The 143,379-nt window shown below is 38.3% G+C and overlaps 12 protein-coding genes and 3 non-coding genes across 24 annotated transcripts in view; 8 read left to right on the top strand and 7 right to left on the bottom strand.

The window, feature by feature from the left end:
- The first annotated feature begins 22,072 nt into the window (after positions 1–22,072).
- paip2b (poly(A) binding protein interacting protein 2B) lies at positions 22,073–27,401 on the top strand. Its single transcript, XM_027000416.2, has 4 exons — positions 22,073–22,217; positions 24,140–24,297; positions 24,649–24,822; positions 26,241–27,401. Exons 1-4 carry the CDS (start codon positions 22,211–22,213, stop codon positions 26,295–26,297), a joined length of 396 nt encoding a protein of 131 aa, XP_026856217.2. The 5' UTR covers positions 22,073–22,210; the 3' UTR covers positions 26,298–27,401.
- A 2,190-nt stretch (positions 27,402–29,591) lies between these two features.
- On the top strand, positions 29,592–33,674 carry dok1a (docking protein 1a). Its single transcript, XM_027000434.2, has 6 exons — positions 29,592–29,648; positions 30,771–31,070; positions 31,245–31,317; positions 31,414–31,586; positions 32,721–32,964; positions 33,013–33,674. The coding sequence occupies exons 1-6, from the start codon at positions 29,592–29,594 to the stop codon at positions 33,672–33,674; spliced, it is 1,509 nt and encodes a 502-aa protein (XP_026856235.2).
- Positions 33,675–38,898: 5,224 nt separating this feature from the next.
- On the top strand, positions 38,899–44,912 carry si:ch211-89o9.6 (zinc finger protein 3 homolog). Of its 3 annotated transcripts, XM_035531557.1 has the most exons (8): positions 38,899–39,407; positions 39,533–39,657; positions 39,819–39,918; positions 40,065–40,165; positions 42,507–42,609; positions 43,079–43,161; positions 43,286–43,385; positions 43,581–44,912. In XM_035531557.1, exons 1-8 carry the CDS (start codon positions 39,116–39,118, stop codon positions 44,492–44,494), a joined length of 1,818 nt encoding a protein of 605 aa, XP_035387450.1. In that variant the 5' UTR covers positions 38,899–39,115; the 3' UTR covers positions 44,495–44,912. The 3 variants fall into 3 exon arrangements, with proteins under 3 accessions (XP_035387450.1, XP_035387452.1, XP_035387451.1); XM_035531559.1 differs by lacking the exon at positions 43,581–44,912 and having other exon boundaries at positions 43,261–43,318; XM_035531558.1 differs by lacking the exons at positions 42,507–42,609; positions 43,079–43,161; positions 43,286–43,385; positions 43,581–44,912 and adding an exon at positions 40,400–41,339.
- A 203-nt stretch (positions 44,913–45,115) lies between these two features.
- trnak-cuu lies at positions 45,116–45,188 on the top strand. Its single transcript has one exon. It is a non-coding gene; the product is annotated as a tRNA-Lys (tRNA).
- Positions 45,189–45,694: 506 nt separating this feature from the next.
- On the bottom strand, positions 45,695–45,766 carry trnam-cau. Its single transcript has one exon. It is a non-coding gene; the product is annotated as a tRNA-Met (tRNA).
- Positions 45,767–45,947: 181 nt separating this feature from the next.
- Positions 45,948–46,019, bottom strand: trnae-cuc. The gene has a single exon. It is a non-coding gene; the product is annotated as a tRNA-Glu (tRNA).
- Positions 46,020–56,179: 10,160 nt separating this feature from the next.
- On the bottom strand, positions 56,180–62,460 carry LOC113571512 (T-cell surface glycoprotein CD5). Its single transcript, XM_027000495.2, has 7 exons — positions 62,284–62,460; positions 61,420–61,474; positions 57,772–58,149; positions 57,557–57,670; positions 57,210–57,260; positions 56,973–57,038; positions 56,180–56,764 (listed from the first exon to the last, which is right to left on the bottom strand). The coding sequence occupies exons 1-7, from the start codon at positions 62,380–62,382 to the stop codon at positions 56,682–56,684; spliced, it is 846 nt and encodes a 281-aa protein (XP_026856296.1). The 5' UTR covers positions 62,383–62,460; the 3' UTR covers positions 56,180–56,681.
- A 2,976-nt stretch (positions 62,461–65,436) lies between these two features.
- vps37c (VPS37C subunit of ESCRT-I) lies at positions 65,437–72,998 on the bottom strand. 2 transcript variants are annotated; one of them, XM_027000492.2, is made up of 5 exons: positions 72,409–72,998; positions 71,574–71,679; positions 70,393–70,564; positions 68,178–68,260; positions 65,437–67,955 (listed from the first exon to the last, which is right to left on the bottom strand). In XM_027000492.2, exons 2-5 carry the CDS (start codon positions 71,664–71,666, stop codon positions 67,308–67,310), a joined length of 996 nt encoding a protein of 331 aa, XP_026856293.1. In that variant the 5' UTR covers positions 71,667–71,679; positions 72,409–72,998; the 3' UTR covers positions 65,437–67,307. The 2 variants fall into 2 exon arrangements, with proteins under 2 accessions (XP_026856293.1, XP_026856292.1); XM_027000491.2 differs by having other exon boundaries at positions 71,574–71,682.
- A 749-nt stretch (positions 72,999–73,747) lies between these two features.
- Positions 73,748–77,222, bottom strand: si:dkey-9i23.16 (uncharacterized protein LOC571915 homolog). The gene is made up of 6 exons (XM_035531570.1): positions 77,117–77,222; positions 75,294–75,383; positions 74,991–75,101; positions 74,834–74,890; positions 74,243–74,401; positions 73,748–74,040 (listed from the first exon to the last, which is right to left on the bottom strand). The coding sequence occupies exons 2-6, from the start codon at positions 75,381–75,383 to the stop codon at positions 73,933–73,935; spliced, it is 525 nt and encodes a 174-aa protein (XP_035387463.1). The 5' UTR covers positions 77,117–77,222; the 3' UTR covers positions 73,748–73,932.
- Positions 77,223–77,313: 91 nt separating this feature from the next.
- Positions 77,314–87,200, top strand: tmem176 (transmembrane protein 176). Its single transcript, XM_027000504.2, has 8 exons — positions 77,314–77,403; positions 77,548–77,586; positions 81,344–81,480; positions 81,723–81,833; positions 84,208–84,264; positions 85,222–85,368; positions 85,553–85,669; positions 86,414–87,200. Exons 3-8 carry the CDS (start codon positions 81,355–81,357, stop codon positions 86,423–86,425), a joined length of 570 nt encoding a protein of 189 aa, XP_026856305.1. The 5' UTR covers positions 77,314–77,403; positions 77,548–77,586; positions 81,344–81,354; the 3' UTR covers positions 86,426–87,200.
- Positions 87,201–93,130: 5,930 nt separating this feature from the next.
- si:dkey-9i23.14 (L-asparaginase) lies at positions 93,131–100,739 on the top strand. Its single transcript, XM_027000503.2, has 6 exons — positions 93,131–93,178; positions 95,227–95,322; positions 95,556–95,716; positions 96,614–96,697; positions 96,838–97,000; positions 100,386–100,739. Exons 3-6 carry the CDS (start codon positions 95,556–95,558, stop codon positions 100,512–100,514), a joined length of 537 nt encoding a protein of 178 aa, XP_026856304.1. The 5' UTR covers positions 93,131–93,178; positions 95,227–95,322; the 3' UTR covers positions 100,515–100,739.
- A 3,709-nt stretch (positions 100,740–104,448) lies between these two features.
- tmem109 (transmembrane protein 109) lies at positions 104,449–108,357 on the top strand (the record flags this gene model as incomplete). Its single annotated transcript, XM_027000500.2, has 4 exons — positions 104,449–106,265; positions 106,381–106,483; positions 106,630–106,748; positions 108,322–108,357. Coding segments are annotated over exons 1-4 (456 nt in total), but the record flags the coding sequence as incomplete, so codon positions are not given.
- wu:fc21g02 lies at positions 107,348–119,311 on the bottom strand. Its single transcript, XM_035531563.1, has 10 exons — positions 119,204–119,311; positions 117,798–117,843; positions 117,383–117,664; positions 116,967–117,251; positions 115,976–116,184; positions 115,360–115,473; positions 114,851–114,967; positions 113,601–113,714; positions 112,985–113,098; positions 107,348–108,467 (listed from the first exon to the last, which is right to left on the bottom strand). Exons 2-10 carry the CDS (start codon positions 117,838–117,840, stop codon positions 108,360–108,362), a joined length of 1,386 nt encoding a protein of 461 aa, XP_035387456.1. The 5' UTR covers positions 117,841–117,843; positions 119,204–119,311; the 3' UTR covers positions 107,348–108,359.
- A 10,463-nt stretch (positions 119,312–129,774) lies between these two features.
- Positions 129,775–139,225, top strand: tcirg1a (T cell immune regulator 1, ATPase H+ transporting V0 subunit a3a). 3 transcript variants are annotated; one of them, XM_027000462.2, is made up of 20 exons: positions 129,775–130,038; positions 131,327–131,449; positions 131,619–131,697; positions 131,867–132,015; positions 132,166–132,261; positions 132,356–132,417; positions 132,521–132,647; positions 132,737–132,819; positions 132,959–133,052; positions 133,294–133,506; positions 133,985–134,135; positions 134,330–134,469; positions 134,606–134,751; positions 135,009–135,099; positions 135,208–135,326; positions 135,511–135,724; positions 136,309–136,416; positions 136,595–136,715; positions 136,943–137,114; positions 137,513–139,225. In XM_027000462.2, the coding sequence occupies exons 2-20, from the start codon at positions 131,333–131,335 to the stop codon at positions 137,595–137,597; spliced, it is 2,367 nt and encodes a 788-aa protein (XP_026856263.2). In that variant the 5' UTR covers positions 129,775–130,038; positions 131,327–131,332; the 3' UTR covers positions 137,598–139,225. The 3 variants fall into 3 exon arrangements, with proteins under 3 accessions (XP_026856263.2, XP_026856265.2, XP_026856264.2); XM_027000464.2 differs by having other exon boundaries at positions 129,775–130,033; XM_027000463.2 differs by lacking the exon at positions 129,775–130,038 and adding an exon at positions 130,057–130,343.
- A 236-nt stretch (positions 139,226–139,461) lies between these two features.
- Positions 139,462–143,379, bottom strand: part of kdm2aa (lysine (K)-specific demethylase 2Aa) — a 15,012-nt gene continuing 11,094 nt past the window's right edge. For all 5 annotated transcript variants that reach the window (XM_035531544.1, XM_035531543.1, XM_027000459.2 and 2 more), the window contains 6 exons: positions 143,343–143,369; positions 141,805–142,964; positions 141,525–141,688; positions 141,201–141,347; positions 140,838–141,053; positions 139,462–140,673 (listed from right to left, as the gene is read on the bottom strand). In XM_035531544.1, coding sequence (XP_035387437.1) covers positions 140,492–140,673; positions 140,838–141,053; positions 141,201–141,347; positions 141,525–141,688; positions 141,805–142,964; positions 143,343–143,369 — 1,896 coding nt within the window. In that variant the 3' untranslated portion in view covers positions 139,462–140,491. The remainder of the gene's footprint in view (positions 140,674–140,837; positions 141,054–141,200; positions 141,348–141,524; positions 141,689–141,804; positions 142,965–143,342; positions 143,370–143,379) is intronic.

Here is a 143,379-nt window from a genome sequence, read left to right on the forward strand (position 1 = left end):
ATCCGTGCTTGAAAGCACTTGAGTCAGGTCGCACTTCTTTGACTGAGAGCCTAATGAAAAACAGCAGCACTGAGCATAATATTCATACGCACTAATATACTTTAATAGCCTGCGTGCTGTATTAGGGTTACATAAGGCAAACAAAATATAAAACACATATAGTCGATATCTGAATCTTTTGTACAGATCCAGCACTTAGAATCTTTCAAGACAAAGATGTCTTGAAAGATTCTAAGTGCTGGATCTGTACAAAAGATTCAGATATCGACTATATGTGTTTTATATTTTGTTTGCCTTATGCCACATTTCATGTGACAATAAATTAAAAAATAATGTGCAGATTTTATAGGCTGTGACACAGTGATATTGATCGTGTGGCATTTACTTCTTAATTAATAATAAAATTTGCCATTGGAGGACTATCAAAACATTGATACAATTCACAACCTTTCTGTTGTAATTGTAATATGCATAATAAAACCCCCTCTAGATGTCTGGCATGTAAAATAATCCAAACATCTTGCTCAGTTTAACTTCTTATGGAACAAAGGCTTTTCATGAGGTATATCTTAAATATATATCTTAAAGATTTTAAATGTTATTTAAAAGTTTTAAAATAACATGTTCTTGTATTAGCCGGATCCAAAGTATTAATAAATTAAAAGCTATAGTGCCTATCAACTGTATATAAATGTTAATGAAACATTGGTTTTGAATACGGAATTATCTTTATTCCTAAACTCTTTGTACCCTAAACCAAACAAAGGTATGTGCGTTTCACTGCTTGATTTGTGTGATCGTTATGTGTCAGTTGTCCATCCTGTCACCTTCCTGAAGTGCAAACCACTGAGATATAGAATAATGTGTTCTGCTCTTGTTTGGGTTACAGTTCTTGCCTCTGGGGTGTTCTGAATATTTACTCTATTAACTAACATGTACGTGCTTTTCTGTGTTATCCTGCCAAATTACTCATTTTATCTCTCCATTAAATTGTTCTGCTGTTTAGCCACAATTATGGCTCTGAAGTATCCAGGACCAAGTCAGAAAGGAAATGAGACACAGAAGGCCAATCATATGAAGAGAAAGGCAGTTTTTGTCATTCTAAGCATCACAGTGACCATGGTCATTCATTCTAGTCTTGTGTTTGTAGTGGGAGTTCTTTATGGTGTTCTGTCAGCATCACATTTTAACCAAGTGTGGTCTGTCAGTGTTGCCATCTGTACGCTAGTTGGTCATGTGAAGCCTTTTATGTATATACATTAACACACACAAACACATATAAATAAACTACAGTGAACTGGGTATAGTAAATGTATTCATGATGTTTAAACTACAGAGAACTGGGTATAGTAAATGTATACATGATGTTTAAACTACAGTGTACTGGGTATAGTAAATGTATACATGATGTTTAAACTACAGTGTACTGGATATAGTAAATGTATACATGATGTTTAAACTACAGTGTACTGGGTATAGTAAATGTATGCATGATGTTTAAACTACAGTGAACTGGGTATAGTAAATGTATACATGATGTTTAAACTACAGTGTACTGGGTATAGTAAATATATTCATGATGTTTAAACTACAGTGTACTGGGTATAGTAAATGTATTCATGATGTTTAAACTACAGTGTACTGGGTATAGTAAATGTATGCATGATGTTTAAACTACAGTGTACTGGGTATAGTAAATCTATGCATGATGTTTAAACTACAGTGTACTGGGTATAGTAAATGTATACATGATGTTTAAACTACAGTGTACTGGGTATAGTAAATGTATTCGTAATGACACGTTTAAATGAAAGTGTACTGGGTATAGTAAATGTATGCATGATGTTTAAACTACAGTGTACTGGGTATAGTAAATGTATTCATGATGTTTAAACTACAGTGTACTGGGTATAGTAAATGTATTCGTAATGACACGTTTAAATGAAAGTGTACTGGGTATAGTAAATGTATGCATGATGTTTAAACTACAGTGAACTGGGTATAGTAAATGTATACATGATGTTTAAACTACAGTGTACTGGGTATAGTAAATATATTCATGATGTTTAAACTACAGTGTACTGGGTATAGTAAATGTATGCATGATGTTTAAACTACAGTGTACTGGGTATAGTAAATGTATTCATGATGTTTAAACTACAGTGTACTGGGTATAGTAAATCTATGCATGATGTTTAAACTACAGTGTACTGGGTATAGTAAATGTATACATGATGTTTAAACTACAGTGTACTGGGTATAGTAAATGTATTCGTAATGACACGTTTAAATGAAAGTGTACTGGGTATAGTAAATGTATGCATGATGTTTAAACTACAGTGTACTGGGTATAGTAAATGTATTCATGATGTTTAAACTACAGTGTACTGGGTATAGTAAATGTATTCATGATGTTTAAACTACAGTGTACTGGGTATAGTAAATGTATACATGATGTTTAAACTACAGTGAACTGGGTATAGTAAATGTATTCATGATGTTTAAACTACAGTGTACTGGGTATAGTAAATATATTCATGATGTTTAAACTACAGTGTACTGGGTATAGTAAATGTATTCATGATGTTTAAACTACAGTGTACTGGGTATAGTAAATGTATGCATGATGTTTAAACTACAGTGTACTGGGTATAGTAAATCTATGCATGATGTTTAAACTACAGTGTACTGGGTATAGTAAATGTATACATGATGTTTAAACTACAGTGTACTGGGTATAGTAAATGTATTCGTAATGACACGTTTAAATGAAAGTGTACTGGGTATAGTAAATGTATGCATGATGTTTAAACTACAGTGTACTGGGTATAGTAAATGTATTCATGATGTTTAAACTACAGTGTACTGGGTATAGTAAATGTATTCATGATGTTTAAACTACAGTGTACTGGGTATAGTAAATGTATGCATGATGTTTAAACTACAGTGAACTGGGTATAGTAAATGTATTCATGATGTTTAAACTACAGTGAACTGGGTATAGTAAATGTATACATGATGTTTAAACTACAGTGGACTGGGTATAGTAAATGTATACACAATGTTTAAACTACAGTGAACTGGGTATAGTAAATGTATAAATGATGTTTAAACTACAGTGAACTGGGTATAGTAAATGTATACATGATGTTTAAACTACAGTGAACTGGGTATAGTAAATGTATACATGATGTTTAAACTACAGTGTACTGGGTATAGTAAATGTATTCATGATGTTTAAACTACAGTGTACTGGGTATAGTAAATGTATTCATGATGTTTAAACTACAGTGTACTGGGTATAGTAAATGTATGCATGATGTTTAAACTACAGTGTACTGGGTATAGTAAATGTATGCATGATGTTTAAACTACAGTGAAATGGATATAGTAAATGTATACATGATGTTTAAACTACAGTGTACTGGGTATAGTAAATGTATTCGTAATGACACGTTTAAATGAAAGTGTACTGGGTATAGTAAATGTATGCATGATGTTTAAACTACAGTGTACTGGGTATAGTAAATGTATGCATGATGTTTAAACTACAGTGAACTGGGTATAGTAAATGTATTCGTAATGACACGTTTAAATGAAAGTGTACTGGGTATAGTAAATGTATGCATGATGTTTAAACTACAGTGAACTGGGTATAGTAAATGTATACATGATGTTTAAACTACAGTGTACTGGGTATAGTAAATATATTCATGATGTTTAAACTACAGTGTACTGGGTATAGTAAATGTATTCATGATGTTTAAACTACAGTGTACTGGGTATAGTAAATGTATGCATGATGTTTAAACTACAGTGTACTGGGTATAGTAAATCTATGCATGATGTTTAAACTACAGTGTACTGGGTATAGTAAATGTATACATGATGTTTAAACTACAGTGTACTGGGTATAGTAAATGTATTCGTAATGACACGTTTAAATGAAAGTGTACTGGGTATAGTAAATGTATGCATGATGTTTAAACTACAGTGTACTGGGTATAGTAAATGTATTCATGATGTTTAAACTACAGTGTACTGGGTATAGTAAATGTATTCATGATGTTTAAACTACAGTGTACTGGGTATAGTAAATGTATACATGATGTTTAAACTACAGTGTACTGGGTATAGTAAATGTATGCATGATGTTTAAACTATAGTGTACTGGGTATAGTAAATGTATTCATGATGTTTAAACTACAGTGTACTGGGTATAGTAAATGTATGCATGATGTTTAAACTACAGTGTACTGGGTATAGTAAATGTATACATGATGTTTAAACTACAGTGTACTGGGTATAGTAAATGTATTCATGATGTTTAAACTACAGTGTACTGGGTATAGTAAATGTATTCGTAATGACACGTTTAAATAAAAGTGTACTGGGTATAGTAAATGTATGCATGATGTTTAAACTACAGTGTACTGGGTATAGTAAATGTATTCATGATGTTTAAACTACAGTGTACTGGGTATAGTAAATGTATTCGTAATGACACGTTTAAATGAAAGTGTACTGGGTATAGTAAATGTATGCATGATGTTTAAACTACAGTGAACTGGGTATAGTAAATGTATACATGATGTTTAAACTACAGTGTACTGGGTATAGTAAATGTATTCATGATGTTTAAACTACAGTGTACTGGGTATAGTAAATGTATGCATGATGTTTAAACTACAGTGTACTGGGTATAGTAAATCTATGCATGATGTTTAAACTACAGTGTACTGGGTATAGTAAATGTATACATGATGTTTAAACTACAGTGTACTGGGTATAGTAAATGTATTCGTAATGACACGTTTAAATGAAAGTGTACTGGGTATAGTAAATGTATGCATGATGTTTAAACTACAGTGTACTGGGTATAGTAAATGTATTCATGATGTTTAAACTACAGTGTACTGGGTATAGTAAATGTATTCATGATGTTTAAACTACAGTGTACTGGGTATAGTAAATGTATACATGATGTTTAAACTACAGTGAACTGGGTATAGTAAATGTATACATGATGTTTAAACTACAGTGTACTGGGTATAGTAAATGTATTCATGATGTTTAAACTACAGTGTACTGGGTATAGTAAATGTATTCATGATGTTTAAACTACAGTGTACTGGGTATAGTAAATGTATGCATGATGTTTAAACTACAGTGTACTGGGTATAGTAAATGTATGCATGATGTTTAAACTACAGTGAAATGGGTATAGTAAATGTATTCGTAATGACACGTTTAAATGAAAGTGTACTGGGTATAGTAAATGTATGCATGATGTTTAAACTACAGTGTACTGGGTATAGTAAATGTATTCATGATGTTTAAACTACAGTGTACTGGGTATAGTAAATGTATTCGTAATGACACGTTTAAATGAAAGTGTACTGGGTATAGTAAATGTATGCATGATGTTTAAACTACAGTGAACTGGGTATAGTAAATGTATACATGATGTTTAAACTACAGTGTACTGGGTATAGTAAATATATTCATGATGTATAAACTACAGTGTACTGGGTATAGTAAATGTATTCATGATGTTTAAACTACAGTGTACTGGGTATAGTAAATGTATGCATGATGTTTAAACTACAGTGTACTGGGTATAGTAAATCTATGCATGATGTTTAAACTACAGTGTACTGGGTATAGTAAATGTATACATGATGTTTAAACTACAGTGTACTGGGTATAGTAAATGTATTCGTAATGACACGTTTAAATGAAAGTGTACTGGGTATAGTAAATGTAGGCATGATGTTTAAACTACAGTGTACTGGGTATAGTAAATGTATTCATGATGTTTAAACTACAGTGTACTGGGTATAGTAAATGTATTCATGATGTTTAAACTACAGTGTACTGGGTATAGTAAATGTATACATGATGTTTAAACTACAGTGAACTGGGTATAGTAAATGTATTCATGATGTTTAAACTACAGTGTACTGGGTATAGTAAATATATTCATGATGTTTAAACTACAGTGTACTGGGTATAGTAAATGTATTCATGATGTTTAAACTACAGTGTACTGGGTATAGTAAATGTATGCATGATGTTTAAACTACAGTGTACTGGGTATAGTAAATCTATGCATGATGTTTAAACTACAGTGTACTGGGTATAGTAAATGTATACATGATGTTTAAACTACAGTGTACTGGGTATAGTAAATGTATTCGTAATGACACGTTTAAATGAAAGTGTACTGGGTATAGTAAATGTATGCATGATGTTTAAACTACAGTGTACTGGGTATAGTAAATGTATTCATGATGTTTAAACTACAGTGTACTGGGTATAGTAAATGTATTCATGATGTTTAAACTACAGTGTACTGGGTATAGTAAATGTATGCATGATGTTTAAACTACAGTGAACTGGGTATAGTAAATGTATTCATGATGTTTAAACTACAGTGAACTGGGTATAGTAAATGTATACATGATGTTTAAACTACAGTGTACTGGGTATAGTAAATGTATACACAATGTTTAAACTACAGTGAACTGGGTATAGTAAATGTATAAATGATGTTTAAACTACAGTGAACTGGGTATAGTAAATGTATACATGATGTTTAAACTACAGTGAACTGGGTATAGTAAATGTATACATGATGTTTAAACTACAGTGTACTGGGTATAGTAAATGTATTCATGATGTTTAAACTACAGTGTACTGGGTATAGTAAATGTATTCATGATGTTTAAACTACAGTGTACTGGGTATAGTAAATGTATGCATGATGTTTAAACTACAGTGTACTGGGTATAGTAAATGTATGCATGATGTTTAAACTACAGTGAAATGGATATATTAAATGTATACATGATGTTTAAACTACAGTGTACTGGGTATAGTAAATGTATTCGTAATGACACGTTTAAATGAAAGTGTACTGGGTATAGTAAATGTATGCATGATGTTTAAACTACAGTGTACTGGGTATAGTAAATGTATGCATGATGTTTAAACTACAGTGAACTGGGTATAGTAAATGTATTCGTAATGACACGTTTAAATGAAAGTGTACTGGGTATAGTAAATGTATGCATGATGTTTAAACTACAGTGTACTGGGTATAGTAAATGTATACATGATGTTTAAACTACAGTGAACTGGGTATAGTAAATGTATTCATGATGTTTAAACTACAGTGTACTGGGTATAGTAAATATATTCATGATGTTTAAACTACAGTGTACTGGGTATAGTAAATGTATTCATGATGTTTAAACTACAGTGTACTGGGTATAGTAAATGTATGCATGATGTTTAAACTACAGTGTACTGGGTATAGTAAATCTATGCATGATGTTTAAACTACAGTGTACTGGGTATAGTAAATGTATACATGATGTTTAAACTACAGTGTACTGGGTATAGTAAATGTATTCGTAATGACACGTTTAAATGAAAGTGTACTGGGTATAGTAAATGTATGCATGATGTTTAAACTACAGTGTACTGGGTATAGTAAATGTATTCATGATGTTTAAACTACAGTGTACTGGGTATAGTAAATGTATTCATGATGTTTAAACTACAGTGTACTGGGTATAGTAAATGTATGCATGATGTTTAAACTACAGTGAACTGGGTATAGTAAATGTATTCATGATGTTTAAACTACAGTGAACTGGGTATAGTAAATGTATACATGATGTTTAAACTACAGTGTACTGGGTATAGTAAATGTATACACAATGTTTAAACTACAGTGAACTGGGTATAGTAAATGTATAAATGATGTTTAAACTACAGTGAACTGGGTATAGTAAATGTATACATGATGTTTAAACTACAGTGAACTGGGTATAGTAAATGTATACATGATGTTTAAACTACAGTGTACTGGGTATAGTAAATGTATTCATGATGTTTAAACTACAGTGTACTGGGTATAGTAAATGTATTCATGATGTTTAAACTACAGTGTACTGGGTATAGTAAATGTATGCATGATGTTTAAACTACAGTGTACTGGGTATAGTAAATGTATGCATGATGTTTAAACTACAGTGAAATGGATATATTAAATGTATACATGATGTTTAAACTACAGTGTACTGGGTATAGTAAATGTATTCGTAATGACACGTTTAAATGAAAGTGTACTGGGTATAGTAAATGTATGCATGATGTTTAAACTACAGTGTACTGGGTATAGTAAATGTATGCATGATGTTTAAACTACAGTGAACTGGGTATAGTAAATGTATTCGTAATGACACGTTTAAATGAAAGTGTACTGGGTATAGTAAATGTATGCATGATGTTTAAACTACAGTGTACTGGGTATAGTAAATGTATACATGATGTTTAAACTACAGTGTACTGGGTATAGTAAATATATTCATGATGTTTAAACTACAGTGTACTGGGTATAGTAAATGTATTCATGATGTTTAAACTACAGTGTACTGGGTATAGTAAATGTATGCATGATGTTTAAACTACAGTGTACTGGGTATAGTAAATCTATGCATGATGTTTAAACTACAGTGTACTGGGTATAGTAAATGTATGCATGATGTTTAAACTACAGTGTACTGGGTATAGTAAATGTATTCGTAATGACACGTTTAAATGAAAGTGTACTGGGTATAGTAAATGTATGCATGATGTTTAAACTACAGTGTACTGGGTATAGTAAATGTATTCATGATGTTTAAACTACAGTGTACTGGGTATAGTAAATGTATTCATGATGTTTAAACTACAGTGTACTGGGTATAGTAAATGTATACATGATGTTTAAACTACAGTGTACTGGGTATAGTAAATGTATGCATGATGTTTAAACTATAGTGTACTGGGTATAGTAAATGTATTCATGATGTTTAAACTACAGTGTACTGGGTATAGTAAATGTATGCATGATGTTTAAACTACAGTGTACTGGGTATAGTAAATGTATGCATGATGTTTAAACTACAGTGAAATGGGTATAGTAAATGTATACATGATGTTTAAACTACAGTGTACTGGGTATAGTAAATGTATTCGTAATGACACGTTTAAATGAAAGTGTACTGGGTATAGTAAATGTATGCATGATGTTTAAACTACAGTGTACTGGGTATAGTAAATGTATGCATGATGTTTAAACTACAGTGAACTGGGTATAGTAAATGTATTCATGATGTTTAAACTACAGTGTACTGGGTATAGTAAATGTAGTCATGATGTTTAAACTACAGTGTACTGGGTATAGTAAATGTATTCATGATGTTTAAACTACAGTGTACTGGGTATAGTAAATGTATTCGTAATGACACGTTTAAATGAAAGTGTACTGGGTATAGTAAATGTATGCATGATGTTTAAACTACAGTGAACTGGGTATAGTAAATGTATACATGATGTTTAAACTACAGTGTACTGGGTATAGTAAATATATTCATGATGTTTAAACTACAGTGTACTGGGTATAGTAAATGTATTCATGATGTTTAAACTACAGTGTACTGGGTATAGTAAATGTATGCATGATGTTTAAACTACAGTGTACTGGGTATAGTAAATCTATGCATGATGTTTAAACTACAGTGTACTGGGTATAGTAAATGTATACATGATGTTTAAACTACAGTGTACTGGGTATAGTAAATGTATTCGTAATGACACGTTTAAATGAAAGTGTACTGGGTATAGTAAATGTATGCATGATGTTTAAACTACAGTGTACTGGGTATAGTAAATGTATTCATGATGTTTAAACTACAGTGAACTGGGTATAGTAAATGTATTCATGATGTTTAAACTACAGTGTACTGGGTATAGTAAATGTATACATGATGTTTAAACTACAGTGTACTGGGTATAGTAAATGTATGCATGATGTTTAAACTATAGTGTACTGGGTATAGTAAATGTATTCATGATGTTTAAACTACAGTGTACTGGGTATAGTAAATGTATGCATGATGTTTAAACTACAGTGTACTGGGTATAGTAAATGTATGCATGATGTTTAAACTACAGTGAAATGGGTATAGTAAATGTATACATGATGTTTAAACTACAGTGTACTGGGTATAGTAAATGTATTCGTAATGACACGTTTAAATGAAAGTGTACTGGGTATAGTAAATGTATGCATGATGTTTAAACTACAGTGTACTGGGTATAGTAAATGTATGCATGATGTTTAAACAACAGTGAACTGGGTATAGTAAATGTATTCATGATGTTTAAACTACAGTGTACTGGGTATAGTAAATGTATTCATGATGTTTAAACTACAGTGTACTGGGTATAGTAAATGTATTCATGATGTTTAAACTACAGTGTACTGGGTATAGTAAATGTATTCGTAATGACACGTTTAAATGAAAGTGTACTGGGTATAGTAAATGTATGCATGATGTTTAAACTACATTGTACTAGGTATAGTAAATGTATTCATGATGTTTAAACTACAGTGTACTCGGTATAGTAAATGTATTCGTAATGACACGTTTAAATGAAAGTGTACTGGGTATAGTAAATGTATGCATGATGTTTAAACTACAGTGAACTGGGTATAGTAAATGTATACATGATGTTTAAACTACAGTGTACTGGGTATAGTAAATATATTCATGATGTTTAAACTACAGTGTACTGGGTATAGTAAATGTATTCATGATGTTTAAACTACAGTGTACTGGGTATAGTAAATGTATGCATGATGTTTAAACTACAGTGTACTGGGTATAGTAAATCTATGCATGATGTTTAAACTACAGTGTACTGGGTATAGTAAATGTATACATGATGTTTAAACTACAGTGTACTGGGTATAGTAAATGTATTCGTAATGACACGTTTAAATGAAAGTGTACTGGGTATAGTAAATGTATGCATGATGTTTAAACTACAGTGTACTGGGTATAGTAAATGTATTCATGATGTTTAAACTACAGTGTACTGGGTATAGTAAATGTATTCATGATGTTTAAACTACAGTGTACTGGGTATAGTAAATGTATTCATGATGTTTAAACTACAGTGTACTGGGTATAGTAAATGTATTCATAATGACACGTTTAAACTACAGTGTACTGGGTATAGTAAATGTATACATGATGTTTAAACTACAGTGGACTGGGTATAGTAAATGTATACACAATGTTTAAACTACAGTGAACTGGGTATAGTAAATGTATACATGATGTTTAAACTACAGTGAACTGGGTATAGTAAATGTATACATGATGTTTAAACTACAGTGAACTGGGTATAGTAAATATATTCATGATGTTTAAACTACAGTGTACTGGGTATAGTAAATGTATTCATGATGTTTAAACTACAGTGTACTGGGTATAGTAAATATATTCATGATGTTTAAACTACAGTGTACTGGGTATAGTAAATGTATTCATGATGTTTAAACTACAGTGTACTGGGTATAGTAAATGTATGCATGATGTTTAAACTACAGTGTACTGGGTATAGTAAATCTATGCATGATGTTTAAACTACAGTGTACTGGGTATAGTAAATGTATACATGATGTTTAAACTACAGTGTACTGGGTATAGTAAATGTATTCGTAATGACACGTTTAAATGAAAGTGTACTGGGTATAGTAAATGTATGCATGATGTTTAAACTACAGTGAACTGGGTATAGTAAATGTATACATGATGTTTAAACTACAGTGTACTGGGTATAGTAAATATATTCATGATTTTTAAACTACAGTGTACTGGGTATAGTAAATGTATTCATGATGTTTAAACTACAGTGTACTGGGTATAGTAAATGTATGCATGATGTTTAAACTACAGTGTACTGGGTATAGTAAATCTATGCATGATGTTTAAACTACAGTGTACTGGGTATAGTAAATGTATACATGATGTTTAAACTACAGTGTACTGGGTATAGTAAATGTATTCATGATGTTTAAACTACAGTGTACTGGGTATAGTAAATGTATTCGTAATGACACGTTTAAATGAAAGTGTACTGGGTATAGTAAATGTATGCATGATGTTTAAACTACAGTGTACTGGGTATAGTAAATGTATTCGTAATGACACGTTTAAATGAAAGTGTACTGGGTATAGTAAATGTATGCATGATGTTTAAACTACAGTGAACTGGGTATAGTAAATGTATACATGATGTTTAAACTACAGTGTACTGGGTATAGTAAATATATTCATGATGTTTAAACTACAGTGTACTGGGTATAGTAAATGTATTCATGATGTTTAAACTACAGTGTACTGGGTATAGTAAATGTATGCATGATGTTTAAACTACAGTGTACTGGGTATAGTAAATGTATGCATGATGTTTAAACTACAGTGTACTGGGTATAGTAAATGTATACATGATGTTTAAACTACAGTGAACTGGGTATAGTAAATGTATACATGATGTTTAAACTACAGTGAACTGGGTATAGTAAATGTATACATGATGTTTAAACTACAGTGTACTGGGTATAGTAAATGTATTCATGATGTTTAAACTACAGTGTACTGGGTATAGTAAATGTATGCATGATGTTTAAACTACAGTGTACTGGGTATAGTAAATGTATGCATGATGTTTAAACTACAGTGAAATGGGTATAGTAAATGTATTCGTAATGACACGTTTAAATGAAAGTGTACTGGGTATAGTAAATGTATGCATGATGTTTAAACTACAGTGTACTGGGTATAGTAAATGTATTCATGATGTTTAAACTACAGTGTACTGGGTGTAGTAAATGTATTCGTAATGACACGTTTAAATGAAAGTGTACTGAGTATAGTAAATGTATGCATGATGTTTAAACTACAGTGAACTGGGTATAGTAAATGTATACATGATGTTTAAACTACAGTGTACTGGGTATAGTAAATATATTCATGATGTTTAAACTACAGTGTACTGGGTATAGTAAATGTATTCATGATGTTTAAACTACAGTGTACTGGGTATAGTAAATGTATGCATGATGTTTAAACTACAGTGTACTGGGTATAGTAAATCTATGCATGATGTTTAAACTACAGTGTACTGGGTATAGTAAATGTATACATGATGTTTAAACTACAGTGTACTGGGTATAGTAAATGTATTCGTAATGACACGTTTAAATGAAAGTGTACTGGGTATAGTAAATGTATGCATGATGTTTAAACTACAGTGTACTGGGTATAGTAAATGTATTCATGATGTTTAAACTACAGTGTACTGGGTATAGTAAATGTATTCATGATGTTTAAACTACAGTGTACTGGGTATAGTAAATGTATACATGATGTTTAAACTACAGTGAACTGGGTATAGTAAATGTATTCATGATGTTTAAACTACAGTGTACTGGGTATAGTAAATATATTCATGATGTTTAAACTACAGTGTACTGGGTATAGTAAATGTATTCATGATGTTTAAACTACAGTGTACTGGGTATAGTAAATGTATGCATGATGTTTAAACTACAGTGTACTGGGTATAGTAAATCTATGCATGATGTTTAAACTACAGTGTACTGGGTATAGTAAATGTATACATGATGTTTAAACTACAGTGTACTGGGTATAGTAAATGTATTCGTAATGACACGTTTAAATGAAAGTGTACTGGGTATAGTAAATGTATGCATGATGTTTAAACTACAGTGTACTGGGTATAGTAAATGTATTCATGATGTTTAAACTACAGTGTACTGGGTATAGTAAATGTATTCATGATGTTTAAATTACAGTGTACTGGGTATAGTAAATGTATACATGATGTTTAAACTACAGTGAACTGGGTATAGTAAATGTATTCATGATGTTTAAACTACAGTGTACTGGGTATAGTAAATATATTCATGATGTTTAAACTACAGTGTACTGGGTATAGTAAATGTATTCATGATGTTTAAACTACAGTGTACTGGGTATAGTAAATGTATGCATGATGTTTAAACTACAGTGTACTGGGTATAGTAAATCTATGCATGATGTTTAAACTACAGTGTACTGGGTATAGTAAATGTATACATGATGTTTAAACTACAGTGTACTGGGTATAGTAAATGTATTCGTAATGACACGTTTAAATGAAAGTGTACTGGGTATAGTAAATGTATGCATGATGTTTAAACTACAGTGTACTGGGTATAGTAAATGTATTCATGATGTTTAAACTACAGTGTACTGGGTATAGTAAATGTATTCATGATGTTTAAACTACAGTGTACTGGGTATAGTAAATGTATGCATGATGTTTAAACTACAGTGTACTGGGTATAGTAAATGTATTCATGATGTTTAAACTACAGTGTACTGGGTATAGTAAATGTATTCATGATGTTTAAACTACAGTGTACTGGGTATAGTAAATGTATTCGTAATGACACGTTTAAATGAAAGTGTACTGGGTATAGTAAATGTATGCATGATGTTTAAACTACAGTGTACTGGGTATAGTAAATGTATTCGTAATGACACGTTTAAATGAAAGTGTACTGGGTATAGTAAATGTATGCATGATGTTTAAACTACAGTGAACTGGGTATAGTAAATGTATACATGATGTTTAAACTACAGTGTACTGGGTATAGTAAATATATTCATGATGTTTAAACTACAGTGTACTGGGTATAGTAAATGTATTCATGATGTTTAAACTACAGTGTACTGGGTATAGTAAATGTATGCATGATGTTTAAACTACAGTGTACTGGGTATAGTAAATCTATGCATGATGTTTAAACTACAGTGTACTGGGTATAGTAAATGTATACATGATGTTTAAACTACAGTGTACTGGGTATAGTAAATGTATTCGTAATGACACGTTTAAATGAAAGTGTACTGGGTATAGTAAATGTATGCATGATGTTTAAACTACAGTGTACTGGGTATAGTAAATGTATTCATGATGTTTAAACTACAGTGTACTGGGTATAGTAAATGTATTCATGATGTTTAAACTACAGTGTACTGGGTATAGTAAATGTATACATGATGTTTAAACTACAGTGTACTGGGTATAGTAAATGTATGCATGATGTTTAAACTATAGTGTACTGGGTATAGTAAATGTATTCATGATGTTTAAACTACAGTGTACTGGGTATAGTAAATGTATGCATGATGTTTAAACTACAGTGTACTGGGTATAGTAAATGTATGCATGATGTTTAAACTACAGTGAAATGGGTATAGTAAATGTATACATGATGTTTAAACTACAGTGTACTGGGTATAGTAAATGTATTCGTAATGACACGTTTAAATGAAAGTGTACTGGGTATAGTAAATGTATGCATGATGTTTAAACTACAGTGTACTGGGTATAGTAAATGTATGCATGATGTTTAAACTACAGTGAACTGGGTATAGTAAATGTATTCATGATGTTTAAACTACAGTGTACTGGGTATAGTAAATGTATTCATGATGTTTAAACTACAGTGTACTGGGTATAGTAAATGTATTCGTAATGACACGTTTAAATGAAAGTGTACTGGGTATAGTAAATGTATGCATGATGTTTAAACTACAGTGTACTAGGTATAGTAAATGTATTCATGATGTTTAAACTACAGTGTACTCGGTATAGTAAATGTATTCGTAATGACACGTTTAAATGAAAGTGTACTGGGTATAGTAAATGTATGCATGATGTTTAAACTACAGTGAACTGGGTATAGTAAATGTATACATGATGTTTAAACTACAGTGTACTGGGTATAGTAAATATATTCATGATGTTTAAACTACAGTGTACTGGGTATAGTAAATGTATTCATGATGTTTAAACTACAGTGTACTGGGTATAGTAAATGTATGCATGATGTTTAAACTACAGTGTACTGGGTATAGTAAATCTATGCATGATGTTTAAACTACAGTGTACTGGGTATAGTAAATGTATACATGATGTTTAAACTACAGTGTACTGGGTATAGTAAATGTATTCGTAATGACACGTTTAAATGAAAGTGTACTGGGTATAGTAAATGTATGCATGATGTTTAAACTACAGTGTACTGGGTATAGTAAATGTATTCATGATGTTTAAACTACAGTGTACTGGGTATAGTAAATGTATTCATGATGTTTAAACTACAGTGTACTGGGTATAGTAAATGTATTCGTAATGACACGTTTAAATGAAAGTGTACTGGGTATAGTAAATGTATGCATGATGTTTAAACTACAGTGTACTGGGTATAGTAAATGTATTCATGATGTTTAAACTACAGTGTACTGGGTATAGTAAATGTATTCGTAATGACACGTTTAAATGAAAGTGTACTGGGTATAGTAAATGTATGCATGATGTTTAAACTACAGTGAACTGGGTATAGTAAATGTATACATGATGTTTAAACTACAGTGTACTGGGTATAGTAAATATATTCATGATGTTTAAACTACAGTGTACTGGGTATAGTAAATGTATTCATGATGTTTAAACTACAGTGTACTGGGTATAGTAAATGTATGCATGATGTTTAAACTACAGTGTACTGGGTATAGTAAATCTATGCATGATGTTTAAACTACAGTGTACTGGGCATAGTAAATGTATACATGATGTTTAAACTACAGTGTACTGGGTATAGTAAATGTATACACAATGGCACATTTAAATTAAAGTGTACTAGGTATAGTAAATGTGTAACATTGAGCGGTAAGGAGGCGGATGCATGTGCGGAGAAGAGCAAGATTTATTTGGGGCAAATCCAAAATCGTAGTCGTTGGAGTAGTCCAAGGTATAGAGCCAGCATAGAGATGCCAAGAATACATGACAAACAGGCTAGGATAACCATACAAACTAGGAGGCATGGAGTACAAACTTACGCACACTGGCTTTCAAACGCATCAGTTCAGACTTTTAAACAGCCAATGAACAGCAAACACCAAGGCCACAAGACAGGGTGTAAATATGTGAACTAATCAAGCCTAGAAACAAGGTACAGGTGTGGGAAACCAAACGAGGGGCGGAGAAAACGGAACTATGGAATGGAACTAAAATACACAAGACAGGGAAAACATGGAAGCGAAGGGACCAACCGTGACAAAATGTATCATAATAACACATTTAAACTAAAGTGCACTGAGTATATTAAATGTATACATAATGACACATATAAACTGAAGTGCACTGAGTATATTGAATGTATAGATAATTACACATTTAAACTAAAGTGTACTGGGCCTAGTAAATGATTCCATGATGTTTAAACTAAAGTGCACTGGGTATAGTAAATATACAAATAATGACATGTTTAAATGAAAGTGTACTGGGTATAGTAAACTGTTGCTAGTAGCTGCTACAGCAAGAATTGAAATGATAAGAACTGTGAGGCACAAAGAGTAGAGTTTATTAAATTAAAACACCAAAAGAACTGACAAGAACAAAATGTAAAACCAAAACAGAGAGCACCAGCAAAACTGAGTGAAGCAAATCAAACTAAAATAGAGAAAACCACTAGAGTAATACTTCACCTAAAGACAGAAACTACAACTAGTCTGAAAACCAAAGAATCACAAGCAGCTCCTGGTGCTGCCTCAGAGGGGCGGAGCTTGGGTGGAGAGCCATCAGTTCATAAGCTGACAGAGCCCATCTGGGTTCTCCCCAAGGAAGATTCTCTGACACTACTAAGATTCATAAGTTTTAATGTATGTAAGTATAATAAAATATAAATCGATGTCTCTGATGTTAAACAGAATACGTCCACTTGTCTAATCCTGGGAGTAAAAACGTCATCTACATACAAACCGTATGTATGCATTAAGTCATTTTACAGCAACATGTAAATTACCTTTAATTTTAATCATTTTAAGTATTCCTTTATACTAGTCTACTTAGATTACTTTGTGATGTATTTATGTATATAGTTATGTCAACATTTGATATATTCATGTTCAATAATCCAATGTACTTTTTGGGGTTGTTTAATCAATCAAAAAAAGATCTTAAGAAAATGTTCTAGAATAGCATTTATATCTTATCAAAATTATATTTGATCTTCTTTTATAAATGAACTTGCAAAAACTATTTGTGTTCCTTCATGTTTTGTGAATGACAATAGCAGATTTATTTACTATATTATATTGGTAAGTTTGATGTATTTGTTTAATTGCTAAATGTGAATTATAGCTAAACTCTATTTACTAACTCATTAAAAATGCATTTCTTGTTTATAAAATGTATATATATATATATATATATTAAAATGTTTTAGAACATACAAATCTGCTTTAAGAAAATTATGCTGAGAAACTACATGTATTTTCACTATAAACCATAACTGACTATGACAATGGCATCAGGGTGATCATAATATCACCCAATAGCTGGCTGAAGTTCAAGTCATCAAGGAGTAATAATATGGATGGTGCAGTGGTGATCTCTGCAGGGTTGTGAATGGCTGGTTCTTATTTTGTCATATGCCATGTTCTTCCATAGATCACAATCCTACTTCAAATTTTAATCTGGATGTCATAAGTCTGAAGATGAACATCTCTGATGAGCTGTCCACCACTCCTAACCTATTCCCATTCAGCAATGTTACAAGCAACATCATTTGGACTGAACATTTACAAATTAGCTATAGTGTGTTTTGTGCCATCAATGCAATTTTGAGTATACCAACCAAATGCTATGTCATATGGCTCATTTTCAGGGGCAAAGGTAATGGAGTATTGTTAGAGTTTTTCACTCTAAATCTCATTGTTGCTGATCTCCTGTTTAACCTGGTTGGTTTGACGTTCACTATTAGTACAAAATATCCACGAGTTTCAACATTAATCGGAGCTTATATAGGAGCACTACCCTATACTGGCCGCCCTCTCTTTCTCTGCTTAATCTGCATGGAGCGTTATTTGGCAGTTGTACATCCCATCACCTTCCTGAAGTACAAACCACTGAGATATAAACTAATGTGTTCTGCTGCTGTGTGGGTGATGACTCTCGTGTCTGGTGTGTTCTATGTGTATGTCACATCCACAGGGAATATGGATTTGTTCCTTTGTGTTGTTCTACCACTATACTCACTCCTCCTCTCCATTAAATTCTTCTTCTGCTTAGCTATATTTAGGGCCCTCAAGCATCCAGGACCAGGTCAGAAAGGGAAGGATCGAGAGAAGGCTAATCATGTGAAGAGAAAAGCAATTAATGTCATTTACATAACCATAGTGAGCGTGGTTATTCAATACAGCCCTTTATTTCTAGCAGGATTTCTTCATGCTGTTTTATCATTACCACAGTTTTACATAACCTGGTTTGTTGCTTTTGCTATCTCCTTGGTGGCTGGATATGTTCACCCTTTGCTCTACATCCACAGAGTTAGAAAGCATTAGGTTTATGTGTTCAGTCCCTTCAAAATAAAGTCATGACAAACAAATCTACCTGATTGATGGGGGTTTCCCACTCTCTTTCATTCATAGATAGATAGATAGATAGATAGATAGACAGACAGACAGATAGATAGATAGATAGATAGATAGATAGATAGATAGATAGATAGATAGATAGATAGATAGATAGATAGATAGATAGATAGATCATGCTACATACATAAAATTGTATCACACAATTGTAGATAGTTACAGAGATACATCTTGTAGTTCTTGCATTTATATGAAAAATAAAAGCTAGTACAGGTGCAGGGTTCTATGATATTAGCATTCTACAACTTCAAATAAAGCATGATAAGTTTTTTAAATGTTACTTTTTTATAATTAAGGAAAACATATGGATACTTGTAATCCATATAGTGCAACTTTTTAAAGTTATTTTAATGTCTTATTTAATATGTATATGTTAAATATGTAAAATAACATTTTATTTGAATGTCTTATTTAATATTTCTACAAAAATGCATATAAACACAAACAACTAAAATAATCAGTAAATTTGTATTTTGACATAATTGCACTCTGATGGACAAATGAAATCTGACATTTACAGATGTTTAGAATGTACTCTATCCACTACAAGTCACTCCAAAAAGAGAATGTGATATTAAGGAACTCTGTTTAAAAAATGTTTTCTGAATAAACATAAAATGCATATAGACATACTGTGAGTTTTTCATTTTCAAAAAGGATATTTATTGGGGTTTTTGAACATGCCATCTATCATACAGTAAGAAGCTGCAGAAAAAGTTACGTTTCTCAATGATAAATCTTTCAGTCAGGTTGCCAGTGGCAGTGCTCCCCATGCACAGTGCCACCGCTGTAGCCCCTAATACCACATATCCACTCCCACCCCACTGGCCAGGGGGCCCAAGCAGTTACCTGCCTTGCCTGGTGGCAAGCGGCACCTGTGGGTTGTGTTATATGAAATTCTGAGTAGGGAGATAACCTTTCGTTTCAATAAGCAAACCTATTTTTAGCAATTGTGTTCTGAATATTTAGAAGACACATAAAATGTAATTTAATTCAATCCAGGCATGCTGTAATTCTCAAACATTAAACTTGGATTATTACACTTTCAGTAAAAAATATAGAATTTTGTACTATCACAACATGCTTGCTCTGCTCAACTCTTCACCAGAAGCAACTATGGGACTGCACTACAGAACTCTTGATTGGCTGGATACTGTATGTTAGGAGCTCAAACAGAATAAAGATGGAAAATCTGGGGGTCTCCAAACTGGACTGAGAACATTTGCTGCACGTAATGAGTAATGAAGTCATGCATCATCTTTGACACTTCAGGACCTTTCATATTTGCATTTGGTTTGCATCTGATTTGCATGCTTTCTTTTTTGCATTAGCGGTGAATGCATGCTATGATTACAAGCCCTGGCTCTTATACTGGCTAATCGTCCCTGTTCTACACGCCTCCCTGGTAAAATCAAGTTTGATAAGGTGTCATGCGATATAAAATTCTCTTTTTGCACCTTATTTCACTAATTGTTGTAAATTATAATCACTGTAAGTCTGAAATATTTTGTTTGTGGGTTAATTGTGTTGACTTTTAACTCTCTTGTGGAGACACTTATAACCAAATGTATTAATAAATGATAAGTAGTTAATGTGAATGAATACATTCTCTATATTTAATTGTTTTGTGTATTAAGTATATTTGTATTTCTAACAAAAAAGTTATATAAATGCTTAACTGCCTTATTTAAAACCATTGTAACTTACTCTGAATGTTAAATAAAATTAGTTTTTGATGTTTATCACTGTAGTAAAGTTCTTTGAAGATTCAAGTGAAACTTGCAAAGACTGAAGTAACAGTTCAGCACTATCACAACATCTAGTTTAATTTCTGGCTGATTGCTTAAGCCTACTGAAAAGTAATCTCTAAATAATGATTTATCTCTTGTGTCTTTTCTCATTATTTGGCAACACAGAGTAGAGTCTATTGTGTGTGATGTATACACATCTTTGTCACCCAAAATCTCTCTATGTTCACTGTGCACTCTTACAATCCTCCCGGTTTTCTTTTGGCTTGTAATTTATTTTCATGTTTTGATATTTTCCGGTTTAGAATCATGCACCTCATAAATTAAACCTATATTGATAATTCTGCCATGGATCTGTAGCCTCTTGGCTCAATATTCCCTTAGCTGACACTGTTGTACCACATATTGGTGCTTTTCAGTTTTTATCATGCTAAGAACTAATTTATTCAATTTATTACAGAAAGGAGCATTCTCAGAAAATTTGCTTGATTTGTTTTTATTTCCTGGAATAGTGATGAGCATAAGACACAGATCTGGAAGGTTATTGACATAATGAATAAAATGTAATTTTTTTTTAGATAAGCTGCTTACTTCTAAAGCTATTTTGTTAGACTTGTTTAAGTCTTATCTGTCACCCAGGCAAAGTTCTGAGATCGTTTTCCCTTATCTGTCTTTTTCCTTTTTATCCCGTTATCCCATTTTATTTATTTGTTTTCCAAATTTTCACCTAATTTTATATTTATATAGTTGTTTTTATACTTATACATTAATAAATATAATTAGTATATCTTATACATGCGTTTCCATTTTTATTAAGGCTGGTATAAATGGGTTTGTCACTTTCGTGCGTCCGTAGGTCATCGCCGGAAACGCAGTAGCTAATCCTGCCGTTAAATGCCACTTTAAATGCGACCAGGAGAGGGCGCTCTGCATGAATGGTTTGGCGTACTATTGAAAGCTAGCCAGGTAACAGTGTTGCTGCAAATAGGTAAAAGTCTCTCTCACGGGAGTTATTTTGGAATTATTAAGAAATACGGTGTCATTAAAATGCCTGGTAAGTTTGCTGATATCATGCCTCTCACTTTTTGCCCTCTCATGGTATTATATCTTTGCTTTATAGCAAGCAAAATAACCCGCGATGTGTTTAGCAAGCTAGCTAGCTTAGCTAGCTAATGTTATCCCAGTGGCGAGTGGTAACTATCATATGGGAGTGTGCTTATTCCCCCCCCCCCTCCCTTCTTAGTTATTCTGCATTATAGCTGCTCAGCTGATACTACTTTAAAGTCGTACACGAACAGCACCGAATGTACTGAATAAACAGGTGTCGCTAGCTGAGAGTTAGCCAACATGTTAGCCGTTAGCCGAGGCCTTGTCTCCTTACACGCCAGCCAGCCAGCCCGCTAACCTCGGCCTTCACGCCTTCGTACCAGAGAGCGCTTTCGCAGATCTTCAAGCCATAAACCGTTGGACTTGCGTGTCGCCGGTGACGTGTACATCATCTAATTGGCTTTCGCGAGGTGTAGGTTACTCGAACTTAATGCAAATGTGCGTTCGCGTTTGAAAAACAATACCGCTTCTGTATGCACCCGATTAGTGAGTAAACCTTTCGCTAAACGTCCGGCGACCACGTGTTGGAGAAACGTGTGTGTGTGTGTGTGTGTGTGTGTGTGTGTGTAACCTGTGATGTTGGCGAGCGGAAACGTCTCGCTAATAACGTGAATAAACCACAAACTGTCGAGCACAGACGCAGGCTGTAGTCCCACTGGAGTGAATGCATTTCTCTTTACAGCACTCCAGTTTCCAGACATCTGCCATGTCTTTAGACCGTTGTTCAGTCTTCTTTTCTTTTCTTTTTCGTCATCCACCTCTCCCTGCCATTAAACTTCAGGTTTCAGTCATTCTCTTTCTGAGCATTTCCTTTGTTGTTTTCATCTCTCCTATTATGTAGACTGAATAGTGTTGTTTATTCTGCAGGAAGTTTGTCAAGAATTGTTTTCCTTTGTTATATAGTTGTTTAGCAGTTATGAATTGAATACGCCTGTACTTTGGCCAATAAAATATATGATTAAATATTGCAATATGTGACCGTGTTAAGGACGTTGTTGTTGCTTTGTACCCTATTACCAGGTGATGCTTTTTATGGCTCTTCTCCGTTTAACCATTACCTTTGTACTGTCTAATCTCTAGTTTAAAAAAGTAATACAGTACAAAAGACTTTTTAATTCTTGTCCACACAACTTAACCATCTAATAACTACATATATATAATATGCATTTTTCAAAATGCCAGTTGAAAAAAATAACTGATGCATGCAAAGGCACTCTGGTACATGTGACCTACTTGGAGATTGAAAAAAATGCTCGTCTGGATTTCAAATACAGAGAACTTGTTAGCTACATAAAATATCAACACAAGTGCTGTACCTGAGGCCCAATGGATTTAAATGACTGTCGCAATTACAAATAATGCTCAATGGCAAGAACAGCTCAAAAGTTAAACCTATGATAATTATAATGTTATGTTCGTGTCTGACCCTTTGTGCTGATCATGACTTATAATCAGTAACTACTGGGGAACTTTACACACCATTTTTAAACCTTTTTTTTTCCATAATTAAGATCTTTTAATTCTCCAGCACTCCTCCACTGAGATGTAGCAGTTCATCTACGTAGCTACTACAAGAAAAGTGCCACATGATCGAAATTATATAAGGCTGTTTAACATTCAATTGATGTACTACTTGACTGACTTTGCATAATGATAATATTGTTTATTGCTATAATGCTGGAGACAGTAAATTTCTAAATTTACATGATGGACAATAGGTTAGACTTGTGCAATCTAGGCAAGTTACTTTTGACCCTTCATGCTGCATTCAGGGGGCTAAAGCTGGTTTTGGCTATTTACTAACTAAATATGTACTGTCCTTTCTATATTCAAAATATTAAAACATTTCTTTTCTTTCATCACCCTCAGAGCCTACAGATATCAACAGTCCTGAGGCAGCACAGACACCTGGAGGCAGCAGTGGTCATGGGAAAGAAGACAGTGTGGTGAATGGGCACAAGGAAGGCGAGCCGAACCCCTTTGCGGAGTACATGTGGATGGAGAACGAGGAGGAGTACAACAGACAGGTTGGAGTGCGCTGCTTTTTTTTTTGCTTTTTTTTTTTTTTACGCCAGTACTGGAATTGCACAGCAATTGAGTGTTTTTCTTTAGTGATGTATTTAACTGATCTTGCAAAGGGCTTGTTAACTAACAGAGCTTCCCAATCCAAACCCTGAATGTCTCCTGCTGCTCCATGAGTTTTATGTTCCAGCTTGGAGCTCACCAATGCAAAGTTATTGGTGCTCTGTAACCCTTTAGTACCTGGTTTAGGTTAACGGTAGAATAAAAGGGCAGACTGTATCTAAAAATGTAATGGCAATATGAATGCCGTATTGCTTTGAAATGACATTTCTGGTTTGTCTTGAATCTACATCCAGGTGGAGGAGGAGCTTTTGGAGCAGGAGTTCCTGGAACGCTGCTTTCAGGAAATGTTGGAGGAGGAGGATCAGGATTGGTTTATTCCTGCAAGGGACCTTCCCCTCGGGGTAGGGCAGATTCAGCAGCAGTTCAGTGGGCTGTCAGTCAGCGATGGAAGCACTGAAGACATTGTAGTAAGTTCTTTGATCTGAAACTCTGATAATTGCAATATAGAATAACTAGAATGACATTTCCACTCTAATCCAGTTGATGTTGGTCATAGTTTTAGTTCCTGTTGATGGTGATGGAGAATAACCAAAATGTGTAATTGGATACCTCTTAAATTGTTAGTAAGCTCATCCAAAGGATTACTTTATTATTGTAATGTAAACTGAATAATATTACCTTTGGATTACCTAACATTTAAAGGTCTTGGATTTATGACATCTTAACATTTGCATTATAATATAATTAAAAAAAAAACACAAACTGTTGATACACAACTTCAATTAAGATTTGCCTAACAAAGTATGTGGAATGACGATAAATAACTGTCTATAGGGGAAAACAAGTCATCTGAACAAAATTAATAAAATTGACGGCACTCAAATCTGAGGACATCTCAGATGGCAAAAGATCACCTAAATCTTCTTTTAATAGTCCAGAGAAAAGTCCAGACTCTCCCTTCATTCCGACACCTACCATCCAAAGACGTGCTTGCATAGCGCTCATCTTGCCCATCTGTGTGCGCCTACACAGAACACCTCTTTATAGAGTTTCAGGAGTATAGCTAGATTGTCAACGTTTAGTTACTGATTACTGACCCCCGGGACAGACGGAGACTTTTTTTCCTTTTATCTTTTAAGAGCAACAGTTTCAGCTTTAGGGCAGTGCTAGCTCAGTGGTTAAGGTACTTTACTTGGATTTGGAAGATTGTGGGTTCAAGCCCCACCACTGCCAAGTTGCCACTGTTGGGCCCCTGAGTAAAGCCTCAATTGCTCAAGTTGTACTCAGTCATAATTGTAGGGTTTTTTTTGGATAAAAAGCGTCAGCTAAATGCCGTAAATGTCAATCTTAGCCGGTGTTCTTTAAAAGCATGCTTACTGCATCTTAAGTATAAATGTTGGCATTAAACAAATGAGTTAGCCTTATCTAGGTGCAGTTCATTTATACTCCTTTTAGGTTAGCTGCCCATCTAGTTTGTTATATAACTAGCTAACATGATTTAAGTAGTATTGTGGCAGATTTACAGGTAGTATTTTAATGACAGGGAAGTGTGCATGCGTGTGTGTGCGCGTGTGAAGCAGTCATTTAATGTTATTTTACAAGTAATCACTATATTTTAAAAATTTAGCTCTAATCCGATTACATTTCTATAAGTATAACAGTACAGCTAGACAATGTTCTCTTTGAACCAATGGTTGGCAATGTCAGTACAGTTCTACTGTGCCTTTTGTGATTTTCTTACTGTCTAGGCTGCCTGTTAAATTGAAGAGGAGGCCAAATTTCCTGTATCAAGTGTAACTTGTGTTAACATTAAAACTATTGGCTTTGTTTAAAAGCATGTTTAAGGAACTCGCCAGTAATTGTTGTCTTCTGTTTCGTCCCTCAGCGCAAGAGCAGTTTGAACCCAGAGGCGAAGGAGTTTGTGCCAGGAGTGAAATACTAGGGACCTACCAAATACAGGCTACTTCAGAGAGACTCTATGCGACCACTGATGGTCAGAGGTCATCCCCCACCCATGCCACCATTAAAAGTGGTGCATGAGTGTAGGGTTGAGGGGGTGTGACTCATGGGTGGGGGGTGTTTTGATGCTCTTCTATAAGCTTTTTATTTTCGTCTGTCTTCATGTGTAACCTGGGAAGAGTGTTGGGTGGGCAGGGTAATCAGTCTATGCTACACGCGGACCGCTTCGGATTGTGACTAGCTATCCAGGAACTTCTGTTATCTGAGAGAGACAATTGTGTGATTTCCACTATTGTGATAGTGAAGAGTCTCAGTGTCTCCCTGGACTGTGACAATTGTTTTCTTGTTTTTTTTTTCTTGTTGTCCGTTTGTTTTTCTCTATTTGATTCGAGTTTAATGGGGAGGAGAGTGTCATAAGTGGGGGGGGGGGGGTGAGGAACGACTGACGTACCAAAATGGAGCATTGGCAGGTGGACCAGTTCAAAAATGTTTTAAGCTGGTGGCAGCTGACTACCTTTGATAGATTTCCACAGTTTTCTTTCCCCCTTCAGTTGACGTCCTGTCACTGTGCGACTTGCATTATCAAAATGAAGAAAAAAGTATAATTGAATAAAAAGAGCAGGTTCCCTCTTGGATGTTTTGTCTTAATGTTTGAGTCACACAGCCCTGCAAGTACTCTGTGCTGTCTTTACATTGCTTTTCCTCATAATATCCCTGAGTATTATTCTAACGAATTGTTTATGGCCTGAATTATCAGACCGGAACAAGTACCAAGGAAACTGTTGTGTTTAGTCAGGGTGATATTAGTATATTATGAATTCAGGACTACCAGCTGTATGTTTTTGCTTTTGTCTTATGGTTTCGTAAGATTAAATGATTCTTATGCTGTTTCAAAAGTACAGTGAGTAGCACTGTTTGGTCCAAAAACTATTACTGTAGTGAGTGCAATGAGATGTGAAATGTTTGTCATTCATGAAATTTCTCATTTGGTCAGATGAAACGTGCAGGTTGCTTCCAGTTCTGGAAAAAAATGTGATTTATATGCAAAATATAACAGATATAAACTTTTGAACTGACGTTTTAAATATACTAGTTTCAGATCTTTAATTGCTATTTTTTTCACAATAGAAGATAACACTTTATGATGGGGTTCCAAGACATCCTGATTAGCTGGTGGTCATTTTCTGTGCTGGTGGACGAAGGGCTGGAGCATGGTCTAGAAAGCTCTGAGTAGACTTGGGGGTGGGGGGGGGGAGAAATCCACTGTTCTCCACTGTTTTACATACATTTTGTTTTTTCAAAATTTTGTTTAAAAAAAAACAAAACAGTTCAATTCAGGTGGCTAGTGCATATCACTTTGTAAAACTGAGTATTTGTTGGAAGTTTGAATGTGAATTTTTAAATCCTCCAATGGCCAGTTAATTTCAAATGGTATACATTCCCGCATCATGCATAAGCGGTCACGTACACAATCAAACAGGTGTATTTCTTCAAACCTGTTGACAACTCTTATTTCAGGTTTATGCACAATAGTGTGATAGCAGGTCATCCGGATGATTGACTGCTTACCTCTGACTTGTAATTCCTCTAGTATTCAGAGAAATGTTTCTGATTAGTTTGAATAAATGGGTGGATGGGGGGGGGGGGTCTGGGAAGGTGATACTGACAGCAGCTCTGCTCTGAGACCACTAGGGGGTCTCCACTTCCTATGAATTTGGGTCTCTGGGTCCATGTATTGGACCGAGTACTCTTAATACCCAAGTTCTCTAGTGAAAGAGAAATTTGTTCTAAAGCTTTTGTTAGATATTATCTAAAATGATGTCATGACTTTGGGCGTTCTCAAACCAGTACAAAACAGCTTGCAGCTCATGTTTGGGTTTTTATTTGTTGTTTTTTAATGATATTTAAATGTGTTGTGTCTGTGTTAACCATGCGACAGTCTTGAACCCAGTACATTGAACCCTTGAACATTGCCTGTAGCAATGTGTGGATTCGTTGCTCTGTGGAATAAGAGAGAATTTCTTAAGACACATGTACACAACATTTTCCTGATAGTGATGCATTCCATTTATTTAGTAGAATACATGAGGAAAACATACAAGAGGCTGCCTAGTTGTGACAGGAATTCACCTATTAAAAGAAAGCTAAAACTGTACTCAAATAAATTTTAAAAAAATAAATTAAAAACACACACCACGTTCGTAGCAGTGAATAAGTTCATTGAATAAAAATATATATATACACACTTATTCAATAAATAAGGCTGTTATTACAATCCTACTAAAATGTACAGGTGTATGATTTTTGGGACAAATTCTTTGTTCACCAATGTTATTTTAAGATGGGTCTGGGAAGTTGCATGGCACTGTCAATTGTTACCAGTTGTTGATAAGCTGATGCTGTACACTGTGTGATCTGTGCATTCCTGTGGGGCTGTCCCTGTAAGTCTTTCCATCAAATGGTAGTTCTAAACCCAAGGATGGTATTCTTGGTGCTCCCCAAATACTTGCCTTTTTAAACTACCAGCTTATGCTATGTGTATACCAATATATGTTTACTCTACTGACACAAATGTAAAAGGTTCTACATGTTCGGCATGTGTCCTCGATGGTGGGTGCTGATAAAGCATCCTAAAACCCGATGTAAACGTGCAGGCGTTCAAATTTCTTTAATTCCGACAAGCAATTAATGACTCGAAACGTGGAATAAGCAGGTCTGTAGACTAAATCCAACCCACGTGGTCTCCCTCCGACTCGGTTTCTTATGTTGGCTCATTCTGATTCTGGTTCTGGTTCTAAATGCTAGAAATAGACAGCATGCGTAATAATTATAATCTTGACGTTCTAAAAAATATTGAACTGTTCGACGAGGTTTCATCGCTCATATTTGTAAAATATTGCATTTGGGGCACACTTAGTACAGATGTATAGACTTGTATAGACTTAATGTAGGCCTACAAGTTTTGTTTTGTTTTTTTTGTTTTTTTAATGACATAGTTCAAGTGTGACTGGCCTATACCGTTTGACGTAATTCTGACAAGTAGTGGTTCCATATATAGGCTATATATAATGTAATATGTGGAAAAATCAAATATGAGCCGTTGATACTCCCTGGGTTGGGCATAGTTACGGGCAAGAATTTAGGTGTTGGGGCGGAGTCAATATTTACATTCATAGGTTAGGCAGTTCGGCTTTACGGATTTCCTCAGCAGCTAAATTATAAAAGCTTTTTGACAGATCAGAACATTCTAAAGCCGAACGTTTTGGCACAAGCAGGAATGGATACCCATGTGAAAGGAGGAGAGGTTTATTTACAACACCAGAAACATTCTGAGGTAAGACTTGACATACGTTTTATCAATGCATTTTTAACTGATTACTGCAGTATTTTCCAAAATAACACAAAACATAAATGACAAGGTTTTGAATCAGAAATGTATAGTATAACTTTTTATAGGATAAAAAGATAAAAACTTTGCAATTACAAAATCTACTTGGATATCTGCTTCTTCCCATATTTACATTAAAGATATTCCATCCAAAAAAAAACAAAACAAGGGCAGAGTATAAATATATGTTTGCGTTATAAATTAGCTTAAGTATGATTAGGTATATAGGCATTGATGTTCTCGTATCGGTTTTGTTTAGACAAGTCTTCTAAGCTCCCGGTGTAAAGTTATGTGCTGGTATGATAGAGATGAAGCAGGTTTTGTCTCTACATGTTAGGACAGCGTACGTCTCTGTGTTTCGCAATCGCACATACGCATTCAGTGGCTCACCTCTGAGGTAAAAGATAAAGTGTGATTATTTTAATACTGACAAAGATACCACTGTTATAATTCATATTCTCTTATAGAGTATTATAAAGAAAACTGAACTTTTTTCAGCGCCATCTTTTGAGATAAAATATTATACAATTTATCAATGGAACCTGGTGCGATACATATACGAAATGTGCCTAAAAGGATAACAATAGTTCAACATTGTCACTTGCTAGGCTTGGGAAAAAAAAAAAAAAAAAAAAAGTATTTTAAACAAGGATATCAGCAATTGTGTTCCCACTGAAGTGCTGTAACAGGAAAAGAAAGTGCAGGGTCTGAATGAAGATTTGTAGCTTACCACATGTAATGTCCAAGAGAGACAGGTTACCTGGGGGTCACCTGTGTTCCATGTTGCTCATCGCTCAGAGAAACTCGTGGAATGCTGCCACCACCCACAATGCCCTGGACTCTCTGAGTGGAGTCCAGAGGCCGTGCCAGAGTGAGGTGTGGTGTTGCGTGGTCACAGAGGACCTAATATTTATGCTAGGAATCTGATTACTCAGTACAATGAGCGGTGTAAGAGTATTAGGAATATGACACATCATGGTTAGAAGTATTCACTGCTTCTTTTTCCATTCAAATCTGTTCCTTCTCGTTTTTCTCTCTGTATTCCCCACTCTGTGGCACTGTTGGCAGAAGTGGAAGCGGTACTGGCTGAACCTTTACCCAGGCAGCCGGAATGGTGTGGCCCGGATTGAGCTAACGGAAGCAGTTTCGGAACGTTCGCCAGTGATGGTTCGGAGGCAGCCTGACCGCAAGGTGGTCCGGCTTGCTGACTGCATCAGTGTGGTGAAACTCCCCCCCAATGCTGAAGCCCACCCTGGTGGCAACATGGCTGCCTTCTGCGTATTAACAGATGAGAAGAAGCTGGTGTTTGCAGTGGAAAAAGAAGGCTGTGGAGAATGGGTGAACAAGATCTGTGAGAATGCCTTTCAGGTGATGATTTTCCTCAACTGTTCATTTCAGTTCATTTCAGTTGAGTTAGTCCTCAACTGAAAATAAATGTAAATTGTTTTTTATTCATTTGTGTCTTATTAACAACTAATTTTCTACATGAACAGAATTTTCTACTGCACCTCACATTCACTTCCTTCTTTCTGTGTGTACCAGAAAGGCATTAGTAATGCGCCTCGCCAGGTCCCACACATGGAGGAGAATCAGATCTATGCTTCCAGAGAGGAAGGTTGGTCTGGTTAGAGTACAGTAAACTTGCGCCTACTTACTTCATCAGCTTGGCTTTTTGGAAGCATGCTGAATCTCAGCATCTCTTTCCCATCAGTGTTTGAGTTTCGTGTGACAGTGCAGCAGTCAGAAGCCTCGGCGCGGTGCGGCCTGTGGGGAGAGTTTTGGCTGCAACCGAGTGAAGACTCACTGGTGCTCAAAGACGTCGACAGCAGGCAGGTCATAATGGGATGGCCATATAAGCTTCTCCGCCGCTATGGACGGGACAAGGTCAGTCAGATATTGTCACTATGCAAGTAGCAAAGACAATGTTTTACATGTGATAAAATATGTTCTTAATTTTTTTCATTACATTCTACATTTGATCATTTAGTTAAATCTAGATTGTTTATTTTATTATTTATTTTTGTATGTGGCATGAGATTGATTTCAATTGAGCTCCTTGAAAAGTGTCAGGATATCAGAATTAAAAATAGTTAAACTGTTATATCTGCTATTAGTAGATATATTTGTATAATGTGGAACAACTTGCGTTGCTACTGTCCTAGTAAGTTTCAATTTTTAGAGACCATAAGCTTAATTTAGAAATATTTTCAGGACAAGTCAGGCAGGTGGCAGGGGTCTTTTTTTAACCCATCACTAGAATTTTAAAGGAAGTATTTGGTAACTGTCCTGCATCCTGAGCAGTCAAAGCTATATTTTTCATACAAAACAAACACATTGTCATCTCCATGAATAATAATAAGAAGAAGAATCACCATTACAATTAACATCAATCATTGAGCGATAAAGGCCATTTCAAGGTTTATGCAAGGCCAGCCTTCTAGGCTGCTAGGTGGTCAGGCAATAAGATGGCAGAGAAAATAACGTCACCTGAGCTGCTGGTGAGCTGTCTAACCCTAAACCTCACCTCACAAATTTAATCTGGACTGTGGAGTATTAAGGCCTTTATTTAGATACAGTGAAGTGAAAGCTTTGCATACCCAGAGTACAAGACACGGTATAACTCAGTGTTTGGATTAAGTTAATGGGTTGGGGATTATAACAGTGTAAACCACTACATAGTCACTTTGTGAGTTGTCAGAGTAGTTTAGAAGCAATAAGCAGGTGCTTGTATAAAAGAGACAAAGCCATCAATGGCAGACTATGACTCATCATCCTGAACTAAAGGCTTAATATGTTCCTTACTGATGATGCAAGAGCTACTACGTGATATGTTGGTTACGTGCACTGTAGTATGAACTCTGTGTATCAAACCGTGCATGCCATAGTATTGAGAGACTTGTCTTACACTACAGTACACCCTTTTTCATAATTCCTCATGACAGCATTTGTTCTACCCCAATACGGTTATTTTTCTCAATGTTGATTTGGTTCTCTCTCTTTTAATATGTCACTTCTCAGGTGATGTTGTCAATTGAGGCAGGCAGACGCTGTTCTTCTGGTCCTGGCACTTTTAACTTTGAAACAGTGCAAGGGGACGAGATCGTCCGGCACATGGAGCTGGCCATCCAGCAGCAGAAGAACGGGAGTACCTTTGGAGGCAGCTGCTCTCCCCACTCTCCTGGATCCCCTCTATCCAGGCGCCCCTATAGCGCCACCCTGCTGGACACTCAGATGAACACCAGTTCTGACTCAAGCACATATTGTGAGTGTGTGCAGTCTACCACAACTAGTGCTCCCAGGTCAACCATAGTTGGTTTCTCAAATGCTACGTATTCTAATTCTGCAGTTCCTATTGGCTCAGCTGAGGCATCAGGTATCAAACCTGCCATTGGTTCATCCAAGTCTACACACAGACATTCCAATGATTACATTTGCTTGCCTGAACCTGTGTATTCCACTCCTGCTGATGTCCTTTGTTTAGGTGAGTGTTTATATGCACAGCCAATCATGAGATCACAAGAGCTTAGTCACCTTCGTAGAGAGTATGAAGAGCCAGTGTACTCCGAGCCTCATGATGTCATGCAACCCAGCCTTATTCCTCAAACATCTGTCTGTGCTCATCCTACAAACAAAGTCAAACTTCCCATCACCATAGAAACACATCACCATGGCAGTCAGCCAGAACCAGTGTACTCTGAGGTGCGTCACAGCATACCAAAGTCAATCCAGGTTCAGAATGAAGAAGAACATATCTACAGTTTACCGGATGTAAGCACTATTCCCCAAAGACATGAAGATTTTAAATATGGTGCTGTGAAAGAAACCAAGCAGGACACACAAAACAAGAAGGTGGATGAAATCAGCGTCATTTACAGTCAAGTGAACAAACCACGAAAAATCGCAAAGCCCCAAGACAAAAGCACAACTAACAGACCACAAAATGTTATGTCTGAAGACCTTGGACTGATTTAAAGCAGCAATATGTTATTTCTAAATATTTTTAAATATTGTGGAATGATAATGTCTATAGTTACATAAACCAGCATTAATACCCTTGTACAGGAAAGGGTGTTTTTCTTTTTTGTTCTCATTTCAAGCACATAGTCTCAACACATATTGGACGGACACGTCCCCCCAATATTGAGATATGCTCAGCACTTATTATTGTACAGCGGTATCAGTGCCGCTGACTAGCTAATGCCTCTCACATGCAGGAAAAGGTAACGTTAATGTCAATATATCATTTTGCGATGAAACTGTAATTGTAGAAATAAATAATATTTTACTAAAAAAAGTGTCAGTAATTGTATGAAATGGAGATGACCTTGTTTGGTGAAAATGGGTCAGTTTGTGAACGCTAAATCAATCAACAATCTCTACTGACATTGGCTATCATAGCTAAGTTACCTGGAAAGTTAATTAGCCACACATTCATGCAGCATCCAACAATGGTCACGGGCAACTAACGTTAATGTTTTATAATATAAATGGAATTATTAGAGTCATTTTGAAAAAGTGAAAGCAGATTTTATTAGTCAGATTTGATCAGATTTCCACAGTTTTTTGTGCAACCTCAGAAAAAAGAAAACTAAGTGTGAAAAAATGTGAAAACTGTGAAAAAATGAGTACTAGTCAGATGATATAAGTATAGAACAGAGTTGTATAACATAATAATTACCATTGAGATATTCAATAATCCATTCTTGAGCATCATGGCAATAAGTACCAGTTCTTTACTGATAATATTTTCATGTTCACCCTGGTTCGTTTAAAGTAGAGAGAGGAAGAGTGTGAGGATGCTGACAGGTGAGGGAGACCAGGTGATTTGGAGGTGAGTGAGAAAAGGAGCAAATATTGATAGTGAAGATCCCATAATGCCATTGCATTAGTCTCATCCTGATGTACACACTCCTGTTAGCCTTCATATATGGAACAAGATTCTGTTTTGTCACTAGTTTAGTGAGGATATTTCTTTCCTCAGAGAGGAGAGGTCTTGGGGAGAGCTTTGTCTGGCATGGGGATTTTGATGATTAAAGAGCCAGCCTGTCTGAAGCCTGGTAATGTAAGGGTGGGGTTACCCGGATTACTAGGTATGAAAGTGATCGGTGAGTGTTACAGTGAGCTGTTTCAGCAACAGGGCTCGATGTTGTTTCAGTCCCCTGAGTTGGCTTTGAAGAATGTCGCTTGGAAACAAGGTGCCCCCTTCAGGTTGACGGGGCCAGCTAGAGTTAAGGGTAGGGTAGCTATATGGATTCTACCCGGCTCCATTAAGATGGTTGTCATTATGTCTAGGATTAGTTCCTGTCCAGAGGTGAATCCTGTGTTGTTTGATCCTACCGCTGATATTTTACCTGCAGGGTTGTTGGTGTGATGTGCATTTCTCCCCATGCAGGTAGGGCTAGCGTCTGTGCCAGTGGTTAATGTAGAGGACCAAGATGTTTGGCTGCCTTGCTGTACTATTTTGGGTGAGCTGTTATTGGTTGAGCTGCAGTCTACTAACACTAGGTTTTTGTTTGATGAGCGGGTGTCACTGGTAGAGTGCGTAGCAATGGTTCGATCTGTACAAGCAGAGCATGGATGGGCAGTTTTAGGAATGTTCTTAGACTTCTTTAATGCCAGAGCAGCAACAGGCAGCTCAAAAAAGCTGGATCCTTTCAGTTGTGGACTATAGGCAGTTGAACTCTAAGACTCAAAAGGATGCTTAGCCAAATTGTTTTCTACTTTGGATTTGTCAAGTGGAAACAATCAAATTCCAATGGCTGAGGGTGATAAACAGAAGACTTTTTGTACTCTGTTTGTACTATTTGAGTTCAATTGAATCCCTTTTGGTTTATGTAATTCCCTAAATACGTTCCCATGCCTTATGGATTGTATTTTTGGGCTGAATGGTTTGATCTCTCCTGTTGTACTTGGATGACATAATTGTTTTTTCATCATCTTTTGAAGACCATATGTGGCATCTGGAGTTGGTGTTTGGCTGCAACTACACCGAGTGAAGTTGAGGTTTGCTAAGTTTCTTTCAGACTGAGGTCTGCTATCTTGAACATGTGATTTCTACAGAGGGTGTGCCAACTGATCATCAAACCAAGATGGTTGTGGACTGGAGATGTCCACAGACTGTGAAGGAGCTGCGGATGTTCCTAGGCTTTGCCTCATATTATCGGCGGTTGGTCAACGGTTTTGCACAATATGCTGCTCCCTTGCACAAATTGGTCGCTGTTTTGCAGGGTGGCCAGAAGAAGGCCCGAGCATGTGCGTTCGGAGAGCACAGGAGTGAGGCTTTAACATCTTAACAAAAGCCTTTAACATCTTGAAGCAGAAATGGTTTTATGTGTATGGGGTACCTAAGCGGATCCATTCTCATCAGGTCCAAAACTTTGAAGGGGAGATGATGAAAAATCTGTGTAGAGTTTACAGGTTGGAAAAGAGCTGGATGACCACTTACCATCCGGAAGGGAATGGTCAGTGTGAAAGGTTCAGTCAGGCTACGCACAACTTGTTGCGCTCCCTTCCTCCACAGTAAAAGAACAGATGGTCACAATATTTTCCACACCTCCTGTTTGCTTATAAAACCACTATTCATCAGTCTACAAGTATGAGTTACTGCTTGGCCAAAAGCCACACCTGCCAGTGGTCTCTTTATTGGAGCAGTTAGAGAATGAGATTGTGGAAGGATCGGCTGGTGACTGGGTTAGAGAACAGCAGGAAGTGTTGGAAGCCGCCTTCAGTAGTGTCAGACAACATTTAGAGGCTGCAGCAGACTGAGAGTTCAGTGTTCCCAGCCTCAAATAACCGGGCTGGAGCTAAATTCAAAACTGCAAAATTCAAGTGTTGGAAGCTGCCTTCAGTAGTGTCAGACAACATTTAGGGGCTATAGCAGACTGAGAGTTCAATGTTCCCAGCCTCAAATTATCAAGGTTCTCCCAGAAGTTATGCTTGTGTATCGGCATAACCATGTACAGGGCTGGAGCAAAATTCAAGATTGCTGGATAATACCAAGTACAGGGTGATTCAATGTATGGATGACTGGGGAAGAGTTTATACTATTCACCCTGCTGATGGGCAAGGTCCTGAAAGGAATTTGCATCGGACCGAATTGCGGCTGGCTCCAGGTAAATAATTTCCCCTGCTTGTGGAGGATTTGGATGGGCAATTAGTAGCCCCGGATGAGGAAGTTGGAATTGCAGTATCACAGGGGTTGGGGGCTCACTTGGCACCGGGACCTGGACAAGTATTGTATAGGCCCTGGCAATGATGTGTGAGGAAATCACTGGGATAGTGATTTAATGTAAGGGGGGTGGATGTGACAGGTTTGACCCGTATACATTGAATCCCTTTTGCTATGCTGTGTCCCTTTAAGGTCATTGCCTCTGCATGATTGGGAATCTCAGGAGAGATATTTAACTCATGTGTGTTCTCATTTCAATAAGAGCCGCTTATATTCTATGGTTGCTTTGCGATGCAGCACATTTTAAATTCCTGGATTTTAAACTTTTAAATGGATTGATGAGGTTGAGGCTGTAAAAAGATTTTGGTGCTAGGGATTTGGCCAGTGCTGTTTTGACATAAGTGTATGTCTGACTTTGTGTATAATCCTTGGCATTCACTGCATTTTAATGTTTCTATGTGAGTAAGAGTGAAGAGTGAAAATAACTATGTAAAGGACATTACTGTGGGGATCCAGGATATTTCGGTGCTGAAATATGACAGTGGTAAGCACATCCATATGGCAGTTATAAACCTGATATTGGTTTTGAACCATTCATGTATGTGCGTGCTTGTTTATCTTCAGGTGATTGAAGAGCAGCAGACTGTAGCAGAGTAGGGAATGTACGTGAATGGGTAGGCCAGTGTTATGTGTTATGGGAAACTGTATCCTGTTTTAACTGCAGTGTTTTACAGGATTGAGCCTGCTGTGTATCAGAGCAAGACACTATTCTCTCCATCTTTCTTTTTTCTTTTTTTTGCTTTTTCTTCCTGTTCTCACATCAGGAGCGTGTTGTGATTATATATATTTGTGTGTGTGTGTGTGTGCGTGTGCATGTGTGTGGTGTGTGTGTGTGTTTGCGTGTGTGTGGTGTGTGTGTGTGTGTGTGTGCGTGCGTGCGTGTGTGGTGTGTGGTGTGTGTGTGTGGTGTGTGTGTGCATGTGTGTGTGGTGTGTGTGTGTGTGTGTGTGCGTGTGGTGTGTGTGTGTGTGGTGTGCATATGTGTGTGCGTGTGTGTGTGTGTGTGGTGTGTGTGTATGTGTGTGTGTGTTAGCATGGCCAGTGTGGTCGCTGTGCTTTACAGTACTCTGGGTATTGGTAAACCCAGCCCGTGTAGCCCTTAACCATACTACACCCGCTGCCAGTGATTACTGAAACATTATTTAATGATATTAAATCTTGTTTTAACTATATTTAACTATAACTATATTTCTTATGTGAACAAATAAACTATCTGTGCATCAGTTTCTGCAGTCCACCAACCTATTGCTAGCAGTAAACCTTTGTGGGTAGAGACCATGTATAAATATATAAATGTATAGGGTATATAAATGTAAAAGGTTTCCCCACTTCTCGTAAATGAAGTTGGTGTAGTCGACTTGAGTTTGGCGCATACTGAATAAAGGTCCTAAATGTTTGATTATTGTGAGTGAGAAACTTGACATTTCGCTACAAGTGCAAGATGTATATTAGCAAACTAGATTACACAAATAATAATATATATACAACAAACTGCGTTAGCTGCAGATTCACCTCGGCTTATTTTATAAAACTCTTGTAGAACTTATTAACTTGTTGTTAAACGAAAATAGTAAGCAGAATGTCAACAGGATCTATATATACAGGGACTCATATCTGTAATGTTCATTTTTATCGATTTTTCCCGCTAGCATGGGAAAAGTGGATTAAGTAAAAGATTTGTCACGTAGTTAGCTCATGCTGAATGACGATCCGATCTGTTTAACGTGGAGCTTCTAATTCTCGTCCCCAATCCAATACTTTTTCTTTCATCTCAGGTTTTCCAAACCTTGTAACATTTATGATTTTAATACTTTTGACTCATAACGCTCTCCCTTCGGCTGCACCACGAAAGCGGAATACACAGGCACGTACCGAGTCTCCGGTTCAGATGTGCCCGCGCTGTATTTACGGTAGACCGTGCCGGAGAAATATAGGGCTGCCTACGTCACTACCACAGGACAACCGGAAGTGCTTGTGACATCAACAGCGGACGGCGACAAGACAGAGCTTTTTGTTACAGCAATAATAATAATAATAATAATAATAATAATAATAATAATTCAGTCGGTTTACTCATCTGGTTTGCGTGCTCTTGTCCAATAACCAACTAAAACCTAAACCACAGCGCAAGGCTTCGTTTGGCGTGTAGGGCAACCGAGCGTGCTTTAGCAGGGTCCGTGGCGCTATGTCGAGTCGCATTGCCTTCCAGACGCAGCTGGCCTCCATCATGGAGGTGCTGGCCAACGCAGCCGTGGCGGAAATATGCAAACTCGTGGACGACGACTACGCAGTCATCAGTCTGCAGATGTCTCAGTGCCAGCGTGAAAACAAGGCGCTGAAAAGGAAGTTGCATCTGCTGGAGCTGCGTATGGCCCGCGGGTGCGCGGAGAGGAGGATTCGCGAAAGCTCCCTGAATCGCGCGAGTCGGATACAAGTGAGCGCGACCCCCTCCGACAAGTACCGGGGTCCGTCTAGCGGTGCGTGGCGCACTGTGCATGTGCCATCCGTCCACACTGCGGTATTCCTGCACTTAACTGCGGACGCGCTGCCTCGGCGTGTCTAGTGATCGCCTCCTTGTGTGTGTTTGTGCTTTCTTTTAAAGATCTTTTCCCGAATCAAGACGAACTGTACTCGAGACAGTTGAGCGAGGATATTTGGAGGGACCGGGAACCTTCCGGTACAGACATGGCGGTTGTTCGCCCGGTCGTGAAGGATGACGAGAACGTGGTAAATATATGTGGCATAATTAAGTTATAAGCAATAGTAAAGCATGTGATTCACGATAAATGTGATTGCGTAGCCATAGCATTGACTTTTTTCGAAGTCTTATCCTAGTAATCTGCTATTACATCGCATAGATAAGAACCCCTGGTGTTCTCTTTCGAAAGGCTGGCGATTCTGGCATGACTGAACCAAACACTGTACTGGTGAAAGCAGAGACATCTGATGAGGGCCCCCCTCCACAGGAGTTATTCATCCGAGAAGACGGTGAGCGGATGATTAAAAAGATATTCATTCAGAAATGATGGATGTATCCTTATTTCCTTGTTCAGAAATGATAATGATAGCATCTTAAAAGACCTCATGGTCTTTGTAGTTTCTTATGACTCCCATATGTCCTACTCTTCTTCCAGGAGTGGCAGAAGCTGCGTCTGAGAGTGGGGAAGCAGGTTATGCTGCTGTTCAGGTGGATAAAGATGATCACCACTCCAGGACGCGGCGCCAGGCTTTGGAGGTCAGTGGATCCAACAAACTGCTTAAATCTGAGCCGCAGTATGAGAACACTGAGGGGTTATCCCAAGAGCCCTTGGGAGGAGAGAGAGGGGCAGAGTTTGGTGTAAGTGGGGAGTGTGGTCCTTTGGGGGAGCTTTTTGTGCAAGGGGGCGACGATGCAGACCCACAGCAGCCGTCTTGTTCTTACATAATGAGTGACAGTAAAACGGCAAGCCAATCTGAGCATCTCCCACAGAGACCCGAGGTCATTGAGGTTGAATCTGCAGAGGAAGGGGACGACCTCTCTGTTTGGGACAGCAGTAAGATGACTGGCAGACGCCAGGCTTTGCAGCGGTATACTACTGCGAGCACAGCAGAAATCATCGGTAGTGTTAACCTGCCTACGGCCAGCCAGCGCCAGGTGACCAGCAACCTTCCAGCACTGGCATCAACATCCTCAGTTGGGCAGGATATGGACAGCTGGCAGCATGCCAAAAGCATCAGTATGTACCAGCCTAGAGTTGGAAGGCCAAGAAATGAAAGGGTACCCCACGAGAAACTCTTTACCTGCAACTACTGTGGGAAAGCGTTCAACCGTCCCAAGAAGGTGGAAATCCACCAGCGAATCCACACGGGTGAGAAGCCATTCAGGTGCAACACCTGTGGGAAGTTCTTTGCGGAGGCCGGAAATCTGAAGAAACATCAGAAGGTTCACACCGGGGAGCGTCCGTACAGCTGCACCCAGTGCGGGAAGACGTTCGCCTGGATACGGAACCTTAAAACCCACCAGCAGAAGTACCACCCAGATATGTTCATAGCAGAGGAACTGCTCTCGCTGGGGGAAATAAAAAACTGACCCTGGACTTCTCAATATGACTGATGGACATGGCGGTGGATAAAGCTGCATGTAGCTAAGGGCTTTTTATTGTGTTGTTACAAGTAACAAGCTGGAGGGAAAAATCAATTTTGAATATTTTGGTCTAACGTCTGACAATATTTACTGCGTTCCTTTTAGAGTTTGCACCATTTGGATACTGTGAGATTTAGGTTTTTTGTTTTTTTTTTACAATTTACAATGATTTACTCACCTGAAACACATATGGAACCATAATCACTGTCATGCCTAAGCAGAACTTGTTTTCATTGGCAGCTATTTGGAATTGTATGATGCAAGAAAATAAACTCTGATTAATGACTGCCTTTGTTTGCTCCTTTAAGGGGAAAGTGTTTGTTTAAAACGGATCTCGATTCTTTGACCATTTTGTATGTAGGTTTTGTTTAGTTTTTTTTTCTCCCCATAAATGTTTGCAATTTGACAAGGCTGGAGGTATTTTGTGAAGTGAGAGATTCCTTTTATCCACATATGTTCAAGCCAAGACTGTCCTCTAGGATGAGAGGTAAGGGACAATAATGCAAGCTGGCATTGTCTTAAATTATCCAGCTGAGAAATCCTGTTTTGCGAAATACCTCCTATTCAAAATAAGACTACATTCTGTCTTACGTTAAAATAATTTAATTGCTTGCAAGGTTAAAAATGCTTGCCATAATGCCTAGTTGTGTAAATACCTGAGAACAAAGATTACTCTTGAATTTCTACATTTTTGTTTTCAACACAGGCTGGATCATGTACTATGACTCTAGACTCTAGGGCACCCCTTAGAGGTACATGTCGGCTGGATATCTATAGAAACATTAACACACTTTGTTTGCAACATGAAAAAGCATGCTTTCATACTGCAGTACATAGAATGAAACATATAATACTATATACACAGAACAGAAACATTAATTATAGAAACAAAAATGACCTTGGCCTCCTGGTGGTTAAATGAAAGCAAAAATCAGTTCATCCAGAAATGATCAGATGCCCATTTAACTGTTTACGTGCATACACAAGTCACAGTCAACTTTCCATTATGGCCATAAACATTTACGTTAGTTAACTAAGCCAACAGGATTATTATACAGTTAAAATAATGAAGAATTACAGTGATATTTTCTGAAAATGTAACGTGTGTGTGTGTGTGTTTATGTACGCACAGCTGTCATGAATTGATTTTTCACCACAGACTACATATGATTAATTGATCAAATATGGTACATGAGCAGATTTGAGCAAATCTCTTTTATATGATTGCCAAATAATTTTGATGTATTTATTATTTCATTGCCTTTTAAATTATGAAATCTAAGATTTGAACTAACCAGGATATTGAGCTTTTTCTCACATTGCATTTTTATAGTAATTGTTCAGAAGTTGTTTTTCCACAGTGCTCTGCAGTAATGTTTTATGCGCGTGTGTGTAAAACACCAATCCCTTGTAGTAAAGCTCAGGCTCGTTTCTGTCTCTTCTGCCACTTCAGAAGACTGAGGAAGATGAGCCAGATGTGCTGTTCATCAAGGAGGAGCTTGCAGATCAGGGGAGGAGAGAGGGCCAGCCACCTGGAGGGCTGAGTGTGCAGGATGGTGAGTGAAGAGGGCAAGCAATACTGATACAGAAATCTAATGATGTGTTTATGAATCAGGAGTGCTGGAACCGGCAAAGCACAAAAGTGCAAACAGTTCTCCTGTGTTGAGAAACCCCTACTGTACAGCATCTTACCCAGTACTGCCACTCTGCAGTGTGCACATTCGTTATGGTAGTTTGTACGAAGCTTTCAAATGAAGATAATTTCATGTTTTCTTGTTAGATGTGTTTGTTGTATATTACTGGTCATGTTGCCAGATGCATATCTAATCTTATTTGCTTCAGTTAATATTCTATACCTAAAGTGATTCTCATATATATATATATATATATATATATATATATATATATATATATATATATATATATATATATATATATATATAATTAAGTTATAGAAGAAATACTTGTAAGTAATTGATAGGGTTTGAAAGGGACATCATTAACACAGCACTGTCTGTTCCTCAGGTTTTGTGGAGTCCAGCACAGACATTAGTGGTGGTAGAGTCTCTTCGTCACCTGCACAGATCACAGTAGCCCTCAGCGCTGAGGTTGGTGGTATTCTTTTTTTAAATGTTAAAACAATGCTGTACAATCATCACTAAGCTCGTTTTACGTTAGGTTAGTTTTACTCTGGTTTTCAATGGCAGGGTCAAAGTGCTTTATTGTTCCTAGTGTGACGAGTTGGCCTCATCCCTGATGAAGGAGGATGGACCAAAAGAAGAACAAAAGGCAATCCCTGGTCAATCTGCTGCAGTGCAGATTACTATACAGAGTGAGTGAGACAGCAATAGTTGTGAGGGCAGAACAAAACGTTTGACCTGCAGAAAAAGAAATTGGACTAGGTACCATCTTTTATACTTTACAACTGTAGGTAACAATTTATTAATGTGTTGTATTTGGAGTGTTATATTTAAAAAAGGATCACCCTCACTGACCAAATTTATCTGTTTGTGATATGTGTTGATAGATGTGCTAGGTTCCCAGTCTCCTGCCTCTCTGCATCCACGTGAGCCTAATCTTCCACACAGGGGAGCAGCGTCAGCAGCAGGAGTCAAGGTATGGGATCTGCCCAGCGCAGAGCCTTCCCTCCAGGGGGCAGCGCAAAGCAACAGCAGTCTACTTTCAAACACAAGTGACCCACGACGAAAAAGGCCAGTGGCAATTGAAGTACTCGAAACTGATAATACCTTGTATGAGAGACCTGCGGAGCTGGAAACGTTTTTTACACGGTGGGCTACCAATAACTCTTCTGCCAGTCAGCCCTCTTGTTCTTACACTGTTGATGAAGATCCAGACTGTGTTCTGGTCCAGGCAGGAGCTCTGTCTGTCAGAGGGACACAAGAAGGCCTTGATGGAATTTCCCCTCTGCAGGATGCCAGAGGACCTGTTAGGGTGGAAGCAGAGTGGACCTCAGCACCAATTTCCCGCCGTGCCCAGACTCAGCAAACTAGTCACTACAACAGGACAGACGGAGTTCCGTTAGAGGCAGCAAACAGAACAAACCTCACTCAGTCCATTCCAAAGATCACCATGAGTCCCCAAACACTAACAAACTTAGCCCAGCCTGGAGTTTCTCTCGCAGGGTTACAGCTTCCAAAACGCATGGAAAAAGGTAAAAGGAAGAATTATATTTGTAAGTACTGTGGAAAGGCTTTCACTGGGTTATCTAATGTGGAGGCTCACCAGCGGGTCCATACAGGAGAGAAGCCTTTTAAGTGTGAGACCTGCGGGAAACTCTTCACAGAGGCTGGAAACCTGAAAAAGCACCAGAGGGTTCACACAGGAGAGAAGCCATACACATGCAACCGTTGTGGGAAACGCTTTGCTTGGATCTGCAACCTGAGAACCCATCAACAGTCGGCTTCCTGTGGAGGAATATAAGAGAATCTTCTCAAGTCATCTGGACTGTGAAAATTAAAATGTGTTTAATCTCTTTGCCCAAACTTTTTATGGTTTGTAAGAATTGTTAGTCACATGGAGAACTAATAATGAAATTATTACAATTAGTAATTGAAAGTGCTTCAGAGCTTGTAACGAATTTCTGTGTTACAGTGTGAGCAATCAGGGTGACTAGTTTTTATGTTTTAAAAGTTGTGGTGCTTTTCTATGTGGTAGTTTGGTGCCTTAATGATATTTTTAATTCCCATACCTCTAATCAAGTTATATAAAAGTTTGAATAACTGTGCCATATACCTCACAGACCATTCCACTGACTGTTCTTCAGATGTGAACTTATTCAGTTTTCAAATTTTAATAATAATTGACTTTTACTTTACCTTTTTGCACACAACAAAGCAATATAAATTGGTAGAAAGTTTTGTTCTGTGATTTATCTCATAACTGTAGAACAGGACCATTTTGGTCACTAAATATCACTCACAGTGCAGTAGGTTAGCTGCATAATGAATAGAATGGGTGCAGTGCAATAGTTATTTCGCTAAGTTTAAGATCTTTGACATGGTGTAACTGTAACATAAAGGACTTGCGAAAGTGTTTGTTTCAGCCCGGCTAGCTCAGTCGGTAGAGCATGAGACTCTTAATCTCAGGGTCGTGGGTTCGACCCCCACGTTGGGCGTAAAAATCTTTTTTCCGTCTCTAAACTAAAAAACTAATTCTATGGAGTATATAATCCGTCACTCCGAATGACAATATTTTTTTCGCCAAATATCAGATATATAAATAATTACTCATACTCAAAAAACAATTCCGTAAACATAAATATACTAGTCAATATAGTTTTGAGGAATATACAATGTAAATCAAGTCCCGTTAAAAAACAAGTGCTGCGATACAAATTAACGCTACAGTTTTTGATTAAAGATATGCGCAGTTTGTTAACATTAAAGCATTAAACTGCCGTCATAGCCAACTTCTACCGCAAAAGAGTACAGATTTTTTTTTTTTAAATGAATAAACCCAGATGTTCAACCCAGATATAAAACTCCCAACAGGCCAAAGATATGCGCAGTTTGTTAACATTAAAGCATTAAACTGCAGTTATAGGCAACTTTTACCGCAAAAAGAGTACAGATGGTACACTAGTACAGGCAGTCATATAAAATTGGGATTTTAGAAATAAATTAGCAGAGGATGGTTTCGATCCATCGACCTCTGGGTTATGGGCCCAGCACGCTTCCGCTGCGCCACTCTGCTGAGCTGTGTGTTTACCTTGGGTGGAAAAGTAGAAGTCTGTCAGTGTATCTCCATAGGCTTAGTATAGCTATGGTGATTATTTATTTTATGAAAAATACAGTTGAATAGAAGGGTTCTGTCATTATTTTTCGACATAGTTAGTGTAGCCATGGTGATTATTCATCAAGAATGAAAAGGATTATTCCCTGACCGGGAATCGAACCCGGGCCGCGGCGGTGAGAGCGCCGAATCCTAACCACTAGACCACCAGGGACTCGTTAACGCTTGCTGTTTTGTATAATGTATAAAATGTGTAATGTGTTATATAAGTTTACATAAATGACAAAAACTAGTGTTGAAGGATGTCAGTTTCTTTCAAAGTATTCATAAAAGGGCAAATTTATGACGCAAATTTTTAATGCACTTCCTCTTTTCTCAGTTCATAGCACCCTCCATTACCACTGCCTGTCTTTTCATCCTTTTTCTTTCTCAATCCCTTGTTCTCTGACGTGTTCTCTTCCTCAGTGTAAATGGCAAGCAGTTGATCAGCAGCAGGAGGTGGCGAGAGACAGAGGAAAATGATCACAGCTCCAGCAACTACTTTTCGTTCTCCACTCTCATTGTCAACCCAAGTAGAAAAATATACTGCGCTTTCATTGTGCATCACATTGCAACATTTTTTATTAGTGGGTCTATTTGTAGATAGACATGCTGTAAATCTCCAAAGGGTGCAGGACTCCAGAACAGGCCTATACACATTTAAGTGTGATTGGCTGGCTACACCCTCACGTATAACGAGCTACTTTTGTTTCTCTGTCTCTCTTTTTGTTGATGTTTTCCTGGATACACACGTAGTTGCAGACAGGATGGTTTCAAAGCACCATTACTCTGAAAAAACAAAAACAGGGGGGTGGTGTTGTGCTGAGGGTGAGATGAGACAAGAAGATACAAGTAGCTAAATGTTTTGTGACTCATAAGTCATCATTATGGTCTGTCACTAACATGCTAAAATGTTTCAATTCAGTGTTCACAGCAGGCTTATGCTAGCTATCGTGCACATGCTATCAGATGTGCACAGTACGAAAGACAAAGCTTGTTATGCTTCGGTCATAGAATAAATTGTTCCCTATAGACATATGCTGCGTTTGTTTTTTGTTTTGTTTTTTTGTATGTAGCAGAAGGATGCAAACATTATTGTTCGTTTGCATTAATCATGATGTTAGCCATGAACCTTCTTCAATAAAGTGAGAAAACAGAAAGAAAGAATTTGTTTAGCATCATTAGTATTAGCAGATCATTCTAAAGGAATGATCATATAGACAATTTTTATATATAAAAATTCCCCAATCACTTTGGAATTTCCAGCCTGTAATCAGCACACTTGTTTTTGTATACTATGCCAGCCACATGGTTATGGCGTTCCATGTACTCTATCTGCAAGCATCTTGTGCCCCACTGTTATGTACTGGATTGCCTCAGGGGTATCTTTGCACATCTTGTATCTGGGCTCCTGGCTGAGGTGGTAGATCACAGCATCTATTGATCTTGTATTCAGAGCTTGTTTCAGTGCTGCTATGATTAGTGCTTCTGTGCCATCTTTCAATCTGGCCTTTTTGAGCCATTGGTAGAATTTCCCCCATGTCAGCCACTTTCACTATTTGCCAGTGGTACATACCCGGCAGAGGTTTAACCTTCCATGATGGTGACTCTTCCTCACTTCCATCCACTTAATCACTTGGGGCCATCATCCTGGATAGTAGCACTGACACTGTAGTGTACAGTTAATTTCAGAGTGCTGGATTTGGGATGAAACCCTCCATGCATTGTGAGGAGGTTCCTTGTCTTGATGCCACTGGCTTCTATAACCTCCTCAGGCCATCTTATTATGCCAGCAGGGTATCGGCTAAATGATAGGTCATAGGTCTTGATACCTGGGATCTTGTTCTTCCCGTTCTACTGATTTCACAGGACTTGCCTCACTCTTTGTAGGTATTTGGCCATTTCTGCTTTCCTTGTGGCCGCTACATGAGTCCTGACATCACAGTGGTTGAATTTGGAGAGGGCAAAGAATGAACTACAGTAGCAGTGGCAGTAACCGTCAACTCAGTGTTGTGATCAACATGTGGTTTTAACATATTTATGTGACATACACAAGATTTACATCTTCGATCAGGGGTACTCAACAGTTTTTGTTGAACTACCTATGGACCAGAAAAACATGCCTGAAGGATTGAACCAGGCATGGGTAAAAGCACTAATACTATCACCCATCTCGAATGATCTACTGACTGCAGAACAGTCATATTTACCCTTCATAGATTCCTGGGCCGTGATATGCACTCGATACCTAGTGTTGTATTTTTTAACTCTGACATGACCTGAGCAAAGAGTTATGATCAAGTTGGAACCCTGATCAGTGTGAACGTACTTAGGTAAAACAAATGTAGTACAAAACGTCACAAGTGCCTTTATGATGGTTTTTAACTAATGAGCAGAACAGGATTGCTTCTGGGAAGCCAGTAGCCGTACACAAGTGTTAGCAAATAATTTCCCAAACTAGTCTTTGGTAACAGTCCTACACAAATCAAGAGTCTCAAAAGGTTCACCTGTTACTGGAATGGAACACAAGGGAGCAGGAGGGATGACGATTTGGTTTTCCAACAAGCTGACATAGGACAAGATATAAGTAATGGGCACAGGTCCTGAGGCATGCAGGGAATACATGCTCTAAAATCTGATCAGAAATGGCTACATTTTCCAGTGGCTTATCCACAACCTCAGGAAGTCAGAATATAGCATACCACCAGCAATATCATTACCAAGGATAAATGAAACCCCCTTTACAGGTAACTCAGAACTAACGGCAACTTTCAATATACCAGAGATTGCATTTGTACACAAATATACATGATGAAGAGGAACTCTACATACTCCTAGTTGGATTCCTTGTACTAGTACATCACTTCCTCAATAAGATGACTATGAAAGTGGTAGTATACTGTCCAAAACAAACGATTGAGCTGCCCCAGTATCCTGCAGGATAGTGATGGACTTGCTCTGCTCACCTTCTGTCAACACAGCAGTACCTGAGAACACAAAAGGCTTAAAGACAGGCTTAACCTCAGCTGTAGGTACTTCACAATTCCCAGGGTCTATAGTCACTTTGCAATACGCATTCACTTTTTTCCACAGTTTTTGCGTTTCAAAACAGGACAAATGGCAATAAGGTGCCCCTGGTCATGACAAACACACTCACGGGCATCAAAACCATTGGTCTCATCTGGTGGTGGTGGCTCTGAACCAATAGTGGCTTTGCCAATTGGTTTACTAGTCATCAAAAGACCTGCAGTCTCACTACGTGGAGTTGAATAAGACTGTTTTGTGTGTTAACACAAATTCATCCACCAGTGTGGCAGCAAACAAATTATCTACCTTTCTCTCATTTAAATAAAAAAAAAACAAAAAAAAAACAAACAAACCCACACACACCATTTTTATCTGGAAGACAGTGTTAAAGAGCTGATCATGTTGGAAGAATTAATGCTGTTCAAAAGTAGTCACTCCACTTGCTGCACACCATTTCTCAAACATCTCTCTGGCAAATTCCACATAAGTTTGGCTGGGCATTTTTTGTGTGTTTTTCTGAACTTCTGGCAATAGGCTTCTGGCACCAATTCATAAGCTTTCAAAATAGTAGATTTACCAAGTCATAATCTAAACTCTGCTCCACAGTCATAGAAGAGCATACTTCCTGTGCTTTACCTGCAAGTTTGCAATATAAAAGCAAAGACCAAATGTTAGGTGGCCAGTTGAGTGTGGTAGCAATGCATTCAAAAATAGGAAAATACATATCAACTTCATGTTCCCTAAATACTCGCACCAACCAGATATGCCAGCTTGCATCAAACATTGCAATTTCTGGAACAGGAATAGCTGAACGAGCCATTACACTGGAGGAGTGAGGCTTAGGAACCGGAGCTCTGGCACACGTGGCAGAAACTGGTGCTGGTGAGACCACTTCCTGAGGAAGAGACAGGCTTTTCCAAGCCCATACTCATCCTCATTAAGGCAACCACTTTTTCAGCCTCCACCTGAACCCCCCGCACTCGGAGCAGTTCCGTCTCATTCTCCTGTCGCTTGATTTCCAGCTCAAGTTCTTTCAATCTTATTTCCAACATTGTCTCCGGGGAGGGAACCAGATACCTCCCAGAGTCCTGAATAACTTCAGGAGTGGCTAATTGACAACATAAACAAAACCCATACTACCAAAAGAAACACCACAACTAATTACACTTCTCAGGCCAAAAATTAAATACAATCCTACACTAACTCCCTGGCAATAAACAGACAATAACCCCAAACCCAAACAAACAGGGACCACTCCCTACAATCAGTAACTATACATATAAACACACACAAAAACCTTTCATCTATCACAGGGATCACAATCATAAACAAAACAGAGGGAATGCGCACATACAGATCTACACCTACACAAACAGAAGCTGACTAGGGATATCACAAGACAAAGTAAGCACAGCAAAGATTACAAACTCACAAATCATACACCAATTCAACAATGAGCTTGGGCAAGCTGCCCTCATCTCCCAGCAGGGTCCTTATATAGGCCACAGCAATCACCCAAGGAAGGGCGATGCCAGCAACGAGGTGCACAGACAGTTCCAAATCCCGAACTGGACCCGGAGCACACTGCTGCAGTCCAGGAGTGTAACATTATAAATATTATTAGGACTTGTTTATATGTCATTATATCCTTATAAAATTACATTAGAATTCAGTGATTCTTATGTTGTAATACCTTGAGCCTGTACCAGCAATCAATTTACCTTGGCAATATCTTGACTGATTGATTGACACTTCACTGCTGAAGTAATTTCCAATACTGTCCCATCCTGCATTGTGACAGGTATAAAAACTGAATGGCTTATCAAGATGACTATTATTGTGTTGCACTGTTAATATATGAAACATAAAGTGCAAGTACTTTCCAGCCATTTCAAAGTCTTAAAGTAACGACTAATGACTTCATGTCACCAATTCTTTTAAAATCTAACCAAGCATCACTACATATGACAGCATAGGTTTGCTGAAACCATGACTATTAATCAAAATTCAGTGATGCAAGAGATACAATGTAAAGAATTAATATTTGCTTCACTTTTTTTATATATTAAACAGACCTTTGTGTTAGGAGTACTCCACCAGTTGTGCTGCGAGTGCTCCACCCACTAGCTAGCTGCAACCATCCTAGTGACTTCAAATATCCTGCATAAGATCTGTTTTGCCTAATTGAGATAAATTTTCATTCATTTAGCACTGTGGTCTTAGACCAAGCAACATTTGAAACTGCACATAATTGCAGTAAGCACAATACCATGTAGATCTGTGAGGAATTACTAAAGTAAAATAAACATTTTAAGCTTTGTAATGGCAGGCACACTGAGACATGGTTAATGCACCTCAGGCACAGTTTAGGGACAAGCCTGTGTGCAATGGATGTGGTCACAAGTTGAAAGACAGCTGAAGGCCTAAGATGGCACCAGCACTACATGTCTCTTTTATGTCCCCAGACCACAAGGTAAAAATTGAGGTTAGAGTGTTAGAGTGTTAGAGTATTCAAATCCCCATTGGCCTCCAGCCAAACCCTGGTGATGACAAAATGTTAAGGCATTTAACATTCAGGCTTCCGAAGTTGTCATTTTAAGTAGAAAAGTTCAGGTACCCTCTAGTGAATCTCCACATTATGGATGTACATTTCACCCATGAAGCCATGGATGTTGTGCCATTGAAAAAAGGTGAAATGGTAACCATTATATTTCAGTCATATGTGATTACATCACCAGATATCTAGAAGCATTTTAAAAAATATAAGATATTGCCTATCTTGTCAAAGCTCTTGTTCAGTTTTGGGGGAGTTCTACCAAAACATGTTGAAGGATCAATTAACTAATTTAAATGAACTAGGAAGGTTTGTTCAGTATTGAAGTTACTTATATTAGTGCCATTTTGTACCACCCTCATTTTGTACCACCCTCACCCTTGTGGGATGATCAATTGCTTTAACTAGGCCCTGGAGTCAATGCTGTGTGAAATGTCAGAAACAGTTTCAGACCGGGGCCAGTAGCTACCATATCCACATTTGTCTATTGCAAATAGACAAATAACCATTCTAATAACCATTCAAATTTCTCCATGGCTACAAAGTGTGTAAATGATTCAAAATCTTTAAAGAGACTTGGAAAAGAGACAAGCCAGCAAAGAAGAAAAGATTCTAAGTTAAGTATTTAAGATGAGTAAGAGAAAGGACAAAATGACAGGGTTGTTGTATGAACACATGAAAAAGGTCCAACATCAGCAAAAGATGAGGTCTACAGCCTGTGAATTGGACTTACCGGAATGGATACTCACCCTTATCCAATCCCATTACTAGCATGTTGGCAGTATTTTAACTGTTTATGCCAGTGTATTAATACTAACCTTACTTCATAGGAAGTAAAAAGTCAGCTCTGAAACTTACTTTCACCTCACTGATAACTGAGTAGTTATATTACAACAGGATCTCTTTAACAACAGCATTTGTATATTCCATTTTTCACAAAAACACACACTGCATGTATTAGTAACATTTCACGTTTATATAATTTTTAGACCATTTTTTGGTCTTACCCATGCCTGTCTATTACAATGTTAGTTCTTTGAGAAATTTGGGAAATTGTATCCATGCTTAATGCCTGATTTCCTCTCCACTTTAACAGACCACAAGTAAGCTTCATGGCAGGTTGGGCTTGCAGTAACAGAAACCCCTTCTTCACTTTAAGCCTGATAAGGAAAATGAAAACAGCATCACAGTACCAAGTGTGATGGATATATGAACTGCGTTTATAAAGAAATAATCAGTGATACCTCACCATGATTGGCATTTATTGATTTACACCAAATATGTTCTTCTGCCTGTTATTGATTAAAGTTCATATGGTTCTTCAAATAAATGAAACAGAATACCTTACACAAACAGTAAAATAATAAACAAACAGATAATCATGAATTACAGTATTACGAGTGTTTTTGTCTGATCAAAAATGTTTCGAACTTAATGTACTTACAGACTCTCATAATCCAGTAGAGTCTTATCAGTTTCAGATACATTGTTCTTCCAAGAGACAAACTACACACACCACCCATCCCTAAAACACAACACCAAAAACAGATCATGCCTACTACCTACTGCTACCATCTTTGTTATACTACTGATAAAATACAGCTTTTTGTGCCCTTGATGATCTATATGATGAGGCAATAATTCCAATATGGATAAATATGCAAAAGGATCACAAATAATAGTTAGCATTCCCAATGTTATGGAAGTTAAAGGAGTTTAGTAAAAAATTGACTTGCATATGCTTACCTCTTTTTTCTAGCGTGTCATGGAAGGGAGGTTGCAAGTAGAAACTTAGCCTTTCTCCCCAGTTACCCCAAATCATTAAAAAACCATTTGCTTCTCACTGTAACATTTTTCATCGTTTAGTCACTGTTCACTGGTCAAATTATTCTGTATTTAACAGCTAAGAGATTTCACCTCTACTTCCACCACTTCTGGTTTAGGTGCAGAAGTCAAAGGTTTTGGAGCAAGTCCTCACCCCTGTTAATCTGTACCAGGTTTTAATGTTTCATCTTTTTCCTTCTCTTTGATCTCTGGCTCTTGTGGCTTGGATGGTTGCCCTCTGCCTCTGATCTCTTTTCAACCTTCTGCTTTCTGTCTTTCCCTCGTCAGCTGTTGTGCCAGACTGGCACAACACGTACTGATCTGTTGAAAGCGGTGAATAATCCGCTCTCTCTTTCCCTTTGCTCCCATTCATTCTCATCCCTGACCTCCTATTTTTTTTTATTTCTCTGCCTGCCCAAGAAAATGCTGATGCGCCAGACTAATGACTCTTTGGTAAATGTATGACCCCCTGTCACTAAAATTCTACTCACCATAATGTGATTTAAGTTATATTAGTGTGTAACATTAGATGAGGTTTTTCAAATGGAATACAACCCATAACAATTAATATTTATGTTTTTAATAGTACATATGGAGTTTAGTATCTCAACTGTTTAGTATAACAAGTGCTAATTAGTAAGGAAAATAGTGTACTAACCAAAAATACAAATTGCTTTGTAACATATGGCTAAATGCATTTTGTCTGAAATAAACTTGCTGACCTAATTGAAAGATGGAGATATGTTGCGATTAATTTTGGATAATTGTTGGATTACATGGAATGTTTGGTGATCATGTGAATGTTAGATTAATGTTGCAATTCATTATTTTTTCTGGTGCCCTTCAGCAGACAAAATTCAGCTTGGAATAAGAAAAATAAAGAATAACAGTGCAGTGTGACTGAGTAACCAAAAGAAGGACAGGAGAAATGTACGTGTGGGAGGGCAGACTGTTCTATAAAGAAGTCTGTTTTATCAAATAGTCACTTCAGTACACGACAGTCATAATAGCAGGAGGAGTTTAGAGTCGATACCTCCAGCACTAAGAGCTTCTAGAGCATAAACCTTCAACATTAAACAGCACAAAGAAGCACCACACTATTATAACTCCCCACCTCTGCCCATTGTCATCACCGCTAACACTCCTGCCTGACTTATACAACAGATGTTTGTTTTTTGGGGGGTTTTTTTTAATATACATGTATTTTTGTGTCGTTACGACGCACAAACGATGCACAAACGTCTACAACAAACGATACATAAACGTCTGGTCTTGGTGTAGAATATGCACAGGCGTGTCCCAACCGTTCAGAAATGGCAGATTTTGTCCCCACCACATTTTAAAAGTGTAACCTGTCTCTGCTTCAAATTCAGTAATTTCAGCAATAACAAGCTTGTTTTAGTCAATAAAACGAAACGGATTATGTTCCAAATGACAAGCAAAATGTTCGTGCTTATATTGTCACACGATGTCGAAATAATAAACGCGACACAACTGTCATTTTTTGAACCAAAACAAACAATTAAAAAAAAGAAGAAAATAACTGTACTATAAAATATTTTTTAACCACAATGCTGGTATTGTTCAATACCGATAAGCTTGACAAACGCAACAATAAAACCGCTCATGAATCTCTTCCTGTCAGTCCCAGCGCCAATATCTTTACAGTGAATTCAAGGGGAGGTGGATTTGAGGAGCATCCGAACTGAATGCAACACTTCTCAAAGCAAAGTTACACCGATGAGTAGGATATTAAAAATGCGACCAACTTAGCAGTAGTTTTATCTTTCCTCTCTCACCTATTACACGTGACAAATCTGATTGTTTTCATCAAATGAAAATGCATTAGTCTGCATTCATTCAAAAAAAATTACCTCATGCGAAACGCCACTATAAATATATTTACAGCAAAATAAAGGGGTGTGTATAAGTACACATGAAAATGCATAAGCATATGAAATGTATGCAGTGGACATGATTTGTGTGTATTTAACCATAATGTTGCTTAAAATTACTTGCAAGCATGACAGTGGCAGTTAAGGAATGTGAAGTCATTTTCTCCATCTCACTGTGGTAATCTGTATATATAATCTATTGTCATTTTTCTCTACTGAAACCTCAGACAAACTACAGACTTAATCATTTGCTCTGACCTGAGGATGAGGAAGAGACTGCACTTTTCCAGCCCCCAGTTATCATCACAAATACCCACACGTACATACATTTGTGATGTGCAGTACACATGCATACATATGGCACATGTTCATAATATACTACGCACACGGCATATGAACAGATACACCCAGTAGCATTCACACAACACTTAAACCAAGACATACACAGACAGACACACACAAAATCATACAAACTGTTACATGTCTCTGTGACTTGTAATTTTGTGTGGATTCAATTAGCCATTGCTTTATATTTTTGGCCCATTTTTAAATCAATTTCTGAACTTACTGGCAACTCAACTCTGAGACATAAGAAGCACAAATAAACAATGACACCAGTAAAAAAAAATTATATCAATTAATAAATTGTTACTCTATTAATAACAATAAATAACGAATTTATTAATTAATGCTAAGACGAGGAAAGGAAAAAAATCAAACAATAATAATTTTTTTCCTAGAGGAGATTCCAAAAGAATTAAAGAAAAAAAGTTTCAGCCTTCTAAAGAAAGTGAAGGAGCTCACTGAACCTACAATATTTTTAGAGCAAAAGCATGTGTGAGTGACAGAAATAACACAAACAGGAAGGTAGTCCAAACACGACAGGAAACCACAATGCTGCAGTGCATTTACATCCTATTCCCCAGTGCCAGTGTCCCAGTATCATCTGCTCTCTCTCTCACACACTCATTGCCACCTCCGAGGGTAATGTGTTCCAAACGCAGCACGACAAATTATTCCAGTGTTTCACTTTGGGTTTTTCTTTCTTTATTTTTATATGACAAACTTCATTTAAAAACATCACACATGAACTTCAAGATCTGAACAGAATACAATATAAAAGTAGGCATTTTCAGGTAGTAAACAATATAAGGGTAAAATACGAATATGATTTGTAGAAATCCAGTGTTGCTACAATATTTAAAAATTTAGGACTAATCCTTTATTAAACAAACAAACAAATAGACAAACAAATATTGTTGACTTTCCTGTCTAGCGCTTGTCAGAAGTCTGAACACCATAGCAAGTGAATCAAAACAGATAATTTTAGTTTAACATGTAAAGGTGAAATTCCAGGTAAAACTTAGGCGTTATTCTGCATCTTGAACAGGTTAAACATTTTCTGTTGAGGCCCTTGTTGATTTTTCTTGCCTTTGTGCTCCATAAAGCATATGAACATAGAGCTGAAGCCATCCAATGGGCATGCTCACAAAGCACAGCCTACTCCTACATTGCAATCGGATATGAAGAGATGTGCTTAATGGTAGCTGTATGAGTCGTAGTCACTGTTCCGGTTTGATGAAGGCTCTCTGCTGGGATTCACTGTAAGTCTCTCCAAACCTGGCAACACACAAAAACCTTAACTATAATATAGCAGTAGTGTATGCGTGTGTGTGGGGGGGGTATGTGTGGGTGTAAATATGTGAGAGTGAGAAAGATGTGTGTAAAAGTCAACATGTAAAACAGTGTGAAATGAAGTCCCAATGCCGATGGTGTGTGTGTGTGTGTGTGTTTGCGTGTGCGTATGCATGCACATGCATACACTTACCAGGATAAGACTGTCTCTTGACCATATTGTTATCTGAATGAGCAGCCTGGCCTCTATGATAGGACACTAAAAGAAAAAGTAAAATCATGAAAAAGATCAGGCATATTTCCTTTGCAATAATGTGTGTGTGTGTGTGAGAGAGAGAGAGAGAGAGAGAGAGAGAGAGAGAGAGAGAGAGAGAGAGAGAGAGCGGGAGAGTGAGTGAGATTGTCTGTGAGAGAGACAGAAGTGACTCACCACTTTGACTCTGTGTGGGGCCAATCCAGCGATTCTGCCTCTTCTGTGAAACTACAAAAAATTAAATAAAAACACATTATCAGCATATACACATTACTACTAGTACCACAACACTGAAACGTGTCTTTATGCATTATTTACCAACAGAAATATGTAACATGGCAGATACTGTTTTCCACAATTCAAATGCACAAAATTATGAGCACTTGAGTGTTTGATAGTAATGTCATCTGTCTAATTTTAAAACTAAATTAAAACACTACTATATCAGGATTTACTTTGCATATCTAGTATCATATATTGTAACTTTAAAACATGATTTTCCAAAAATTTCTTTTGAGCCTCACATCTCTTGCGGATGGCGATGTATGTCGGCCGGGCAAACTGTAAGACAACAACAGCCAAGACCAGGGTCAGTAGCACACCAGTCAGTGCTTTGTAGGTAACCAGCTCTTTACTGTCTGTGAAAGAGAAAATGAAGTTCAGTGGTTACTGCAGTGGGAATGCACACTGCTGAAATAGCATTATGCACTGTCATTGCATAACACAAACACACGTATACCTTCACAGTTGATGTACACTTGAGAACATTTGGTCAGTGTCACATTCTCTTTGATGATGTAACCCATCTTGTTGTTTGCTAACTTGAAGTCAAGGAACATTCCACATTTCATTTCCTCACAAATGTCTCTGCCCAATTTTTCTAAGTCATACTTCATAATAGTCTCATAACACAGGGCATTTGGTTTCTCTGTGAAATTGAGAACGAGAAGCACCAAGCCCTGACATGGACTGGACTTCTCCCAATCCACCTTCAACCTGGTCAAGATAGGAAAGCCCCGAATGATGTTTGGTGCAGATGTGCTCCTGGTTTTATATGGAAGTGTTTGTGATGCAGTACTGGAAAAAAGGGTAGTACTGGGAATAGTATCATTGGGACCTGGAACAATGAGAAAAGAGAAGCAGGTTATTACATTTGGCAAAGAAATAAAAGGTGGCCACTTTTTACTAGATATTAATGACTTTAGATATTACTATGTACGGAAATGGGCTTTAGAATGGCTTTAGGTTTAAAAGCAGAAAAAGGCAGGAATCCTCAGACCAAACCCAACTGCCTTATATCAACATGAGAAGTTGTATTAAAGAGGATGAAGCCTGGTTGTTCAGGGTAGTTTAAGCAAACATCTTAGTATAAAATAATCACTTTGGACTAGGTTTTGTCCTCAGCGCATCTCATGTATTCGAAGTGTAAAATTATTGCCATTGTGAGCATTATGCAGGTCTTAGACTTTAGAATAATTGGCCTCTGGAAAAAAATGCTGACAAAGCACACCTATTATAATGGATAACCTTTTTATTGCTGTGTCTGAAACTGCACACCATTCCTGGCCGTAGCAAGATTTTTACCGCTGTGTCATGGCTAGGACAACAAAAGACAGAGGAGATATATGTGGCTTTATTCACTGGTTTATGTGCACTTTTCTCTTTTTGCAGTCTGTGTTCAAGCACATTTTTCTTTTCTTCTCATTCCTTTTTTAACTCACAGTGCGGGGTTTTAACACACAAACACACACGTGTTCTGCAGGCCTAACTTGTATCATGATGAACAAAAGGCAATGTCAGATGACTTACTAAACTCTCTTAGACTATAATGGATGACAATAGTGAAACCACAACATATATTATAACAATTTGTATTTTAAAATATAACAGCATCCAAACGTCCGAGTCCATTTGGCACTGAGATAGTTTTTTCATTCAGGTAAACAACTTGACCTCAAACAATTTGACATCAAACTTTCAGTAGCAAAGATAAGTTGTTAATGATAAGTCATAATAAGTCAGTCAGTCATTAAATCAATATCAGGTGTTAATTGACAATAGCTAACAATGTGCGCTGGAAGCATAAGTGGTCAAATTTGAATGAAATCTGTACCATCACAAAATAATACACAAAAGATATAAGAATGGGAAGCTCATGTATTTGTACATCTAAAAGAAGAAGGAAATCTATCTATCTATCTATCTATCTATCTATCTATCTATCTATCTATCTATCTATCTATCTATCTATCTATCTATCTATCTATATGTATGTATATATATATATATGTATGTGTATATATATATATATATATATATATATATATATCCATTGAAAATTATATATATATATATATATATATATATATATATATATATATATATATATATATATATATATATATATATATCCATTGAAAATTCCAGATGAGTAACTGCAGTTTACTATAGTAAGAGATGTAAAGATATTCAAAACACAAGATTTCCAAAGAAACTGGACATTTCGGATATTTCACCACTTTGTTGTTGAAGAATTTCACATCCAATTTACCTGATATATTTTTAAATAATAGTTATTAACTGGGTTACCTGTACAAGTTTCTGATAGCTGATTAAATAAATCTTTATCGATGGTAAAGTGTATTACTATATCGATGGTAAATTGTAAAGTGTAAAGCGGATCTTATTTTTGTTTTTCTAATGTAAATACAGGTGCACTGTTCCAAGTGTCTTAGCTGGTCATTCAAAACAGCAGATTAAAGTGTAATTCTACGAAAACCAAGGAAATGTCCTCATTTGTAAGCAGATATTGTTTGAAAGCAACCATATTAATAAAGAAAGCACTGATACAGCACTGAACTGATTTCCTTGTGGGCAGTAGTGTACAGTCTTTACAGAACTTTGATCAATAGATGAAGTAAGGTGAACTGCATGAAAGGATCATTTTTGCATCTTTCAAGTGCTAGTCTGATGTGTTTTTGTTGTTTGTGAGTGTGTGAGCGATTGTAAAAGCTGATATCTGTCTGTAAAGTGTCCTTGAGTCTGAGAAAGGTGCTATATAAATGTCAATAATAATAATAAGAAGAACAGAAGAAATATATATTAAATATAAATAGAAAATTCTCAAATTAAAACTGAATCACAAGAGATTATATTTAAAAAATGTGAGCCTGGGATATTGCATTAAGATATACATTTTATTTATTTTTTGGTATTATGCCAATAATACTTTGCTAATATGCAAATAATATAATTAGGTAAATATTATCCCCAGTTATTTTTATCCAAAAAAAACAACTATAACCAAAAAAAAAACAAACGAACTGTGGGCTGATACTTCAATCTGATCTTTTTCTGTGGGTTGGAATAATCACTATCAGACCGTCTCTGACAACCGGACTGAACTACCCACTGTAGTAAATCAGCTATTTTTGTACACATGCAATGGCAGTATCTTAAGTCAATGCCAATTAATAAAATTAAAGTAAGGCCCGCCCAAAACAAGCCTTTTTAAATTACAACAGACAAATACCCCAGTAAAGACTTTCTGCTAAATCAGGTCTATAGCTCTGTAGACACTTTCTGTTAAAACCCAGACTAATATCACTGATATGTTAATCCATTAAGAAATATCCAGAAAATATTTACTGACCAAAAAACAAAACCAAAATAAAAACGCTATGATCATTTATAGCTCATACTTGATCACTGAAAAGAGAACAATGACTTCAAAATAAGGGCTCTTTAAATACAAGGACTTATACAAAAAAAAAAAGCATAGCCAGATATATGGAGTTATTGCAATTACAGTCTGGAAGGTTGTCATTTAATAGCATTTTACCAGCTTTTTTACAAATGCAACAATCAACTGCACAAAAAACCGCATTACTATATCAATGGTAAAGTGTACAGTGGAAAGCGTATCTTATTTTTTGTTTCTAATGTACATACAGGCACACTGTTATAAGTGGCTCAGCTGTTCATGCAAAACACACAATTAAGGTTTCAGTGAGTTTTGCATAAGAAATCAATTTCTGCATAAGAAAAGTTGTCAGAAGGCAGAACTTTGTGAATATGGGCCATTGTCTGTCAAAGTCTGTGGCTGCTCAGCTCAGTGTGTCAAGGGACTCAAAATTTGAAAATAATGGGTACAATCCTGCATAAAGCAGCTATTCCCCTCAAGCGTATTAATTAAACATTAAAAAAAAAAAAAAAAGTCCAGTTTTGTGGTGCAGTGGCCTTCTGTGTATTCAGTCACAGAGCAGAATTCACAGGGAGCACAAATCTGGCATCACCCAACAGTCCTGTTTAGAATTCTGGTGGCATGATGCTAAACAAATGGACCATGCTGCAGGGCTCATTGTAAAGAATGAAAGGTTAGACTCACTAGCAAACAGGAGAGCAGGAATCAATGCCAGAAGCAGAAGCAGCTCCATCAGTACCTGGCAGAAAGCACAAAATTTAAACCGAAACCACTTTTGTCACATGAGGGACAAATATCATTTAATATCTTTAATATGTTTTCTGTCAACCCTCAAAAAACACTGAATTATTAATATATATTTTAGCCATATATTTTATGAGCTGTGTGTCATATTTTCAGATGAAGAAAATGCTGATTTAAAAGAACACAAGAGCTACCAGAAACTAAAGCATTTTCTGAGCACCAGTAGCTAAAACATTTCAAGTTAGACTTAGAATTTCAAGTCTTTAAAATCAGCTTTGTTCATAAAAAGACAAGCAAAAGAGCATTTCATGTATATCGAACCTGAAAATCTGGTCTCTCAAAATAAACAGTGATGTGATTAACAAATGTTTTGTTACACTTTTTGAAACCGTTGGTAACGGTTGCATAGGCCCTGATTGTGTGTATTAAATCTAGACTCTGGGTGACTGGATCCATTAAGGTTTGAGCCTGGCCTTAAGTAGGTCAACTGTAATTTTACATACAGAAGTAGGTTAAAGCTGTTTGTAAATCAAAGTTTTCTGTCCCTGTTCTCTGATAGGCAATAAACGTCCAGATAGTTATTACATTTACGGCATTTAGCTGGTTCTTGTAGTTCAGCCTCACTATTCAACATCATCTCAGAACTCCAAATGAGAAGATCACAAGCCGACTGCCAGGATGCTAATGAAATGACATTCTGAGCTGGCTAGAATTTTCTCTACAAAATCACCATTAAACAAATAAGACTGAGAGTAGGACCTGGACTTGTATCTGTCCCAAGAGATAGTCAAACTGCATTCTTACCTTCGCTGAAAAACTCATGGAGGAATGTGTAGAGGAAGCAGCAAATACAAATGAAGTAAAAGGAAAGAGGCAGAGGTGTAAAAACTCTCCTTTTGTCATCTCTCCTCCCCCATCATAGTTCTGTCTCTATCACTCCCTACAGTGCATCTCCACATCTCGTATGTTGCTGTCTGCAGAATGCACTGCTTCCTCACTTCAAAGGAGCTCGGAGGGAGAAAAAAAATCTTAAATGCGAGTAAAAAAACTGTGAAGACTGTAATTTGAGTGGGTGTTAGCAGAAAAGGGAGCAGTGTTAACTATTGTGGGAGAGAGATGCTGATTAAAATATAAAAAGTGAAAAAGTAAGTAAATTTATTTGAATAAAATTTGTTCCATAGTTCTGAAACCCATTCCACAGAACATTACAGTACAAACATAATTAAGTTGTTGTAGCGATAACTTGCTCTTGTTGTAGTGATAACTTGCTAGCGGATCATAACATTACAAAGCTTTAAACACTTGGTCAAAGACTTATTTACTTTAGCAAATAATTCTGCAAAGACATGAAATTATCAAATGGACTACAAATCAAAATCATGCGTGTGTATATATATATATATATATATATATATATATATATATATATATACACAGACACACACACACATCCGAAGAACATTCCTGGTAAATTCAAAATATATGAGGGCTTATATAGAATTATATATATTAGCATTTTATATATATATATATATATATATATATATATATATATATATATATATATATATATATATATATACACACACAGACACACACACACACACATCCGAAGAACATTCCTGGTAAATTCAAAATATATGAGGGCTTATATAGAATTATATATATTAGCATTTTATATATATATATATATATATATATATATATATATATATATACACACACAGACACACACACACACACACATCCGAAGAACATTCCTGGTAAATTCAAAATATATGAGGGCTTATATAGAATTATATATATTAGCATTATATATATATATATATATATATATATATATATATATATATATATATATATATATATATATATATATATATGAAAATTGAAAATATATTCAAAATATATGAGGGCTTATATAGAATTATATATATTATATATATTAGCTTTATATATATATATATATATATATATATATGAAAATTGAAAATATATTCAAAATATATGAGGGCTTATATAGAATTATATATAGTATATATATTAGCATTTTATATATATATATATATATATATATATATATATATATATATATATATATATATATATATATATCAGAAGAACATTCCAGGTGAGTAACAGCATATATGAAAATTGAAAAAATATATATATATAAAATGTATATCATATACTTGTGTACTTATTGTATATATTCAAAATTGTAGTGATGTACACTATATATATATATATATACAGACAGATAGATAGAACCATATAAAGCCTTCATGTACTGGGCCTTCCTACACAACCTACAACCAAACAAAAAGCTCTTCAGCTCTTCTGACATTAATATCAATTTTGCCTGCATGTTGTTATTTCCAAAATTTTTAGAAGTTGTTAGGCAGTTCTGACCATACTGTTTTGTACACGTTTTATGGTCACCAGCTTGTTGCTTTTTGACTATGTCTTGGCCAGGGGTCCTTCACCAGCTGTGTAAGTATGAAGGCTAATGAAGGACCTCTGGCCGAAGCAAAGCATACTGCGTGTACTTCAGGCATTTTTCATTTGCCTCGTGGTAGTTGGCTCATAATGTATGGGGGATGTTGTAAAACAGTGCTATATATGTATGGGTGGAGATATATATATATATATATATATATATATATATAAACCTGAAGCTATAGGAACCATTTTATGCTTAAACTTAAATATATGTATAGTTTAGAGATGACTTACAATATAAATATATTGACATAAATTCATAAATTAACACATAGAAATCAAACTTTGCTGTATAAATTTGTTTTAGAAATACATTTTGGCATAAGCCTTTATGGGGTTTGGACTGTGAACAACTCTGCCGTCATGCAGAGGGCCTTCCTACACAACCTTCGATTGAATATCATCTGAGAAAAAGACTCTTCAGCTCTTCTGACATCAATATCAATGTTGCCTGCATGTTATTTCTAAAATGTTTAGATGATGTTAAGCAGTCCTGGCCAAATTATTGTTTTGTATAATCTTTATGATCAGCAGCTTGTTGTTTTTTGACTCTTTGCTGCATGCCTCCCGCTTTTTGATTTTGTCTAAAATGGACTGGGGTCTCATGCCAGAGGGTTGGTAGTAGGTTCACAAAGTAGGTTCATATGTAATAGTCTGGATAATATCTAGACATATAGATGAGGTATGCATATATATGTCTAGAAGCATCTTAATATGAACAACTCTGTATTTGAAATATTTACCATCTGATATTTATAACAATTCTTAGACAAGCAGCCAGTCTGACTCTCATTTGTGGTTCATATAATTGCATCGCCACTTTTAAATACAGCTTCAGTATTTAGCCAGAGTTCTTTTTGGCTTTGAATTTTTCATGCAAGAACCACATACCTTTTTCTCATACTTTTAAATCAAAATCTCTTCGATTATATACTATGTAGTTTAGACCAAAACTCAGTGTGCAGCACATATAAAATTAATCATACTAGCTGTCTAAAATGCATCCGGTCTGTCACTCATTCTAAAAAATACCAATACATGTTCGCTCGTTTCTCTCCTTTCATCTTACTATCGTTCGTTTCTTTTGTGTTTACACCCTTTCCCCACTGCTTCTTTGCCTCCTTCACTTTCTCAGTCTTTCTCAAGAGCCGCTGGCTTGGTTTACCATGTCGTACAAGTGATGAAAGCCCCGTAAATGCTGGTTTGCCAAACAAAAAATCCCCCAAACACCCTCTCGAATCTTGAATCTTATGATTCAGTTTTAACTGCATTTGAAAACCTGATTGGAAAGTGAGTCAGAAGACCTGTTTTGCTCTATTATAAATATGCTAAAACTTCAGTGTAATAAACCTTAAAGCATTCCACATGTAGTCCAAAAAAAAAGCATATAGTTAAATGAAATGCAAATTGTCAAGAAAAGTAGACACCCAAACATTACAGTAACACAGCTGACAGTTTTCATAGATCAACTTCAGTGTTTAATATCCACACCAAAAAAAGAAAAGCAGTAAAAATAAAAAGAATACACTTAACAGGCTACAGTCATCACCACCAACCCCACAGAATGTCTTTCACCTAATGCTGCACATCACAGTGTGCGACTAAAATATTATCCCATATCCCCTCCTTTATTTGATGCCAGCTTTCTCCCTCGCTTCAGGTCCTGAGGACGGGCCACAGACGACAGGGTTTTGCTCCAAACCTGAGTCTTAATTACTGAGTTAATTAATTAATCAAAAACACCTGAGGCTTGATTGTGAATGCCTCTGTTGTTGTTTTTTTTTGATTGCTTTTAAGTTAAAAATAATAATGATTGATAAAATGAAATTTTTTTTTTAATTTACCACAAAGCATCTATTTTAAAGCTGATGGTTCTCAGGCTCCGCCCCCAGGCCCTTTTGCCGTAGGGACATAAGCTATTTATTGTGGAGTGCAAACGTGATTCAAAATGATCATCCTATTGGTAAACCCATAGCAGTTAAACACCGCGAGGTGTGGGGCTGTTGCGGAGGACTACATAACGCCTGCACACAGGGTACAAAGAGCTTTCATCTAGCCAGAAATAACTAAACATCATCTTTAAAAATATAATAAGGCCTTGTAAACCATTTCAACAGGGAAACTTGGTCTTACAACATGCCAAACCTGACCCTTCTTTCATGGCAAGGTCCACATAAATTACCTGTACAAGCTTACCTTTAAAACATTTTCACTGTCAAGATGGATACTGAATGCTCCATGGACACTGCTAAGGATATTATGTAGTCCGTACTCCCTTGCATACGCGCTGTGCCGTTTATTCCCTTGCCTTAAACGCCACACCACATACTGTGCTATAGCAGATAAAGATATGTCTATATTAATATCCCTTGTTTTCTTATTTACCATTATTATTTGTATCTGTTTATACAAATCTCCACTAGAGAACTTGGAAATATACTGTTCCTTTCTTGTAACTGTTATTGTTTTAAATTAACATGGAGCAAAGGAAGAGAACAAAAATGAGAAGAAAAACAAAAAACAACAGTATACAAGGCTAAGAAAAAGTGAGGAGAGCTGGAGCAGGATGCCAATGCGGCAGATAAAGATATTGGGGGGGGCAGTTGTACTCTTGCATTTATCACAGAACTGATTGCACTCATTGACAAGTAATAGGAATAGTGTGGTACAAGGGTCAAATCCACCCAAGTAACAGGTCTGAAAATAGAGTGTCTGTGAAGGAGTTTGTGTCTTCGGTAAATGGCAGACAGACACAAACATATGTAACAGCTAAGTGGCTACAAAAGCAATGGAGTAGCCCAAAACTGCGTGATGCATATGAGAAGGTAGTGTGACATTTTCATTAGTAGTTAAATAAAAGATGAAAAATGACAATGAACCATATCCTAATGAGGCCAAACAGCAACACTATCCTGTCTAACAAAATTAAAACGCAACACCAAATAGTCAACACCCTATCAATGATTCGCAATCTCTGAACTGAAAACATGCTAGAATAACCAGGAAGTGGGTCCAGAGTCAAGTGTAATGTCCATTTTGGTCTCTGATAAGTTTAAGACGCATTTATTCATTGAGGTGTCAATGGGAGAAGTGGAAACCCAATGAAAAATGTTCTCTGTAAGCCTCAAACAGGAAGAGAATGCATCAGGGGTAAGCAAACCACAAATCTCAGTGCCAGGAGGAGGCAGAGTGGAGTGAAGACAGAGACAAAACAGAGACTTGTGGGTTTTAGACAGGTATAGAGAAAATGAGAGAGAAAGAGAGAGAGAAATAAACAGGGAGAAAAACAGTGAGAGACAACAAAGAGAAAAGATGGATACTAGGGTTCAGGAGTATGGCTGTGGTACTCCAAACCCTGGCCTATAAAGGGGCTTTCCTGAAGGTGTTTGGGAAGGGGGCATATTTGGGCCCATGGGGTAACTATAACCCCCATAAGGGTATGGACTGGGGTATGGAGTATTAGTGGAGCCAAACTGCCCAAATGGTGGGCCTTGGGGAGCAGGAAATGCAGGCTGGGTGGGGTACGGGCATGCAGAGAGGCCAAAGGCAGGCCGGGACGCAGGGTACCCTGTGGATGGGGGAAAGGTTGTACCCTGGCTGGGATATGGCTGAAATGCAGCAGAAGGGTTGGAGGGGACTGCTGCAGAGACCGGAGCGGGTTGGTTTGGAGGAGAAACAGGGTAAGCAGAGTAAGGTAGGGCAGAGCTGGAGGGGTTGGTGCACACGCTGGGTTTCTGTTGTGGCTGTTGCTGGGGTTGCTGCTGTTGCCATGGTGACAGTGACCCAGTGTCCGGATTGGAGCACGATTGTGATGTCACGCCAGAGTCTCCGACTCCTAGGCTTTTCTGGCGGAGGATCTCCTGCAGCTTCTCAATGCCAACACGCCTTTTGTGAGCGAGGGATCGGAGGGAGTGGAAGCGCTCAAGGAAGGAGTCAAGTGACAAGGAACCTTCCAGAAACTCATCAGCTAGAGTCTGAAAGAAAGGAGAGAAACTATACATAATCCATCAACACAACTGAATTTGCACAAATTTCAACACAAATGAATTCTGACAGACACATCAACACGCATCCTGACCAAACCTACCCAATATCTATTTATATTCTCTTAAACATAGATTTAAAAGTATATAGTACAGTGACAAAAACAAAACACAAACAAAACCCAAAACAACACTCTTTAGAATTCAACTTACTTCTGACTCGACCTCTGTGCTGGCGCCCTCTGCCTGTAGACGAGAAAGCAATCCTTCAGGTGACACCTGTCCCATAATCCCATCTATTGGAAAAAGAGGGAGGTGGAAAGAGATATGGCAAATGAAAATCACAAGAGGGTGGAAAAGTGAGAGGGGAAATTAAAAAAAAACCCACAACATTATTTCACTAATATCTCAAAAGGTTTGTAGGTCACTAGTAGGTCAAACAAATCTGAAATACTATAACGATGTCTCAGGGCATCTGCATTTAGGTATTTATGCTAAATATGCGTTATATGACAAAAATTACCTAAAACTCAAACACAGAAGACATTTTGGGAACCAAATATAAAAGGTTCTTCAAAAGGAGTCCCACAAGTCCATACAATGCAATGACTTCAAATTAATAAACTCTCATTCCCAGTCCTAGGGACCCCCTGTCTATGGTGTTCTCTCTCACATGTAATTCATTGTGAAGGAAGGAAGAATAAGGAAAGGAGGAAAGTAAAAGCAAAACTTGGACAAAGGCCTCACATATCCCGCAATCCACATCGTGAGGCAAATCGAGAGCTACAAAGGCGAAAGACAAATTCCACACTGGAAAGTGGATGTTACAGAAGTGCCACAAGGCATTCATGGATGACATAAGACAGTAAACAAGACGGACTTGCTGAGAAACTGTTCCACACATTACTTCATACTAATTGGCTGTACAGATACACAAGACTGCAGAACTGAGCAAACAGGCCTCTCTGTGTTGAGCTGCTGAGGGCTAGTGGGAAAAGTCTCTTTAAGGGTTGTATAAATAAACTTTAGCACAGACAGGCTAAGGACTTTGTAAACATTCATTATGATCTTTTGATCAGTTTAAATATAATGTATCACATTTATGGTAGTTATAAACCCAACACATGAACAGTACACTACAGTTATGAACAGTACAATTAGTGATGACGGTTTTCCAGGCAAATGTACTACTGATATTTTTTCTTTATTATATAGTGGCATAGGTTATTTGCATATCTGAATAGGATTTCCATGTAGCACATTTTACATCACAGTACAACAGTGGCCTCTTCAAAAGACCTCATAACACCATAATATCCCAACACTGCCTAATTTTAGCCCAAGAGTAGGTTGTGAAGGAGCATAGTAATTTCTACTTGTCATACTTAGTTATAATAATAGGTTTTTAAAAACAAACTAATAAGAATCCGTGCCATTTACACTTCCTCAAGCATCTGCTCTTTTAGTTATCCTTTCACCTTGCTTTCTTTACTACTGAAAAAACTAGAGAACTGAACTGAATATAGAATATATACAGAACACTGAATATAGAATACTGTGTATGTAGTGAATGAAAGGTACTTGGTCCTTTTGATGCAGGGATGCTGTTGATGCCAAACAAATTTCCCTTTTAGCACAATACAGGTCAAAATGTTTTAGGTGGAAAATACTGGCAACATTTTTCAAATGACCAGTGATGTCACTGTATCAACATATAACAGAAGACTCAACTTCTAACACATGATGTGCATCCACCTGCTTGCCCTTTCCCCTTATTCTACATGGGGTTGAGGACAAAGCTCTTGAAATCATATGGCTTAAAACATTTTGAACATGTGTGAATGTTTCTCAATATATTTAATGCTGTAAAGTTACACTAGTCTTTCTCTAGTTTTATGCCCTTAGAAAGTAGCATTTAAGCAGTAAATACCAGTGATAGACAATCAAGACTAGTGTTATTCGAAGCCAGTACATTCTCAGAACACATGAGCACAGTAGAAAAATAAATAATTCACCAAGTTACTGGTACATATAGTTACCAATATATATACACTAATGAAGCTTCAATTTTTGTATCACAATGCATGTACTGTAAATGACTGTACATTATTCACCTGCCAAACTTATCAGTTGCTGATGACCACCTGAATGTCAAGTTGTAGTTACTATTTTATTGATGTGGAAATTTTCTAATTAAGTAGCCATGGAACCATCTGAACACAGCATTCAGGTAAATAACCTCGATATCAATGCATACAGCATTCACTACTACCTTACCCCATTCACTGTTAGTTGTGTTATATTATTGTACAAAGCATTCCTTTACGCCTCCCTCTGTCCTTTTCTCCAACAATCTCCTTGACATTCCACACCATTAAGTACTTCTATTGCCCTAAACTTACATCTTTCTACATTTCTACTATGTTACCTCTAAGGGCGCAGTGTTGTTTGTATTTCTCTCTCACTTCCTCCAGTTCAGTGTACTTCCCCACTAGGCGTTCTCTCTCGCGCTCCAGCTGGGGTTTCATGTCGAGGTTCTGCTCGGCCAGGCTGCGATTGGATGCCAGAGCCATTTCCCTCTCCAGCTGCATGTTCTGGATCTATGAGGGGACAGGGAGTCAAAAATGACTGCTCATTCTGAGCACAGAGGAGACAACATTTAGCAATCTGTGCCACAGCTGCACAGAGAGAGGCCTGATTAGCCTCTCCATGGGAAACACATCTAATACTTCATCCAATATACAGCATAGAGACAAAGCCAAAGCCATTTTTAGTAGGGACATTTTATTTTATCCTATTTAACAACACTTGGCTTTGGGCTGTAGAGAACATGCACAATCCTATGAGATAAGGTAAGCATATGCAGACTACGGCTAGACAAATGCAACATCTTGGCCAACAGCTGGCCACATGGTCAGCCAGTCCATTTTTTTCCACTGGATTTTCAGCATCACTGAAATAATCAGTACACTTCTCAATATAGCAAATAAGAGTATAATAAACTGGAGAGAAGAATAAAACTCAAAATCAAGACAGGATACAGAATAAAGAATTTTCTGTTAGCCTTTGTGAAATGCAAACAATTTTATTTTATTATTTTATTGCAATAATTTAACATGCAAATTTTACTCTAGTCTCATGGAACTTGATAGAAAACTCTTAGAAGAAAGATTATCTATAGATCTGGTTATGGCCTTTGGTTGGCCCAGATGTATTTTATCAAATCTATTCACATTGCATACATCATATCTTGTCATATTTGTCCTATTTTAACTGATAAACACAAATAAGTGTGCTCAAGACTATAGATACCATGGACCATGATTGATGCATAGCTCTTGTTACCTTAGCAGCACTGGGATATCCTGACTGAACTTTTAGATACTACATGCCATTTAAATGACATTATAGGTCTATTTGGAAAAAAAGGTTGACATCATTACAAGTTTCAGAACCAATTAGTGAATTACAATGACAGTCTAACCAATAGCCAAACTAGAAACCCATGACATACACAAAGAGGTCAGGATATGTCACACACTGATTACATTCAAGACAATATTGACAAATTGGGTAATACAATGAGACTCAAAGAGCATGAAATCTTACCTCATCAGATTCCAATGCCATTGACTCCACCCGCTCAGAGTTATCCAGCAAATCCTGTAATTCGGATTGGCTGAAATCCTGAAGTTTCTCCATTGATTTGCCAGGACTGCTGTCAATCATGAATCAGTTAACAGATTCATCCACATACTCAAATCTCTCTCTCTCTCTCTCTCACATATATACATATACATATATATACACATATACACATATATATATATATATATACATATACATACACACGTGTGTGTGTGTGTGTGTGTGTGTGTGTATGTATATATATATATATATATATATATATATATATATATATATATATATATATACATACATATATATATATACATACACACACACACACACGTGTGTATGTATATGTATATATATATATATATATATATATGTTATATACACACACACACACACATATATATACACACACACACACATTATATATATATATATATATATATATATATATATATATATAGTGTAGATGCAAGTTGTTAACTTACTAAATCACATATCACAAGATTTATCAATCCAATATAATATGAGCTTGAATCTTTGGTGGCAGTTACATATTTCAAAAGGTCTCAGAGCTGACTCTTTACTTCCTATGAAGCAAGGTTAGTATTAATACACTGTCTTAAATCGTTCCTTCTCATCTAGCCAGTACGGTTACTTGATTAAAATATACACAGGCATGTTCACGATGGCTAAAACACGCTGAACATTTCTGTGCAACAATAACAACTCGTGTAACATTCGGTAGCTAACCAGCTGGCCACCAACAATGCCTTGTTACGTTTAGTCTAAACACACCAATACTTACATGGTGCTAGCAAATCAGACTCCCTGTGGTGGGGGGCACATCGAAAAACATCCGACTTAATTGGGAGCCAGTGACGTAAAATGAAGACGGAAGCGACGTCCTTGGTTGTAAATAATAAACATAAGTCTTCGGCGATTTCTTCTTGATAAACCTACCCGTGGTCAGTAAATCTGAAACCACCTGCCAGCTCTTGCGCCAGATAACCTAGTTAAACAGACAGCTATCTTAGCTAAACAGACAGCTACCTTAGCTAGCCAGCTAACTTCGAGGAAAGCTCTCCAGTAAGCTAGCTGGCAAACAGATCACGAATACGAAAGCGTCAAGCGGAGGAGCTCCTCAAAGGTTGTTCCCTGTGTAATGTCGCACACGACAAAACAACGAGAGTAACCGAAATTCGAGATATTTAACAGAATGTATCCTTGCTTCAGTGAAAGTTTAACTTCTTGCTGACAGATACCGCCGCCATACTTGGAGAGATCCACTTGGATGGATCCACTCTGTTAAGGGGTAATATCAAAAATTTTAAACGATGTGATTTTAATGTAAATGAAAACAAAGCATCATAGACTGGAAAAAAAATTCTAATTAAACTAAACATTACATCAGTGTAGTGAATAATATATATATATATATATATATATATATATATATATATATATATATATATATATATATATATATATATATATATATATATACATTTATAAAGGTCTTGACAATGACAACGTGAAATTTTAAACCACTGCTAACTGCTGTGGTATCGTCTAATGTTCAGCTGACTCGTGGGAAACCCCAAAGTGACAGGAATGTTCCATTCCACATGCCAGCAGGGAAGCCACCAACGCAGCTTCTGCAAGAAAACTTTATAGCTACAAAGCCCGCATTCTGTAAAAATATATATCAACATTATTTGGCGAGCCACACAGCGGAAATTTATTTTTATTTTCTCGATATAAGCCCTGTGTCTTTTTGAGAATGAATGGTAACATAAGTGGTATCTCGCGTGCTTCTAATAATTAGGCTATAGTTTGCATACCAAAAAGAACAGAAAGAAAAGATGTTAGAGGACCTTTCTTGCTCACTTCAGTCCATATAATAGGGGAGTTTGATCCTTTATTTATAAATGACAGGAGAAAAAAAAATCTGTTTTTAGTATACCGTATATTTCCTTATGTCACTGGTTACGGTTTTTGTGTCTGAGGTGTGTCAAAGTAAATTAATATACTTGATTATTCTAATGAATATGCAACTCCTTATAATTAAGAGGCCCGGTGTAAAATCGGAATGTAGTCTATGTGTAAAGAGAAGTCTTAAGTATAGCTACTGTTCCACATTCAAGTAAGGTATATAAGTTTGTTTGTTTTTTATTTGCATATCACAGTTTATAATTCCATGCTCACTTTTTAAAGGTCAGTGTTTTGTATATTATAACAGTATGAAATGAAAAGCAAAAGAGACAAATGTTACAATTACTGAGTTATGTATATTTGATTAAATATGCTATGTAATATGGGCCTATTCCTTTCAATTGTTTTTCAGACCTTTCATAGCCGAGAATGAAAGGAAGCATTGAAGAAGGAGAGCTGCAATGTCATAAACAAAGAGTAATGTTGCAATCGCAATGAAGAAATCCTGCAGGGAACAAAAAGATGTCAATTATAACCACGTACGAAAAAACCCACTCAGTTTAGCATGCTTTACAAATATACCAACATTATATGCTTCAAGTAATATACTTAACAGTGCACTCAGCATTTAGGGTAAATACTAATACAGTTCCTAAAATAGGTCAACATATGCAGACACACAAGCATAAACAGCAATGGTAACTCACAACAAAAGCATCTCGTGGACAACTGTCACTTTTCAAAGTGGTATTCTCTGCATCACAAAGTGGGACATAATGAATGTCGCTGACTGCATAGCCATATACAATAATGGCACACAATCCAGCCACCAGGCTACAGATGCCAGAATACAAGCAGTTTTTCAACTGAGAGAAAGAGAAAACAGCTCAGTCAAATCACTATTCATGGCAAGCAAAACAGACTTGAGCCGAGAGATTTTACAGCCAGAGGGAGAGTTTTTTCAAATTTATTGCATGTAACTGAACCTTCAAAATCTTCAAAATTCTTCTAGTATCTGAGGTTTTAAAGTCACAGTTTGGAATTTCATAACATTGGCAGTCTTGTCAATGGGTTTTACTAAAACACCAAAAAAGGACTGTGGCCAAGATTTTCCCTTTGAAATGTAAAGATGAAGTTTAGTTCAAACAAACCTTAAATGCCAAAAGGTGCTATCTTTGATAATCCTCCTTATAGTAGCCACGGCACATTTGGTGTAACTAATATTGACTTCAGAAATTCACGATTTTCATTAACATAATCTCATCTAACATAAGACAACTGAAATAAAAACACCTTACCAGCTGTCTACTGGGAGACCTTTCACATGCCATTGCAAATGATCCTGCAGTCACATACTGAGCAAACAATAAAGACAGTTGCAACATATTATGATATGTGCTAAATATTGAAAAAAAAAAAAAAAAAGTTGGATGAGCAAAAATTATAAAAACATACCACTGATCCAACGAAGACCGGGCACATATATAGAACATGTATGTTGATGCTCATGTAGTAAGTTGGAATTCCCAGAAGCAATTGGAACAGTCCAAGTAATATTGTTAAAACCTGGCAAATTCAGAATTATGTGTTTTGACTTAAACATTTTAAAGATATCATTACAAAAACAGTTAAATCAGCAGTGAGAGAAAGACTGTTTGTTTCATGGTGTGACTGCTGTTTGGGAAGTAAAAGTACCACATCCTAATTTGCTTCATTCCTGGCCATCAAAGTTTTTAAATGTGTTAATAAATCACTCACCGCTATGACCTCAGGATCATAAAACCTGAATGGACGATGCAGTGTGGCAGGGCCAATCCCCGCAGATTCTGACTGGGGAACAGGCATCATCTTAAGAGAAAGTGAATAAACAAATTTTACTGAGCCAAAGGGTTCATCATAACTCTTAACATGATATGCATTCCCTCCATTGGCTCCCAGCAGTGTCACACATCAGATTTAGAACATTGGCACTTGCATCCAAAGCAACTTACAATTATGACTGAGTAGAACTTGAGCAACAGAGGGTTAAAGGCCTTGCTCAGGGGGCCAACAGTGGCAACTTGGCAGTGATAGGGCTTGAATCGGCAACCTTACAACTACAAGTCAAGTACCATAACCACCAAGCTACCCACTTAACCAAAAAATAAGTCGATCAGCTCCTACGTGTTTAAAAGCACAAATCTAACCCCATCCTGCACTACGCAGCCTTGGAGGCTCTAATATCGCTTGACTTAAACCATCATCCCTCAAGACACAGAGACTTGCATGGCTGGCCTTTCTGTAGACCTGAGTCACTGACTGTCTTCAGACTAAGACTGAAGACTCACCTCTTCACTGTGACACTATGCACTCAAACATGAAAAAAAAAAAACACGTTTACTCTCTTTGCTTCCACTCTAGGCAGGGCTATCCTGTTCAAATACATCTATTGTCACATAAGGATATATATGGGGAAGTGGTACTTGACTGGAAGGGGCCCCTGAGCAAGGAACTTAATCCTCAAATTGTACTCAGTCATAATTGTAAGTCGCTTTGGATAAAAGTGTCAGATAAATGTAAATATATATAGAGTACAAAGCACTCCTCTAAGTTTTTAGGTGCAAGAGCATCTGCAAAATGCTGTAAAAGAAAATGTAAGATCATCCAGTGCTAGAAATCTTCATTTTATATGTATGTAATTTAAAAAGACTGATGAAGCAGCCTTTCGTTTTTATGCATCAAAGATCTTGAACCCATTACTGACAAACATTCACTCTATTTGATAAACGAGGTTTCTTAGCTGTGACAGTTATTCTCTAGTACCACTTTCTGGACATATCTTAAAAACCAATGCAATTTCAAAACAAGAATGAATCACGGTGCTTCCGTATATAATGGCTTCCAGTGTGCTGGTACTATTTTTCAGTGTAATGCTGGAAGAAACAATTATCGGATTATCAAACACTGAAATATTAAACAGCCGAGGTTCATTTAACTTTCTGCTAATTCAAGATAAGTAAGAAAAAGAGAGAGCAATGATTGGTTCCGCGGACGTTATGGTTTCAGATAGACACAGCAGAATGTGGATTGCGCAACTGGAGTTTGTGGAGAGAAGCACAGACACAATAAGCAGACGCAATCTCCAGTATAGCATTATCGGACGGGAAGGTTTTAACAAGTGTTCCGTCGTAAGCCATATGCTTGTGAACTCAACTATCAAAGAAATGAGAAATGGACTACGGAGAAATAAGAGTTAAAAGTGCATAGTAAACTCCAGTACGTTAGCACCCTCTGAAGGGGTGGGCTGGACTCCCTAGTTGTCCTAGTGAGGACTTACCCAGCCCCATCTCCCCCATCCCCCCAACCGTCGCCCCTTCTGTTTTTCGAAGGAAAACAGAATATAAAGTAAAATGCCAAAGTCACGAGACAAGAGCTTGCTGTAACTTATTTAGTGCACAATTCGGCGTTAGAAAGTACTATCGCGTTCGTCTGTTTGCGTAGTCTATACCGTTGCAACATCCTAGAATAGCCTATTATAATTTCAACACAACACATGATATGAATTTTAATTTCTTAAGGATTAAACGACAGTACCCACTTACCTTGATGGCAATAATATATTTTGTCTCAGTAATTAGGGACCTAATTCCGACCGCGCAGATGAAGAAAACTGAGAATTGAAGGACCACAGCGAATAAAAATGTCCAAGTATAGGTTAGGAGGGGGTTGGAGGGACGAATTTCTCATACAGAGAAAAAACGGGCGGGACGAGGTCTACATGTACTTATCAAACCTCGGGTTCATTTTACTGACATTGGTGTAATCGTAGTGGAAAGTTTCAAGGAGTTTAAAGTATTAAACATTTTTTACACAGACGTACAACTTCCAGGTAGGCTACTGGTGTAACTGCTGTTGATAAAACCGAGGATGTCACAAACCATATTCTGTAAAGACAGATGTGCCATCTTTTCTGTGTCAGAGAAATGCTTGCGCAATACCCTGTTGACATAGTCTTGTTTGACTCTGTCCACAGCTAAAACGGATTCGTCCTTTCAACGGATTTTTAGTTTACGTGAGTAATTCTGTTTTCCATTACCCTAAAGACTAAGAGTCCAACTTTGATATTTCATTTTACAACTTACAATGCCTACAATTTAGCTTTATTTGGTAGCACAACTATTATGTTACCAAAATGTATTCTAGTGAAAAGCGTGACCCCATTTTCTTCAGAGCTGAGTACAAACAAGTGGACATTCATAACTTTAATCTTCAAACAATCTGTGATTCATTAATAGTCTATTTTGTAGCCTACTACCATAAGACTCGCGATAGGTTAAAACCATTTATATGAATCAAACAGAAAACGATCAAAAACTCATTTAGGCCTCATTTAGACATGAAAATTCAGAAAAAGCAAGACCCGTTAACATGACCTTTTTATGCCTAACACGCAGGGTTGAAACTTTACAAATGTATTTCGTTACAGATTCAACAATATATCTATACCCTAATCAACCAGATTACTGTATTAAAATATTACAATAATCTAATCTGATTACTTTGCGGTGGATTGCTTTTTAACCTTTTAACTGCCAACGACTTTTGGAACGCGGGTCCCCTACAGCGCCAGCTAGTATGGCCACCAGTAAGTGCCACAAGATGCTGTATTTCCTCCGCGCATTCTCACGAACAGCTCAGCAGATGTGTGCAGGCTGTCCATGTAAACCACATATCCCTTCTCCAGCAGCCCGGCATCGCTGAGAGGACCCTTATCTTCAGAATGCCCAATTCCCATATCCCGATCATATCGGTAGGCCCCATCAATATAAACATCCCAGACGGCTATAGAATGTTCTGGCATCGTTAAGAACATTTTTTTCTTCCATAAAGCGTTTTGTTGCAATATACTGATTAAAAACTCCGAAAAATATAATCATGGACTCGTCGTCTATTTATCTTGGGCAGCACTCGTCTTACAACTTGCTCTACTATGAAAAGCGCATCGTAATCCGGGTACTTCACTTTCACGCAGTGTCACTAATTACACCAAATGACTTTTTAAGCGATTTCGCCGATAAATTTCCAGTATTGGAACAATCCCATTGCAGTTTTGCTAGAGTTCTGGCGCATTTCTGTCATGTCCATCGTTTCGTGTAAGGTGTTTAGGATAGATGTCACTTTGTGTTTTAACGTCCCGAATAAATCAGTCGTGTTGAATACTGGTCGTGTTTGAAATAGTCCATACTACATACTACTCGCGTACTGATTGGGTACTGATTTTGCATACTGGATACTGTATTGCATACTACTACAGGAACCAGTATGCAGAATGCAGTGGGCTATGTAGTAGACTATTTCGATACTGTATTGCATACTACTACAGGAACCAGTATGCAGAATGCAGTGGGCTATGTAGTAGGCTATTTCGAGACTGTATTGCATACTACTACAGGAACCAGTATGCAGAATGCAGTGGGCTATGTAGTAGGCTATTTCGATACTGTATTGCATACTACTACAGGAACCAGTATGCAGAATGCAGTGGGCTATGTAGTAGGCTATTTCGATATTGTACTGCATACTACTACAGGAACCAGTATGCAGTGGGCTATGTAGTAGGCTATTTTGATACTGTATTGCATACTACTACAGGAACCAATATGCAGTATGCAGTGGGCTATGTAGTAGGCTATTTCAATACTGTATTGCATACTACTACAGGAACCAGTATGCAGAATGCAGTGGGCTATGTAGTAGGCTATTTCGATATTGTACTGCATACTACTACAGGAACCAGTATGCAGTGGGCTATGTAGTAGGCTATTTCGATACTGTATTGCATACTACTACAGGAACCAATATGCAGTATGCAGTGGGCTATGTAGTAGGCTATTTCGATACTGTGTTGCATACTACTACAGGAACCAGTATGCAGTATGCAGTGGGCTATGTAGTAAGCTATTTCGAAACAATGACGTGACGTTGACAAAAACGAACTGACAACACCAATCAAGAAGTAGCAATGCGAGCACAGCAGGTATGAGCAGGTATCTCTAGCAGGTATGAGAAACATGAAGGAGATGTATCAATAGACCAGGTGCGTTCACATTTCACATATAGGTCACTAGAAGCAATGAATGTGAACCATTAAAGCAAATCCAGTCTGAGCAAAAAGTCTTAAGTGAGCAATGTGGCTTGTAGCCTAAGAGACCCAATATCCATGGTACGAACACAATGCATGGCACATTTTAAATGGCTTGTTTTAAACGTGTAAATAAATGCAGGCTGATACTGATTCAGTGCAACAACAGTCACATGAATTGTTCACTTGACTGGAGTCATTTTTAAAAACCCACAGTTGGGAAGGATTTAAAAAAAAAAAATCTAATTACTGTTTTTTCTGTAATTTCTGTAATTGTAACAGAATACAGTTACCAATGTTGTGTCCCAATTAGACCCATGTAACGCCATTACATGTATTTAACCAACCTCGCTAGTACGATGTTAACTAAACCTGTCACGGACTAATTTGTTTTTTTCAATGGCCGATGGACGATCTAATGTCGATATCAAGAGGATACTTTTGCATCTTATAAAATACAACAATTTAACAATAACAACAAATGAGACACCACATTGCTGAACCTAAATGAATAATTATTTAACACTGTTATTGTCTGCATTGTCTGTGTACTGAAGTAGACTGTTTGGGCTTGCAGTGTAAATTAAAAAATTAAAATAAAAAAAAGCAAGTAAATAAAAATGGTATTAACTAAATGTTCACAGGTAATCAAAAAACTAAACTTTGTTTAAAAAACAAACAAAGAAAAAAAATTAGGAAAAAAAATCTGATCATCTGAAAATGGCATTTAATTAACAACCAGTACCATGAACCTCTATGGGTGAAAAAGTGACTAAAGTTGATAAACTTTTGATGATAACAAGCAACTAGCCCAGATACTAACTTACTGATTGTTAGAGAATTTTAATATATTGTCACCATAGTATTATTGCCTTAAAAATATTGTGACCCTATATGCCTGTTTGTAGTATACTGTGGTGTTATTTTGACCTTGATTCATTATTCATCAATCAAAGGGTAGACTATAAAGCAGTTGGATATTTGTTATTGAGTTCATTCACAGTGAAAATGTTCTTGTAGAAAAATATGTTGCCTACTATCTGAACGTTAGAGGGAGGGGACAGACCTTAATAGATATCATAATAATATTCCACTCTAACACAAACCCTCTTTTCCTGTGTTGGCTAAGTATATCATCAGTGCTATAATAAAACTGCAGTGAACATTACCAGGAGTGAGTTCTGATCAAATATCAGTCTGAGATGATCTTGTGCTGCACAAGAAGTAAAATCCACTGAAAAAAACGTTCTGCAGATATTTAGCTAAACCACTATAGCCTCTTGTTTTTGTGACCATGGACTCCATATCTGCAAATGCTCTTCCTCTGGACTGATTTTATTAGTCTGTGTTACAGCTATAGTAAATTCCCTGCTTCCTTCCAGTTAAATTTATGTCAGTGTAGTATAAAGGAACTGTAAAAAGGAAATCAAATAGTGAACAAGCTTGCAAAGTAGCCTGAGTTCTGCATTCAGAAATAACTGCAACTAAGCAAATAATTGATCATTCTAAGAAAATTCTTTTCTGAGAACCCTTTTTGCTCTTTGCTGTCTTGGTCTCATAAAAATAAAACTCTTATTAGACATTTTTGTTGGTCCTTTTTTAAACTCAGATAGGCTTTGTTCAGGTTGAAATGTTGTATTGTAGAAAACTCTGATAAGATTCTGCCCCTTTCTATGTTAAATGTTAGGCCCTGAGAGAATGGCAGTGACAGTTTCCAGTGATTTGTCTGTCACAGTAAGTGCAGATCAGAATGTGGAAAAATTAATAGACAAACGGGAGGCACTGAAAGAGAGCTTAAAGAAAGGGGAGTCCAAGGCAGTTGGGGTAAGTGATTGTGGTTTCTTTGTCAGCCTTGTGGTCTATGTAAATCTTAAAAAAATACACTTAATATATACAGTTACAAATACAATGATTAACATACATGAAAGAATGAAATACTTTGGAAAAAATCCTAAAGCTACCTTTGTGGCTTTTGTAGTATCATAGCCCTCTGTTCTTGAAGTGCGATTTCTTTCTTATACTCATAGCTAAAGGTGATTCAAAGCTTGCTAATCTTTTTCTCTTAGGTCTCCCAGGTGATGCTGGGATTTCTCATCATCTCCTACTCTGTGCCACTGCTCTCGGCTGACTTTACAGAGGTGCTCATGTTTGGCGTACCATGGTGGAGTGGCTTAATAGTAAGTCAAAGCGCATTTGAATACTATCACTTACAGTTTAAAGGTTAGCAGACCTATAAGAGTGCAACAATCATAAAATGTTTTTGTTTTGTTGTCATGTCAATCATTTTAGTTGTTTTACTAATAACTGCGATTGAAGATTTAACTATTTCACCCTACTATCATCCTAAGCCTACAAGCCTAATAATAATGTACTGCCACTTAGGCTGCAACCTATGAAGATCTTATGAAGATGTGACATTTATTAACAATGAATGCTGAAACACTTAAATAAATGAAAATTTTAATTGCCAGTTTGGTAAGCAAAAATTTGCATAACCTACAGAATTGTATAACTTAAATATATCACACAGGTGCACTGTGATGTCATTACAAAGCCATCGTCTATGAAATAGATGAACAACAAATTCATCCCCATCATACCCAGTTTCAATGTTCAGATGTATGTTCAGTAGCTGGTTAGTGTAGGCCTACCTAACATGAATGAAAACGTGGTTTAGGACAGTTAATGTCAAGCAATGCTTAACCTTCCAACCAAGCATTTCTATGCTCATTATTGAATTAGAATAGCTCAACTGAAATGACAAATGATCTTACAATATCTGTAAAAGGTTTAATATTTCCTGTTCATTGATAACATTTAGCAGATGCTTTTATCCAAAGCAAATTACAATTATGACTGAGTACAACTTAAGGGTTAAGGGCCTTGCTCAGGGGCCCAGCAATGGCAATTTGTCAGTTGTAGGGCTTGAATCAGCAACCCTCCAGTTACAAGGCAAGTACCTTAACCACTAAGCTACCACTGCCCTGATAAAAAATCCAGAGCAGTATGTGTGATCCATGAGAATCAGACCCATGACATTGGTGTTACGAGCACATGCCTGCTAGAGCCCCTATCTACTCTACCAGGTGAGTTACAGCAGCAAATGCACAATAAAAAGCATTTACTAAAATGATGTAGTGTTTATTATGCATACAATAGATCATCTAAATGTATTACACAACTCTAAATGGGGTTTAAGAAGAGTATTAGTGGACTGTTTGCAAATTAACATCAGAAAAACTGAGCTGTTCTTACACCCTCAGTTATTAAAAAAAACCCAACATTGGTTCATTTTTGTCCTAATAACAACCTGTCGTCATTTTCAATGGAAAGCAAGTATGTAATAATTGTGACAAATGAAAAATCTGACAAGTCAACAAGTTTATTAACTCAAACATTTGAGCATAAATAATTTCATAATTTGAATAATACTGTTGTAATACTTACTTGTATAATGTAAATCTAGTGAATTGTAATAATTCCATTACAATTATTGAGTAATAGGCCTACTTGTGGTGACTTAATTTTGATAATCTTGTAATTATCACTAATGGCAAGTAAGTAACACACACAAGCACAAACATGCATGTGCACACACATAGATGTAAGTAAAGTGCACACACGAGGCAAGCTTATCAGGAATAGACACATATAATAGGGTAGCCTGGAGGCGATAACCCCACCCCAATATGCAAATAAGGTATGCTGGGAGCTAATAGGGCAATTGTGAGGCTACAGAGTAAAAGAGACTGGCCATCTTTTTCAAGCAAGATGCTTCTCAGCTAGTAAATATCAGTTTCAATTATGTAGCTAGATGTATCTAAACTCGCCACATGGCTATACATTTCGACATATCTGATTGTTTAAGAATGTATTATATAAACATATAAGGCCAAATGTAAAAGAGCTTGTTTTTCAACACAGAGTTTTACACATTGGTATGAGTTCTCACATTATAGTGCTTAGTTTTACCCCATTATATAAAATAAATCTATTTATCCACAAATAAGGGTACCAAGCTTGGGCAAAAACACGTTCAGAACATGACTGTTCATCACTACAGTCTGGCACAGTCAATAAGTGTCTCAGAATGAATGCATAGCAAGTCAACCAAAGAAGAAATGATAACATGCAGCCCTTCAGTTAAGTACTGCAGGTTATGTGGTTTAATAACATGGGAAAATGGTTTGCCACTAACAGTAAATATTGAACAATCTTGACAAAAAATCCTATACTGGCCTTTGAATAAAAGGTTAGGTAAATTAGTGAATATAAAACTTTTAAATACATTCACCATTAATCAAAAAATATGTGCAAACTTAATTTTGCTTAAAATGAGTTATTATATCAACAGTTCATTTTGAGTAAAGTGGTAATTTAATATCTTAAGTTACTCCAACTTTCTGTATTGTTTGTTATATTAACTCTTATTTTATTAAGATATGATGTTAGATTTTATAGTGTATCAGAGAAATCCTGATATCAGATAATGTTGAAGTTAATTAAAAGATTCTCACTAACACTTCTCAATATTGTCTTTTTTCTTCTCAGTTTGTCATTGCAGGAGCTTTTACTTTAGTAATGGAAAAATGTAACACCATAGAAATGGTAAGTCAGAATTGGTGAGACCATTACCCATTAGTTCAAATCACAGGTTTAACTTTGCTTTGAAGCGTGCTGGAGACAAGAATGTAGAATGGTTGTAATATTTAATTCAGGTGCTTCACAAACTCACATTCCCTTTAAGAAATGACATCCTCAGGCACCCACATTCACTGAAAAGAAATAAGTGATGGGACTGAAAGGAAAAGGTTTACAAAAGGTTGTATAGCCTTGATTGTCAAGCATTTATTTTGTTAGAATGTTTATTTTGATTTTTTTTAAAAGCCATATAACGTTGCAGCAGTTGTTTTGGCCTTTTTAACAGAGCTTATGTGCAATGGCAGCCATTGGTGACATGTCATTTTAGAGGCGTGGCCTGACCAAACTTACACTTACACTTAGGCACATGGTCTTAGTGCTGTTTTCACAGACTGCTTGGACAGGTATCTGCAGCAAGCTGTTAAATAAAATATTTTCTGAGTACACGTTCTAAAAGTGGTGGGGACAAATCAGCCATTTCAGAAAGTGGTGGGGACCCCCAGTGTAAATTACACCTGTGGTTCAAGCTACCAATGCTATGCAAGCAAGACAATACTTTTTCCTAATCTTTAATTATGTGTCTGTTTTTTTAATATAGAAAACATAATTTTGTAATGAGCCACTAAGGTTCAGATAAACACAACAAACCTAAACTTTATGTCTTCAAGCATTGCACTCCTCAAATTCTCAAAATATGGCAGAGAGTTTTGATATTTTCATGTCCTGTGTAAACAGAGAGAGTTAAAGACGGCAGAGGTGAGGGGGATTTGTTATTACTCTGCTGGTTGTACTTGCTCTATCCTCTGGAGCAAATGTTCAGTCCCACAACCTCAGTTGCTCAGACTACACAACTTTTATTTACAAGTGAAAATGTAAAACAGGTGAGTGAAAGTAAACCTCTGTCTGTATGTTTCACCCTGATAGGTCTTTGCATCCTTGGTGGTCACAGTGCTGGCTACAGTCATCTCAGTCATTGCACTGATCATCTACATCATTGACATGATGAATAACCCCGAAACAAAATGCAAGCTGGACTCAACCCAGACATGTGACCATAGGCATTATGCCACTGTACGGTCAATCTTACTGTGCCTAGCTGAACCTCTACATTTGAGTTACTTTGCCACTGTAATTCATGAGAAAGCTCACAGGCATAAAGCCATTGCCTGAAATGAGATTTCTACTGCTTTTTCTAACACACTCAAAACAGTTTAACCTTTGGGGATTACTCTTGTACTCTTTTTTTCTTCCATAGATGTTCAATCTTGGAATTAAGTCAATTCTCGTCTGCCTATACACGGTGGCCACTAGCATTTCCTCTGCTTTCTCCATCATTCTGTACAAAGAAAGGGAAAGATTTAACAACTACTCGGTAACTACATGAAATTATAAAATATGTCTTGTTTAGCCCTCTATGCTACTATGTTCTGATAGAAATCAATTTGCTCATAATAAATAAAACTTGTTTAAGAGACCATGCACGACTGCGGGAACCAAGTTCTGGTCAGCTTGTAACCAGACCCTATTGACTAGTTGGTCAATTTGCAATTAGTCCCTATTGACCAGGTGCCAGTCAGTTAGTAACCAGACCCTACTGACCAGGTGCTAGTCCGTTTGTAACCAGACAATATTGACCATAGGGTTGAGCAAATTCCAGAATCCAAAGTTCTATGTGTCCAAAAACATCTGTAATCTGTGGTCTGTATTTTATTTTGTTTGCTTATCATTGATTTACACAAACCCTCTAAAAATTCTCAAACAGTGAGAGAGAGTGAAACTGTGTCTGGCCTGCTGTGTATGGAAAGTTGTACCCAAACACATAAAAATTGAAAAGACTGAACATAGCTTTTAATGGGATAAACGTGGGCTTGACTAGGAGTCAAGAAACAATGGTTTAGTTATTTTTGGTTTTGTTTGGCTGTTGTGACTATCCAGATGTTTCTTATGGAATATTACAAATGTTTGATACAACAGACCTGATTTTGATCAGTGGAGGGAAAAAAGAAGTAAAAAGGTCTTTTCTGAATAAAAGTACTGAATTCCATAGCAAATTTTGTTGCTATTTATTGTATGTGCCAAAACTCACACTTTTTTCTCTTCCTCTTTCCTTTTGAAGCTTGTGCTCTGAAGATGTCTGCTGCTGGCTCCGGACTTCTAGCAACCACTCAGCTGTCATGCACCCTAAATCTTAAAACTCTAAATACTATCATCAGATAATCTTAAATATATTACTTGGTATTACAGAGAGTATACATACTGAAGTGTATCTTTATTGTGTTAACATTTGCTAAACTACATAAATTACATAAACCGTACTAAAGTTATATATGGCATTGTGAAAGAGTTAAATTTCTTCTGTAAGGAAGTTCTGGCCCTGATAGACCTGTTCTCTTGCACAGACAGTGAGAGCAGTATTATATTCGATCTTGCAGCTGGTGACTTTTTAAACTTCCAAAATTGTTCCTTTAGGATTTCTCTCTCATGACAACAGAAATACTTTTCTGCCTATTTAATAGGAAACAGCCTATATTGTTGACAGTTAGTCTGTCATATAGCTAGCTGTTTTTTGAATTCCCCAAATTTGCAACTTTAAATCCCTTAATCAATTAATCACGTACATGTTGCTTTTTTCTTAAAATGTAACTATAACATTTACATAACATGTTTAAGTTGTTTTTGCAGTTTTTAGAATAAATATTTACTTGATTGGGATGCATACATGCAAAATTTGTAAGGAAAAACATGAACATTCAGGGCACTTATATTTTCATGTTTTTTCATATATTTCAAAATGATTGTATACTAGATCTTATCTGAATGTTTTAGAATCTTATCTGAATGTTGTTTGAAGGTTGCCCTTTTGTAAAGATTTTTCTTTTTATAAAAATATGTTTGAACAAAAATTTAAATGTTCATTTGTTTTTGTTCATTTTCCTTTTCAGGTTTTATTATATTTTGATTGTTCACAGAGATTCTACAAACATACATGAAGGTTTAGGCAGTTTATCACGCACAGAATCACTCCAAGGTTGAACCTGGCAGGTAAACAAAGTTAATATATGCAGAAACTAAAAGTGGTAGTCTGCACCTTTGGCACTGCCATTTGTTGCAGCTTGAGCTGCTTGTAAAATACTTTGTCTGTGCATAACAGTGCTGGAATCCCAGATTCCCAGAACTGCTTTTGGCCAATCACACTGATTAATAATTGTTTCCATTGGTACACAATAGCCAGCAGTGAAAATGAAAGGAAAATGTTTTTAGGAAATCTGTACAAATGTCCCTTTGGACAGCCTTGAAAAAAAAGAACTATTAGTGAATTTAATTTGTTTCCTTTTTTATATATATGAAAAAACAAAAGGAAACAAAGATTCCTAATTGTTCTTTTGTACATGAACCTTAAGAAAGGTTCTGATGTAGAAAGTTGAGCATGTTCACATTTCCGTGCTTAATCAATGGTCACTTCATCTAAAAACCTTTTCAGAGGGCACACTGGAAGCTGGAATTCAGAGTAATTTATGTGCCACACTAATGTGCTAGGAGTGGTTGCTATAATAACCAATAAATACAGCATGTTCATAAGTCATGTGGAAGACAGTATATAAATCAATCTGTTTTTGTATATTGTTTTTTTGGGGGGGGGGGGGTTTCTCCCAGTTTAATCATATCTAATTCCCATCCAACCATCAGGTAAGTCTCACAACAGCTACCAACCAGGGAAGCCAAGGGCTGTCACTTGCTTGCTCAACTCATCCCTGAAACCCACACTCTCCCAATGACAGGGTCAACACTTTTGTGGTGCACCAATCAGAATCCATATAACACTTCATAATTTACACCAAAACAAGTGCTGGGTGAGGGTGCAAGATTATTTTGGTGGGCAATGGGCAAGCTGCAGACAAAGGACAATGCTGTGTAGATCAAATCAAATAAAAGTTTATTTGTCACATACATAGTCATACACAACACAACTAGCAGTGAAATACTTTGACGACTGCACGCACACATGAAAAGTAATAGTTATTGTGACGCAGGTGGCACAAAGGAAGCAAGAGGCGGGGCAGTGAAGAAGTGCTCTTTATTCTCCATAGGGAAATCACCAATGGAAGCACTGACAAAACAAAACAAAAGTAATCCTCTTCATGAGTGATAGTGCCAGAGCAGGTAGACTCTCAGTCTATGGTAGGCTAATGTGCAGCGCTATCATCTGGGGCCTGTGGGTTTAAATAGGTGAAACAGATAATAAGGAACAGGTGAAAATCTGTAGGCAGGGGATTGAGAGCGGTGTATGGTATGATCCCTAGCAGGAGGTGGGTGTATTGTATGATTCCTAGCAGGAGGTGGGTGTATGGTATGATCCCTAGCAGGAGGTGGGTGTATGGTATGATCCCTAGCAGGAGTAGGGATCCTCCTGCTGGATGACCGGCCAACCGTGACAGTTTTATATAATATAAAGATAGCTCAAAATATAAAAAAGAAAAGTATGTACTGTACTTACAATATATACACTAATTATAAACAATATAGAAATGCAGAAATTGGCAGTAGTGTGCAGTGTATAGTCAAGCAATGTATAATTGAGAGCAAAGGTGAGTGAAAAGTGCAAAGTACAGAATGTGCAAAGTGAATATGCAGCAAACTGTTGTGCAACTAAGCAGGAAGTAGTGAATAATTGAAATGTGTATGATGTGTGTGTGTGAGATTGTGTGTGTGTGAGAGTCCTAGTTAGATAATCCCTAAAGGCCTGGGGGAAGAAGCTCTTTCTCATCTTGTCTGTGTTTGCCTTCAGGAAGCAAAAGCGACTTACTGACCTCAACATTGAGAATAGTCAGTTGTTGGGATGGTTACGGTAGCTTCACATGCCACTTGTAGTAGATGGTCTGCAGGTCAAGGAGCTCGGTCCAAATGATGTACTCAGCTGAACACACAACACTCTGGAGAGCACATCTGTCCTGATTGGTGCTGTTCCCAAACCAGGCTGTGGTGCAAGTGTTCCGCAGCACCTTGGAGGGCAGTCTAAAGTCTCTTAAGTGTCTGAGGTGGTAAAGACATTAACAAGGCTTCTTCACCAGGAAGTTGTTGAGACAAAACCATGATAGCTCCTGTGAGATGTGAACTCCCAGGTACTTGAAACTGATACATTTTTAGAATTATTTGTCCATAACAACCTCTATACTGTCAGTATATCACACTATCATTATCTAGTCAATAGTATTTATATAGGGCTTTTTACAACACATGTCACAAGCAGGTTTACAAATGTATGTGTCCAGGTCCCTAAGGAGCAAGCCTGAGGCGACAGTGGTAAGAAAACCTCCCTGAGCCGAACTGAGGAAGAAACCTTGAGAGGACCAAGATCCAATCCCAAGACTTGGGGGAATCCATTCTCCTTGGGTGGCCCAGTTAATAAACAGTACATGCTTTATTACATTATGTTTAGTCCAAGTAGCCACTTCAGTGGGAGTCTCAGTGGGAGTCTCAGCTACATCAGTGGGTCTAGGGTGGGTCTAGGGTGCATCCATTGGACTATATGTGGTGGATATGGCAGCATCAGTATATCTACTGGTGACACCAGGACTTTTTCTGGAATCATCTTAGAGGCTTTGTCACTAATTAGCAGGTCTAGTCCAGTGTTGGCATCATGTTCTCAGTAACATGCAAATGAAATAAAAAGATCTGTAGATCTATGAAGATGAACAATGCATCCACAGTCCATATTCAGTAGATGTGCCAATGGAAACTGGAAAGCTATTCCATAACTGAGGAGCTTTTATAAGAAAGCTCTCCACCTAGTTGTAATTGTACTAATTTGAGGAACTTTGGGAAACCCTGCACTTTTAGAACACAGGAGACGAGGCAACTTATAGTATTCAACAAGTTCACACGTTCACTCAGACTGTTGGGCCAGACCATTTACAGCTTTATACATCGATTCAAAATTTGACTGGAAGCCAGTGCAAAGCTAAAAGAACAGGACTAATGTGGTGGGATTTTCCAGCTCTAGTAAATACTCCTGCTGCTGCATTCTGTACAAATCTCACAATAGTTTATTTAATAACTTTTAAGGGTTTATTTAATTACTTTTTAGAGCATCCAATTAGAAGACCATTACAATAATCCAAGCTTGATTAAACAAAAGCATACACCAATTTCTCTGTATGTAGTGATGAAAAATATAACAATATAAGCAATATAACATATAGCAATATAACATAAATGGTAAAAAAGCAGGTTTTAGGTACATTACATATGTAAGTGTTAAATGAGAGATCAGGGTCAATAATAACACCTGTTTTTATGATGATTTTGGGTGTTACTGAAAAGCCATCAAAACTGAGTAGAATATTAGATAATTTGCAGCCTTGGGTCCAAGCAATAGCACTTCAGTCTTACTGGAATTCAGAAGGAAAATGTTCAATGCCATACAGCTTATTTCTTTTACACAGTCCTCAATTTTGTTAAGATAATGCTATGCTCGCAACTGATTGTGCCTAATGGTAGCATATATAATGAGAATAATAAGGGGCCCACTACTAACCTCTTATGGAACACCATATTTTGGTTTTGTACAAAGACAAATTGATAGCCATCTGTCAAATGAGATTTAAACCAGGCGAGTGCTTGCCTTCTTGCCCTCTTGCTCTGCCAAAGAGCCTACTTCCTCAAAGTTAAGACAAAAACTTATAGGCATTTCATTTAGATACAATCAGCACTGCTATGTTCTTCTGTGCTTTTGATACCCATCGTGTATAAGACATGTATAGAAACATGCTAGGACTGTGTTGCACCGGGGGTGTGGTCAACCATTTTCTGCAGGGCAGATAGGCTGATGGGACAGTCTAGTGGGTGATTTAAATTGGGTGCACTTGTGTGTTGTTTGGGTAGCCCACTTAAGCTGTGTTTCTGTTATAGTAGGAAACTGACCTTGAGGCTTCTGATGACAACTTTCTGTCCCACACTGAAGCTCTTGAGAACTGACCATTATAAATCTTTTGATTTATGTTAATTAAATTAAGCCCACCACACCTCCAGAAGGCTCAACAGTGAGGTCTGGCATCCCAGCTCCACCCCATCAAAGCCCTCCAAGCACCAGCTATATACACCTCTTTAAGCATAAACCCACGTTGACCTCCCTGGTGACTAAAGCTGTGCCTAGCCACACTGACTCCATTAATGTATGCTCAGTGACACCAGTTCCACGTTGGGGTTACGCACTACACCAACAGCAAACACAACAGCAAGCTAGCTAAACTAATATATCTTAAATTGGATACAATTTTAAACAAATTCTCAGAGAAATAGCTAATTAACTTTTCAGCCTAGCTGAGAGAAAATGTCTACTGCTTACATAGACATGAATACTATCATGATCCACTAAAATCTGTGGTTAGGGAGCCCTCCTGTCTGTTCATAACTTTACTCTCGCTATGCCATCATTTTGGTTCTGTAAAACCTTAAATCAGTGCTTGTTAGATCTTACATGTGCAATCCCCTACCCAACTCTTGATTCATGGGCTATGGTGGCCTGGTGGTTAAGGTACTTGACTTGTAATTGGAAGGTTGCTTGTTCAAGTTGCCACTGTTGGCTGCCTTAAGCAAGGCCCTTAAACCTCAATTGCTCAGGGTATACTCAGTCATAATTGTAGGTCACTTTGGATAAAAGTGTCAGCTAAATGCCATGAATGTAAATGTTCTTTGGCCTATTTGAAGGGTTGCTCACCCCAACCCCAGTGTGGGCGTGGCCCATATGCGCTTAGTCTCCATTCATAATGTAATTAACACTATTTGATCTGTAGCACAATTCCGGGTTTAAGGTTTCGTTAATCAGCTATCAAAAACGTCCACTGTAGCGAGACAAAAAGACTAAAATTCAGCTAACGAACGATGTAATCTAGGTTTACACTTTTCTTCTCCATACCCATGACCCTCTCGCCGACTTCTACTGTAAACAGCTAAGCTAGCCCATCTTCTTAGCTAGCGTTAACTAGCTAACCTAGGTTAGTTAAGTCATTTTGCTAGAAATGTCACTTGTTTTTCATGCGCAAAATCACATCGTCTCTTTCTCACTTAAAAGGACTATTGATACAGTCTTCGCTGTCGTCCACCGGGCTTTACGATCACCTTAATTAATGGCATCTGTGGGATGGGGGTCAGTAATAGAAGGCACGTGACATTAAACATAGCATGAAGTATAGAATGTGGGTGAGTAGTTACATTACATTATTTAAAGGGTGAGGGGTATTAAAAAATGTATAGGCTTGTGGCATATAATACTGCAGTTTTACAAAGAGACTTCACAATGGAGGAGACCGCACAGAGCAAAGAAGGGGGAAGTGAAAGGGTATATGTGTGTAAGGGTATTGTAAAACAGAGGTAGCGAAAAAGGCTGCTGTCTCAGCACGCAGAAAAAAAATAAAACAGTTCCTTAAATGGAGTAGAAATACAAAGAATGATTGTGACAGGAGGCAATTGGGATCCTGATTTAGTTGCACCCTGCGAGGTGTAATGGCTCTCCGGAGATCTCTGTAATTAAGGCGCAATTAATTGTTGTGGGGTTGCATAAACTAAATGAATGCTAAGCTTATACTAATAGAGAATAATGCGCAGAATGGAATAGGATTAATGCTTGAATTAATAAAATAATTGATGTATGTGCAGACATAACAGGAAATGCCTTAGACGTGCATATGTGCGATTGTGCAAGAAGACTTTTGTACGTGATAGTTAAACAGAGGCGACGGCTGAGATGGAAAATTACAAAAGCAGAAGTGGCGCAAGTCGAGAAAACTATAAGTCTGTGTGTGTAAAATTATGTTTTAGATCTCACTCGCGCTGTGTTGTGAAGTGACATTTCCAGAGCTCTGCTTTAATAAAAGGCCACAAGGTAACGCACTGTTTCCTGTCTCTTTCCTGCATCAACGGACATGACATTGTGTACCCGAGTGATTTTGAGGACTGTGTTTCTTCTCCACACATACACGAACACCTGGAGTAGGGTTGGAACTCCACACATCTTAGCCATTTAGCTAAACTTGCTAGTTACCTCCTTATGGTAGCCAACGGTCAATGGCTGTTAAGCGTTCGCGTGCAAAGGAATGCTAACGCTAGCTAGCTGGCTCTAACTAATCACTTAAGACAGTTACCTCGAACTTAATAGCTGTTTATTAGAAGCAGAATAAGCACAGATTTAAAACCGAAGAAACAATTACTTGAATAAATAGGAAATGAATCGATTTTACTAAATAGCTAGCTTCTCCAAATTAGCCGAGCTAGCTGACCGTCGCTAGATGGGTAACGTCGGACACTCCCAATTTCGATCATTATTGAAAACCTACGATTTAATTGAATGCAAAGTTAATATTTTACATGATTACATCCATTTTAATATATAGAGATTGTAAAAATGTCAGTTGAAAAAAATGTTACAAACATTTAACACATACAAACCTACATGTCACGTGTTGATATGAAGTACTGTGTTCACTGCTAGAAATTAAGCATGAAACGTATATAGTAGTTCAGTATCATTTTAGTTTTTAAGTATTATATGCTCTTGTATGTTATAGACATTCTGTAGACCTTTTGCATAAGGGTCATCACACATCACACAAAAAAGTCTAGAATATGTTAACTGGATGTAGAGTGTGAATAGACGTATAATCCTGATGTGTATGTTGGCATGTCTTCTTTTTTGCACTGTCAGTGATGGACAGCTCTCCTGAGGTGGATCTGACCCTCAAACCCATTATTATAGGGGGAGTTGTGATTCGAGATAAGAGCTTCTTATGTTGGCTGGGTAAATCACTGGAGCTGGGCTGGCTTCACAACAAAGACTTTGAGGCAAGAGTGGGCTTGATTACTAATATTAGAGTCTGACAAGATAACTATATATATATTTATATAGAGTATGTCTGGTGGATGCAGATACTGTTTACTAGTACAGGTGAAAAAACAGTACACAATCTTATTTTAGTAATTTGCATGTTTCTCTAGTTACCAACACAAGTGAGGAAAACAATCTGGCATCATGAAATTAACTGTGATTATAGTCATCAGTGTTTGATTTCAGCTGTAGATCACTAAAAAGTATGCATATTTCTAGTGAGCTGGTGCTATACAAAGGATTACATATCAACACTCAGAAAAGTGTGAACAATAGATTTCTAATATATAGTGCTAATAACAGTCCTGGAAATATATTGCCCTGCAGAGTAAGTACACTGCTTAGGTCAAGTGTTAGGATTAGAACAAAACTGATGGGTGATGGATCTCTGAGACTGGAGCTGGGAATATTGCTTTTATTTGTTTGTTGTTTGTTTTTTATTAGTAAGGTGAGTTGTAAGACTGGGCAGTAGTCGCTCAGTGGTTAAGGTACTTGTACTTGGAAGGTTTCTGGTTCAAGTCCCACCACTGCCAAGTTGCCACTGTTGGGCCCCTGAGCAAGGCCTTCAAGTTGTACTTGGTCATAATTGTAAGTTGCTTTGAATAAAGGTGTCAGGTAAATGTAAGACAGATACACTGAGGTTAAGTACATGCAAGAGAGAAGAACCCAGGTGCTTGTTGATTTTAAAGTAGATATTTCTATTAACAGTATGACTAAATAGATTTTTACAGATATATTAGTCAGTTCAATACCCATAATTCTTAAGTTATTTTTCCTGCGTGATAAACAAATATAAATAAATAAAACTGCACCAAAATATCCCAAATTAATGTGGTAATAAACATTACCACATATAATACATAACCATCTGACAGAGTTTCTGTTAGTTTGGCATCTTTTTGTGGCTGTCATATTTCTCGATTTATAGTTCATGTTCAGATTCTTGGGTTACTAAAATCACTTGGCCCACATTCTGTTTTTTATGTTACACATGTCAGTTGTCTTGTATAGCTCTAGGGAGAATTAGATCCATCTTTATTCTGTCCCAGGAGCGGAAGGGGCTTGTTCATAATCTTGTGCCCTGCTTTGCTTGTGGAGCTGTGGAAAATAACGACTTTGCATCACTACAACAGTTTCTGGAGAAGGTAACATTCATTTATTAATCTTTTTTCAGAAAGTTTTTTAAACAAAATAAATGTTTCCCATTAACAGTGATGGCAATAAATTACTCCAAGACTTTGCCATTGTATTTAACACCAATATAATTCTGATGGCCCCTTTATCCTTGTCCTGGTCAACAGCCAAAGAGATAATTATTAGAACAACCATCGTGTTATTTATAGCTAAACCTATTTTTCATTCTTACTGCCTTGGTGAGATGGATGTTAGCTGTGGCGAGTACGATGGCATCAGTCCCTTACACAGAGCTTGTGAGTTGGGGAAGCTAGACATGGTGAAGTACCTACTGGCTAATGGAGCCTCCCCTCAGTTGTTGGACCGCTTTGGAAACACCCCCCTACAACTGGCTATCAAAAACAGGTATTTTTTTCCTTTTTAAAAAATAGAACCACAGGTCACATAACAACCATGAAGCTACATGGTGGCTTTATGGGTTGCAATGGTTCTGCATCAGATTCCTGGTGCTTGCCACTTGATCCATGAAGACAGCGGTGTGTACAGGCACTTATTTGTATCATGCACTGTATCAAAATCTGACTTAAGTGATTAGGGTCCTATTTCTGTCTAGGCATTCTGTTCAATAGTGAAATAAATTGGTGTTGTGCAGTGGAGTAGCAAATACTTGTAGACAACATGGCCTCTTTGATGGATACAGTTGAGCAGGAGACATTACTTCAAATCCAAAGCAGTGCTCAATTCAGTGATTTCTGTTCTCTGACATATCTGTATGCATATCTGGAAACTTAATACTTAACAGATGAATCAAGTCAAACATGATAATGCAGTAAAAATTAGATATTTTGTAGTTCTGTTACTTTAAAGCTTTTAAACCAAATGGCATAAGATGAAAAGAGACAAAAATGCAGTGCCAACTAAAAAAAAAGTTTGAAGGATCTATTTTAAATAGATAGAAAAAAAGAAATTTCCAAAGATCATTGCTAAAAGGTTAAAAGAACTTGACTGCACATCTCAGGTTTTCCAGGATGAACTAGGACCTGAATGTCATCATTATAGTAAACGTGTATACATTGTATTCACAGAAACATAGAAAAACTACATTCAATCTGTCTGAGTTGAAACTGGCACTAACACAGAAAAAAAGTAATTTACATCAGAATTCAAGAAGAAATATACAGTTGTGTGTCTTGTGTAAAAAGGTGATTATATATTCACACTAGTTGCATAAAAATGACCTGTACTGTTAATAGGTATTCAGAGAGTATCGTAAAATGCATGAATCTTCCTCTAACGTACTAGCCACTGGGATGTTGTCAAGTTCATGCGCATGAAAGGCGCCACTGTGAAAATGCAGTCAGTGAGAGTTGCCATGGAGCTGATACAGTGAGTTATTCTTCTCTTTTTGACCGTTCAGGACAATGTCTGTCTTGATATCTATATGTTCACTGTAGAATTCTTTTTTTCTTTTTTTACCATTCTCAGTGATAAAGCTGTGTTTTATTCATTTGCATGTGCACCCATAGTGCAGTTACAAAGAAGGATTATGATCTGCTACATGCCTGGTCTTTGTCTGGTGTCGACATGGACAGTAAGGACTACAATGGTCGCACTGTCATGCACCAAGCAGTCAGACTGAAAGATGAAGCAATGGTTCGAAGACTACTTAAGTATGGGGCAACACCACTGGTGAGAAATACTATGTTGTTGATTTTAATAAAGGAGGTTTACAGAAAATTTACTTAGTTGCTTTGAAATTTTGGCCAGTATTGAAATTGCTATTGTATTGAACAGCTGATGAAGGCCCTCTGTCCGAAACGTTCTGTTTCTCTGGAAACTCTGTGTTCTTTGCTACAATTTTGAATATCTATCTAGAAGCTATCCTGCCTGCATGGGCCAAAATTCCAAGATATATGCATTCACTAGCCACTTTCATTTGAAACTCAACATCAGTAAAACCAAAGAGATTATAGTGGATTATCAGAGGAACAGAAGCCCCGCAGCCCCTGTTTTCACTGAGGGGGTAGAAGTGGAGAGGGTGGTCTCCTACAAGTATCCTGGGGTACAGATAAATAACAAACTAGAGTGGACACATAACACTGTCCATGCTGTTCTGGCTGAGCAGGCTGAGGTCTTTCAATGTGTGCCATAAATTGGTGAAGGTGTTCTGTGGTAGCCAGTGTCCTCTTTTTTGCTGTGATGTGTTGAGGTGGTGGAATCAAGGCTGGAGAGGCTGCCAGACTGAATAAGATGGTGAGGAAATGCAGCTCTGTGGTGGGTCTGGAGCCAGACAGTCTGGAGGCTGTGTGAGGAGGATGAAGGACAAAATCAGGGCAAATCCAGACAATCCCTCTCACCCTCTCAGTGAGGAACTGTGGCTGCTGGGCAGTTCATTTAGTCATAGACTCATTCCACATAAGTGTAGGACGGAACTCTTCAGGTGTTCTTTTGTGCCCATTGCAATCAGACTGTATAACAATAGCTGAAGACACAGTCTGTCCTCATGCTTACCATCACCCTCCTTATACAATAACTCAAGAGCCTCTTTCTTCCACTTATACTGTACTAGACTGTTAATCATTACATACATATGTGTATATACTGTTTATTCTATATATCTTTTTTTTTTCCCAGTAGCTACATGTACTACTGTTATATTATAACTAAAGACAGTTTATTTTATATATATATATATATATATATAAAATAATTATATCATATACCACTGTTGCACTGATATTGTCATGGAACAGGACGCACAGACTCCCTTTACTTTGTGAAACATTTAATGACAAACGTAATAGACAATGGTGGCAGTCACAGATACCATTAACAGTGAACCTAATCACACTAACAATAAAGATTGTGACAAACACAGATACTAACATATGCTCTAATTCTGACAAACAATGACGAACAGTGAAGGATACACTGACAGGGGTTTAAATAGCCTAACAAACACTAACGATTAACCCCGTACAGGTGCGTGCCCTCACCGGGGTGTGGCCACAAACAAGAGTGAACCCCCACCTGCACATGGCAAACCATAACACGTGACTTGTGGGGAGGCGTCCCATGACACCCAGTAGTCCTCCATGTTGTATACCTGCTGTTATTCGCACTGTTACTTAATTATGCTCCATATCATTAGTCAGTGTATATTACTAGGGGATGCGGTGGCACTTGGGCAGTTGTGTATAATATAGTAATTGTCCCCACAGTTTTTATTTTTACTTTATTTTATTGCAATTCTACATTCTACCTTTAATTCTATTTATTCCCAACCTGGTCTAGCACTGATGACCATGCGTTGTTCAAAGTCGCTCAGATCACTCGTTTTTCCTATACTAATTTGGAATCACACTGAAACTGATCCACAGTCATGTGTCTGGTTTGCATACAGGGAAGCTCCACTATGAAAAAGTAAGTGTCTCTAATAAAGTGGCCATTCAGTGTTGTATGTATATATACACATACATATAAATGCATTTTAAAAATTCCTGTCTCACCCTTCCAGTGGGTGGGCATGACTTTTTTTCCTCACATTCAGGCCTTCTACCAGAGGCCTGGGATTCTGTGGGTGCATCACAGTATTTTTGTTCTATATTATCTCTTCCCTTTGGTTGTGTCTCAGTGTATGTTTTCCCTGCCAGCATCTTGCATCCTGCTATTAAGTGTGGGATTGTCTCAGGAGGCTCGTTTGCACTGTCTGCATCTTGGGTCTTCTCTGGTGTGATACACCTCTACTTTGATCAGCCTACTGCTTAGTGCTTGATCTTGTACTGACATGATTAGTGATTGTATGTTTATGAATTTGGTCTTATTGTTCCTATTCAACTGACTCTTCAGAACCTGCCATAGCATATGGAGGTATGGCAGTACTTGGATGTTTTTGCTTCATGGTTTCCATGTGATTGGAGAATCCCAAGTTATGTGTAGCTGTCCTCCAGGTCTGTTATATGTCCTTGCAGAAGTTCAGTTCCATTTATCCTGATCACCTTTCACTTTTTTTACTATCAGTTGACCATCGCTTCTCTAGCCCAGATGACAGTCTTATGTCCTTGCTGTAGATCTTGGTCAGGTGGATTAGTGAATCGGTGTCTTTATACAGGACATGATCGATGGTAGTTCTGCCATATTTCTGACCCACGTTTGGACATCTGCTTTTGGAATAATGACTAGTTCATGCTCTAGGAGGTTGTGGTTTCTGCTTTGAGATTTCTTAATTACTGAGGACTGGTGTTATGTGAAGATTTATTTCCACATATACTCTTCAGTACTTTTCTGCTTCAGCTCTGGGTGGATGCACAGTCAGTATCCTTTGGATGACTCATTGGCGAAGAGAGCATTTACATTATGAAACGATGCACACATACATGCACACACATTTTTTAAAACCTGACAGACCTTCACCTCCCTAATATTGTAGGCTCCTCTCGTGCTGCCAAAACAGCTCTTACCCATTGAGACATGGACTCAACAAGACCCTTGAAGACCTAAGTGGCATATCTTTTAAGTACTGTAAGTTTTGAGGTGGGACCTCTAAGGATTGAACTGGGTTTTCCAGCACAATCAGATGCTTGATCAGATTGAGATGTGGGTAATTCAGAGGCTAAGTCAGTTTGAGCAGTGCCCTGACCTCAGTCCCACTGAACACCTTTTGCATGAACTAGAGGAGATGGTGAGCCAGGCCCTCTCGTGCAACAACAGTGTCTGACTTCTGGGGCCTCCAGAAGAGTGTGGAAGCTGCAGAGGGGGAACTGTCTTTATATATATATATATATATATTAGTTAGTTAGTTAGTTAGTTAGTTCTAGGAGGTGAAACCATCTTATGTTTATGCAATTTTCAGTATTTAAATATTGTATATACTGTAGTTGCAATGTAGATGTAGTAATATATATACATATGTTTAGTTAAAGATGTAGAGGTAGTAAACATTGCAGTGTAGTACATAAGGTTTACAGAGAAGCATTTTGCTTGCACAGCTGTTGTAGGACCTCTATCCAAAACCCTCTGTCTTGTGTACTATGCTGCAATTTTTACTATAGGCCTATATCATCTCTTCTGTCAGGAAAAAGATGTGTGGAGGGAGACAGCACTGGACCAGGCCCGTAATGAGATGGCCATCTTGTCACTGTTTGATCCTCTCTTCACCAAACACTTCCCCACAAAGCAGGCCTACCTGCAGCAGAAGACATAAAGAACATACAAATTCATCGTGATACTTGCTGCCTCTATACTTACATCATCTCCCTCTTTCCTGTTCTTTCTCACCACTGTATTTATATTTCTACCTTTCACTGTTCATTTGATTTTTTTCTAGAGGACTACAATTACACTAACAATAAATTTGTGAAATGTTATATAATGTATTTTGTGTTAAGATGTTTGTGTAATTCATACAATAAAATTAATTGGGAATATATATATATATTCATCATACATCATTCAGTCTAATGTACATATAATGTACATCATTGTACACCATATGTACACCATATAATGTACATCATTCAGTCTTGAACCACACCTGCCTTTTATAAACTAGTTATGAATCACTTGCCTCCCCAATACCAGGTACCATGTTGTTTGGTGGGTTGGATTTCTATAAATTAACTTTTTTATTGTTCTGGATGAATTTATGGCCTTCCTCATATTTATGACCTTTCCTTGGGTTTAAGAAAGATTGTGAAATTGTGTAAGTGTGCTAATCGGACAATTTCTGAGAAATTAATTCCATTTATTTATGAACATATGTGGGTAGACAGACACTGATTAGGAGTTTTGTGCTGAAGTTCATAGCAATGCTGGTGTAGCACCCATTAGGAATTTTATCCACGTATAAATGGTGTCTGTAATGGAGCCGTTCTAGATGTAGTTTGTAGGGGGAACATGTTTATACAGGGCGTTTCATACTTCAAAATTGTTTCCCTTTGAAAAATTGCCTGCTTATTTAGAGTTCACTAGATAGTGTATCCACATGAATAAAGCCTATAATACAGTAGAGCTTCTCAAAGTTGCATTGGTAGGAGAAAGTATGGGATATACAGTGTATATATGCAAAGATAGAGAACTCTAGTACAAATTTTACTCTCTAGTAAAAAATTGGTTTAGAACAACCTGGAAAGATAGATATATGGACAGGACATAGTACGCGACCTCTGTAGATGCATCCAATTGCACCATATCTAGTTTGACAGACAGGTGCTAGTGCTGAGGGAGGCCCTGGCCTGTGCTACAGCTCTCAGTGAAAGTGTTTGCTTCTCACACAGCAAACTTGGTGGGCCTATTCACTCAATGTTTCAAAACACCAGGGTTACAGCAATATTGACCTGCTGTTCTCATCTCATATTCCAGATCCACCTATGGGAAATATGATTAATGCCAAGAACAATGTACTATAGCCAAAAGGATAGTATCGAAAGGATAGTGGTGTCTCTGTTCTGTAGTGGGAAGGATGTGGATGTTTACATGTGGGAGAAACATATCTATGGCTGCCTGGCTAGCTTCTTGGACCCTTCTTATTACAGGTTTGCCCTTAAAGTATAAAACATGCTCTTCCATTGGTGCAGTGAAAAAAGTGTGTCACTGTGAAAATGTGAGAGATCATGAAAGGGGCTGCATGGTGGAGAGATAAAAATCCACTTCATGAAGTCTTATTTTAAGGAAGCTACAACCTGGATAGAGTTCAGAAAACCCTGTAATTTCAGACATGGGCATCATTAGAATGAAACAGAGCTTGCTCAGTTTCACTTTTTCAAAACACATGGTGTGTGTCTTGTAACACTGTCCTGGAATTAGTCATCTGAAATAAATTTTATCAAATTTCTGTTCAAAGATTTTATCAAATCCAAGATTCAATATAGTGAACTCCCCCTTTTTGGGAACTAGCTGTTCACTTTGGTCCAGGGAAAATACCTAAATCAATCCTTTTTCCAAGAGACAGGAAATTAAAATAATCCATCTGAAACACTGGGATTATGCGGTAAACTAAATATTATAACTTTAGGCTATAGTACTTGAGCTCCCACACTCTGTAAGGAATTTTCAGTATTCTATTATTGGTTTTCTTTGATGGTATAGAAACAACATATACAAAAAAATATATATAGACACACAAAAAATATATATAGACACACAACATAAACCGAACCTAAACAGGAGTATTTCATTTTTCTCTAAAACCAAAGAAAATAAAATACAAATCACTCTTCCCTCAACTCATCACAAACAGAAATAAAACAAAACAAAAAAAACACGGCACCCACCCCTACAACTCCAAACAATAACACAAACAATACTCAATATTTCAGGCAATCAATTATCAGTAAGTGACTCAGTGGTCCTTTTGACACAGGGATGTAACAACTCAATGTTGTTGATAGAGAAGCATTTCATGTAACTACTCGAGGACTTGTGCATAAAGCCTCTAAACATCGAGTACGTCTCAAAGGCTCTATCGAAGAACCTAGCTGGACAGCAATTAATCACTCAGAAGGCCCTATTCTAAAGAACCTGGGACCAAAAAAAGAACAGTCAACTTCAACACACCATCTTAAAGGGTCCACCGAACAAGACACCCCCGAATAATATTCGCGACGCAGAATTTTAACCGGAGGTTAATTTTCCTTGTAGCCAATCAGGTCGTCCGTTGCTGTAACGACGTCACCTCGACAGCTCTTCGACAGCTCTGGTCCGCCCTCGTGTGGATAACCTAAAAAAACAATTCTAATACCACAACACCAAGAACAACTGAAAAGAAAATAAGATCCGTGTCCAGACCCTTCTCCAAGAACATAACAGTAGATAAGTGGCAGTTTGGAACTACAAAAAGAGCGGCAATATACTTAGACATTGCAAGACTTCCATCTAGCGATAAAGATGGTGTTGACGTAAGGGGCTGCTAAGCGTGATTTAATGCCAGCTGCTTATTTTCCACGTTTAAATAATTTTTGTCCGTAATTCTTTGTGAATGTGGGAATGGTGTCATACTAATGGTGTGGTAACACTGTTTTGCACCATTAAAAACTGTCTCCCTTCAATGAGATACCACTGTGTGCTGGGAGACATATTTGCAGCAGCACTTAAACTGGTGCTGCAGCTGCAATGAGCAATGGAACCCATGTGTGGGTTCTGGCTGCCCACACAAACTGGGTGTTTCTGTATTCTCTGTGAGAGGAACTCGAGCCTGCAACGAATGGGCTGGCAGGGACTTAAATGTATGGAGTATGGAGGTTATACATCAAGTATAACAAAGACTCTCTCACGCTTACTCATTTGCCAGGCCTTTTACTCTTGATATCAGAGGAGGTGGGGTTTAGAATTTTTATCTTCAGTTGCAGCAACGGACATCTGGCCTGGTGGGTGTTTGTTGCAGGGCTTAGACCTGCCAGTGCTATGATGCATTGGCCCCTGGGAGGGTCTCGTGAAGACCTAATGAGGGGCAGCAGATGATGTGGTGTTTTTCCAGGCATGCACAGTTTAAATGCCTCATCCTCCTTTTTCTCGTCATCACAGCACTGCTACATCAGGTCAATACCTCGGACAAAGAGAGACTTCCCTGGCTCCACAGGGAGACCTGCAATGCATTTTTTTTTCTCACTGGTGGGCAGGCCTGAGAGATTGAGCCAAACAGCATATTTACCCACAGTCTCTATCCACGAGGTACAGCAATTGGAACCCCACTCCAACTGTTTGCCATTATCTGTGGAAGTGAGGGCCTGGCTGAGTGTCATCTTCAGTGTGGAGAAGTAACCTAGTGAACCAGTGGGTAAAAAAATTGGTTGCGTCTGTGTGGTTAATGGCAATCTACCTATATACCAACTTCTATTTCAGTAGATTTGTGGAACCAGAGAGACCACCAGAGAGAGGTGAAAATCTGGAGTATTTTCTGTTCTGTTTTCAGTTAAAAGATAGTTACCCATACCACATCACATCCTGTCTCCCTGCCTAGACCAGGAATTTACCATAGAGTTTCGTAAGATGGTCCTAGTAAGCCTTTAGAAAGGATGAGATATTTGGAGCTCTCAGTGCTGGATAAAAAGCTTGGTAAATGGAGGCAGAGAAACAGTCCATTTTAATAGGAAGGACAGGTTTGCATGCTTTAAAATGGATACATGCATGCACAGGAATGGTCTGTAGCATACCTTGTATTCTGTACAATCCATGTTAGTCACTGGCCTTATGCAGGCATCCGTAACAATTACTTAACATCGCAATAATGCACAAATGAAAAATGCTTTATTTAGTGCTCTACAATGTTGAGCATTCCTAATTCAAAAGAACTTACTTGCTCATTAAGTATCATTTAAAGTTCATTGCTACACACTATGTAAGTTTAAAATTTCTCTTATCCCATGATCTTCATACCCATGTGTTTAATATTTAGTTTGTCCTCCATTAGATTCAGACATTGCCAAAAGAAGAAGATGAAGGATCTGGCTGTATTTTTCTTTGGCTGTGAGAGGACTGTCTTGACATTCAAATGGGGCTCTTGGATGAAAAATTGACACAACCTAGAAGTGTTCATAACCAGCACACTCAAAATTTACAGAGTGGTCTGCGAGAAGTAATTACCATGTTGCCTTCAATTACCTGGACTCCATCCATGCTATAGATCCACATGATGAATTATATTTGTTCTGCCTGCACTTTTAAATGGTTCCTATTCTCTACAAGTGCTCAGATGTTTTCAGAACAGACATCCTTTGTCATCTGAGCATTGTGTGTAAAGCCCAACATATTTAGATTGGGGGTCAGATGAATACCTACAGTGTGGACAGGATTCTAGACCAGGTATCTGATTTGTCTTTTTTCCCTTTTTGGAGTTCCACAGTTATCTTACTTTAAATAGTGCATTACATTTGAGCATGCCATGCTAACACACAAAGGCTCTGTTTCTGTGACTGGCACATCTGACAGATGGGCACCAAGCTAGCAAGGCCAGTGACATTAACGCAAAGGACCGCTGTGATATAGTAGCCTAGTTGTATTTTTTCCCATATTGCCACCTTGTGTGAAATCTACTGCTTGCTAACCAGGAATGAGTTACAGTGCAGTTGCTTGAGGTTCTTCACATCTAAAATTATAAAACATCCTGGCTACTTTAACATCTCCATTACAACAACATGGTGGAATACTAATAAATTAGCATATTATGACATGAACCCCTTTTTATATATACCTATATGGCTTAAACCAGATTTCTTAATTAACAAATAACTTTTTTCTAGAATCGGAGAGAAAAGGGAAGCACACATTTGCATTGTCTGTTCATTAACAGAAAAATATGACCTTTCAACAATTGAAACATAGAGACTCAGTTGAATTCGGTAAAATTCCCATCTTTGTCGATAGGCAGCGCTATTGCTTCTTCATAGTAAAAAAACGCCTCTTAAAAGCGTATGCCTTACTTCTGTATGTAATCGGAGAAGTGGCCAGAAGTTAACCAGTAGAGTTACTGACACTATATTTCAGTGAATTTTAAAGTAACGTATTTAAATGAAGAATAACACAGGCCTAGCTGAAACCCCACAGTAACTACGTGTTGCATCATTCTCTTTTTCCAGGGTTTTTCTAGTTCCTGGTTTTTCAGCTGGCCGTAAGTCGTAATGTAGTTCTCCTCAAGAGAAGGCATTTTAGTTTTTACAGGTTATACCCAGTCGTTTACTAACATATAACAGCCGCGAAAGGAAATAGAAGAAGAAAAAAAACTTGAGGGTTTGTAGGTAGTGGACGTATCTTGGGATTTAAAATGTCAAGAGTCTTGTTGATGGCAATGATTTTTTTAAACATAAGGATTTGTTTGAATTTCAATTTGGGATCAGAAGATGAGCCGCCAGCGTCGACTGTGTGGCAGACTGTCCGCTCTTCTGTTACGCGTTTAGCCGAGGACGCGCATGGTTACCTGGTGTCTTTAATCGGCAAGCAAGCGGTCGACATATTGATACAGGTTAGCGTCTTAGGTCTTCCGTTTGTCTTAGAGATTGATGTAATTTTGTCCCGGAGAAATCCTCGTAGCGTAAGTACCTTTTCAAAGATGATCGTGTCCTGCTGTCTTTAAACAGACCGTACGGGATGCTGTCAAAGTGACATCGGAGGCCGTGGCTAATGCTTTGAATGTGGCGGGCGGATACATGTCTGAAATTCTTGCCACAGCTGGAATCGATGGTGAATTTGTCTCATTCATTCTATAAACTGCAGATACACAAGTCTGGAAAGCGGATCCTTATTCTGTGCGCCACTTGATGATACATTGTAAACTGAATTCGAACACGTTGCTGATTGCTGATACTTTTTTTTCTTCTTTTGTCAAGCCAATCTGCCTGCAAGTCGCGTCACCGCTGATGGTGTGATTATCGTCCTTCGGTGGGCTTTGCTGGCACTGGTCTGCTACTGGATTCTGTCCTTGGCAGTCAGCTTGCTTGCTGGGGTGGTAAGAATTACTCTGTGGCTGTTGAAGATCATTTTTGCTGTGGCCACGTTTGGGCTAATTCTGAGCGACGCTGGAGCTAGTACTGAAACAACGGCCATGCGATTGGCTGTCCTAGTGTTTGCCTGCATACTGCTGGGCGTCGGGCCGTCAACTTTTCGGAAGGATACAACGACCAAACTAGAGGCGAAAGTCAAGATGCTGGAGAGCCGGCTAAGAGAATTTGAAAAGAAGAGAAAAAACGAATAATTCAGGCCGAAAACAACGCTGAAAGTGAACAAAATTATACCTACTTGCAACCATGCCCATTGTTTGGCATGAACAATTCATCACTGATTAAACCAAATTGTGTACAATTGTGCAAAGGGGCTGAATAGATTAAGTAAAATGGTTGATCACTTGTCACATTTAAAATCCCTTCTAAAAAATTGTGAATCCACAATTTAATTCATTCATCTACAGTACATACTCTGCTATAAGCAGACCCAGTCTTTGAGTATGATTTAGTGGTAATTGATAAGTGATTCAAGAACTGGGTCCTTATTCATAGAGCTGTTAATCAAAATGTTCCAAAATCCTCAAATGATTCAGAAACAGCAAGCCATTTTTCCAGAGGTACTTTATTCATATGGCCGTATCGGCGTAACAGTCGAGCAGCTAAACTCTGGAGAGCATTTTTGTTGAATTTATGCCCAGGTAAATAGGTTTACCCTTGCAGCAGCACTCAAACGTATGGTTTCCCTTTATTATTTTGGGTATTATGTATTCATTTCATATTGAAGTGAATCTTCAATAAAAAGATTGACATTCTACAGATCATTTTATGTCCAAGATTATCTTGTTCCAGTCCAAGATTCTCTCTTCCAGTTTTAACTATAAGCATATTATACAACAGGGTAGTTTCAGGTAACAATTGTTAATACATGGAGTAAGTACATTCTTTTGTAACTATTTTCAAATGCTAATAATTTTGAACACACTACTATTGGTTATACATGAATATTGGATATTACAGTACAATAATAAATCAAAAACATCAGATTCATCTGCTAAAGGGTTTAGTAATTAGCTGATGAGATGAAGAATCAGGTGTGTTGAGGCAGGGAAAATGCTGAATGGTACAACAAACACGGATATTTCAAATCCCTGACATGCTGCTACTGTGGACACCTAAATATTATAGACACATGACAGTACATGTAACATCAAACATTAAAAGTAAGAACCAACTACCCTGAAAATGGTAAATGAATATCAACTTAAGTTGGCATAAGGTTTCCTTATGGAGAATGAATGAGCTTAAGGCAGTTAGGGTGGCACTGAGTAACACCCCTTTTGAATCAGTATGATGGAAACCAGGTCATTAACCCATGAACTCAGCTTTCAGTTCTGATGTTTGTTCACATTAATAAAAATCCTAAATCTGCATTTAAATGTTCCTCAATGGTGCCATCCCTTTACAAGTGTTAGTCAAAAATGAACCTGAGTGTCAAACGTTTAAAAATGGAGATTAAAACCCTCCTTAGAAGGAATGGCTCTAATTGCCCCTGCTCATGTTTTTTGGCTTTTGTTTTAGCTGAAGGTCCTGTGGGACACACCAGGAAGCTGGAGTAACTACAGAAAGTTGGAAGAAGTGTTCTTTCCTGTGTTGACGTTGAACTGGACAGCAGAGTCAGAGTTCAGGAAGTCAGCAGCAGCATAGGAACCCGGGGACTGTCTCACCTAGGAGAGGCAGATGGACAGTTTTTATGCACTGAGAGAAAGAGAGTCCATGGGGAAAAATCAGGGGAAATGAGGCAGTGAAAGAATGGAAAATGTTTAGAACAGAAGCATGAGGAATGCCTTTATACTTGGTATTTATACTAGGCTACTTCAAAACCTTCAACATCGTAGGGTGGAAACCTCATGCACAGTACGGTGTCATCAATGTCAACAGTTCAGCACCTTTAGCACATATGTAGCATGAATAAAAACAACTATGGTTCATTTGAATGTAAAGCCTTTGGAAACAATGCAAAGACATGAAGTTTGTGATTTTTAATTTAACCAGTGTTCGAAGTAAACAAATGTTGGTACAGTACCCTGGTCTGATGTCAGGGATTACTAGTTAAGGTTCAAGTTAAACATAGGTTTTGTTTAGTTTCTAAAGTTTCTTTCATTGCAAAGTATATTTTGTGCACCATAACCACATAAAGAACTAATGTTTGACTGTATTTAAAGGTATGATTTCAGTGTTACTAAAAATGTTTTACGCTAAACACATAGGCTAACCTCCAGTATGACACACTCCAAAATACCATAATTTAAGAAATTATAAAATATATTTATATCGCAATTTTTATTAACCAAAATATGCTTGCAAAGTGAAAAAGAATCACAAAATAAACCCAGAGCCAGTAAACACATAGCAAGGGAACAGAAAACAGTATAGGTGCAGGGCAAGAAGAGAGACAGTGTGAAAAAACAAAGTACATGAACTGAGGAGAGATGCAGAAGTGGAACTGATTTAAACCTTAGACAGGTCAGATGCAAGAGGAAAAAATGTTTAGGTTGAATTTAAATATGGAAAGTTATCTGGATAATCTGACTTGGGAGGCAGGGGGGAATTCCAAAGAAGTCTTGGGAGCAACACCAAGAGAGTGGAGGTGAGAAGATTGGACAGCTCAGCCTGGCCCAGGAGAAGCTATCAGAATGGGTCCTCCTTGTTATGGGCTGCAGGAGAGCAGGTGATAAGAGGGGGCAAGATTATTGAGAGTTTAGAATGTGAGGAGGAGAATTTTGAAATGAATGTGATATTTAACCAGAAGCCAGTGGAGATTATGCAAAATGGGTGCGATTTGCTGAGATGATCCTGTGTCAGAATACGTGTGGCAGGATTGTGAAACATTTGATGTTTGTGAAGTAAGGTGGAGTTAATACTGGGCAGAAGAGGCAACTGGAAAGGAAGGCACTGATAAGAGACTCAGTAGCAGACAGACGGGTAAGGTCTAATCTTTGCGATGTTGTGTAAGGTGGAAGAAAGATATGCAGGTAGAAGAACATTTAAAGTGATGTATGATGTGAAGAAGCAGAAGGATTTAGATAAATAGCAGGGGTCCAAGGACAGAATATTGATGGACCCCTTGAGAAAGAACAGAGGTATAAGACCTGAGGGTTTTCTATCTGAGATCCTGGATGTAAACCTGTTAACAGCAGAATCATTGATACCCATCTCACAAGGCCCCCAGACAAGAATAGAATGAGAATGGTGGAGAGGGCACCAATATCAGTCTTTAATGAAGGCAGTTTTAGTACTGTGGTAAGAAAAAACCTGACTGAAAGGATTCAAAAAGTTTATTGTTTTCTAGGTTGATTAGAGTAGGAACGATTAGCTCAAGAACTTTGAAGAAAAATGGAAAATTGAAGATGGAACGATAGTTAGCTAATGAAATTAGTAGTGTCTAGGCCGGTGTTTTAAGAACCGGTGTACCCGCTGGAATCTTAAAGACAGAGAACATGATCAAGAAGCAGTGACTGATTACTAAGTGTAGCGATGTTGAGCTCTAAGTGTTGATGTTGAGGTCTGTCCAGTAGGGGCCGCTATATCTAGATGTTCGAGAGATTGTTTTTTAAAAAGTAGAAAAGTTCTCAGAAGATATAGCCACGACGTTTCTAGCTGGGTCAAATAGCTTTGCGACTGTTAGAAGGTGTTGCGAGTTAATGTTTGTATTCTTGTTGTGATTGGCAATATAGGTTGATTTTTGCTGTGTGTAAAGCATCTTCACAAGCTGATATATGCTGTTTAGAAGCTCCATCATGAAGAGAGAGGTTACATTTCTTACAGTCTTTCCAAACAACAAGGGTGAGGGAGTGTTAAAAGAGACTTTTAGTTTTTATAGGAGCAAATGCGTCAAGATGGTCGGCAAGTGCAGTGTTTTTTTGCAGACCCAAACTGGTACTTGTAGCACAATATTGCGAAACACTAACTCGTGTAGCTTATCTATTTACCTGGGACACTAAACTATAAGCAAATTCTCTGCCTTACACTCATTTAGCAATTCTAAAACACACTTTTTGAAAACACTAACCACAGTTCCCTAAATTAGACACTAGATTAGATTAGAACATTTTCAAAATTGAAAATCCTGTGGGGGGTTTTTTTTTGTTTTTTTGTTTTTTTGTTTTTTTACAAACTACACAAACCCAGTCCTCACTGGTGAAAACACTTCTGGATCATTTTTACAAATCTTCAGAAATCAGAGCCTGAGCCATATAAAGAGGCCACATGTTACAAATCTTGGTTTGCCAGTACAGCCTTATCAATGGAGGCTAGTACTGGACAGAGAGAAAGAGGATGAGGAAGAGGACAAGCCTCCATTATGGATGAGATCTGGGCCGCTGTGGTTGACCATGTGGTTTTGGGCAGAGGGTCCAGTTTAATCCGGAGCACTACTGTAGGAAGCATCACCCAGACATTTTGAAATAAGAATAGGCAAGTAGACTTTTCCTCTATACCATACTACTGAACTCACACAACTAAACTGTGTATACTACTGTAGTGTAGTACCACATCATTAATTACAGTAACATTTCATTTCATGCTAGAAAACATTTATATCATGTTTTTGCAGAACTGTTACACTACTCCTTCCTGGAGAAAGATGACTGTTCATGCTGAAGCAGGAAGAGATCATCATAAACATGTTCAGGGCAGACAATAGCACACATTTACAACAACTACAACACATGACTGACATTGTCATGTTCAGCAATATCCATCTGGTGAGCACTGTGGTGTCTCCTGAAAAGACATGAAGTATACATGAAGCTGCTATACAGGGTGCCATTTCAGTGCAGCTCTGAAAGGGAAACAACTGCACTGAGTATGAGTAAGTACGCCATGCTATCCTCTCACCAGTACTGTATTCCAGTGTCCTCTGAAACACTGTTGACTACTTTATGGCTATTTCCTACTGTCATACAATACTGTAATGTTTGTTTTCAGATAGTGATGGAGCTAGACATTGCTGAAGTGGAACACAAGTTCACGACATGAAGCTTGCTTCAACCTTGCCAAAACAAGGCACAGGGGAAGGAACATCATAGGATGCCATGCTGTCATCAGTGTATATGTGCAGCGTTGTGTCAACATCACAATGTGTGCAGCCATTAGCCAGAATGATGATGTTCATCATGCCATTGTTGGTCCCTACAACACTGCCCACATAACCTTCCTTCCATCACTGCACAACATACATATTCTCCATCACAAGGATGAGGGACCAGGGCAGTCCAGGTTTGCTATCTGAGACAGTGTAAGTTTCCACGGGGTTGCTCAGGTACACAACTGGTTCACTGAACACCCACAATTAGTTGGGCTTCACCTGCCACCATACTCTCCATTCTTCAATCCTGTTGAGGAGTTCTTTTCAGCATGGAGATGGAAGGTCTATGATCGCCCACCCCACCAGTGCACAGTCCTCTTCCAGGTGATGGAGGAAGCTTGCAGTGACACTAATGAGGGCGCATGCTGAGCTGGATACGTCACGCCACTGTCTGGCCAGAGAGAACATTGCCTTTGATGTCAATGAGATCTTGTGGCAAAATTGCAAAATAGCGAGTTCTGTAGTGTGAACAGTACAGTGATCTGATGACTTTGAAAGTCGTGTAGTGTGTCTGTGGATTAAGTTCGACAGTAGCTTTGGTAATAAATCCAAGCATACTTCTGCTTGCTTAATATGCTTATTTCTTATGCTTAGAAAGTCAAGCATGCTCTGAACGCCTCCAGGGGAGCACCGGAGCAGCAGTAGTGAGTGCAGACTTGTATGTTAAATGCACATCGCGGCTCACTCAACCGGTGTGACTACAGTGAGATCGTGTGCGACCGGCCAGCATGATAGCGGTTAAACCAGTCCCACTTAGCCAGGATAGTCGTGGAAGACCAGCTATGCTCACCGGGTGTGAAGGAGCACAACGAAGACGACTCCATGTGCGCTCCAGCGCCCCGGTACTCAGATTAAAACAGAAGGAAAGACAACTAAAGAAAAGGCACAGGCAGGACTAAGCTAGGAGCCAGCCGACAGACAGACAGACAGACAGACAGGCAGACAGACAGGGAGACAGACAGACAGGCAGACAGACAGGGAGACAGACAGACAGACAGGGAGACAGACAGGGAGACAGACAGACAGGGAGACAGACAGACAGATAGGGAGGAAGGGAGAAACGACGTCAAGCTATGAGCAAGACAGTAGCGATACCTCGGGTTGAGAAGGCGTTAGCAGTGGAGTGGCAGGAGATATTTCATTCATGTTTATTTCCCCTGTGACTGCAGCAGGTCCAGCGGGAGCATGGAACATCACTGGGGCCACATCCTGCAAACACAGTTACACAGCAACACAGGCGTAAAATAACAGCCATATTCAGCGTAGACATTTTATTATGAGAGCAGTGACGTTCAACAAAGCTCTGATTACTGTGTATGAGAGAATAACAAATATCTATGAATTAAAACAAAACCACACAACAAGGCCAACAGGATGTTAAGTGGTGTTTCATGGCTGTGTTCAGAACTAATGCCCTAGCAAACAGGAGACAATGAACAGAGTTACGAGAAAAACATTTTCCAATTTGTCTTTATTATTAAGAGAAAGAAAAATCAAGAGGGAACAGTTTGGCACTGCACTAGTGGCAGCCTGTTCCAGCAGTTCCATTTGGTGCCTTTAAACAATTTCCCCTGGGGAAGCACACCCGAGAGATATATATATATGTGTGTGTGTGTGTGTGTGTGTGTGTGTGTGTGTGTGTGTGTGTGTGTGTGTGTGTGTGTGTGTGTGTGTGTGTGTGTGTGTGTGTGTGTGTGTGTGTGAGACTCACAAGATTAGGAGGCATGGCATGCTGCCCACCATAGTATGGCTGAGGAGCAAATGCTGGGTTGGGAGGAGGATAAACCTTACTATCACCTGGGGCAGGATATGTGGGAGTGTTTATCTGGAATCCAACATCACAAACACTATTAGATCATACAGCTGTAACCAACATGTTTAAATGCATTTTACTCTAACTTTCAGTGGTAATCACAATTTCTCACTCACTGCCATTAGACATGAAGCATTTTATATATATATATATATATATATATATATATATATATATATATATATATATATATATAATATATATATATATAGAGAGAGAGAGAGAGAGAGAGAGAGAGAGAGAGAGAGAGAGAGAGAGAGAAATTCCAGCAACAGTCCTGCAAATTTTTGAACATGTCAGTTTACTACAAACAGCATAAACACTGCGGTATTAAAACATAATTCAGTGCAACATTGTCTTATCAGTTATCAAAGACAATCCAGAAACGTGTGTGGGCTCCTCTGGCAAGTTAATCGTTAAGAGAGAAAAAACTGAACCAGTTGGGAGCCCAGTTTACCAGCATCAGTTCTCACACACAATAAATACATACCTAATACACCCACCCCGAACACAAATACATTTGTTAATATACTCATAAGTAATTAATTATATTGTAACATTGTTCATTGTGGCTGCACTGTTGAGGGTGTGCCCCTAAAATCAACAAATAAAAGCACATATAGAGTAGACACAAAACACAACAGTGCAACATAATTTCACAAAACCAAAAATATGCTACTTGCTACTCTGTAGATTTGAACAATTCATAAATACCTTCGACAAATGCAACCCTTGCTGTGTCCAGCACCTTACTGGGCCAGGGATTGCAGGAACCACAACAGTGTTGTAGGAGGGTGGAGGCCCAAGTGGGGGAATCAGGTTCCCAGACTGCACATTGGTTGTGGTGGTGGGATGGCCGCTCTTTTTAAAGATCCTGTTCCTACAGCAGCAGCAAACACCAGCCGGAATACCCAACAGGAGCATCAAAGCCATGAGAGGCCTGTGAACATGAATGGGTATTTCTGCTGGTGTTTGCTACTGCTGTAGGAACAGGATCTTCATTTTAAAAAAGCCAGTCCAGCACCATGACCATCATGCAACAGTTTTCAGTGTAGACATTTTTATTACGAGAGGAGAGACTTTCGACATAGCTGTAATTAGAGTTAAGGACAGAATAAAAGACATATCTGTGAATGAAACCACCATACAGCAGGAGCAGGTGGGATGGAGGAAGCAGCGCTCCACTGGGACAGCTGGCCAGGAGGAAACTCAGGGACAGCAGGAGGATAAGCAGGGTTGTTGTGGCTGTATTCAGAACTAATGCCCTACCAAACAGGAGACAGTGTAGAGAGCTATGAGAAAAACATTTTTTTAATCATCTTGATTATTTATTTATTTATTGTATTTCTGCATATTGCACAAATCTGGTCTAATTTAATATAGGGGATGTGGACATTTTACCTGTTCCAGATCTTTGAGCAAAGACTGGATGCAGGTGTACATGAATGTGCAAGTAAAATACAGAGGGGACAGTTTGGAACTGCACTATTGGCAGCCTGTTCCAGCAGTTCCATTTGGTGCCTTTAAACAATTTCCCCTGGGGAAGCACACCCGAGATATATGTGTGTGTGTGTGTGTGTGTGTGTGTGTGTGTGTGTGTGTGTGTGTGTGTGTGTGTGTGTGTGTGTGTGTGTGTGTGTGTGTGTGTGAGACTCACAAGATTAGGAGGCATGGCATGCTGCCCACCATAGTATGGCTGAGGAGCAAATGCTGGGTTGGGAGGAGGATAAACCTTACTATCACCTGGGGCAGGATATGTGGGAGTGTTTATCTGGAATCCAACATCACAAACACTATTAGATCATACAGCTGTAACCAACATGTTTAAATGCATTTTACTCTAACTTTCAGTGGTAATCACAATTTCTCACTCACTGCCATTAGACATGAAGGATTTACAAACCATGTATATAACTGATTAATAAACACAAATTCACAAATACACGTGTGTTTGAGAACAATTGTGCCAATTTTAAAACACTCCACATCCACCAAGTCACTCGTCAAGTGTGAAAAATCTGAACCAGTAGGCAAACCAGTTTAACAGCATCACCTTTCACACACAGTGAATTCATACCTAATACACTCGCCCTGTGCAGAAATACATTCATTAATATATTCATAAGAAATCAATTATATTGCAGTGTAGACACACCAAACAAAACAAACAGCACAATGGAATTTCACAAAACCAAAAATATGCTACTCTGTCAATTTGAACAATTCATAAATGCCTTCAACAAATGCAACCCTTTCTGTGTCCTGCACCTTACCAGGCCAGGGACTGCAGGATCCACAACAGTGTTGTAGGAGGGTGGAGGCCCAGGTGGGGGAATCAGGTTCCCAGACTGCACATTGGTTGTGGTGGTGGGATGGCCGCTCTTTTTAAAGATCCTCTTCCTACAGCAGCAGCAAACACCAGCCGGAATTCCCAACAGGAGCATCAACGCTACCAGAGGGTTGAGTTTTTTTTCATGATGATCTTCAGATAGAAAGGTGCCCACACATTAACACAGGCTAGTATACAAAGCAACAAACTCAGTGTAGCAAAGAGAGAAATGCAATTTTATACACTATAGACTACTCAATTTTCTCTTAAGATTCTGATTGTTAAGATTAATTAATAAAATGTGGTTAAGATAATGAACATTTTAGCAATTTTTTAAGAATATTCGAGTTTTAAGAATGTAAGCCTTATCTCTTAATAATTTGAAATATCTACATATTGTCACACTGTACTTCTTAGCTAAGTGAGTTCTATAGTTGAAGTATTTGTGAATAGTAAATGCTTGTTCTAAAGTTAAACCCCTCTGTCTAAAGGACATTTGCCTGTGGAGCACCACACACACATCCATTGTCAGTAACTGGCCATTTTAACCCATTCCAGAGAGTCCCAAGAGCCCTGAAGCTAATTAAACAATCTGTCTCTGCACCACTCTTGACCAGTGATTGGGCTACATAGCTAAAACTTCTTTTCAGCAAATATCTAAATATTTTAATGTTTGGTGCAGTTTTGTTAGATGTGTGATCATTGCCATTAAACATAAACAATAATGAATGCAATGTTTTTGAAAAATCCAAAATCATTAATACAAGTCCAGGTCATTATGAAGATAAGGTTTCTGGGAAACTAAAACAGATTAACCAAAGTGTAGCAACCTGTATTATATTCTATATTTATTGGTACCTACCAAAAAAAAAACAATAAAGTTCACTAATTATAATAACACAACACTTGTAACAATGTAAATAGTGACAACTCACCAACAAGTTTCATTATGACCATCAAGACCTTGCGACCTCGATCATCTTGGAGTGTGTAATTGCCCATGTCAGACACACTGACATTAAGCACCTCGATAGTTTCAGTAGTCACTTTGAGCCGTTCATAGTAGTTAGGGTGGCTCTTGCCAATAGGCAAGCCATGGTCTACCAAAGTGAGGTTCAGATCGTGGCTGTAAAAATCCAGTGTTGCTTGACGGCTTGTAAGACCCCTCAGTGGAATCTTCAGTGTCTCTCCTGCCACACATTCCTTCCCAATCACTGATGCTTCAAAAGCAATTGGGAGGGGTAGCATTAGACTTTGAATCAAAGTGGTTTTGTACTCTTTTAGAGGCAACATTGGGAAATGATGGATGTGATGAGAAAGATGTGTTTAAAAAAAGACCAACACTACTTACGCACAACTTTCACTTTGACATTGACTAGCACAGTCCTCTTTAAGCTCTTCTGGGTGTAGTTGCCTTGATCATCAAAAGTGACAGACTTAATTATAAAGCGCTTGTCATTACCCCATCCTGTCACTTGTCCCTTTTTGGGCTTGACACTGCTGGACCAAATAGTGTACTGTACTTTTCCATTCAGAGCGCTAAACTCCAGTGACTGGGCTTCTTTCAGCAGCTTGAAACTAAGCTGAAAGCCATGCTTCAGTTGTATGGAATCTAATTTAACGGCACAGGAGTCTATAGGGAAAGAGGAAAAGTGAACATATGATTGTAAACATTTATGACAGATATAATTCATCTTGTATAATGAAGTCTAAAATGGTAACAAAACTGAACATATGTAACCTGAGTTGGAAAAAAAAAATCTTACCCATAACAATGAGCAGCAAGGACAGGACCCAAAAGGACCACATGTTCTGTGAGTGAACAGAATGAAAATTCTAAATTGATGTCAATGCAACATCATGGAATTACGATTTAAGACCATGAGGGCCAAATACATATTACCAAACCACCACATCTAATAAATCTTTTGAAACACAAGCACTATTTCATCCACCCTTTCAAACATTACTGCAATAGCCTAGCAAGAAAATTATTTTAATTATTGTATACCTATCAACATAGTTTTCAGTAACAGAAATGATGAACATATATCTCGATGCTCTAGTTTTTCACCCAATAGTTTGTGGATGACAGTTCCAGAGTTGGTTCTGCATCAGACGGGACTCAGGCACACTCATATTCACCAAACCTAGCCTAGACAACTTCCTATCTGCCCATTCATCCGAATCTCTTATGAGATGCACCATTTCACATCAGGTTAGCTACACCATTTTTACGTTATGTGCTTTAGAGCACTGCCATAATCCTTCTAACGTAGAAATGATCATGTTGACAGACCCCATTTTTCCAATTGGAAAGCAGTATTACATGCAAGGAGGATGAAGTTGCATACAGAATTTGTTATTTTTCTCCAGGATAGGTACATAGCTAATGCTTGAATTGTTTGGGCGACAGACTTTATAGTAGATAAATTGTATCACTTATAGAACTAAGTAAAGTGATGCTTTGGGTGAACCACATTCAGGGAAATATATGTAACACTGGTCAACTGCATCAGACTCCCTTGCAGCTAACAAATCATTATTAGCTGTGTTTATAGATTTGTAGTTTCCCTATCAAGAAGCTACATTTTGGAGAGGGCAACACCATATCCCACAGACACAAGGGTCTGATGAAGCCTCTCGCCAAACGCCACTGCTATAAAAAAGCATTTGTAGAGTACTTGGATAAGACCACAAGTCTCTGTGACAAAAAAATAAATGTAATGGTATATCATCTTAATTTGCCAAACAGAATACATACCAGGGTTCTGCCCAAGAAGAAATGTTGCTCTATGAAATCTTTACCAAATGTTCGTGAAATCAAACCAAGAATAAAATCAGATCTCACTTTTAGGGGCTTTGCTATATTGGTACAATTCTACTGAAACTGCATTGATTCCTACTGTGTTGCACTGGTACATTTAATATAAGATTAATTTGTGAGTACTTAACCAATACATCGAGATGCTCTGCTGTGTGTTCCGTCCTGCCTGCCTTGGCATGCCCGTTTAATGGAAAAGGTCTTATGTCCACCTACAACTACAAAAGTGGCCTACGTACCTTTCTGGTACATTGTAAATTTTATGTGTAGCTAGTTTTAATAATTACCATTATCCTAGCTGCTTTTTCATTTTTTTTTTCTTCCGTCTCTACTATTAAATCTACTTACACTGGGTATTAAGTACGAATCACTGTATCCACCAATGTCGACAGTCGGGCTGAAAGTGATGGCTAATTTAATTTTATTCCAGTTTGAGGTGGGCCAGTGCTCCGATGCTTGCGTTAGCTAAAGTCAATAGTTATGAGCATAATGTTGAGTAAAGCTGCCGCTTTGATGGTGCAGATCTGTGGCAAGACTCGCTAACCTTAACCAGTCTGTGGGTAACAAGTTTCATCAATTCATGTTAAGAAAAATGTATATCCATTTTTGATACCGTTTGCTATTTTTCCCTACAATCGCTTCTACAATGTTCAGTCACACAACGCGGTCTTAAAATGACCTTTTTCATTGTTCTGCATGTCGCCACCGCCTCACTCGCATGAAGTCTGAGGCTCAAAGAACACAAAAGAAAAATGGAGGTGGGGCGGTTTAGTTTAAAATCAAGTTTGTGCGGTGCAACGGATGCTACGTTTTGACGTATTGAGTCGTAGGGATTTCATTCGTGGTTATATTTTACAATGGCCTTGCCCAAAGTGCGCCCAATAATGCGAATCTGATCTGAGAAAAGACGCGGATGAAACAGCCCCATAGCCAATGCCTAGGCAAGCCATTGATTGTAGCCCTCTCCCAATGCTCATCATGAACCCAGACTTCTGCATACAAACACTCCCACCCTGCTATATTGGTAACTATTTGCTAACAACTTGTCAAATCACGAAGTATGATAACCTTTCGATGCTAGAAAGCTGTAATTAAACACTGCTGACCACCGTAGCTCTAATATCATAGAGGCGTGCTTTGTGTCCGTGTGGAGGATTCAGATCATTTTAAAAAATCGTTGTGTTGTTGTGTTCAGATACTTCCCCGCTAGAGGTGGTGTTTCTTGAATCTTGACTAATGTGCCTTTAAAGGGGAAACTGGACGGTCCAATTAATAGATAAACTGATCCCGTAGGGCACTGCACCTACCACTGATCAGCAAAGTTCTTGTCATACAGTGGACGGGCTACCGACGGCGAGCTCTACCTTGAAGCTCACGTAAGGCCAACTGAACACGTGTGGGCTACACTTCAAAAATCACAGTCACATATTTGTGCAACTAATAAATCTGGGGGTTCAGATAAACTTTGTGGAATATTTATACTCTCAAATGCAACAGATTGCTATTTTTAGTGAAATTGATTGATAACAATGTTGCATTTCCAGTTTGCGTGGGGGCAGTGTCTGTTGGATGGGTTTGATCGCGACTTTGATCAAATTCTGGGTATAATAAGCATTTTAAAAGACCCCTAAAGTCGCTTATTTAAAAATATATAAATGATGCACTTTGTGGTGTTAAAGTAAAGGCTGTACAATAGTAGCAGAAAACCATCAAACGCGTTCACCTCCCCGCTTCCACTATTGCGACACACCTAGCTTTTCACACCAGTCCCGAGCGCTCGCTTTGATGAGAGAAAACACTTTTCGTACAAGTATACTTTTAAATTCCATACAGTAGATCTTAGAAACAGAAGCATAGCCCACTCATGTAGTTCACAAGTCCAAATACTTACCTAGATTTCGGTTTTCTCCGTAGTGCAGGCTTAAAGCGCAAATTGTGGCAATTGGCGAGGTTAGTCTTAACCGCCAGTATGATCTAACCTAAATAGTGAACTCAGGCAAAACACTACTGGCAATTACAACAAAATCTGTTGTGAACACTCCAGTCTTCTTTCAGGAGTAACCCGGAACACCACTAAACGCTCTTCATCGCGGAAAACACATTTAACTGAGGGTTTGTAATGACGAAGGCAGAAACTGAGATGCTTTCAAAATTCTGGTAATTAGAAGCAGGACTTGAGTATTTTTTTTTTCCACAGAGCAAGGGACCAAAAATTGAAACCACCACGAAGCATACTGTCTTAAACAAATTGTAAGACGTGATTAATAAATACATTTATGCATTAATAATAATAATAATAATTATTATTATTATTATTATTATTATTATTATTATTATTACGTGTATAACGTGGATTTAGGGACTGTGTGAAAGTTTTCACAGTTATGATTTCTCCAAGACTTTCTGTCATCAGTACAACATTTTAGAACAATACATTGAGGCTTTACTTTATAAAAAGTACTAGGTGTCTAAAAGAAAAATGTTCCTAAAAGGACACATGATCAACTTTATGATATTTTTTCTCTGTTCACACCTGGTTTTATAACTTAAACTTTATTACTTTTATAACATTCTATAACTAAAAGAAGCAAGACTTTCGTCCAAAGTTAGTTTGTATAGTGTAGCGTGTAACAGCACTGCTGCCCCTTTGAGAGACTAGGGTTCAATCCCTGTCTGGTCAAGTACCTATGATATACCAATAAGAGCAAGACTACTTACACTGCACTCACCTACATGTGTAACATAACTGAAAATTGTACCTTGCGCTTTTTACAACAGATGTTGTCACAAAGCAGCTTTACAAATGTCCAAGTCCAAGCCCCCAGTGAGCAAGCCCAGGATGACAGTGTCAAGGAAAAACTCCCTAGAACATGAGAAACCTTGAGAGGAACCAAGACTCTAAGAGGGGGGCCCATCCTCCTCTGTCTGACAACAGTCACCACAATGGTAACAATTTTTAAAAGAAAAATGAATAAATAATAATTACATGAAAAAACAAGCAATTAATGTCTAGTCTGGTTTTCTAGAAGTCCCATCCTGCAAGAGAATGACTATCAAAGGCAACAGAGAAGTTAGTTGGCTGGGGTGGACGTGTGGTGGGAAACAGCAGGGGACATCAGGGGTGGTGGGAGTAGTCATGGCAGCTGAGATGGGTGAAGGCTAAGTAACATCATGGCATCAGGGGTAGGTGTACTTAGGCAGAAAGAGAGAGTAGATTATGAGGCATGTCCAGGTAGGAGGGTGTGTAAATTAGGGACCTATAATGTACAGTGATGGACTCTGGCAGATCTAGCTATGGCAGCACAGCTAAGAGGAAAGAACCAGAAGGAACCACAGACATGAGGGTACCCTGGGACATCAGCACTCTGCCGCTCTCAGTCAACAAAAGTGAATGACAAAAGAGAGGTGAAGTGACAGCATCATAACATTCCCATTTATCAAAACTCTCAATGTCCATGGACCCTCAGTTCTACACCTTTACCTAAGATGGGAAGTAGATAATAAAATGCCTGATTGCACAGATAGGTTTTCTGAGTCTCAAACATTTATAGGAAGGTTATTCCATAGTGTGGGAGCTTTTATAGGAAAAGGCTCTGCCCCTTGCTGTAGATTTTCATATTCTTGGTACTAGTAAAGATCCTGCACCTTTTCAGCTAAGCAGACATAGTGGATCGTAATGCACTAGGAGTTTTCTAAGGTACTGTGGGGCAAGCCCATTCAGTGCTTTCTATGTCATTAGAAGTATTTTATAATCAATACGAAATTTTATTGGGAGCCAATGTAAAGTAACTAAGATAGAAGTGATGTGATCACATTTTCTAGTTCTAGTAATAACTCTGGCTCCTGCGTTTTGTACTAGCTGGAGCTTGTTTAGGCACTTAATGGTACAGCCAGAAGGCGATGGGACCAGACGGTATCTGCGGGAGGGTCCTCAAAGCCTGCGCAGATCAGCTAGCCCCGGTATTCACCGACATCTTCAATCTCTCCCTGACGCTCGGTATCGTCCTGTCCAGCTTCAAGCGGTCCACTATCGTCCCCGTCCCGAAGAAACCTCGACCCTCCGACCTCAATGACTACCGCCCTGTCGCCCTCACATCAGTCGTGATGAAGTGCTTTGAAAAGCTAGTCAGAGACTTCATCACATCTTCACTGCCAGCCTCCATGGACCCACTGCAGTTTGCATACCGCCACAACCGCTCCACTGACGATGCAATTGAACATCTGCTCCACACTACACTGACTCACCTGGACGAAGGGAGGGGAAATTATGTTAAAATGCTGTTTGTCGACTACAGTTCAGCATTTAACACTATCATCCCCTCCCTACTCACTACTAAGTTGGGAGATCTAGGACTGCATACATCCCTGTGCGACTGGATCTCCAACTTCCAAACAGACAGACCACAATCAGTACGGGTGGGCAACTGCACCTCATCCACCCTCACCCTCAGCACTGGAGCTCCTCAGGGTTGTGTCCTAAGCCCCCTGCTCTACTCACTGTACACCTACGACTGCACAGCCACTTCCAGCTCTAACATCATTGTCAAGTTTGCTGACGACACCGTTGTCGTGGGTCTGATCTCGGACAACGACGAGAGGGCCTACCTGGAGGAGATTAAACACCTGGAAAACTGGTGCCAGGAAAATAATCTCCTCCTAAACGTCAGTAAGACAAAGGAGCTGATCGTGGATTGCAGCAAGAAGCAGGAGCGGCACTACCAACCTGTGAGAATCAGTGGAACCACGGTGGAGAGAGTAGATAGTTTCAGGTACCTTGGAGTTCACATCTCGCAGGACCTGTCCTGGTCCCGCCATACCAACTCCCTGACAAAGAAGGCTCGTCAGCGTCTTTACCACCTCAGACGCCTAAGGGACTTCAGACTGCCCTCCAAAGTACTGCGGAACTTCTACACCTGCACTATCAAGAGCATCCTCACGGGGAACATCACAGTCTGGTTTGGGAATAGCACCAAGCAGGACAGACAAGCACTCCAAAGGGTAGTGCGTTCAGCAGAGTGCATCACTCACACGGAACTTCCTGACCTGCAGACCATCTACTACAAGCGGTGCCAGACCAAGGCCAGGAAAATTGTGAAGGATCCCACCCATCCCAACAATAGACTCTTCTCTCTGTTGAGGTCAGGGAGGCGCTTCCGCTCCCTGAAGACCAAGACAGAGAGGCTGAAGAGGAGATTCTTCCCACAGGCCATTCGGGCCCTGAATCAGGGAAACTGATAAACTGTGGGGACCGCCACCACCACCATGTAACATGACTGTATATCTGTACATCTGTATATATAGATTTAGATTTATACTCAATTACCCTGTTACACAACAACTGTAGATATGTTATTATACAAAATGGATCTGTACATTCTGTAGATTGTGTACATATATACCCAACCATATACATTGTACATTGTGTATATAATCATAATATACATATATTGTACATACATTGTTAATATATTTTTGTACATGCATAGAATATATATATTTATCTGCATATATATATATTTTTCTCTATGCACCCCTGTTTCTCTTCCTCAGTTTGGACAGAGCACTCTCCACCATTTCACTGCGTGTTATACTGTGTATGACTATGTATGTGACGAATAAACCGAACTTGAACTTGAACTTGAGATACTTTACATGACAGTAGACCAATCTTGAAGTGATAATTGCTTGGACTAGCTTTTCTGCATCATGTGAGAAGAGCATGTTCCTAATCTTTGTAATGTTCCTGAGGTGGAGAAAGGCGATCCTAGAAATAATATTTACATGAGCTTCGAACAAAAGATTTGGATCCATAATAACTCCAAGATCTTTAACTGTTAGGGAAGATGTAATTTGGAGACCATTGAGGTTCACTGAGTAATTAGAGAGCGAGGACCTAGATGTCTCTGGGTCTAATAGAAGCACCTCTGTTTTGTCAGGTTTAAATGAGAGAAAGTTCCTCAACATCCGGTGTCTGACGTCCTTTATTTATTCATTAATTATACTAAGATGATATATGTCCTCTGGTTTGGCTGAGACACATAGCTGAGTATCATCAGCGTAGAAGTGCAAACTTGTACAGTTTTATCATATGATGTCACCTAGAGTGTTTACATTTATTTATAACATTTATAAAGAAAAAAGAAAAGGCCCTAGAACAGATCCTTGTGGGACACCATAACTAACCTTGTTGTATGCTGAGAAGTCTCCATTTATGATAGATAAGATTTAAACCAGGAAAGGGATGTTCCCCTAATCCCAACATTTTCGAGTCTATCTAGTAAAATGTTGTGATCTATACTGTCAAATTCTGCACTCAGATCAAGCAATATAAGCAAAGAAACATAACCCTGGTCAGAAGCTACCAACAGGTCATTAACTACTTTAATTAGCGCTAACTCCATACTATGATTAGGCCTAAACCCTGACTGAAAGACTTCTGTCACACTCCCATTCCTGAGCTTCCTCTGTCTCCATGGTAACTGTTTTGCTTTCGTGTTTTCTCATTCTTGTTTGGTTTGTTCTCTGTCCTTAATAATTTCCAGCTGTTTCTACTTGTGTCCTATTACCCATACTATTTAAACTGCTTGTGTGTCTCCTGTCTTTGCTGGTCATTCTCTTAGGTTCTCCCTTAGCATCCTATTGTTCCTTAGTATTCTTATGTTCTCTTGCTATGTCTCTCTTATTGTGTTTCAGTTTTCTCGGTTTGCTTATGTAAATAAGGATGCCCTTTGTTTGACTTAGTCTGGTTTATATTTCTGTCCTCCTCATTGTTTTGGCTGTTTCTTCATCTTCCATGTCTATTTGTGTTTTGTCTGTGTTCAAACAAAAGCTCCCATTGTTACTAGTGTTAACTATTAGTCTCCTTCGTTCTTTGTTTTACAATCTGTTTATAGTCACATATATAAAACCTTAAGTGTTTTCTGGTTTGGTTTCCTTGTTTAGTTATTGTTATCCTGCAAACCAGTATTCTCTAATGTTTTGTGTTTTTCTGTTTGTTATTAAACTCACTGCTTTTTATTCTATACCTATTGTCATTTAGTCATGTCTTCATGTCGTATGTTGGACTCTGACTTTCCGTACTCCCTCATATGAGACAACTGTAATCCACATGTGTATTCACCCTCAAGATCACAAACATTACAACTTTATGTATCTGGTTCTGATGCACGTATGAGATTAGCAGTGAATCTAGTAAGCAAGTAAGGGATTTTGAGCGTGAGATCAGAGATGTAAGTTCTGCCTCTTGAACAGGTGCAAAGGATTCTACAGTACTTTTTGGCTTGGTTGTTCTGATCTCTAAGTAGCTGCCTGATGTCACGTTAATATTCTTAATGTTATTTCTAATGTGCTTAATTTTCTCATTAAATAAATTCATTAACTCATTACTACTGTGTGATGTAATCTGAGCATTGGTGTCAGTTTTATTCCTAGTTAGATGTGCAATTGTACTAAATAGAAATCTAGGATTATTTTTTATTATTTTATAATAGGGTCAAGAGATAAGCTGTTGGAGCGGTAATGAGTAACTTTCTATATTTGAGAAGGCTCTCCTTCCACGTAAGATGGAAGACTACAAGCTTAGTGTGGCACTATTTACGTTCTATTTTTGAGTGTTTAAATTGCGAATGTGATCATTATAACAAGGTATAAATTTTTTGTCCCTAATTCATTTATTCTTAAGTGGAGCGACATCACTGAGTGTGCTCCGGAATACTGATTCTAAAGCAGTGAGTTATTTTATCAGGTTCCATGGGCTTTGAGGGTATACTAGTTGCAAATATCCTAGTCACAATAAATCTAGTTGCAGTGGCTCAAGTGATCATGTGTCTGGTATGATAGCGAGGCAAGGTTATTATATTGTGGCTCATATGTCGTTCAAATGATATTAGGGAATGGTCTGAGATGGCATCCGACCGGGATAGTATAACTACATTCTCTGTGTCTATGCCATATGTCAGTACTAAGTCAAGCGTATGTCCACCAGAGCGTGTGGGTTCTATTACTCATTTGGTGAAATCAATTGATTCTAATAAGAGCATCTGTTAAATGGAATGGAATTTTTTTTCAAGCTGTATGCCGCAGGCCACCAATGAACCATGGTGGTACTGCATGCTAGACATCACTTAAACAGAACCTTTATTATTAGGTTATTATTTTTATTAAGTTATTATTATTAATAATGATTCATTTTAATTAAGTTATTGTCCTTTTTCTACTTTGCCTCCAATATTTGTTAAAATACATATATAATTTACAAACATTAACCATCAGATTTCAAAAACATTCTGGCAAAGTGCATGATTGACATGACCTCCTTTTTAGATGTGCTTTCCAGAGCAAGTCCTGAAAAATGTTTCTCAGGTTGAATTTAGTGGGAATTTGTAATGGATAAATGTTCAGAAACAGAGTCTTGCATAAGGAAAGATACAATGGCTAGTCCAATTAAATGACTGCATGGCATGGAGGCCCTATGGCAGGTAGCAGACAGGACAAATGTCTCATCTTAAGATTTTTATTCCATTTCTTTTTCAGTTTTCTCCAACAACAAATTCCATAAAAAACAGTATTCACATGCCTTATCCACAAAAGTCCCCAGTTTTCAAGCAACATAAAAAGATTGACAAGAATAGTACTACATGAACCATTTGGGGGTGGGGGGTGGGTTCTGTCATTGCCGCTGTGGTTCCCGTGGCAATGTCTTCCCGTTTTGATTTTGTTCCTAGTTCTGCCCCTTTTCCAGTTTTGTTTCTGGTTTTCCATCCTTTGTCTCGTGTTTTGTTTATCTCCCCTCTTATTAGATTCAGGTGTTTCTCATTGTCTTGTGATTATCCTGTGTATTCAGTGACAGAAATGACAGTGATGAGGAAAACTCTCTGGGGATGAAAGGAAGAAACCTCGAGAGGAACCAGGACTCAAAAAGAGGAATCCATCCTCGGGCTGACACTGGACAACATCCTTCCTACACGAATTACAGGAGAGTCTTGTTGGCCAGACCCAAGGGCATCCCTATCCCCACCCCCACCAAAGAAAGAAATCTATGAAAGCTCCTCTCTGGAGGGCCTGGGCAGAAGGCAGCTGTGCAGGTGACTGGGGCCTTGGGAGAGGTCTCAGGCATAGGAGTAGGCAACTATCTATCTACCTATATATCTACCTATATATCTACCTTCTATCTACCTATATATCTACCTATATATCTACCTTCTATCTACCTATATATCTACCTATATATCTACCTATAAAGCTACCTTCTATCTACCTATATATCTACCTTCTATCTACCTATATATCTACCTATATATCTACCTTCTATCTACCTATATCTCTACCTATCTATCTACCTTCTATCTACCTATAGATCTACCTTCTATCTACCTTCTATCTACCTATATATCTACCTATATATCTAGGAACTATAGCATACACCGCAGTAGAAAACCCTCCACAGAACCCTCTGCAGTGATAGTGGGTGGAATCAGGAACAAATTGAAACAAAGGTACACATGGAAGCTGTCCTGGGCTTGAGAAATGAACTGAGAAAAATAATATGTCCTTGCAGATTTGCAAGCCTTACTGTAGTTCATCTGATGCTGGCCAGATAATCCTAGAAATAACTACAGATCTCCTGTTAGCAAAGGAAGCAGGGGTGTGCACAGCACTTAACACCTCATTCTGCATTTATATCCTATACCATTATGATGACATTGAGCAATATAGGTGAGATTTAGCATTTATTATCTCTGAACCACCCCCTGCTGAATGGGATACACTTGGTTGTGTAAAAGGTTGGCTCCGGAAATGGGAAGGACCACTCTATCTAGATGCAATAGTTGTGGTTATGGTACTGCGCTCCGTATGCCTGGTCCTGTGTTTCTATCTGTGGTTATGATGTCCTGATTGGTTTAATGACCTGTTTCCTCGCAGTAGTCCATTAAGCAACAAAGGGTGGTAGGCAAATATTTTATTAAAGTTGACCCTTCAACTCCCCCTGATTATAAGATGTTTAGTGATAACGAGTTTCCTAATCTATACCCTTTCCCAAATGGCTATGATCTTTCAGGTTACAGTATCTACTGTGTTTCTTGATTCCGGTCCAGCATTATGAATTGTGGCTGAAATAGCCACAGGGGTTAATTGATTCTTAATTTCCTAATTTAGTTTTGCGAATACATATTAATGTTTTAACAGTGTTAACAGGTTGATATAGAGTTTAAACTTATCGCTTACTTGGCTGCATATTAAGAAAATTATAATAATAGCACATGAAAGGACAGACCAAGGAATTCACCTCTGTCATCATACAGTATATTACATCCCAATGCACTAACAATACGCATCACTGCATGTATCATTGATTTACATTTATGGCATTTAACTAACACTTTTACAACTTGAGCAATTGACAGTTAAAAGTCTTGCTCAGGGGCCCAACATTGTTAATGTGGCAGTGGAGGGGCTTGAACAGGAAACCTTTTGATTACAAGTCCAGTACCTTAACCACTTGGATCCCATCCCTTACACATCGCTCCCGTCTGTCTCACAAGACCTGAGTATCAGTAAAAGATGGAGAGATTATTGTTTAATATTGTACTTGAGTTTCTGATGCATTAGAAACTGAAGAAGCATTTCAGATACCTTATATTTTAACAATTTGTTTTATATTTATTTATTTTTAATTATAGCTCTCTTGACATTGTTTAGTTTTAATGCCTTTTTCAAAATTGTTGTGATGCTATCTAAAGCAGCGGACATGCTTTAGATAACATAAGCTATCTAAAGCATGTCCACTGTTTGGAAGTCTCTGACGGTACAACTGTATTACAGTAAAATATCTCAGTAAATGAAATCGCGGTGTTAGTCATCAGTTTTTCAAAATAAGATTACGCCGGTGCATCACTGCGTCAGTATGGAGAGGAAACTTGGTAACCATTTGGTGCGCAGGGTTTCGTGGCTGGCAAATGACAAAATGCTTGATGAGAGTAACGTAACGCAGAATGATGGTTTAACAGTGCTGGCATTGCACTTATGGTTATAAGCAGCCTAGGCGGTGGTTTAGATCGCGGACAGGGGAAAACGTGAGGTTTTGTATTCACAACACTTGGCTGCCTTCACTATATCCAAGCGGAAGTAACCTTCTGACTGGAACGATTTTTATAACAGATTACCACCGAAGGACTTGCGGTAGTGTAAGTTTAATTTTCACATTTAGAAATTTCTGAAGTACTTAGCTTGCTGGTGAATTAGATCATAGTTTACCTTCTACATAGACGTGCCTGTAACCACAATAATAATAATAATAATAACAATAACAATAATAATAATACATCAAAAAGACGGTGGTCCTGTGCTTGCGACATCATCGAGATGCTGCGCTGCTGTTTGTTTTGTTGATGTTTTGTTGCTGCTGGAACAGCCACTCGTAACTCGGTTACAACCGTTACTTATCGGGTCGTTGTAACGGTATGCTTGGCTACCGCATCCTACCCACCAGGTTAGCTAGCTTACATTAAAACGTTGACGTCTAAATAGCTTAGCTGACAAAAAGTAAGGCCCACTCAGGTTTATACAGTTAGCTTGCTAGGTTAACCAGGTTAGCTGGTTCAGCCAACTTGCTATTGTCAAACAGATTTGGTTTACTACTTGCTAACCAAGCTAGCTTTTAGGTAGCTTGTGTACAAGTTAGACAGCACAAGGGAATTAAAATTAACATCGTTATGCAGTGAGATTCAATCATTAATTTAGATCATTGTCTCTAACTACAGACGTTGTTAAGAAGTGGGCTAAGTTGTTTGCTAACAAATATCACCTTAATAAATGAATTTTAGGTAACAGGCCTGTGCAGTTTTTGAAAATCAATACGTTGTATTTTGTAAGAGCTACTGGAGAATTTCTGGCCTCGAGTTACACCATTAGGTTAACACTTTATTCAAGACACTCTTTTAAACTGTCAAACTGATCCAGAAAGAAATCTTACAGGGTATGTTCGTTGTTGCTATGACTAATCCTGCTAGAGGGCAAACTGCAGCAGTCTGAGGTGACTCTTATTTGGGCTCTGTCCCGTTCACATTGCTGACCTTGTCGTAAGGGTTAGGGTGTTTCCAACCTCTTTCAAAAAGTCCTGTTCTTTGCAACAGCTTTTTATCTGATTCCTGCCTAAATTCAGAGGATGCCCAGCTAAACCCGTGGCCATATAAGCCAGAGAAGATTAATCTGTGTGATTTCTAACTTTTTTCATTTACAGGAAAGCAATGTGTCAACTAGAGTAACTAATTACCTTCAGTGTTGTTAGTGGCAATTCAGATACATAAAGTGCTATATGGCTGCATTATGTGTTGGTATTGACAGTTCAAAACAAAAATGAGCAAAGAATTACTTTTATACTTGTTTTTGCTCATCTTATTGTTTTTATACACCTGTTGGTAATGCAGATTTACTGTTGGTAATACAGATTTACTTATAACTGGACATTTTCAGATTAGCATGGGGTCATTATTCCGAAGTGAAGAGGTCTGTCTGGTCCAACTCTTTCTACAATCAGGATCTGCCTACAATTGTGTTAGCGAACTGGGAGAACTAGGATTTGTTGAATTCAGAGACGTAAGTTTAGTAACACTGAGCAAAATATATATTGAGTTATTAACAACAGACAGCAGTTAGATTATATTTCCTTGATGTTGTCTTCTATAATAATAAATGGTCTGCACTTTTCTTTCTCCCTGCATGTCATACTCATCTTTTCCTCCTTCTCTGTGACCCACTTCCTCAGTTGAACCCCAAAGTGAATGCCTTTCAGAGAAAGTTTGTCTCAGAGGTGAGAAGATGTGAAGAAATGGAGAAGACCTTTTGTGAGTTTTTATAATACGATCTTGCTCAGAACTTGTTGTCACAGAAGCAGCGCCATTACAGTACCAGTCAAAATACATCAGAGTTCAATGTATATATTTATGGTTGACCTTCATTTGACCTTTTTTCCTTCCTCCTCTCTTTCTCCTCGTGTATTCCTCCTTTGCTCAGCATTCCTGGAGCAGGAGATCATTCGCTGTCTCTCTCCTCCACTGTCTGGACCTCTTCCCCTTCCCAGCCCACTACCCCCAGCTCCTCAACCCAGAGAGCTTCTCACAATTGAGGAGGAGAGCGAGAGACTGGCCAGAGAACTCAGAGAGGTGAGAGAGAGAGAGAGAGAAACAGAAACAATCATAGCAACAACGGCGAGTCATAGCAACAACGGCGAGTGTCTGAATTTTACTGGACTGGGGTTGGAGGTCTCCCTTTTTCTCAGAGGAATTTACTGCAGTGCTCTGGTTGAGCTCTAGGTATCAAGGAACAGAGACAGTCTACAGAACCAGCTGTCCCGGCTTAGCCAGTATAGAGGTGTTCTTGCCCAGACCCACCAAATCTCAGCCTCACAGGTATGGGCTCCTTTTGCATCAGTGCATCAATTCTACAGTTACTATACAGCCACTCAATTCACACATATAGTATTTTTCTTTTTTTTTTTTTTAGGTCTCACTGCCTACTTTGGAAACCACAACTCTGTTAGATGACAGACATGACGTCAGACTGAGGTGAGCTGAACTAATTATACCTTATGTATAAAATATGAGTGCAGTTCATATCTGTCTGGAGATGAGTTGCTGACATAGTTGTGAAAGCTCTTCTCTGTTCCAGTTTTATTGCTGGTGTGATCCATCCGTGGAAGGCGGCTGCCTTCGAGCGGCTGCTCTGGCGAGCCTGTCGTGGCTTCATCATCGTAGACTTCTGGGAGATGAATGAGAAGCTTGAGGAAGAAGACACTGTAAGACAGGAAGAGCGAACACAAGACAACAGCCTCATGTCCTGATAGTGATTTACAGTTCATGGACATAACATTCTTTCCAAACACAGAGGGAGATGGTGCAGTGGAGAGTGTTTCTTATATCCTTCTGGGGAAAGCAGATTGGTCAGAAAGTAAAGAAGATCTGTGATTGGTAGTATAAAATTCCTCTCTTCATATATCATTATGTATCCTATTTACCCAATCAGCCAGTTCGTTTACTGCTGTCATGCTTCCTAGTCTCTGCTGCATGTACTCATTTTGAACTGCTTCTCTGTTGCTACTCTTCACAGTTTCCACACACACACCTTTGCTTACCCAGAGTGTTCAGAGGAGAGAGACGAGATACTACGGGGGCTGCAGGATAGAATCATTGACATCAGAACAGTAAGACAATAGTTAACGATAGAAAGTCTTTATAGGCAGTAAACGTGATATAATAACTTGACTTTATGCCAGGACTTGTACTAATGTGTTCTAATATCTTCCAACATTTATCTATCTTGCACCATTAATCTGTTACCCAAAAGTATAGGTAAAGCAAGTGACTCTTAACTCTTTCGGTGCTGACTTGTTCATTCTATCCATGTGTCTCTGCGTGTGTCTCTCTCCATTTGTTTGTGCGCAGGTGCTCTCGCAGACAGAGTGCTACATGCAGCAGCTGCTGGCCCGCTGTGTGAGCACACTGCCGCAGTGGAGGGTGCGCGTGCAGAAGTGCAAGGCAGTGCAGGCCATCCTGAACCTGTGCAGCCCCTCTGTAACAGACAAGTGCCTGATCGCTGAGGCCTGGTGCCCCGTGAAAAGGCTGCTTCTGCTGCAGAGCGCCCTGGTAGAGGGCACGGTAAGGGAGAGGGCACAGGGAGCGCTCACCAAGGGCTCCAGAATGACACACGCTTGTTTGTGGCTTGTGGTCCATATAAAATGTATAGGTGTATAGGCCAAAGGTGTCCAGCTCCAGACATGGAGGCCCACAGAAATGTGTTTTTTTCCGCCACTGCCCACCACAGCTTGAGCCTTCATGCGCTGGCTCAGGGGTTTGAGTAGTGGTGGGCTGTAGACTAAACTGCTCTCAGTACTGCAGCCACTCAGGATGGATTTGAACATTTCTGGCCTAGGCAAAATAGAATGGGTCAGATGACACCAGTGCCAGGTTCAGGCTCAAAAGGAAGCATTGCTTTATGTCAAAATAGCTGTAACAGGTCCACAGTCTATAATGTTTAATGAATCTTTCAGATATTCTGTAAAGACATAACACAAAATTCAAAAAGTAATAATTTAAATTGTACTTGTGCTTTTCTTGATCCTCCTGTGATGTGCAGAGGAAGAGCGGGAGCAGTGTGGAGTCGTTCTACAACCGCCTACCTGCCCCCAGCTCCCCCCCGACCCTCTTCAATACCAATGCCTTCACCTCTGGCTTTCAGAGTATTGTGGAGGCGTATGGGGTGGCGAGCTATCGAGAGGTCAACCCAGGTATCACGCCCATGCAACCACACACGTACGTTACACATGTAAACCACTGGCTTGTTCTGTAAAACAAGTCTGTCAAGCATGTAAACACATGTCATACTGTTCAACTAGTTCTATACCAGTTCTGCTTACTCTGTTTTGGAGATAAGGATATCAACGCTTAATATATTATGTTAATAATCTTAATTTCCCCTCAGCTGTGTATACCATCATCACATTTCCTTTCCTGTTTGCGGTGATGTTTGGGGATGTTGGCCATGGTTTGCTCATGACACTGGCAGCTCTCTGGATGGTACGGCAAGAGAGAGACCCCAAAATGACAAGCAGCACCAGCGAGGCATGTTCCCACAAATTACTTATGGCACTCAGTTTGGGCAGCGTCCAACATCAGATCCTTTTCGGCATTTTGAAATTAAGAATGAAAGGCTACTTAATGTTCTTCTGAACCATCTTTCTACATGCCCTTGTCTCAGATGTGGCAGACAGTCTTTGGCGGGCGTTATCTAATTCTGCTAATGGGACTGTTCTCCATCTACACCGGTGCTATTTATAACGAGTGCTTCAGCAAAGGCCTCAGTCCATTCCCTTCCGGCTGGCATGTCAAGTCTATGAATTGGAGGTGGTAATTTTATCTATACACATCTATATATGCACACATATTAAGTTTCCATGTAGCAGAGCCACACTTATTTGCTAAAGATAATTTTAAGACCCTTGTGAGTATAATCCATCTTTCTGGAGTATAAAATGTGCAGTTTTGTCCCCTGCTAAGGGGACAGCATTTAGCAGGTGCTCTTGTCCATAGCAACTAACAAAAGTTCTTTGTTGTGGTGTCCACAGTTTAGCCGGATTTAAAAACTAATGCATTTCTTTCAGTGATGACACCCTTAGGGAAAACCAGTACCTCACTCTGGATCCAAACATTACTGGAGTGTTCCAGGGGCCTTACCCTTTTGGAATTGACCCGGTAACACACAATCCTGTCTAGCCCTTTGATACCACTGTACTAACAATTTTGAAATAAGCATATTGTCAGTACTATGTTGCTAACTTGCTGTGAACCACTCTTCCAAAGATATGGCGGCTGTCTTATAATCACCTGACCTTCCTCAACTCGTATAAGATGAAGATGTCGGTTATCATAGGGGTGATACACATGACTTTTGGAGTCTGCCTGTCACTTTTCAACTACATGTGAGTGATATTGGGATATTCCTCATTTCTTACTCTTAATACTTGCTGGTATTTCTAACTCCTGAAGGCAGCCCTACACCGTAATCACTCATCTGCTTTGCCTTTCATTTGCTCTCAATCATTCTTATGTATATTTCACCTCTGACCTTTATTCCCTTTTTGCTTTGATCCTCCTTCTCTGTAGGCACTTTGGGGACATGAGCAGTGTGTACCTGGTGTTGATTCCTGAGCTGGTGTTTATGCTCTGCCTGTTTGGGTACCTAGTCTGTATGGTCGTGTTTAAGTGGGTCACTTTTGGGCCACACAACTCAAACCGTGCTCCAAGCGTACTTATCCACTTCATAGACATGTTCCTGTTCACTCAGAGTCCAGACAACCCGCCCCTCTACACAGGACAGGTGAGGGATAGCTCCACCCATCATCCTGTTATATTCTAATTCTCTTTTAAATTCATGTCTAGGTTGTGATTTTTTTTCCCCATGCATGTAAACAAAATACGATTATGACCAGATTCTGTTAAAATGTCTTACCGTGCCTACTGACCAAATTATTTTGTTATTTCATGAAGAACCAGCAACATTTACAGACAGTTAATAATAGGTCTTGGTTCACAACATTGTTTCTGCAAAGTTCCCCACAGCCATTCAGAGTGCATTAGGACTACCATCCTTCACCGACTTAGGTTTCAAGGCTTTAAGGGGAAGCCACTTCCCAGATAATTGCAGAAACTAAAGGGCTGGGCCACAGCCAGCTGCACTCAGCACTGCCTGCACAAAATCCTGCGGCTGGTGACTTTATTGTATTACCCTCATGTTTTGCTCTATCAGTATAGACATTACAAAGACATTACCAGCCAAAGAGATGTGGGATTATTCACAATGAGCTATAATGGTTGTTCAGTACTCCATGCTAGAGGGAATGATCTCAGTCACATCCTCACTAAAATAATTTATTTATTTATTTGTTTGTTTGTTTTGCACAGATGGTGGTGCAGACGATGCTTATGGTTTTAGCTTTTTGTGCCATTCCTGTTCTGTTACTTGGAAAGCCACTTCACCTTTACCTCAAACATAGAAGGAGCAGGGTTGCGGTAAGAGCAAATAAATTTGCTGTAGACCTCTGTGAACAGTATACACATGCTTAGATTTGCATTTACATCACTGGTGTTTGGCTCTGTGGCTTTGGCACAGGAAGAACATCGCCAGCGCCATTGTTCAATCAATGGGAGATATTTACTGTATATTTACTTTAGTTTCTCTGTACCTCAGGAGTTTTCCATTGCTGAGGCCTTTATGCATCAGGCCATTCATACTATAGAGTACTGCCTGGGCTGTATCTCCAACACTGCTTCCTACCTACGGCTGTGGGCCCTTAGTCTTGCCCATTCGCGTGAGTAACTCACATAACTACAGGATTCACACCCATCCCGTTCACACACACATGGGCCAACACACCACTGTGACCACATGAGTATGGGACACCGTCCACACACAAGCAAATATTCTGTGTGGTCCTTTCATCTTGCTCTGGAATGAAGTGGGGAGGACAGTTTCGAGTTTCAGAGTTAGCAGTTCCACAGCAGCACATACAGTTAATTCCATGTGTACACTTTTCAGAGCTTTCGGAGGTGCTGTGGGTAATGGTAATGAGGATCTCTCTTGCATGGCAAGGCTACGTGGGATCTGTCTTCCTGGCAGTCATCTTCTCTTTCTTTGCCATGCTTACTGTATCTATCCTGCTTGTCATGGAAGGGTTGTCTGCTTTCCTGCATGCCCTGCGTCTGCACTGGTGAGAACACCACACTTCCCCACAAGCACTCACTCTCAGAGAACATCTCCAAACTAGGTGCTCATACAGAAGGCTTTAAAGGCATGACATGGTAACAAGTAGACCTGGCACTTACATACATTATTTTGCAATCAGAAGTACATATCAGTTCCTATCAGTAGGCTGTTAGAAATATGAGCACCTTTAGAGTATAGAAGATTAGATTAGCTTTGGCCCCAGTCTGGCTGCATGCACTGCAGGCCAGTACGGGTAGACTAGTGTAGGGGTGCATATTGACAAACACTGTCTCGATTCGTGTATATTTCCATATACAAAGTATATGTGAACAGTTAAAATTTGATAGTCATTACACTTGTTAATTAAATGGCTTTTTTTTGGACAATTTCTTCTGTGTCCAGGGTGGAATTTCAGAACAAGTTCTACAGGGGAACAGGACACAGACTGAACCCTTTCTCATTTACATCAAACATGCATCGGACATAAACTGACAAGTTAATTACACTTAGTTTCAAACTAATATTGGACTGAAATTTAATTTTTTTTTGAATATATATGGTTTGTTTTAAAGTTTAGACTTAATGTCTAATGTATTATTTGTATGGTACATGCTTATAGCAATAGTTATAACCAAATAAGGTTTTTTCTCAGGAAATGTTTAAATTTGCAGTGGCCTTGATGTTAAGCATAAGAGGCCTGCAATAATTCTGTGTAGTTCCACTCACTAGCACAGGTTTTGTTCTGGTCCTGTGATTTCCAGTGTCCTGTGCATTTCTGTGTTCCCTTTCCTGAGTGAAATTTTGTAAAACATGCCAAATCTGCTTTTTTTATTCATTTGAAAACGCTTGTCTGAATGAGAAAAGCTATGCAGTACCTTGCTCGTCCCTTTCCTCCACCATGCATTTTCTTTCCACTTATTTACGAGTCATTTACGAGTCCAGAAAATGTAGTGTTCAGCAGACGAAGCTTTGGGGAGCTTCTTCCTGCTACTGCAGGGCATACTGGAGCGTTGACAGCCAACGCCGAACAGCGACCTCTCATGGTGTGCGGAAGGTATTGCAATCGTAGGTTCAAAACCGCCTAGCCCTGGGAACTGCAACGCTCTACCCGTCATATTTCCTTAAAAATATCATCCATGTTTTGGTCATTAAACTGCTTTAATAAATGTGTTTTATAACAATTGTCAACATGCGGTAAAACTAAATGCTCCAAACTACTGAAAACCTTGGGAGCCAACGGGTCGGCCTGCTCTAAAATATTTTAACGTTTTTCCTCGTTGCTTTCATATTTTCCATATTTATAATTTGACAGTAAAAATATGTCCAGGCATTTTATGCATTCTTATAGAGTGGGAGTAATAGCACAGCAATATCATATTTTGGCTTTAGCAAGATTCTGACTTCTCCATCCCGTCCTATTTTGAAAGATATTTTTTGCGATGTTTAGGTGTCTTTTGGGCTACTTTTTCCATTCAGGTTTTTTGTGCATTTTCAAAATTCACAAAAACGTGGTGGATGGAAAACTCATTATAGACTGTGGTACAAGCTTGGATACGTTTCGCAAACTAATCCATACAAGAGAATGAAACTCGCCGTGCATAAATTATAGCGCATATTAGCTGAATTCCCACTTGTACTTCCGCCCCAGACCAATAGATGGCGAGAACAGCACCACAGCCCCTCACTCGGGTAGGTTCCACAGTAAAACCTCACGGCTGAGATCCGTGTCCAGACCCTTCTCACATAAGACTTAACGTCTTTTTAAAATGAGCTAACTTCAATTGATTGTCAAAAAATGATTTACTTGCCGTTATGTCAATTGTGACTGGTCTTAAAGATTGTGAAAAAACAGTGAGTTTCTAAACACAGGAAGGTTGCAGAATTCCAGTTTACATACAAAAACATACAGAAGAGAGAAGGCTATACGGGAAGAAAACAAGGATGCGGATGTAAGGTAGATGTTAATATAAAAAGTGTGTCCGTGATGGAATTGATGGTTCCATATAGGGACCTTCATTTGAAACATTTGAGTATGTTCCTCATTCTAAGTTACCTTTAGCACATTGTCAGTGCTCAACTTCTTTATATATAAAGGAGAGGGAAAAAAAAAAAAAAGCACAACAGAATTCACTTTGCCCAAAGCATTTTGTTGCCATGCTTAGACAAGTTATACACATACACACCCCATCAGTAAGTGAGACATACCATTAAAATGCATTTCTTTCACCTTTTGGAACAATGTTACTCTCTTCCAGTAGAAAAAGAAAGGAAAATGCATCTACATCTTCAGTTGTAAGATGTTTACACACTGAAAATGAAACTGCCATAAATAACTCAAAAGAAACAAGTACTTATACTTGGCCACAAATCTTGAATGAAGTGTGGTGTTTATTTTCACTTTTCTTGCAAAAAAAAATAAAAAATAAAAAAAAAATATTGCTACAAGCTGCGTTAAGACACTGCTTTTGAAAGAAAAAAAAGGGGGGGGGAAGAAAGAAAGAAAAAAGATGTACACTATGAACAATCCAGCAGATCTAAAGGGAGGAAAATGCTTTGCACAGGAGGAAACAGACAAGCACAGAAGATACATGAGAACGCAAACAGCAAAAAAAAAAGGCATTTGTGCTAGGTAGACCCTGACGACACTCTGTGTAGTAGAGCAAGTTGGTGAAAACATACAAGCAGAAAGAGGAAGCCAAAACCTCAGAGCTTCAAAAGGCATGAAATCAGAACATGTCCAGGACAGAAAAGAATGAGGGGAGAAAAAAAAAAAGGGGGGGGGGACGTGTATTTTCATATGCGAGGCCATTTGAAGTAGTAGGCTAAAGTAATCGAAGATGAGTGTATTTTCCATTGGCAAGTGCTTGCCATTTTCTCCTCTGCACTACAGATTTTTGTAGGCTAAACATCACACATTGCACCATGCTTGGTTTCTTCCCACCCCACCCAACCCCACGTTAATGCTGGTTTACAACATTCATAACGAGGTTTATCCGATACAGCGTGGTTTGTGGCACCATTTTAGAACCTCTTCTTACTACCCTCTACTGTCAGGCTGCTCCTGTTCATCCATGGAATCCTAGTTAGTTTGGATTCACTACATTTTATTTCAGATTCAAGTGCATGAACCTTGCCATCTTCTTTAGAAGTCACTTTGAATAAGCCTAATGCCTGGTCTCCCGCTAATCGTACTGCAAAAAAGGACATCACACTCTCCATCAGACTCTGTGTTTTCATCCTCTTTCCGGGGCGCGGCCTCTGTCCATCCGTCAACCCTCCCCACTGGACTGTGTGAGGGAGCTCGAGTCTTGTCGGAGCACTGTGATGGAGCCCGTAGAGCACAGCTGTGTGAGAGCACATTTGTATATCTGTGTGTGGGTGTTAAGATATTCTCTGAATAAGTTTGTCTTCCATCAAGCAGAAGAAGGTACAGTAGGAGAGGTCAGAAATGAAGTTCTCGCAACCAAGTCGTGTCACACCCTTACAGCCCCGCAAGTCCAGTAGAGTGAGAGCAGACAGGCGCTTCATGTAGGAGAGACAGGCATCTGTAACCTTATTACAGCCTAGATGGATGGAAAAGACATTGGAAAGCAACGTTAGAACCTTTACCACAGAATTCATGGGGGAGAAAAAAAAAAAGCAAAAAAAAAAAAAAAAAGCCAAGTCCTCTTTTCATACAAGTTCCTGGGGCATTAAGTCCTGTGGACAAAGCTGAGTGTTGGGGTACCTGCGAGGCTGATCTCTCGGAGGGTGTTGCGCATGTTGCAGCCACTGGCTGTGAGTATGCTGACTGACTGATCCGAGAGGTCACGGCAGTGAGATAGGTCCAACCTCCTCAGCAATGGCATGTGTCTGATTATGAGTCTCAGAGTGGAGTCGCTCACTTCCAGACCTGATAACCGCAGTGACAGTAAGCCTCTCAGCCTGCTGCGGTTTTCACTACCTGAAGAGTCCAAGACAGAGACATTAAACAAAAATGTCCCAAAACAAAGTACTTTTTCCCCTTCTGCATGTTAATTTTAATGCTTATAAGAGATGAGTGCTTGTGCCAATTTAGCATGCCTACTAAAACATAAGGTGTGTGTATGACCTGGTGGAGTGACAAGGTCTCTGAGGTGAGAGTCTTTGATGCCCTCAGCCCAGCACAGGTCCAGAGTGCGCAGACAGGGGCTACTCTGAGAACTCAAGCCTGACAGACATGACGATGAACAACCTGACATGACCAGATCTTTCAGACCTAAGATGGAGAAACTTATCAGTTACATGAATACCATTCAAGTCAAATATACTGGTTTAAACACAAAAGGCAAAATGGGGGGGAAAAAATGTATTCCATACAAAATGGTGGAGTGTTCAGAAAGCGACCAGGTACTAAGTGACATGTGGTTGAGGAGCTTCAGTGTACTGTAGACACCTGGTAGGTGGTGGATGAGCCAGGTGATCTGTTTCTTGGACACAGGCGTCCATGAGAGGTCAAGTGTGACGGGCTGTCGCTTGATGATGGCCGACAGAGCCTGGGCACTGAGGGAGCGGCACCGACTAAGGTCCATATGAGCCCACAAACGCTTATCAAAACTCCTACAGGGAAAGAAGCAGAATGATTGTGTCAGAACAAGAGAGCAACAGAATGAGGCCAAGAATGAATGAATGAATAAATAAATAAAGACATGGAGACACCTTATACATCTACTCACCATTTATACCAGGCCTTGCAAACCCTCATGCACACAGCCAGTTCTGTCCGGCTCAAGTAGCGGAACACAGACACCCACACTTCCTTCTCACAGCCTGGCTCATTCCCCACATCCCGGAAGGAGGGATGAGAGAGGAGGGAGGGGGGAGAGGTGCTGGTGGCGGCAGGTGGGGGAGGAGGAGGGGAGATAGAAGAGCGAGAGGATGTGGAAGAAGGCGAGGCAGTATCCCTCTCTCGGCTGTCATAGTTGGAGCCCCTGTGGCGTGTGTACCGGCTGGGTGCCAGGGCACCTTTGGGCTGGGAGAGGCCATTGCCGGCATTGAGGGAACTGCTGCCATTTTTGTGGCGATACTTGTGGAGGGATTTGCGCTGGACAAAGTCAGCAGTGCCAGGAGTACGAGGAGACATGGCAGCCTCAAGTTTGGGTACAATAGAGCCAGGGTCACGTTTGGCCTTGGGGGGGCGCTGCAGTGTGACTGTCAGGTATGACCCATTTAACAGGTCATCGTTCAAGTCAGAGACTAGCAATACAGGAGGGTCAGGTTCCGAGTCAGAGTGGTTCTCACCCTCTTCTTCGTCCTCTTCTCCTCCATCGTCCAGGTCCTCCATCTCTTCATCTTCACCATCAAAGTCCCGTTCCTCACTATCCTCCTCCTCCTCTTCATCATCATCATCATCATCCTCATCCTCATCATCGTCGTCATCCTCTTCACCTCTGCGCCGTCGACGACGGGAGCGGTGCTCCTTTCCCGACCGGCTAATGTGCCCATCATCATCACTTTCATCCTCTTCTTCCTCATCATCTTCCTCATCATCGTCATCATCGTCGTCGTCCTCCGTTTCATAACGCCTCCGCTGCATTCTGGACCCTCCTCGTAAACGAACACGCCCCCCGCGCTCACCCCTCACACCAAGTCCTCGCCTTATTTTCAGGGAGGCCGAATTAGTGGCCATGCCACTGCCCCCTCTGCGGGAGGAGCCTCTCCATACACCCCGCCTACCATAACTACGGCGAGTGGATGCCCCACCCCTCGAGTGGAGCGATATCTTTCTCCTTCCATCTCCATCCTCATCCTCACTGCCTGAATCATCTCCCCGCTCCATTCCATGTCTCCTGTAGATTTTAGCTACACGAGGATCCAGTGAAGAAGACTTGCGTTTCTAAAGACAAATGAAACAATTCAGCCATCATATGGACACGTCTCCTCCATGACCCGATTGTCAACTATGAGAAGATTTATGCACACTATGATAATTGGAAATATCTGAAAGTAAGTAGTAATTATTCTAAAGTCAAATCACATCTCAAATGTTTGGTTTTTTTTACACAGAAAAAACAGACACTGCTGAAGATTAGAAAAACTAAATCTGAAGTCAATCTTGAAGCTTTCTAGGCTTTTAAAACGCTAAATCACCAAGTGTAACTCTAACCTACCCTACTTTTTACAATAATTTTCAGAATCCAAAAAAAGGGTAAAAATTCAGAAAACAAGTTGAAGTTCGAGGCAAATTTATTTATTCCTTAATTACCATACTTACATGCATTTTGCCTCCTTCCAATTTCATCTGTAACAAA

This window comes from Electrophorus electricus, chromosome 11, assembly GCF_013358815.1.
Source record: "Electrophorus electricus isolate fEleEle1 chromosome 11, fEleEle1.pri, whole genome shotgun sequence".
Taxonomy (NCBI): domain Eukaryota; kingdom Metazoa; phylum Chordata; class Actinopteri; order Gymnotiformes; family Gymnotidae; genus Electrophorus; species Electrophorus electricus.

Coding starts and splice junctions, on each gene's coding strand:
- tmem176 (XM_027000504.2), top strand. CDS start 81,355: ATGGCAGTGACAGTTTCCAGTGATTTGTCTGTCACAGTAAGTGCAGAT. Junction 81,834..84,207: donor CATGGTGGAGTGGCTTAATA/GTAAGTCAAAGC, acceptor TTTTCTTCTCAG/TTTGTCATTGCAGGAGCTTT. Junction 85,369..85,552: donor ACCATAGGCATTATGCCACT/GTACGGTCAATC, acceptor TTTCTTCCATAG/ATGTTCAATCTTGGAATTAA.
- tcirg1a (XM_027000462.2), top strand. CDS start 131,333: ATGGGGTCATTATTCCGAAGTGAAGAGGTCTGTCTGGTCCAACTCTTT. Junction 131,450..131,618: donor GATTTGTTGAATTCAGAGAC/GTAAGTTTAGTA, acceptor CCACTTCCTCAG/TTGAACCCCAAAGTGAATGC. Junction 132,418..132,520: donor AGACATGACGTCAGACTGAG/GTGAGCTGAACT, acceptor TCTCTGTTCCAG/TTTTATTGCTGGTGTGATCC.
- dok1a (XM_027000434.2), top strand. CDS start 29,592: ATGGATACCCATGTGAAAGGAGGAGAGGTTTATTTACAACACCAGAAA. Junction 31,587..32,720: donor GCCGCTATGGACGGGACAAG/GTCAGTCAGATA, acceptor GTCACTTCTCAG/GTGATGTTGTCAATTGAGGC. Junction 32,965..33,012: donor TTCTGACTCAAGCACATATT/GTGAGTGTGTGC, acceptor GGTCAACCATAG/TTGGTTTCTCAAATGCTACG.
- si:dkey-9i23.16 (XM_035531570.1), bottom strand. CDS start 75,383: ATGATGCCTGTTCCCCAGTCAGAATCTGCGGGGATTGGCCCTGCCACA. Junction 75,102..75,293: donor ATGATCCTGAGGTCATAGCG/GTGAGTGATTTA, acceptor TGAATTTGCCAG/GTTTTAACAATATTACTTGG. Junction 74,402..74,833: donor GGTCTCCCAGTAGACAGCTG/GTAAGGTGTTTT, acceptor TCTTTCTCTCAG/TTGAAAAACTGCTTGTATTC.
- paip2b (XM_027000416.2), top strand. Junction 24,298..24,648: donor AGGAGGAGTACAACAGACAG/GTTGGAGTGCGC, acceptor ATCTACATCCAG/GTGGAGGAGGAGCTTTTGGA. Junction 24,823..26,240: donor GAAGCACTGAAGACATTGTA/GTAAGTTCTTTG, acceptor TTCGTCCCTCAG/CGCAAGAGCAGTTTGAACCC.
- LOC113571512 (XM_027000495.2), bottom strand. CDS start 62,382: ATGACAAAAGGAGAGTTTTTACACCTCTGCCTCTTTCCTTTTACTTCA. Junction 58,150..61,419: donor TCCTGCTCTCCTGTTTGCTA/GTGAGTCTAACC, acceptor TCATTGTTCCAG/GTCCCAATGATACTATTCCC. Junction 56,765..56,972: donor CAAGAGACAGTCTTATCCTG/GTAAGTGTATGC, acceptor GTGTGTTGCCAG/GTTTGGAGAGACTTACAGTG.
- vps37c (XM_027000492.2), bottom strand. CDS start 71,666: ATGGAGAAACTTCAGGATTTCAGCCAATCCGAATTACAGGATTTGCTG. Junction 70,565..71,573: donor TGGCATTGGAATCTGATGAG/GTAAGATTTCAT, acceptor GTCCCCTCATAG/ATCCAGAACATGCAGCTGGA. Junction 68,261..70,392: donor ACAACACTGCGCCCTTAGAG/GTAACATAGTAG, acceptor TTTTTCCAATAG/ATGGGATTATGGGACAGGTG.
- wu:fc21g02 (XM_035531563.1), bottom strand. CDS start 117,840: ATGTGGTCCTTTTGGGTCCTGTCCTTGCTGCTCATTGTTATGG. Junction 114,968..115,359: donor ATGCCATGCCTCCTAATCTT/GTGAGTCTCACA, acceptor CCTGTTTGGTAG/GGCATTAGTTCTGAATACAG. Junction 113,715..114,850: donor CCATCCCACCTGCTCCTGCT/GTATGGTGGTTT, acceptor GTTGGATTCCAG/ATAAACACTCCCACATATCC.
- si:ch211-89o9.6 (XM_035531557.1), top strand. CDS start 39,116: ATGTCGAGTCGCATTGCCTTCCAGACGCAGCTGGCCTCCATCATGGAG. Junction 39,658..39,818: donor TGAAGGATGACGAGAACGTG/GTAAATATATGT, acceptor CTCTTTCGAAAG/GCTGGCGATTCTGGCATGAC. Junction 40,166..42,506: donor CGCGGCGCCAGGCTTTGGAG/GTCAGTGGATCC, acceptor CTGCCACTTCAG/AAGACTGAGGAAGATGAGCC.
- si:dkey-9i23.14 (XM_027000503.2), top strand. CDS start 95,556: ATGGATGTTAGCTGTGGCGAGTACGATGGCATCAGTCCCTTACACAGA. Junction 95,717..96,613: donor CAACTGGCTATCAAAAACAG/GTATTTTTTTCC, acceptor CTAACGTACTAG/CCACTGGGATGTTGTCAAGT. Junction 96,698..96,837: donor GTTGCCATGGAGCTGATACA/GTGAGTTATTCT, acceptor GTGCACCCATAG/TGCAGTTACAAAGAAGGATT.